This window comes from Ptychodera flava, chromosome 11, assembly GCF_041260155.1.
Source record: "Ptychodera flava strain L36383 chromosome 11, AS_Pfla_20210202, whole genome shotgun sequence".
NCBI lineage: Eukaryota > Metazoa > Hemichordata > Enteropneusta > Ptychoderidae > Ptychodera > Ptychodera flava.
Genome location: NC_091938.1, coordinates 24,170,710 through 24,284,509, shown reverse-complemented (window position 1 = coordinate 24,284,509; position 113,800 = coordinate 24,170,710). Strand labels below are relative to the sequence as shown.

Sequence of the window (113,800 nt, the reverse complement as noted above, 5' to 3'; positions counted from 1 at the left end):
TTACGCTCAGTCCGCTGTCACACTTTTATTGGGATTTGTAAGAGGCGTGGGTTAATAATTACCGAGGGCTGTTGGGCGTGAAAGTCACTATATTGTGGCCTAAGCATAATCTCCATTTTAGTCGAATATGTCAATAACAAACCAGAACCCTGTGACATAAGATTAGAATTGAGGACTGGGCAGCCGTTGCTCTGTATTGGCGACAGTTTTTTTCTATTTTTGTTAGAAACACAAATATTCACTAATATTTAATATTCAAAATGGCCGCCGTGCCTGTGTTATATCTACGGGGTTGACAAATTCCATATTTTTACAAAATATAAGCCAGTAAAGATTTTATTCACTCCACAAATTCCAAAATTAGTCCCCACAAGTGGTAAACCAAAAGACTATGATAAAAATTTGAGCGTCCTCATACTCGTCCCCGAGGCGCATTCAACCTGAAATTGTGATAAGTGCAGACGAATCAGATAAGCCATGAAAAATACACTACCGCTACGCCGCCTTTCTGGATTGGAATAAGACCAGCACACTATCAACTGCCATCATCATATATATTTATTCTCTAGATATAATACTCACCGGCTAAAAGAAAGATAATGATGGCACGACGTGTGTTTTTATCAGTTCAGTGTGAGCCCGGGTTGACCTTTCCGCTGTATAGTCACCTCTAACCTGAATCTGTTTACGACTACAGTGCAGCAGCAAAAACGACGCGGAACTGAACAACAACGATACTGAACTACAGGAGCTACTGACCTATCCAGCACATCTGCTCACGGTAATTAAAGAATAGTCTACTCCAATACACACAAAATAACCTTTTTCGCTGTCGCCTTTCCCATGAATCACCATTAAGGCCTACACGAGTGTGAGTCGAATACTCTCGATTTGCGATGTCCGCCATTTTGTTCATGCTTGCATTGTGTCACGAGAGACGTTTTAGATCATTGTATGGCGAAGCAGGTTTCCTGATAACAAAGTTTAGTCATGATTTTTTCATAGTTACGATTGCATAATGCACATACAGTGTTTATTACGTTGTCCTGGTATTGATAAACCGATCATTATACGTATTTGCGTATTTGATGTTTGCATTTTTCAGTTAATTTTTAAGCCCATGCTAAAGCGAAAGGGATTCCTGGTGTTTACCTCCTTTGACTCATTAACAAGAGCGGTGTAACCTGACATGACCTCTTTTTGTCAGAGAATTCAATGGAAAGGGGTATTTCAAAGAGAAGGGTCTATGGCGGTGACGCACAAACCACACAAAAGAAAATCAATAAGATGAATAGTTAGCTAGAAAGTATTAAAAGCAGTTTTTTGGGACGATGAGCTCGTTATGTCTCAAAATTTTAGGGTGCCTTACAGGGGGAGTTCACACATTTGAGGATTTTTTGTAGCACTCATTGTCATGCCTACTTGCATTATGAAAGATACATCGTTATTCAATTGACATCGGCTAGCAGTAATGCCAGTGTAACACTTCTTGCTAGTTCCTGTACAAACATTTCATTAAGTCAATCACGCACATTTGAACCAAGCTAGTTAAGACGCCATTGTACAATCATGCCTAACTTGGATGCTCTTATCTCGAAACTCGCACACACTTAAGGGACCGTTCAGTTTTTACGGCCGGGGGGGGGCGGCAAAATCCAGGGCGGGGGTCATCGTAATTTTGGAATCTGCAAAGGGGGGTCATCGCTTTTTCGCTGGTAGGAAAGGGGGGGTCACCACATTTTCAAAAACATAATACCAACAATAAAGTTCACTTTATGCCATGGCCATGATCGACCCTCTTTACCATTCACCACTACAATAAATATACATTATGTATTACCCATGACCCTCTTAACGGGCAGACGCCTTTGGCGGACCACTCAAATTAGATTTACTTCATGCAATGGCCATGATCCACCCTTTTTACTGGCGGGCTGCCTGTGGCGTCCTACTACAATAAATTGACTTTATGTAATACCCCACGGCAATCTTACCGTAAAATTCCCAATTGAAGCCGCGGCTTGTATTAGAAACATTTTTGAGGGACCCCTGGGATCACGCACTGAATTATGGTAATGGCCGCGCGCCTTCAGCGGCCCTGTCCAGTAAAGTCTACTTTATGCAATAGCCATGATCGACCCTCTTTACCGGCGGGCCATCTTTGGTGGCCCACTAGAATAAAGTTGAATTTACGTAATGGCCCATGACCCTCTTAACCCGAGGGCTGCCTTTGGCGAACCACTCCAATAAAGTTTACTTTATACAATGTCCATGGACATGAGTTGTCTATGGAAATGAAGTTAAAAATTGCCTTACAGTCGTCCTAATTAAAGACGTTTCAATGGATGTGGCTAAGACGTTTGTGCACTGGCATCTCTGCTACACGAATAAAGTGCGCCGCCTCAGGTATGTTAATGCATGGGCGTAGGCTTACGTACATGTAAAATCAGTTTGAACATACTTTTTAATCAGACCTGGTCAGAAAATTGTGAAAATTGCCAAAAATATGTTTCGCATTTGATTAAGTTGAAATTTATCATAATATATTACCTAAGTCAGGTCACGTGACCATAATCTGTTATTTTCCCGCCAAAATTGTATATTGCAAATAACTGAATATTCCAACCGCTAAACATCAAAATATTTAAAATATTATGACCAATTAATGTAAAATGGGATGGGAGCTTGTGTTAGAACTAGTGGCAGATGCAAAATTATTGAATTTTGAATATTATTTCTTCACAAAAAACAACAAATATAATATTTTTGACGTTTTACATGAATATTTTGAATATCAGAAAGAAGTGTAGATAGAGTTTCATGAGTGCCATGTATTTTTGAAAGAATATGATAGATGTTGTTTCCAAAAGTGCAAAGAAAATCAAGAAAATTTAACGGTTTACGGTTGGAATATTAAAATTAATAAAGACGTAAATTTTGGCGGGAAAATATCAAATTTGGTCACGTGACTCAACTCGTCAAGATTTAGGCAGACTTTTTTTGAAAGAATTCAATAATTCCAATAATTAGGCCAAATATCAATCAAATCTGGTGGTTTTTAAAGATAATTGATCATTTTCTTACTTTTGGGCTTGATGGGTACAAACACCCATGCATTAACTTACTTGAGGCGTACCGGAGTTCAAATCCAAACAATGCAGGTAAATTTGACATATGGGTTTTGGTTATTTTTCAGGGGGGGTCATCAATTTTTTTCGTCTGACAAAGGGGGGGTCATCTTTTTTTCACAAAAAATGCAGGGGGTCTATATTTTTTTGAACACCGGTGACAAGATTTTGCCGCCCCCCCCTGGCCGTAAAATCTGAACGTTCCCTAAGCTTATTATTCCTTTTCGAGAGACATCCATTAACAGAATGCAAGGCTCCTTCATGAAGAGCATTTGCTGTACGTTTAGAATTTGACACGCACATGTGATAGAAAAGACCTCGCGCGATTTATTTGTCATGCATATGCAGGGAATGTCTCGCCCAGGCCATTGTAAACGAAAATAGTCCTGTGAATCTCATTTTAATTAAAATGCATCTTTGGTGCATTTGGTTCATGATTACAGTTTAAGTTATATTACCATACCTAATATTTTCAATGTGAAAAATGTATATCTGCATTAGTTAATAATAACAATAATAGCGAGGTTCGTATGCATATACGCATTATTCATGTAATGAGGTACCTGTACATATTCACATCTACATGGGTGTATATTGTGAGGATCAAGCAGTAAGGGATAATGTACCCTGTTATAGAATGAAATGTTGTCCTTAGACGCCGGGTAAATTAACTGCCTACTGTGCCTCTTCCCTGCCTTCTTTTCACCCTATAACTAGCCTGTTAATATAAAGATTGCCGCTGGCAACGCCATCGCGCAGACGTAAATATCAGAATAGTAGTTTAGTGACCTCTATCCAAACTTGTGTGTAAACATGTCCTATGTACACAATAACAGTTTCTAAATGCCAATATTGCGGCGGTCATTCGAATGTACTGCCTCGTGTGATTGCCTATAACGCAAATTGGCCTAGCCTACCAAATAACGGACATTGTCATTGGTTAGAACTTCGCATGGAAAAGTAGGTTAACCTTATGCAAGTTATATGTGTTATAACGACTGCCAAAGAGAGGATAGTTTTGATCTGGATTAAAGATTTCTTTACAAGAAAGTTCCATTCAAAGGTGCTGCTGGCTTGAAACAGTTCATTTCTGTAGCGAATTGGAAGTTGGAATATATTATTTGCCAAGAAAAGCGTTCTTTCTATGTAATCGACGTAAAACAAAGAGTTTAACCAAACCAAAGGTGTGAAAACACTTTATGGTAGGTACAATGGTTGGAACATCAGGGGAAATCACCGCCAACATAATTATTTATGATATGTTAAAATCTTTAATCTTGGTTTAGTCCTTTGACACAGTCGATATATTATGTGATTTTGAGTTATTCAGTCTCTCTTAGGATAACATTGGATCTTCCACAGTACAGCCCCACGGAAATCACTGATAGGGTGTCCAGCTACGTTAAAGTGTTCGGCAACAGCATTATATGTTTGTTGATCTGTACGCCGAGTTAATTGTTGTTGGTGCCTTTTGTGACTGTCTCGTTTGGCCGATGTACACAGAGGTGGACAATTTGTACAGGTGATAGCACAGATGATGTTGGTGCTATCTAAATCATCTTTTTATGTTTAAAAACCTGCTTACTGAATACGACGAAGCAGTGATGTTAGTATTGATGAGAGGGCACAGTTCGCATCTACCTTTATAACAGGGTATTCATGACAGCTTTTTGCCATTCAAATTTCTGCGAGAGCTTCTGCCAGCTTTATGAGTTATTGGGTGTGTGTGTCAATATGTACGTACTGATAACAATGAATTTTAAATTTGGCGCCTACACCAAGTATGGCCAGTGAATGGTCAGAAATGCCGTTCCACTTATCAAGAATACCCCCATCAAGTGTAACATTTTGTTTATTGGGTCCTAAACGCTATGTTTAGTACAACTTCAGACGAGAGCTGAGCACAATCGCCTAAGTTTTCTAGACAAAGCATAAAGAAAATTTTCTCTGGCGGTTTACACAGTGTCGCATGACTATATGCTTTCTCAAAGAAGCAGGTCTTTAGTCAAGATTTTAAAACTTCAGTACTTGGTGACTAGAGTATGACTAGAATATGACGAATATGACTAGAAATCCTATTCCATAAGGAAGCAGCAGCATTCTTCTGTGCAGTCGAAGCTCTCGTTTTTTCCCGGTCGAATTTGGATTGCAACGGGAAAACTCCGAGGTTTCCGTCGCAACGTATGAGAGCTATGGCTGCTGCTACGGCGACATGTGAGAAAGAACAATCATCACAATTTGAGTCTTGTTGGTTGAGTTTTAAGAGAAACTTCGTCTCTTGAACGGAGAGATCTGAATTCTGGTTTATGAAATCGAAAACTTTAGTGTATACATAGTCCCTCATAACATGACTAGTTGGCAATAGTTTAATACTGTCAGTAAAATTGTACTCGGGTTCATTGGAGGAGAATGGAGAAAATTGAGACATGATTCTTGAAGTTGGCCGGCAATGTTAGCCGTAAGTTGCGTACAGCCTCCGTGTGTTCCCGGCGCTACACGGGCTAGCCGGCATGTTAGCATTTTTTCTGTTTATCTGTGAATAAGTCAGCATATCAAAATTAGACTTCAATACATCAAAATTGGACGACTGACCATACACTAGGCTTAAATAAAGGATAAAACCGCCGGCTAAGTACAAAGCTGGGATCGAGGTACAGGCTCGGGTACGGGCGGAGCGCATCCTTGTCCCCGGGAACGCTAGTACTTTCAAACAGGCAAAGTTGGTCAGTTTTCGTTTTAGTGTTATGTCCCATAGGCCGAAATGTTCTGCACCTGTGAATGCCGGACCCTTGTCCATAACAACGGAGAAAACATCAGCTTTGTAGTCATTCAAGTCACTTCAACTGGACCATTGATACACGTCATACCGTCGTACCGATCGACACGATCGCAAGCGTAACAATCGTCGCTGACGTGTAATGCATACCCACAATGTCAGCTTAGAGCGTACGGACATATAAGCTTATGGCCGTGGTTTGAGGTACTATGGGGCTTAAATACTCGAAATTATCGTGTGTCGCAACGCATTTCTTTTCATTTTTGACCAAATATGGTAACTTTGGTACTTTTACAACATTACATGCACTTTTAATAGTTTGCTAGTATCCATTTCAACTCAATGGACAATGGAAACATCGTTTGGTGTCGCCCTTCTCAACTACCGAAAATCCAGTCGTTGTGGACTGACCAGATGGGAGCGCAGAGAAATACTTAGAATAGCCAAGTGTAGAATTTGGGATAGCGTGGGGATAATTTATTTGCGTTCCTGTCAGCCTTATCCGAACCATTCTTTGTAGTTTTATCGCCCTCGTTCACGCTGAATATTCATAGACGTGGGCACTATCCGGTTCTCGGGGCCTAGACCGGATAGTGCCCACGTCAAAATTTGTATGGCCAAAAGCTGGAGTGTTGTTCCATGGAATTGGATATTTTTAAGAAGTTTTCTGTAGACAGTGCATTGTTTGTAGGTTCATACGCTGCCTGTAAGCAATAACTGACTATTCTGGGAAAGTTTCGGAGTATTGTGGCCTTTGCATGAATGGATGGAGTTAATAAACTGTTTTCTTTAAGTTACAACCGGTTGGGTTCTTTTTAAGTCTTTCTTCTTCTTTTATTGGAGGAGGTCATTGTTACCGATATTGCTTGCCCAGTAATTTGTTCATCAATTGCATCAGGACTATAGTTTAGGGCGACAAATGTTTTGTGAAGCTTGCCGACTGTCATGTTATACTTCTCAAAGCAAATGCTGCAGTAACGTTTTTCTAGATAAACACAATGATGTTCGATGATTAAAGATTGCTATGATTGTCGCCGAGTTTGTTATAAATCAGCCATAAAGAACTGTTATAATGGTATGAAGAAAGTTAACCTGAATATTGGAGTAGAACGTGGTGAAGTGGATGGAGTACTTGAATGAATCCAAATTACTGTAAGATTTATTCTATGAATCTAATACATCGGTCAAAACCAAGAAAACGTCAGCAATGAAACGGACGCAAGGCCTGTGATTCTTGGGTAGATGCTGAGGAAATTTTGTCCTAAAGTTTCCATAAATATTTGCATATTGTGGTGTCATGCACGTGCCATCTCTCTAATATTCGTCTGCAGCTAGAAGGGACCTTTTAATTAAAAGTAGTAAAGTAGTTGTGATTGAGTACAGATTCAACTAGTTTAAAGGTGCGGGTGGTCTTTTCTGCATCGAATATTATATTTCTGATACCTTTAAGTCCATAAAAATGTTATAAATTTTTATATAAGCGACTGAACATCAAGGTGACCAGTATTTTAGTATTATTCCGTAAGCTTTCATTACGTTTGTACATTGCACATAATACTCCTATAGTGTCCCAGAAAATCCGCTTTTAGCTTACAGGCATCAGCCTACGGACCTAAAACAATGCACCGTCACCAGTAAACGTAGCTTGGCGATGGAATATGGTCCCAAAATGGTGTCAATACAACAGGAGATTCCCTCTTCCACGGTACTAATGCCCTGTATAATAGGGCGTCATGGCTTGTCAAGTTTGCTTGTCTTTGCTAGGAGGTAGCAAGTTTCTTGGCAAGTAACCGGAGGTGTTGAATGTACATCATGTTCCTAGATGTCACCAGGAAATGTACAAATAAGAGATTTCAACTCATTTTTGTTCTGTGTAGAAGAATCACTCTATATGTAGAACTCTGTATTGAACAGCTGCCTTTTTTGCTTCACGTAATTAAGTGATCTGACTTGGTCATGAAAACTGCGGCACCGACCTTGTCTGCTTGTTTAATGACTATGTTACAATTGGTTCTGAGGAACTTTACAGTATAATATTCTGCATGATTGAGATTGTAATGGGATTAACATTATTGATTAAATGATTTGAACGGATACGGTTTCGGAAACACTTATGGAAAGATCAAGTTTAGAGTTACAACCTTCTTAATTGAGTCTTTAGATTTCATGTCTCGATGATGATACATCTGAGCCTTTTTCTTGAAAATAAGCCTTCAGCCGGAGAAATATGAAAACAATCTCGATATCACTGCAAAGTTTTGTTTTGTCAAATTTTTATATAGTATGATAAAATTTGAGACTATGAAATAACACAGATCGTTTAGCTGGTCATAATGAAAGGTTGAACATGTTCACAATGATGTCAAATTGGGCTACCAGGTGTGTTAGGAGGTTAAATCTCACAGTTTGAGTAAGATGAGGGGATTACTTATCCTTATTCGATTTTAGCTTGGGTTGATGTTGGTGGTACGCGTTATCGGCTGCATATTTGATACGATGATACATTGAAGGATAATTAATCAGATGGTGTGTCGGCTTAGTGAAGAAAAAGAAAGACTTACACAGAAACTAATGAGTTCTAACTCATAGAACATAGCTCAAGAACTGAAAAAGTGGTAAATGAACTCAACCCAATCACGGGAGAGGATACAATAGTCGAAGAAGTCTTCCAAGAAAAAACAATCATAGCTTAAAGACAGCCTCCGAATCCATAGCAACGCACAACAACACTTAAGTCGGCATAATATACTAAAAAAACACATAATGCTGTTGCCAAACTCTCTAACCTCCCTGGACACTCTGTCAGTAATTTCTCTGTGTGGCTTTACTTAGAAACGATTTCAGTAAAGCCACTATCTGATGAGAGACTGATGTACTCAAAATCATACACGACAGAATCAAGAGAGGACTGATCTTAGATAACGGATTCTAACTCATTACAAATACTTCTGTTGGCTGTGGTTTAGCCAAGTTGTTCCAACCATTGTCCTCACCAAACAGTGTCGTCAAATCTTTGTTTAAACTTTATGTTTCATTTTGACAGCTTCCTTTGGTAGTTTCTAGAAACAATAAAATATTTTGCTTTATGCTTTGTCCATGCTGCAAGTGCATCTGATGAACGAGACAGTTGTGTTAGAAAGCTCATGCTAAAGCAAAACAGTTGATCAAAGTATGCTACTCTAATCAATATTGATATCAGTCAAGATAAACTCGGTGGTAACTAAATTTATCAAGATTAATTACAAATTCAAATTGTATTTGGACAGAACGTTTTAATTTGAGTTGGTATGGTAAATTGTTTCCAGGATAATAAGTTACCTCTTGCTAGCAAGAGCCACAATCTTTGCTCTTCGAAAAAACCCTGCAAGTAATTAATGCTGATAATCCACGGTGTTAAATGAACCATCTGAGAGGATCTAAAAATATCGCCAACGAATCCAGGACAGTACTTGAATCACCCTAACCTTTGTATGAGGCGTCTTAACTGTACTTTAGCATTTCTGTCAAACGAATACGAGATGCATGAAACTTTTTTTATAAAACACAAGTGACTCATTTTAATTACTTTTTTCCCATGTTTTAGATGACGGCTTTACGCAGTAACGTCCATGATGCTGTATTCGAAACTCGAAAGCTAAGTCTAAAAGAGCAAGGCTTGAAAAACTTGTCAAACAGCATTTCAATGTTTAAAAACCTAACAAAGCTGGATGTAAGTCGCAATAATCTTTCAGACCTTCCACAAAGCTTTTCTGCTCTGACAGAACTTGAAATCTTAAATTTGTCATGTAACAAGTTCAATAAGATGCCATCGGTTTTATTTAAAGTCACCTTGCTAAGGGAAGTTGACATTTCATACAATGAAATACAAACCCTGCCCAAAGGTATACATAAATTGACCATGCTCGACAGGCTTAATCTCTCGTGGAACAAATTTCAATGTATTCCTAGTGAAGTGTCTCAGCTTTCGTCCCTTACTCACCTAGATGTAAGTGGAAATAAGATATCAAAAATATCTCTCTATAACTTAAAACATCTCACCTACCTAAACATTAGTTCCAATCACGTGGATAGCACACGACACTTTCAAGTTTACACGAATGACAACATCATTCACTTGAACATGGGTGGGATTCTTTCCCCTCACCAGGCGATATGTTTTAATATGGATACTATTTGCAGTCCCTTAAAAAAACTTGCCCACCTTTCAGAATTAAATTTATCTCAACTGAATCTTTCCAAGATACCAAATGTAATTTTCCAATTATGTAATCTGACTTCGTTGTGCCTCACAGATAATAACCTATCGGAATTCCACATCCCCCGTAAAGAAACTATTCGGAAGACACTTTGCAAGATTGAGCTGCAATATAATCAGTTTACTTCAGTACCATCATCCCTTTCGTCATTACCATTACTCTCGGAACTGAATATGAGCTACAACAAAATTGAATGTATATCACCGAAAGAATCGTTTCCAACCTTGGAAAAATTGGTATTGTCGCACAATAAACTTAGCAATTTTTCAGACGAAACTGACAAATTTCCAAATTTAAAAGAAATTGATTTAAGTTCAAATATTTTAACAACTATTCCTGTAGCACTAGCAAGTTTTTCAAAGCTTGAACGTGTTTTACTTTCCGACAACAAAATTGATTCTGTCCAATCGGACCCTTGGATACGCCATCCAACTGAAAGTTCGACAGAGTCTGAAAATCATGCTTGCATCACGCTTTTTGATATTAGTAGGAATATGCTGACTAGTCTCGATAATTCGATAGCAAGTTTTCCAGATGTTTGTTTTTTATATCTTAATGAAAACAATATTATGAGTTTGCCCACAAAAATAGGCTCTTTGACAAAGCTGACGAGTCTTGATCTTGGACGAACTGAAATTTCTACTCTTCCACCTGAAATAGGTAAGTACATTAAAATCTTTTACGGGATAGTGGTGTAAGGTCGAATGAAAACACAACGGATATCATTTACCATTTCTTTGTGTAAATACTCTTTACCAGTATGCTGATCAAATAATGTGAGCCTGGGTATCCTTTCTTGCACAAAGTCTGCACCATGCTTGGCTGGTATAAGAAACCAAACTGATCACCTCAGGCCGAAGCCACCACACGAAGGGAAAATGAACATCCCTTCCCCATTTTACTTCCACTTTAGAGCGAAGTTTGTTATGTCTGTAATCAGCATTATTTGCGTTGTAAGAAAAAAAGTGACAAATGTTTGGTTTCTCAATACAATTCATAGAGCGACATGAGCGATTAACAGTTAAGCGACGGGTTACCTCTGTATCAGTTTTCCATGTTTGTCAGTAGGCAGCTGACAGCTTGAGCAGTTATGGTCTGAACTACCCTGAGCTGATATGTGATCTTTACTGTGCTGATGTATTCGAGGTTCGTACAGCCAAGGAAGCCCTATGTAAATGTCGAGTACTATTTGCATAATAAAAATAATTCTATTACGCATTTGAGAGATTACAGACCGGGGAAATCAACCGTTAGCTACTCAGACGCAGTTTTCATCGCACACCAACTCGCTCTGTGCCAAAACAGGTACTGCTCTGGCTGTGACCTTGTCTAGCGATCGGCCAATGTAATCATCGTAGTAACTCGATCATTCCCTAAACGCAAACGTGTTAGACCCAATCATTCACTTCACACAGTCATACGGAAAAGTTCATCGTACTCACCGATAGTATGCGAGTGAAAGTTTTTTTTTATTTCCATGTGAACTGTGTAATAAAGGGTCGTAATACCAACAAATCTTCAGTCCGTGCATAGTAAAGTTCCTCTGCCTAAGACTTTCACACATTGTGCTCGCCAGCACGCTTGTCTGTACTGTGGATGACAGAGTGGTAACTGGCAAGTGAGGTAACAATTGCTAGTCTCATGAACACTATTAAGACGAGTTCCATGGCCTACTATCCATCCTGCACGTCGACACATCACTCAACTACGTCTTTCATCCGGGTTGAGACCCATTCGATGACAAACTCTTTCAGCATTGGTAGGAATGAGACGTGGTGCCGTCAGACTAGTTGCTCTTGGGTGACCTTGCCGTGATGAGAATTACCGATCAGCTGTTTTGCTACTTGGGCGCAAAACATGAGCTGATGTCTGTATCTGGATCCTCTTTGGCCCTATCCATGAACAGATGCCATGTTGTGGAAAGCATTCATGAGTGCCTTGTTTAGCTTGTGGCAAAACACAGCTCTACGCCACTGTTGCGATGATCGACCAGGCGTGTAGTAAGCCAGCTGTCAGTCAAGTTCACACCTCTGAAGTAATGACTGTACATTACAGCAACGTTCTGGCATATTAATGCAATTCATTCAAAAGCACCGGTTCTTTTATCTTTACATCGACGCCTCAGTTGCTGTTGGTTCGGTCTACGAGCACTGACTGCCGTACTCATAAATTTAACCATTTTCGGCATTTTTAATTTCATCGGGTAAACCTAAAGTATTCATCTTGTAGGTTCCAGTGGCAGCAATATTATGCATGTAGAGATGGTCAAACAACGGGGCAGAAGGTAATATGAGTCCATAATGACATGATGTCCTAACTCATAGTAAGGTCGAATCAGCCAGGAAACAACTCGTCAAAGTCTGTTTCCCCTGAAAACTTTGGGGTCGTCTGCAGCATTGGGATCAAGAGGGTGATGACCGTAATCAGCGACAGGTTGATGGACTTCGTTGTTGAAAACATAACCATTGGCGGTCTCACTGAGAATGTAAACTCTCATACCATATTTATGCGGTTTTGCTGGATTGCTGAGAACATTCTTTGTGCGGCCCCGGTAGGGGATGACTCCCTCGTCGATTGCCAGATCGCACATCGGGCTTCGGTGCATTCTGCTGTTTGCATTCACTCGATCAATGACATTTCGTACTTTCAAAATTCTACCTCGTTTCTCAGTTACTTTTGGGCTGTATACATGGCGGTGTTACGAGCGCTGTACGGCTGTGCGCTGTAGTGTAAATATCGCATCAGTAGCTTGAAGCGATCATGGGAAAAAGTTCTCTTGACGAAATTGTGACAGAAGCAAACATGGTCCGACCAATACAGCTTCATTTCAGGCTGCCAGCAAATTCCGAATAGCACCATCACTCCAATTAATGATCTCATTTTGACAACCGTCGTCGATGTCCAGGCCAATTCTTGACGTTCCCTCACATTTGCCCTTTTCCTCTGTCTAGCGTAATGATTAGTGCATCGGGTAATGAATCTTATCAGATCCTCGTCGAATATTTGCAACAACCATTCGACTTCTGAAGCATGGTCTGGCAGCGGGTTCATAGGCCCTGGCTCTGAACCGATGAACTCCGGTAAAAGATCGAAATAACCAGTTCATTTGTCTGTGAATGGTCTGTTCACTGTACCACCAGCAATGCTCGTTTTGTAGTATTCCTGTCTACGCTCGATTGTTTGTTGCATCATGGCTTCTCACTGCCTGAAATATACGAGCGAGAGAAAGAGATGAGCTTTACGAACGCATGTTTGACGTCAGCAACAACAGATGTGCCGTCTAAAATCACTAATTATATAGGAGCTATATAATTCGAAGACAGCACAATTCACTATTTCATTTTAACTGCAGCTTGCAAGCAATTTTAATGTCAGTGGTGAAACAAACTCGTGGTGCAATAAGTAAATACTACTATCGCTTTGGAGGAACAAATGTCAAACATCATCACAGCTTACAGCTTCACCCTTGACATTTGTCAAACTGAGACATAGTCTTACCCAACCCTAGCGAAAAAGTAATGTCATTAGGCAACCTTTTTGATGAAAAACTATGCTATGAATGTTTGCACAGCTTGATAACCCCGCCAAGTCGAACACTGAACTATAGTACTGATAACTCTTAAACATGACACCGCAAAAGCACGACTATTTGCATGACCGTGACTTTCAGAGGAATTGTCCCTTTCAGTCTTTTGCGATAATGATAATAATTGTGACGCTTTCAACCAAATGTGAGATACACTCACAAGGATCTGTCAGTGAAAATGTGCAATCCCTGCAAATTTACAATAGAGAAATTCTTAATTACCACATTTTAATGCGGATTTTGGTTCACTCGGGTTTGCTTCAACGTTGCTATTAACATCAATATTTCTTTCAAATTGCATGTAATCCATAATTCAGTGATAAGACATTATTATATCTCTTTGTTAACCCACAGGTTATCTCAGTCGATTAGAAACGCTCAGTTTGTCATATAATAATCTCAAAGAGCTGCCCGACAACATGTCGAACCTGGAAAACTTGAAATGTTTGATTTTAAATGGAAACAATTTTCGGGCATTTCCCAAGGTTGTTCTCGAGTTAAGTCACTTGGGAAAGCTCGATATCAGTGACAATCGGATGATTGACCTACCAGATGATATGTCTTCACTCGATCATCTGATCTATCTAGATGTCAGAAAGAACCGCCTCTCTAGTAAATCAATGGCAAACGTCGCCACTGTGCGGAATTTGATAATTTTCCTTGCGGATGAGAACGCCATAGATAGCATACCAGTAGTTCTCATACGAGATCTCCAGTTCCTCATGGTACTTAGCCTCAAGAAGAACAGTATCAGAAAACCAAATCCAGAAATATGCGCTGCTGGTGTCGACAGGATCCGAGAATATGTTAATGAACATATTAGTCCTAGCAGTCCAGTTTCAGGTAAATGTAGTCGACATTAAGGAATGTTATTCTTATTTTTCTTTTCGATATGAAAACGTGTGAGAATTTTAGAGAAACTTCAATATTATTAGTGGTACTATCACTTGTCAGTGTTGCATTTGGTAAAACTCCCACAAATGAAGTGGGAATCATTTTGGGTTCGCATTGAGAACCATTAAAACGTACTTCAATTCAACTTTATGGTAAGCAACAGACATGTCAAAATGTCTTAACGCAATGCAGAATTGCATGTTGATAAAATGGATATATCGATCATTAGCTCGATTTCAATACAAAAGCTGAGTGGAAATTTGTTCATTTTCCAAAGGATATGGGCCTCCTTTTGGCAGTGTCGAGAAGGCGCATTCTCCGGATGAAGAACCCCACAAGACACTGGAAAACAAGTATGGTGTTTGGAAAATTCCCGTGATTAGGAAGGAGGTAATAATGTTATTTGAACACCTGTGAAATATAGCATACAATGTCTTCATAGAATGACAATCTTCTGTTATATTCATGACTTTTTCTTAATGACTTTATGTAGACAACTTCTTTTTTGTTTATTTATAGGAAGGTTACTGTACAGAATTTACCGATAACTTTATCATGGAATTTCCGCCAGAAAGTGTGTCGGGCTCGTGGAAAAAGAAGCACCTGGAAGTGGTGACTACAACCAGCGAGGATGGGGGACCTGACCTTGTCAATAACGAACACATCGAGTCAGATATAATAACATTTTCACCTGTGAACACATCGTTTGCAAAACCAGTAACCATCGGATATCGCGTGGCAGCATATGATGTCTCACGAGAAATCGTAATTCTCCGAAGTTATGGTGACAGGCGTTGGAGGGAACTGCAAACCACTATGGTCAAGGTAATGAAGTAATTTTGTACTTCGCAATTTTTTAAATATAACTTTATTCATAATGTCGTTACGACATTCTACTAAAAAGCACTAAAGTCATAGTAATGAAGTTATTGTTTACTTAGAAATGTTTTGATTACACTCACATAATAATGATGTCATTACAATTATGTCGACTACATCTAACCTGATTGTTTCTACACAGCAATTATTTTTGGGCTAGAAATAATGACGAATGCAGGATTTGAATCCACGTCCCCCGAATTCAGTTCGGGTTCCCTACCAAGTAACAGAGCAGTGTAAAATATACGATCACTGTAGGGAACAAAAAAGGCCAACAAGACTGGCCACATCCGTCGGACCAGTTGGCTCAGGCGGTGAAGCATCCAAGAGATGATCACATGCATTCATATATATATATATATATATATATATATATATATATATATATATATATATATATATATATATATATATATATATATATAATATATATATTATATATTATATATATATATATACATATATATATACATATGCATATATATATATATATATATATATATATATATAATATATTCTCACATCCGATTCGACAAGATATGCTAATAATGTATTGTCTTATATTCTCTTATAATATTTCAGGATTCGAAAGGTTATGTAGCAAAAACAAAGGTCACCAGTGTTTCGATGTTCCTAGTAGTGTCAAAGCCACTCAGAAAACAGATCACTGTCAGCAAAACAGGAGGGGAGTGGAAATCAAGTTCGGATGATAACATAATGGTTGAAGTGCCACCTGATACCGTGCAGCAGCCAACGATCTTCACACTTGAGGTAGGTAAACAATAGCTACTCGTGTCTGTGAAATGTAAAGAGAATGATACCAAAGTGTTTTTTTTACAAAAGGCGCTAAGTTTGATGAGATGAAAATAAGAAAATAAAAACAGTTGAGGAGAGTTTATTACACTACGAGCAACAACAATGCAATCACGCCGAGGTTATTTTGAAAAAAAAGGAGCCACACATACATTTCTAACAAGGATGTTAATCTTGGTTATATATGTTAATTGTAATGCATCTATTCTTTACTGTTCATGATTTCATTAAAATAAATCAGGAATTCTTATTTTCGAAAGTAGCGATTCCGACATAACAAACAAACCAACAGAGGATGTCATGCATTAATCCGGTAATAGTGACTTTAACATTTGATATGGTCTGTAAACTGATATTTGTTATAACACATAGGTAGACTTATATCATGGCAGATGTTTTGGCAGCTGCCAATCCGAGAGAGTTTATCTAACAACGTGGAGAAGATAATAAAATCTAAATGAACAGAAACGTGTGAACAAGTTTATCTTTCTCAACAAATGTTAATACTTCAGGTGAATAATCCCGACTCGGACATTGTTAGCGACGTTCAGCCAGCGGAGATAACCGATCCAGGATCCCACATTGACTTTGGATCTAAAGTGTCTCTGAAGAATGCTGAGGGCAGAACACAGCGACTTTCAAAAGCAGCAACACTATCAATACCGTTGCCAGGATTACAGAAGACGAGAAGTGATTTACATATTTTGCAGGAAGATGAAGATGGATCAAGTTGGGACGACATCACCGATACTACAGAAAAGAAAGTGGAGGAGAAATACGTTTCCTTTGAAACAAGCGTCTTCACTGGGTGAGTGTGGCAAAACTCAAGGCTCTACTACATTTAAGGAGAAGTACCATTTTAAATGGGTCGATGTTCTTCTCAAAATAATGTTACAATGGAATTTGTGAATTTTGCAGACATAAGAACATTTTTTAAATTTAAATATTGTAAGATGAAATATTATGAATGAATGTTGATCATCTATTTTTCAGGGGTGGTTATGCACAAAAAGTTCATATTGTACTAAAGTAAGAGAGAGAGAGAGAGAGAGAGAGAGAGAGAGAGAGAGAGAGAGAGAGAGAGAGAGAGAGAGAGAGAGAGAGAGAGAGAATAGAAAATATGACAATATATATATATATATATATATATATATATATATATATTATATATATATATATGTATATATTTTTTTATGTATGTGTGTGTGTGTGATATAAAAATTTGTAAAAAGTTGATAACAAGTAGAAAACAGGTGCCTTCTGTAGCAATCGTCAGACGAATGGCTCAACTTGTGTGGGGGGGTTCGAATCCCGTTTGGGTTATAGTAAAATTTATATTTCTTTAACCTGAGTGGACAGTATTGCTGGTGGATATTTACTTGTCCCCGAGTCTGTCTGATAGCTCAGTAAAAAGCTTCGTGCTTTTCCGATTACTATATATGTGTGTACTGTGTCTGTGTGTCGTCTGTTCCACGCACCGAGTTGCTCGGTCGCGCAAAGAATTGCAACATCTAAGTCGGTTACTGTGACCAACTTTTTAGGGTTGGAAGCAGTGGCTGACTGGTTTTGTGTGAGGCCTATCAGCTAGGCGATGTTGCCGTGAGTGTGTGGGGGTTCGAATCCCGTTTGGGTTATAGTAAAATTTATATTTATATTATCTTACCATCGAATGTCTCCTTGCTTTGCTTCTGTTGTTCTACCCGTTGCTCTCCGAGTTCTTACTGCGTTGGATAGTTTCCACTTTGTTTGAAGATATATAAGATAATGGTTACCTAAACCATTGACGATTTTGCAGGAGGGGTTGTTACATATGAGACAGGCAACAGCAACTTGAACTATTTGCAACGTATCTATTATCTGTTTAGGACAACCAGGAAGGAGACAGTTGCAATAGTCTAAGCAAGATAATAAAAATGCAGAGGCGAGGATTTACCGAAAATCAATTCCTAAGTCGGTAACTTCTATGCGAGTCCTGCTGAATCCCTCGGATTCTTAGGCAGAAAGATTAGGTAATGGGTTTAGCCCAAAGTCGCTATACTAGCACATGAAATGAAGAACCCCATCTACTTGAAGGACCGGCCAAAATAATCCTGACTGACTCATTAGCTTAGTTGGTAGAGCATCCGAAATATATTCGGGGGATGTGGGTTCGAGTCTCGCATGGGTCACTTTTCATTTCATTTACTACATATTTAGTAAGTTGAATGTATGCAGCTTTGCAATATTTTGCACAATCAGACATTCAAGTTAGAGTCGAGTGTGACTGCTTGGGTTTTTGACACCAGAGGCGAAAAAAGATATCAAATCCGCAATATATAGACAAAGGGAGAAACGATTTTAGTATTGCTCTTTCACTATGATCATTTATTTAGAGTTCATTGGATGTCATGCACTGCTTGATGTCAATGATACAGTTTTGCATAGATTCAATATGATGGTTGGGAAAATTTGATCGGCCTTGTGTCATCTGTTGTCATGGACAAAAACCATGATGATGTAATGAGTACTTTTTGACAAGGTTGGAAAGTGGATCGGTGTACAAATCAAATAGAACAGGGCCACGAATGACACTTTCGGAACACCAACAGAGATAGAGGATAAAGTATTTGTATGCCCTTAACAGTTTCAGTTTGAGGTCTGCATGAGAGGTAAGATTGAAACCAGAGATTCCCAAAAGTGTGTTCAAGATGGTGGAGAATGAAGTCATTGTCAATTGCACCGAATGTAGCTGATATGTCTAAGTGAGCACGAATGTTAATTTTTGCCAAAATTCAAGGAGGACGGAATGTCAATTACAATTTTCAGGAGGACAGATTCATTGTCTTTGTGTGGTTCATAATGTGAACAGCTAATTATAATCGAATCAAGTTCTCAATGCAGCCCTACCTTATTTTAAATAAGATAGCTTAACTAGGTTAATTCCGCTGAACATTAAAAAAAGCTTGTGCAGTTTGATTGCCTACAGGTCATACCAAGAAATACTGGTCAAGGAACACAAGGAATATGCTGGTGATATTGAATTCAGCGATATTGAATTCAGCACGTTTGCTTCTTACAAGAGGCCAAACCATGTGATGTTGCGCTTCCTGTTAGTACCCACTTGATTTTGGTGTATTATTTTTTATCAGTCCATCATCCTACGGGCGTTAGCCGAATAACAGGATGGGGTATACATAATTCTCTAACCCCAATGGAGCAATGAGGAGTAGAGTGCTTTGCGCAGGGGCACAATACCTTGTTAGAGTCTCGAACTCACCGTTCTTCGACAGTGAGTCAAATACTCTGGATCTACTGGGTCTAGAACCGGGCCTTGAACTCACCATCCTTTGATAGTGATTCCGTTACCCTCGCTACTGGTCCACGGTGCCTCCCCATTGTAACAGTTGGTAACTTTGCCAAAGATTTGAACTAAATCAGCAATGTCAATGAATATACATCCGGTAATGGTCAAGGATCAATTAAAAGGGATGTTGAATACTTTTGCTTTAAAAATTAACAAGCAAGCATAGGAAAATCATCTATACACACTTGATTTATGAAAATTTCTCGTGACTGTATCTGCAGGTACAGGACGGCTTATGTGCCTGGTGGCTTAACTATCGACGAGCTTGTGCAATCTGCCAGAGAACTGGATAGGAGACAAACTAAAGGGATTTATTTCGCGAAGATGTTACTTCTCCAATCAACGAAAACTTGCTTTGATTTTCTGGTTGATGTGGTGGAACAACGGTCAGTTACCGACAGGATTACCGAGTATGAGCAACAGGGATTCAAGAGAGGGGGAAGTATGTGTTACACCAGGGACGTTGAAATACGAAAGGGTGAATCAATCATCGTGACCGTTGGCGGCGACTTTCGGTTAGACTGTGCAGAAGAGAAGAGCGTCTTTTTAACGTTTATTCCACGACGCAACAACCATTCGCCGCTGCGAATAAAACCGTGTAACGACGACACAGGTAATGGTACTATCGACGAATCGCAACTGAAGGGGTTTGTCCTGTTTGAAAGGTTGCGGCCAAACGAGCCAGATTCTGAAGACCAGAGATTTCAATTACGTCTACATTTTGTTGTGGACGTACCTGAGGTAAATATATAAGGACATATCTGAATAAGGAAAATGCTGTTCTAAATAAGAACAGAGTTTGTTAATTTGAACGTCCCTTGTTTAGTAAGACCAAGAAAGAATATAATGTGTTCAATTATTGTAATTGTCAAATATACAACATTAAGATTTCCATATGTTATATCAGTTACCGCTTTAGTCGTTTACTGAGTCCTACTGTTAACATTGGTTTAGCTATAGCATGTAAATAAAATCAAACGGATCGTCACAGACAACGGCATTTGTTAATATTATTGTTACTTTCACAGACACTGTATTTAATTCTTCCTGCCATTATACTAGTAACATGTTAGATACTTGCCTTATTTCGCACTCTTTCAGTTTGAGGTGCTTGTTATGTTGGCGCAAGTTTCTTCCGACAGTTTGAGCTTGCTTTTTCTGCTTATAAGGTTCACTTATTAAACTCATCAAAATGTGAATAGAGTAATATCGATATTTAATTTGGGTCATTGACATTTTCCAGAGTGTGGTTCGTCAGAGGAAAGAGCAGAGTCCAAAGAGAAGGGCAAGTTTTTCTGTGGCGGTAAGAGATGGTAAGCCTGAATTTTTCTTAGTTTTCACCTCAACAAAACTATCATAAGCGGAGTTGCGTAAGAAACATGGATCTTAGGCTGAAATAATTTTTAGACTCGAGGAGAAACAAGGGTTACATCTACAAAACCGCCAATGAGAAGCCAGCAACATTTTGTGTTTACTTAACTAAGTAGTTGGTAACAAATGCTAGTCTCTATTAACGTCATGTTATTTTAAAGGTTCATTGTTCCTGCCGCAAAGGACACAAAGCATGCAAATAGTCACAATTATTACATATGTACCACAGTTCACTTGCATCGAAGCGCCCGCGTACTACCGGTATTTGCACCGCAGTGCAATACCAAAAACATTATGCCATTCCTTTATGTTAATGAGTATTTACCAATTTTGACCCGGAACTATTTATGTTTGTAAACACAAAAAATGTCTACAAGATTTCGTTTCACTTTGGTTCGATGCTCGTTATAGTAAAATGCACGACATTACCGATTAAAAACTACGACAAAGAAAATTGCATGTACTTAGTATATTGTGAGGATGATTTTTATTATCCGCAAGAGCAGTTTGTTTGTCAGCGAAGCCAAAACATTGACAACGGGCGACGTCCGTTTCTAGCTCAATGGTTGAATTGTGGATACACGGAGGCCGCCGTACCACGGTGGCCATCATACATCGAAACACACGTAACTGCGGGCGCAGCGGAGCCGATTAAACATTTTACATTTTCAGAGACGTTTTTGCCAGTAGTTTTCTCACCGGACATTCCCTGTTTACAATAAAAAGTCACTTTTACATGCAGTTTATTCTGTGCTTGTGTGTCCTACACGCTATTGATAACAGAGACTGAGTGAGCGCTTGTGTGCCATGGTGAACACTGAAATTTGATCGTTTGACAAGTTACGTTTGCCGTATCTTACTCTTAGATTTCCCGTAAAAATCTTCGAACTGTTATTGGTATCGATCATTAGAAGAATTTCAAGCTCAAAATGTGACAAACTCAAAAGCGTTCCACGTTCAAAGTTCTCTTCGTTTGGCTATCTATGGCTACGTATGTGTGAGCGATCGCAAGCAGAGTTCAAGCCCTCCGACGTTCCTCTTACGTCATTCCTGATAAACAAGTAAACAATAGTTTAGCCAATCAAAATGGAGGGTGTGGCGGCGTTGACAATGAAAAGTGAAATCTGATTCGATGCCTCATTACAGTGATGTCAATGTTATATAACTCCGCAAGGTCGCCCTGAAGCTTTGACAGATAAGTAGTACGCACGACTAATCGTCGATTCTCTCGATAAATGATGCACATAACAGACAAAACATATGTAATAATAACAGAACGCCATGGCCTGTGAGTGCAAGCGCGCCGTACTAGCGGTATTTGCACGAGTGCTGCAGTGTATTCGGCGGCAGTCCTTTCACTCGCTTTGCTCGCGAGTGAAAGGACTGCCGCCGAATACACTGCAGCACTCGTGCAAATACCGCTAGTACGGCGCGCTTGCACTCACAGGCCATGGCGTTCTGTCATATTATGCATGAGAGTACTGTTTGGGATGAAATTACATAACATGCCAGGTGTATTTTGTGTAGGGATTATTTCAGGCAGCAAGAGAGCTTGTTGGAAAAGACAGGGACTTCTATGAAATATTTGCATAATGTCATACCGATAGGACTGGTATGAACTATTTTCAAAACGGCGTACTAGTCTAGTTATTGCGTGTGCTGCTTGACAAAGTCTGCCGGCCCCTGGCTGCCTTGATGTACTGACGGATTTATAATCCTATCGGAGTAAAAATGCGTCCTGTCGATGCTACAGAATATTACATGGTTGTGTAGCAAGTCAATAACGTAGATGGTCAAAATGTGGTACCCGGAAGATAAACGTTTTGACAAGTTATTTAGCCAAAAGAAGATGACATATCTCTATTCAATATGAATGTCCACTAAGTCTTAAATAATCCTGATAAGCCATTCAAAAGTGCTTGTTTTTATCATCTTTGCTACGCTGAAAATTTTCACGCCCGATTGACTCTATAAACTTTAACCCCAATCATGTCAATTGAGCCGTACATCATCAGCCGATAATTCATTTTCAATTGATCACTCATCATTAAACACGCCAAGGATGAAGAATTATAACCTTTGCATTATTTACCGTGCATCTTATTCCTATTTCACAATTGCAGTGTTCAGGCGATTTGTAAACTTCTTTACAAGACGTTACAGGGGTGAATTTGTCGCCACAATGACTACTCTTGAGCGCCAACAGTCCAGGGATTCAGGTGAGAATATTGTTATGATATCATACCCCTGATCATATAATAACTGACGGATAGCCCCGTCATGACAAGAAAATCACTTATGCTATCACACGAAGTTAATTGACATCGAGGTAAGTTGCGGCTTGTTGTGCCTTCTACGCCACAGTATGGAGGAAGCGATTTGGTTTGCCCTAGCAATGCACTGTTTACACTGTAAGCTCAGCTCTTAATGCCTATGCATTGGCGACTGGTATAGTAGCTAGACTTGCACTTTCTTTACAGTATTGATTATGCCGATAGTTCGGTTTACATGCGCTTTCAAGAAAATCTACTTTTAGTTTGAGGAAGAAAAACCCTCACGTTGTTGTGCTGGCCTTGAAATTGTTCAAACAGCCACGTGCCTCCCAATGAAAACTCGAAGGTGTGACATATTCCGAAGAAAATGTCTTCATCTAAATTCCTTTGATGTCTATAAATCGCAAGAGCATTTGAATGATTTTATGCCCTACGATAATTTATCGTAATGCTCAGACTCATGATATGCGAGCTGAGACAGAACACGTTTAAATCCGATGAACAAAACGCGATCTTCGCATCTGCTGTTTGCATCATGTGATATTGTACTATATACTCTAGCGGAGGCATTTCTTTCAGGGTTTTACAAAATGTAATCAATTGATCTACTTATGAATTGCTATATCGATCCATTCATGTAAAACATGTATTGACATTAAGTATAAGTTATAGTGAAGAATGTTGCGGGGTCATGTAGGCAAGATACAAAGTAATTCAAAGTATAGAAAGCATTATCTTTGCTGGAATAAGTTTGTTTCATGATCACCAATGTTATTGTACAATTTCAGTAATCGATCATCCCTTTAATGTCACAGCCAATGCTCTAGCGTCAAGTCTAAACCTCATGATTTTGACTGTGAGCATAATGGGCTAGAATGAAGAAAAGTGAACAAAAAGCACATTGATTTTGTTTGAATTGACCATCACTCCACATCAAGGCCTCTATGTAAAGCCCTTTTAGATTGCAACCAAAGATGTTCCCACTTATTTTCAGTCGTCCCTTATATTTTAGCGAATTCAAATTCTTCCTTCCATAGGTATCGATCGTGCCATTGAAATTGTGATCGAACACCTTCGGAGTGACAACTGGAAACTATTTGGAAGACAACAACTTGAGATTAGCGATGAAAACATCGATAACATCGACGACTCATCCAAGCATCTGAGGGAGAAGAAGTACCAGATGCTTCGCTTGTGGAGAGAGCTAAACGGAAGTGATGCGACTGTTGAGCGCTTAATCACGTTGGCGAATGAAGCTGGTCATCGGCAGCTGGAAGAAAAATTGCAACTATTACTGTAATACATGTTTTGAGAATATGTAAAAGTTTAATTTGTCGGCATGGTGTTTACAAGAAAACATACTAAAACTACTTCTTCAAATCAGTCAAAAGAAAACGAAATAAGATCGAATCTCAATGTACTTGTGATGCACGAAACACTTTTAAAAAAGGAACATCAGTCTATTCGATCTTTCTGAAAAATGTACCAATTACAATCATGCTTTTCCAATCATCTTTAGAATGTAAGCTGTGACACTAAGTGATAGGATTTTGAGTTTAGAATGTTTATGTATATCTTGTAATTGTTCAACAGATTTCAACATCTTTTCCTTCATTAAAAACATGTGTATGCACACGCTTGGTATTCTGCTGTACAGTAGCGAAATAATTGAAGGTATTTCTTTAGCGACATGGTAATTACATGTTCACTGTAGGGCTTGATAACGCTAGGGTATCTACATTCTTTTTTGTGCGACCATTAATAATTTTGAAATGTAAGCCAATCAGCGGTTCAAAGACAGACTCAGAAAATTACACATAAAGAGAGTAAAATAGTCTTGATTGTTTCCATATTATCTGTCACGAGAGCCCATGCCAGAATGAAAGCATAACCTTTATCCTTCACCTCAAAAATTTACACTATAATGTAACTATTGCAAGGATGAGTGCGATTTAAATTCATTTTATATAAGTAGTAGTTAACAAAATGTTTAGTTCAGCTACGTGGAGAAGTCCTCTGTAAATAAGCTGTGTTGTTTTTCCTGGAAAAGTAAAAATATTGGAACACAGAGACGAATTCAAAGTGAAGAGATTTTAATTACATCAGCCTAATTCAAGCCCAATGCGTATACCGTTAAGGTTAGACATTAAGTGAATGTCTACAATTTCGTTGCGAGATTAGGTCAAAGAAAAAGGCTAATTGTAAATGGTGATTTCGGTGGCAATATTCCGTCAAAGCTCAATCGAAAGAGATGTCTGTGTTTTTCTTCAAAATCGACGGCATTGTGCATTCACGGCAATTGTACCTATAAACAACAGAGTCTGTAAATATTAATTTTATTAGTTTACTGTGTCTGATTCGGTGCTCTCCTTTGCAGTATATGTATTATTTCATTTCAACCTTAAACATGAATAATGCTTGACCATAAAGTTTGTCATATGACTGCGGCGCACTTGCCATTTGCATTTAATATTCCATTCTATTATAGTCGGGTTTTGAGCAAATTTTGCGAATAAAGAACATTTAATACAAACAAAGTCGACACTGTCACAATTACAACGCTATTATCCAATACAGCAGGCTTATGTTCCGTGGGTAGGGGATTAGCTTTCCTGCTATCGCCCGGTTAAGTTAAAAATTCATCCAACGTGAAACAAGAGAACATAAGATATTTTTTGTTAAGCATTCTTGAAGGAAAACTCCCTTAATATTTATAACAACGAATAGCCTGTGGCTTTCTCGAGGCCAAAGAACAGCTTTTTCCGACTACCCTTGTGCATATTTATCAGACCAGATGCTATTTAAAACAATCCAAATTCTGCAATTGACATATGTTAACGAAGGTAGTTTATCGATGATGATGAAATTATTAAGTAAAACAACAACATCTCGATTATAACTTGATTTGCTAAAAGCTGAACACATTAAAATATTGGTGGCAAATGCATAAAGATACTAATTACGATTTATGAGATGTTTACGAAGTTTGGGCGAAAGCAAGATATTCTTGAATTGTATTATGAATAAAGGAGGTAGTCAGACGTAATGAGAATTTCACTTGATTGGTTTGTGACGTGTTATAGTGACTTTTAAATATTAATTGTGACATTCAAATTGAATATCAAGAGCTGTATTGATATTTATGATTGGATGCATTGTTTTATCTTTACTATCGTATGATCAAAGCCACATAATGCTTAAAACCCCATTTATAAACAATACAAGAGAGGAATACAAACGAAAGGACAGTAGGACAGAACTACAAACGAATAACTCAAGAAATGTAGACAATGAGAGAAGCGCATCTTGGGAAATGGCACCTGGCAAGCTTGTCTACTGAGAAATAAAGTCTATAGGCCTAGAGTACCAACGAACTCTTCGTCTTGTGCAGTTCGATATGTTAAAGAATCCGATTACCTCTTAGCAGACCAGGACGAATTAACAAGTAAATCATCCAACAAGCACAGAAAAATGAACTAGTAATACACAAGTTTGTTGATTTCGCGATCACTAAAGTATTGTGCAACCACAGAAGATTTTGCTAAATTCTATTACTCCAATTTATACATAATAATTTCACTCCGTTCGTCATCTTGATATTAAACCAACAAATGCGTCAAATTTCCAAGCCATTATAACATAGCTAATCACATGATATTAGATAAACGTGTATCGCTTTATGTTTCTAAATCGTGTAAAGAAAATATGCAGGAATACCAGTATTCGAACTCTTTGTGGCGTTGCAAGCAGCGGCATGGTACTAATGCAGGAACAAGGTTCCAATTGACGTAGAACGGGGGTAATTCGGATTTTTTATACGTATTTCTACGTCAATCAGGTGGCGATTCGGGTAAGTTAATGGGATAATAAGTATTACACCAAAACATCGTACCCTCCGTCAAACCCTCCGTACGGTGTAAGCCGTGAAGAATGTTGCATGCTCTGTGAAGACATTCATTATTCTCTCCATTTCATGCTAACTTAAAATATTTGCCAGACCAGTCGAACTCTAAATACGAACAATCCAAAGCATTGAAGTCGGGAATCGATATTTCGTTATGTATGTCATTTGCTCGGATCTCCTTTGATTTAAGACCCACGGTGACCGTACTGTATGCTATGCATAATAAGATAATAAGAATAAGCTTTTGTACACGCTCGCCTTATTATATCTGGCACTGGGTAGGGGTGGCCACGAAAGATGTAAGAGCTAATCTGATCAAGTTCATGTCTTTCAAATGACTCTCTCATTGCTGTCCTGCAAATCAAGAGGTGTGAACACTTTGAAGTTTTGTCAAACTGATTCCTGTACAATGGGTGAAATATTGAAGGTAATTCTTCATTCCAACAATTTCCAATACTCATTTTGATGTGGTTGATTGACCACAATTGGACGAAACACGGCCAAACCATCACGTCTCTTAATGATGCATGATTTGCCTAATGCAGACATTTTGAGTTTGGACATGACAGGAAACGCTACGGCCAGTGTCTGCAAACGCATCCCTTAAGTGCTAATCGTGATATTGAAGAGATTATATATGAGAAACCATTTGTTCGTTATGTGTACAAGGATATAAGCAGCGTAAAGTGACAAGCAGTCAATAAATAAGAAGTTTAGAAAATTTCAGTATTAAAATTATTACAGTAAAAGAAACATGTTTTGCTCATGATAGTGCATGTCTGCGTGGGAGGCAGGGGCAACACTACATGAAGCTATACTGTTAACTATTTTTACGATGAATTTGTGGGCAAGATCAAGTGTTGATCGCTGTCACAGTCATGGAGTGTGCCGTGATCAGAGAATTCCGGTCCTACTATGTTTTATCATTGCCAGGACTGCCCCAGGAAACGTAATGGTAAAGTCACATATTTCAAAATAGCTATGAACGTTTCAAAACATTTAAATTCATTTTCTTTAAACTTGTTACGGTCCGCTGAATCCTGAATTCTCTTTCAATATTCTGACCTTCAACATCATGTCTCTACTACGGTCTTGAAAGTCACCTCTTTTGGGTCAAACAAGGCGTTAAGGAGGTCACGCGCGTCCTTGGGATGAGTCCTGGAGATAGGCTCGCCTGCCCATGTCGAGAAAGCTGCCTTTCTCGAGAAGTAGAAAAAAATGAAAGAGCCATCATTAAGTTTGACGTTAGAAGTAGCTTTACTAGTGAAAATTTTCAGCAGCGCATACAGTAATTCAACGGTTTTTAGGAGGGACCGTGAGTATTCGTTGATTTTGCTTGGGCATTCCTCCCTCACCAGCTGACCAGAAAAAGACTTTATATTTACTGCAGAAAATTACTGAAAGCTGTATAAAGTAAATATACTTTATACTTGTTATAAAAGATTAAGTTGGAAACACTTTTCCCCAGGCAGTACTGGGCGGTAAGTTAGTAGGACGACTAAATCCATACTGGTTCAGACCTATTTCCGGTCAGCCTGTTTACACCTGGCCACAGAAAAATAGAAAGACAGACTAGCAACGCTGCATGCTTTTTGTTTCATGGTCGTCTCGGTAGACTATGGCCTTTCCATATTAAATTGAGCTTCACAGGTGTTAGATGTTTGGAGACTTTGTTCGTGGTTGATAATTGCACGAGATTATGCAAAAAGTACGGCAAGATGGCATCGTGCTGCCAGTCGCGTAGCAAATGTGAGCTCTCAGGACAGAAAGACTGCTTCACGCCAATCGAAACATAACACGCCAGCAGTTTCATAAACACGTCCTTCCATGACCAACTTTTAAAAGGCGATATGACTGATCGGATACCATGCAGTAAAACCAGACAGTTTCGATAATAGACTTTCAAATTTGGTTCAAACACATTATTATTATATATTCATAAAAATGTGAGACGAATTTTTAAAATGGTAAAACTCACTTATCCGAAGCTCAAAACTTTTCCGTTTTCGCCAGCACGCCAATTTCGCTCATCGCCACACGGCAACAACAACAGAAACTTTACCGAAAATACTTTCGGTTAAAAATTGGCGAAAATCCGGAAATTACCGAAGGATGCATGGTCTGCACTCCGGAGAAAAGAGATGTTAGAGCTTCCTGAGGTGAGGCGAACACGGACGGCTTACATAAGCGCTTCACACCTCGAACAATATACGTTGCTAGTCTGTCTTTCTATTTGTCTGTGACCTGGCCCACTTCAGAAAAGCATGTTGGTAATACCGATGAAAAGGACGGCGCTTATTTCCGTTTTTTTTTTAAATTGAGAATTATTACCTTACGTCTATTGACGTGAGATCAAAATGCTTATTATTTAGTTATAGTCACTCACGCCGCAGATTGCGAAGTAAATTTCAAATATATACTACAACTCAATGAGTTTGGCTCTGTAGTGTGTTGAATATACATGTCCAATAGCGAAGGTCACGGAATATGCAAACCAACAATTATACATTTATTTGACACTGAAAAAGGTGAGATACTGCCTTTTTGATCGACGAAGTCATTTCAGAGCACATCCTTTATCTTAATTTTTACTGATGCAAATTACAATTAATCATATCTGCCAAAATCACATCGATTCTTGCTTTTTCCAGATAGAACATGTATTAATTTTTTTCGTTCTACCGTCTAAGTTAAATTGAGCCAACAGAAAGACGGACAGACACATATAAAATCAAAATCTTAATACTATGAACTATATGTCTGAACAAAGGTTGTATGCGAATCAACAGGTGAGTATTCTTTTATGATATAATCTGATTAATGCTGACGTGTATACGTTCGTTTCCACTTCATTCAAATCCATGAGTTCAAGAAAGTGTTTTGAGGCAGTATGCGCCTCGAAAGTGAAAGACTTAAACCTATGTTCAAACTTTCCTAACGGAATCTTTCAACCATTCTTTCAAAATTACGAATAAAAACCGGGGGTCAACGTGCAAATTTTGGTCCTGGAGAAACAAATAACCCAAGATTTATCGATATTTAAAATCCAAAATGGCCGTCGTCACTGTGTCAACTCTACGAAGAAAAATTAAAGTTATCGATTTTCGATAAACTCAGATGGTGAAAAGTTTTCTTACATCAAGAGCTTTAAAAATGAAGCCCATCAAATAATATAGCAGAAAATAATTGTAAAAGAGAGTCCGAATATATGTCCCCGAGGCGCATTCTATCTTAAGGCAATTAAATATGATTAAGCACCTTGTTTTTACGTATTTAGACCTTCAGAGACTGCGTCACTCACTTAATACAGCCATATGATCCAAATGAAATCGACTTAGCTGTCGGATTGATGGAGCTGGCTTCATACTTGGTAAGTATATCTTGGCTTATTTGAGAAAGCAAATGAAATACATGAATTTGAATCCTACAAAAATCCTACTATGGATTAGTTAAAAAACTTATGACCATTATCTTATCAAATCAAGAAAGAAAACCAGGGATCAACGCGTAAGAAGTTCTACTAGAGAGGTACCGTTCAATTCTTTCAATTCGAGATCACAGAGACGAAAAATACGAGCATCATAGTTGTGGAGAAAAAGTGTTGGAACTCAGACAAGCTGCTTTCCCTGGAGGTATGGCGATATCTATCTATCTATCTATCTATCTATCTATCTATCTATCTATCTATCTATCTATCTATCTATCTATCTATCTATCTATCTATCTATCTATCTGTCTATCTGTCTGTCTGTCTGTCCGTCCGTCCGTCTGTCTGTCAATTTATGTATGTATGTATGTATGTATGTATGTATGTATGTATGTATGTATGTATGTATGTATCTATGTATCTATGTATCTATGTATGTATCTATGTATGTATCTATGTATGTATCTATGTATGTATGTGTCCGTGTGACAATAATACGAGAAAGGAAATGTAACATCTTGAGAAATGTAAATGTTTATAAGATCGCCTAAAAGATAAAACGTTATCTAATACTATACGTCTGTCCTTTTTAGCCACAAAACTTTTTTTCCGGGTTGCAGGAAGACGTCAAGGGAAGTAAGTGCAGATCACAGTGTTCAAGTAAGAGTTAGCCGGGGGTAACGAGGGGGGCTGGATTATTTTAGGCAGGGATAAGGTTGCAGCTTGTACAGTTAAGGTTGTTGTCGACACAAATTACCAAAGCGACCCAGATCTCATAACAGCTGAGGGGCTATGTTGAACCAGGGGTGGTGGCGATAAGTGTCAACGCGTCATTGCTCCAAGCGTTCCCAATTTAATACATGAAAAATAAGACGCGACGCCTTAATGAGTATCGGTGTTAGGCATGGGAAGTGTCTAAAGAAAGATCGTCAGTCAACGACGTTTAATGAAGGTGCCCCAGGAAATTACAAGGAGAGTGCGTAATATTGAGACATCATTGGAGCTACGACGTTCATTTTTAACTTTCAAATACCATCTTCGAATAAAATTTACAATAAATGCTCGATTGGAATAAATGACTTACTAAAATGAAACAGGCAAGTTTTTCGTTGTTTTTTAAGAAACAGAAAGAGTGAAAAGAAAGGCAAAGGGGCATATAACTGTTTCACTGTCAGTGTAAGATATGTTTGTTTCGATGAGATGCTGATATTGGCAGTGTATACTTTGCACGCAAGTTAATACTCATTTCCGTTATGAATATAACGGAGTTTAATTAGGGTCCCTCAAATAGATTCCACAAAAAGCTGAACCTCACGACTCACGTTCATTTTAAGTGGAGACGAAGTGAACTCCATTCGACCACTTTCTGTGCATTGAACTGTATTAACGTTCAACGACAAGTATTGAACCCTTCCAATTGGTGAACTTCTGCTGAAAAGTAAGCTCGTAATCCCATAAAAGTATATATTCTCTCAAAGCCTACATATATGCAAATTCTGTGTTCTGTATTATTTGAAAATTATTTGCATGAGGACCACGTGACAATTAATTTGAATAACCCTCTTAAAAATCGACTTTTACGTTTCCCTGCACTTATGCTGCAGTATTTCAGGTCGAAATTAGCATGATCAAAAGAAGTCACGTCAATTTTTCCAAAGTGTGTCTGTGATTTTTTTTAAATTGTCATACTTTTTATGTTACATAATTTAAAAAGTTCTAGACTAGGGGTCCGTTATCGATCAGATATTTGTGGCGCAAAAAAAAAAGAAAAAAAAAGTTCTAGAGCCTAGAACAAAAATCATCACCGGCCATCGCTGGTTCCGTGGCGATGACCCTTCACCCGAGCGCGATCGATACACCATGGCACCGCTGCGATAACACAGCTATATGTCACTTTGTCATATAATATGTTAATTATGCCTGGACATAAATGTCAGTGTTTTTATAATATGAAAATACATGAGCATTAAATTACGATGTAATTGCGATTTAGTTGCTTTAAATTCTACACACCTATCACTATTATTTTTGTACTTTATCTTTAATTTTGCTGTAAACCATGGTGCACGATCATCATCAATACTATGATACCATCACTCCGTGAGTCAGCCACTTATATAATCATTGGCTTCAAAGTCCACTCAGCGAATGATTTATTATTTGTTCGGGTAGCACTAGCGGTCTCATATGTTTCCTACAATACGCTACAAAATACACTTTCGACCAACATTCTTCAAAATCAAGAATAAAGATGTTAAGTACCGTGCAAATTCTGATACGGGAGAAACCAATTACCAAATGTTTACTGATATTAATATTCAAAATGGCAGCCATCCCTGTGTTATCTCTACGGGAAGATAAAATTCAGGATTTTCACAAAAGATTTACTTACTCCACAAGCTTAAAAAGTAGTCCTTGCAAGTAGTAGGCCAAAAGGAGGTTATGAATGTTTGAGAGTCCTCATATCTATCCGCGAGGCGCATTCTGCCTGAAAATTGGATTTGTGCAGACTGAGCAGCTAAGCCATGGGAAAATATACCGCCCTCACGCCGCTTTTGTTGATTTGAATAAGACCAGCACGGTTCACTTTCAACTTTCATTATCGTCATCATCATCATCATCATCAGACGTATTTATTCTCTAAATCCAATGCTCACCGGCTAAAAGAAAAATAATAATGGCACAACGCGTGTTTTTCCAGGGTCCAGTTATGTTCAGTGTGAGCCCCGGTTGACCTTTCCGCTGTATAGTCACTATAACCTGAAAGTGTTTACGACCACAGTGCAGCAGCAAAACGGACGCGGAACTGGACAAGAGAACGACATTGAACTACAGCAGCTACTGACCCATCCAGCACATCTGCTCACGGTAACTAAAGATCCATGTGTTCTACTCCAATACACGAAAATAACCTTTCCGCTATTGCCATTCCCATGAACCATCATCAAGGCGTAAATGAGTTTGAGTCGAATTCTCTCGATCTGCAATGTCCGCCATTTTGTACATGAACGCATTGTGTCAAGAGAGACGTTTCGATCATTGCATAATGACGAAGCAGGTTTCCTGGTAACGAATTTAGTAATGTTTTCTCATAGTTACGATTGCATAATGTACTTACAGTGTTTATTGCGTTGTCCAGGTACGGAAAAACTGATCAATTATACGTATTTGCGTATTTGATGTTTGCATTTTTCAGTTAATTATTTAGCCCATATATGGACAGTTTCTCGACTGTCTATTGCCCATGCTAAAGCGAAGGGAATTCCCACACTGCAAATTCTCCTGGATAGAAATGTCAGCGCACTGGTTGTTATTCGTTCAGCTGTTCGTTACATTGCGGTTTGCTGACTCGCTGTTTGGGTTTTTGAATGTTAAATACTGGGTAAAATAAATGGTTTGTATCCTAACAACAGCACGAAAACAATTTCCCAATTAACGAAAACCACACTTTTTTCAAATATTTCCACTTAAATAACTGGTTATAAAATTCAGTTCTGCTGTACTTGATAATTTCACCATGAATTTCTGATTTGATCAAAGTGGTTGAACTTTCTTGATAGTTTAAGATATTTTTATGGAAATAACTAAATTAATATATAATATATCCTTTAATATGATTTTCCATGGAAATATGTGCAAATATGCAAGCAAAAGCCATTTCGTTATTTTTCAAGTCAAATTACAGTCATTATTTCATTGCCACATTTTGGGTGGGTCCCTTGCAAGAAATTTCTTGCAAGGGACACACCCACCCTTGCAAGAAATTTCCTGCAACTGTGAGCCATGTCCGTTGCAAGAAATTTCTTGCATGGATGGGTGTGTCAATTGCAAGAAATTTCTTGCATGGGTGGGTGTGCCATCGCAAGAAATTTCTTGCAAAGGACACACCTATCCCATGCAAAAAATTTCTTACAAGGGACACACCCATCGATGCAAGAAATTTCTAGCAAAGGACACACCTATCCATGCAAGAAATTTCTTACAAGGGACACACCCACCCATGCAAGAAATTTCCTGCAAGGGACACACCCACCCATGCAAGAAATTTCTAGCAAGGGACACACCCACCCATGCAAGAATTTTCTTACAAGGGACACATCCACCCATGCAAGAAATTTCGTGCAAGGGACACACCCACCCATGCAAGAAATTTCTTACAAGGGACACACCCACCCATGCAAGAAATTTCTTGCAAGGGACACACCCACCCATGCAAGAAATTTCTAGCAAGGGACACACCCACCCATGCAAGAAATTTCTTACAAGGGACACACCCACCCATGCAAGAAATTTCTTGCAAGGAACACACCCATCAATGCAAGAAATTTCTTGCAGGGGACACACCCACCCATGCAAGAAATTTCTAGCAAGGGACACACCCACCCATGCAAGAAATTTCTAGCAAGGGACACACCCACCCATGCACGAAATTTCTTACAAGGGACACACCCACCCATGCAAGAAATTTCTAGCAAGGGACACACCCACCCATGTACGAAATTTCTTACAAGGGACACACCCACCCATGCAAGAAATTTCTTGCAAGGAACACACCCATCTATGCAAGAAATTTCTTGCAAGGGACACACCCACCCATGCAAGAAATTTCCTGCAAGAGACACACCCACCTGTGCAAGAAATTTCTTGCAAGGGACACACCCATCCATGCAAGAAATTTCTTGCAAAGGACACACCTATCCATGCAAGAAATTTCTTGCAAGGGACACACCCACCCATTCAGGAAGTTTCTTGCATGGATGGGTATGTCCCTTCCATAGCAGGAAATGTTTTGTCCATGTCTGAAGGCAAAAGCGGTTTTCCTAATTGTACGTTCACTTCATATTCACGAACTGTGAAGAATATTAATAAAGTACAAACATCAATCAAATTGTTAGTATACAGAGTAATTAACAGAAGTGACACAAACATGTAATTTGTTAACAGCAATTATTTCAAATGTTTATTCATAAAAATTTACTGAAGTTTAAAAATACCGTCAATATTATTCACAAAAATTACGTGTCTAAAATTGTAACAATAACAGTGTGTCACTCTCATTTTTAAGATGGGTTGAAATACTATATCTGTACCTTGAAAGCTTCATATGCACATATTTAATGAGTAAACTAAAAAATACCGCAATTATACGGTGTCGCTCACATTTTATCAGAACTGGTACATACCAGTATGGGTACCAAAGATCAACCAGAAAAATAAGAATGACAAAAGCAAGTAAGGTCTGCAACTTAGGTACTGGAGGTCATCTTTAGGAACATGCATATCAACTTCTATAGCAATAGGACAAGCAGATCCTACATCATAAGCAATCTAGAATTATCCTGGATCCAAATTTCTCATCAGTTCTTAAGTTTCTTACATGCAAAAGTTGCAAAAATTGGTTCGCAATGAAAAAATTTACCTCAGCTCTGTTTTCAGGATCAAATTTTACTACAAATTGATATTAAACATGACAAAATTATGTTCACAGCCTTCGAAACTGTCTCACAACAAATCCTTGGTTGGTGTAGGTCATTTAAGGTCACAAAAGAAAATTACCTAAAATATAAATATTTGGGGGTTTCCCAACACTTTGAGCAGAAAATTTATCTAATAACATCCCTCGTGACTTTTGTACCAAATTACAAAGCTATCAGACAAGTAATTTTGAGAACAAGTTTTCTTGACCAAATATGACAAAATTGTCTTAAAAATACAAATTGGTATATTTCAGGACAATTTCCATATATCTTACTATTGTCATCCCTGGACATCTGTACACCAAATGTAAAAGCCGTCTGTCCAGGGGCTTTAAAATGAAAATATTTTTTACGATTTTTTGACCAAAAATAACAAAAATTGCCCCAAAACAGTAATATTTCCAATTTTGTCGTAATTTCAACAATAAGAAGGGTAACACCCTTGCAAACATCCAATCCAAATTTGAGAGCAATTGGGCTAGCGGTTTCAGAGAAGAAGAAATTTTACTTAAAATGAGAAAAATAACCAAAAAATTCAGCAAAAATATAAAATTCAAGATATCTTCACGATATTCATCAAACTGATTTGGATCAACCTTAGTAACCTGTATACCAAATATTGAAGCTATCAGATTAGTTATTCTTGAATAAAAAAAATTACAAATATAAAAATTTCAATTCAATTGTATACACTTGACTGATGTCATCCTGAGGAACATGTATACCAACTTTCAGAGCAATCAGATGAGTGGTTTCAGAGTTCAAAATTTTTTGACTAAAAACTGAAAAAATTACCTGAAAAATAGAAACATGCAAATTTCATCCTAAATTTTACACATCTGCTTTAGAATACCTAAAGGAACGTGCACAACAAGTTTCAACCCTATCTGACCAACGGTTTCCAGTTGATTTGGTTTGACTACCACCAAAGTAGAAGTAAATTTTATGTGCAGTCATCAGAGTCTGACCTGTAAAATAAAACACAAACACATTTGTTAAATAATGAGTTACAATGTAACAGCACTAGCCAGTAGGTTTGATTTTGGCACTGAGTGGATAATTGATTTTTTTTTTTTTATGGAAAGGCGTCTTGAAGGGGGGAGGTTACCCAGCAATCTTTGGTTCATCAATTGCTTGGAAATCTCCTCTCTCAAACTTGCATGATTTTCAAAAAAATTTCATATGTTAATTGACAATGAGAGTATCCTACAAAGTATGTTTTCAAAATTTACATTAGTAGTCTACAGTTGTCTCTACACATGTGAGCTACGTCTGGCTTGGCTGGGGAATCTCTGATTGTACAAATCAGAATGAATCATGGGATATTCTAGTACTGTGGACTGCATAACACCAGACACCGAGCACAAAGGTCTTCTTTTCTGACAGCAGTTTCAGTGTAGCTCAAATTAGAAATATTGGCTGCTATGTCAAATAATCCTCAAATACAGCTAATGTATTCCGTTTTACAGAATATCATCCAACTTTTGAAGACAGTTTTGCATTCATGTCAATAAGTCATATTATACCTAACATTTTACTTTATCATTCCTTTGCAACAGATTTGGTCTGTAAAATTCAAGTGCATAATTATGTGTTCTCACTGACGGCAGCCATATTTGGCTTACAAGTCAAAAAGTATTTTGTTGTCAAAAACCCAAATTGTGTGTTCTTTACCAACATTTGAAAATTTTCTGTGGCCACACTTTTTGAAGAACTTTGGCTTCAGTTACCTTTGATCTGAAATCATGTTAAAACAACTGTAAAAGGAAAGAGCTAAGGGGTGGATCATTTGACATTCAGGGGGATCTGGACCGGTTGTTGTACAGCACTGTGTCAGTGTTGAATTTACAGGGCCTGATACAGGTCTGAAAATTCGCATGATTTCAGGGGTGTTAATTTTGTAAGATGGGTCAATTTTGATCACAGAAGCAAACAGAAGCATTACTGTGTGAACTTCGAAAAAATTCAGACCCTGCCACAGGCCTGTGTTCACAGCACTGTGTACAGTCCTGAAATACAGGTGCTGTGACAGGCAGAAATTTCAGACCCTGTCACAGGTCTGTGTGTACAGCACTGTGGAAGTCATGTTCTCACAGCACTGGCCACAGACCTGTAATTCAGCCCCTGGCACAGCAATGGGACGTCTTTGCTGACACAGACCTGTGCCACAGGGTTGTGTCAGGAGCTGTGCAGGGCCTGTTACAGGTGCGAAATTTTTTTTGCTGTGTTCCAAAATGCCCTTTCATCTATTGTGCTATTCACAAATTTTTGTTGCACTCTTTATTAGCAATTTAAAATCAGGTGTTTTCAAATAATATGCAAAATTAAAATAACTGTTTTAAACAAAAAAACCCTCACCTGGAAGCATCAAGTTCTGAGTACTTTTTCTTCAGTTCATCAGCTGTTGCTTTTTTCAGACATCCCTTCTTGTAAGGGTGAAATCCCAAAGTATACACGACTCAACTGGAATAGTGTCCGTCCATGGCGTTCTGTAGGTTGCAATGCCATGATAGGCCTCCTTCCAAGTACCATTGTAAATGCCAACTAACCAGTGGATGTTGAGCTCACTGTTGTTTCTCTCTATAACCTTTGCTATCTGTGGCCTGGCATCATTGTCTGGAGCCCAGACTGCAATCAGCATTCCCTGGTCCACACTCTCAAAACTGTTCATTTCTTGTACTGCTGGGGCTTCCTGGGCTTTGTTTTGATTACCAATTGTCACCTATTCATCAAGAAGAGAGAAGTGCCACTTTTCATCATTTTTAGTTCATGAAGAAATTCAGTTATGCATGACAGCTGTTATGTTGTATGTTTAAGAAAAAAGGTTGGTATGATAGCATGGAAGTATCTTCTTCAGATAAGCATTCATTTTGAATGGGTGACTGATAAAATACAGTTAGATCTAATGATGGCATAGACTCCATAAGTGTACAAAGCACTTTTTATCATAAATTTCACGCTTTTGTAAGCCAAAACTGTAACAACTCTTTATTTATGGCTAGATTATGTTACAAATAATACTGCAATACTGTGTGAACCCATTTTGAGCAGAAGCTTTGCAAAACACAATCCAGACAATACCATATAGCACATTTTTTAACTATATTTCAAATATACTTTTTCTGTAACAGATCAGTAAAATACTTACTGGAGGACATGGAGCTGTTAGTTTCTCTTGGATACTCCTCAGTTCCTCTGGCATATCTGTAGTATTTTCATTTCGAGCATGGCGTTTTCTAAGTGCTGCTTCTTTTAGTATATGGATCTGCCATCTTTTGGGTACACTCTCAGGAACCTGAAATTCATATTTTCAACATTATTGCAATTTGGTATAAGATACACATGAAGAACCGTAGTAGAGACCTATAAACAGTAAATCTGCAATCTTAATTCATGCAACATTGCCTTTTGTTAATGATGATACCCCATAAATTTTATCCACTACTACACTACTACTACTACTACTACTACTACTTATAATAGTAATGACTTCAGTCATTTCAAGGGGAACAAGGCTGGAGTTGCGTATAAATTTTAGCAATTGGGATGAGAATGGAGACATTGGCTATATTTTCCCCTTTGTATCCTTTTGAAATTAGGACAAAATAAGCTCAGTCACCTTTTTTAGGCAAATTTTGTCATTTTTGTTCAAAATTTGTTTCTCCGAAAGTACAAGTCCAAATGCCTTGAAATTTAATTTATTTGACGTTGGAGTTATCCTTATTGAATCTAACCAATATCATGTTGAAATACTAATGTATATTTGAGGCAATTTTTCTCATTTTTAGCTACTATAGACTACTATAGTCTATAGAAGCTTATGGGATCGTCTGGCGTCTGTCGTCAGTATGTACATGTATGTATGTATGTATGTATGTATGTATGTATGTATGAACCAACTCAATTCACATGGAGCAAAATTAAGCATGTTTAGGAATACCTTACAGTACATCTTTGAAAGGGTATCCAGACTTAAAAAATTACAAGAAATTTTCAAATTACTGATAAAATATTTAATCTTTAATTATTTAAATGTGAGCTAACACCATGTCATTTGCGCTAAACATTCATTTGCGATATTTTTGTAGCTGTTGCTATAGCCTTTTTCCATTAACTTAAAGTTAATTAACTCATCACTTGGTGGACATGAAGCTATGAATTCCTTCCAGTGCAATGCTTTTTAGCTTACATTTGGTATACATACCAGTGTGAGCTTAAAGCCTCAGTTTGCATCCCACGTCTGTATGTACAATATGTATGTCTGCATTATGTTTGTCTGTATGTCCGTGTCTGTGTCATTGACAGTATTTTTGTTACAAGGTGTCAGCGTACTTTAAGCACATTACACCTTTAATGAAATTGATAGTGACAGTTTTGTAAATATTAAATATTATGTAAATGTTATTTTAAATATTATTTTTTTTAGGACTGGTCAACAGATGATATAAGGGAATGGTAGTTGTGATAAAAAATCTAAATACAAATACCAGCAGTTACAGAGTAATTCTACTTTGTGAAGTTGACAGCCTTATGAAGTTCAAACAAGAACTGAAAGCCACAGACTGTTTCAAGAGAGTGGAAGATGGTTTCTACTATGTGGAAAACACAAAAAAAGGTGAGTATACGTATATAGTACGTACTTGGAGTGAAACTCATGACTTCTGACATCATACCACCTGACAAGGAAATCTCCTAACTCAGAATGACTGAATCTATCTCGTGTGGTATCAGCTTTACAGAGCAGTCAAAAATTGTATCATGTGCACACATGTATGCACTAGCATCCCTTTCACCTGCCATTAACTCAGTCCAGCCATTTCCTTCCCTCTATGTAGAGCAATGGATCTGGACCAAACATTGGTGGTGAAAGTAGCATTGTTCATGTTACATGCACATATTTTTTTCAAAACCATATTCCTAATAATAGACAATCTTGAAATCCTCGCATGTATTTCCATAAGATTGGTTGTCTAAAATTTACTTTGATGAGGTTTATTGGTCCCTGCAGACAAAGTCTTGGGGACTTATGATTTAGGCTCCATCAGTACCCCGATGTATGTTTGCACGTCACATTTTTTCACGATATAGTGATACAAGATGTTTGTCAGGGGCCATATATACATAAGTTTCATATATGGGGCCCTAACTCAGACATGCCTCGGTCAGTATGGTTCAAATTTGGACCAAGGTTAACGTTTCATGACATACATAGGTATACATGAATTTTTATTGTGATACAAAAATAACTGAAACCAAAGTTCTTCTCAGAGTGTGCCCACAGAAAATTTTCAAATGTTGGTAAAGAACACACAATGATATAATTTTTGCTTTGCAAGCCAAATGTGGCTGCCATCAGTGAGAGCACATAATTATGCACTTCAATTTGATAGACCAAGTCTGTTGCCAAGGAATGATAAAGTAACATGTTAGGTATAATATGACTTATTGACATGAATGCAAAACTGTCTTCAAAAGTTGGATGATATACTATAAAACGGAATACATTAGCTGTAATTGAGGATTATTTGACATAGCAGACCATTTTCAGCCAATATTTCTTATATGAGCCACACTGAAACTGCTGTCATAAAAGAAGACCTTTGTGCTTGGTGTCTGGTGTTGTGTGCTGTGTACCTCTTCCAGACGTCTTCATGTCTATAGTAGCTTCAGACAATTGTCTCTATTTTTTCATGTTTAGCACTGTGACACACACGTGTGTGAATTTCTTTCATATTGGGTACAAGGGCAATGATTATATATGCATGTTGATTTTGTTGTGATATGATCCAATGTGGGCACCTGGCAGCCATTTTGGTACAATGTTTTGTGTTTTATGGCATAATACAGATATGTCTCAACTGATTTTTTTCAAATTTGGCAAAGGGGCATTGATTTGATACATATACAACACTACCACATACACACATTTCTCTGCTCAATTACAACTGATATCCCAAGTACAAGTGGGGACTGTCATTGACAGTGACTTGTTTTAATCAAATCTCCGCTGTGCATCATCTAAGCCAATAGGTCAAAATGTCACTTAAGCAGATGTCAAAGATATTTGAAAACAACCACTTAAGCAGATGTCAAAGATATTTGAAAACAACGTATTCATACTGCTTTTTTAGACCGTACTAAAAGATTCATTAGCAACAATTTAATTTTGATTTGTCTTCTATGTTTCTTTCAGAGACAAAGGTGACATTGACACGTGCTGTCAAGAGTGTAATTGTCGCTTATGCGTCAACTTCAGCCCAGATTTCAGCTGACCAGGTATCCTGTGCTGGGAGACACAATTTTTGGAGTGTCAAACAAGAAGTGCTGGAGAAGGATGGGGAGGGAGATGTGATTTGTACAAGGCAGAAACCACTTCAACTGTATGAGCATCTGATCAAAGAGTTTACACCACCAGGATCATGGATACTTGATGGAATCTGTGGTGCAGGTGAGATACAAAACAAAATACATCACACCACAGTCCACCCAAATGTTGTCACAATCAGGTTACTGACTAATTGACATCATCATTGTTTTCACCATAGCAATTAAAGAGTGGTAGCCAATACCACCTTAATGAACATTTAGCACTGCTGTCGTTTTTTCCAGCAGTATATTTTATATTATATCAAGTCATGGGAATGACAGATAGCGACACATTGTTTTGAACTATGTACACTAATTCAAAGACCACATTGTTTGCAATGATATACATATTTTCATTTGCTACTTACTCTTTTGTTTGGAACACATACCTGACTGCAGACAGGAAAGAGTTGCATACATAAGGATACAATTCAAACAAAAGTGATCAAAATGATGTATTGCTGCAAGGCAAATCAATGTATTAACATGTACAAAACAAATTCGTATTTTTCAGGCACTGCTGTAATCGCTGGCCTGTTGAATGATGTCAGTGTAGTGGGAATTGATACCGATGAAAGATGTATCTCTCACTGCAAAGTGAGATGTGAATCTCTTCTTGGACTTGTAGACTCAGAAGATATGTCTGATATGGAGTAGTCGTATTAGCTCACATTTGGTAGGTGTAGGTGCATCCTGGGCTGTAGATGGAATTTTGTTCAAATTGTAGTGTCTACGCCAAGCCTTATACACTCAATCTTGTTGAAACTGATGAAGTTGTATTTTTAAGAAATTTTGTCATTTCTTATAAGATAATCATAAAAAATCCTTTACTTCAAAACCCCTCATCAGACAGTTTTGATATTTTGTATACAGATGCCCAGGGATGGCAGTAGTTGGACTTTTTCAAATTGTGCTGAAATATGCACATTTGTATTTTTTTAGACATTTTTGGTCTTTTTCTGTTATGTAACTTGTTCTCAAAAACTGCCAGTCTAATAGTTTTGTAATTTTGCATAAAAGTCCCTGAGGGTATTATGAGATAAATCTTTGGCTCAAAGTGTTGGGAAACCCTCAAATTTGTATTTTTTAGGCATTTTCTTAGTTTATGACCTAAACCTATCTGGGATGAATTGTGAGACAGTATGTTATTTTATTTTATTAAACCTTGTTTAACAAGGGTAGCCTGGTAAGCTTCAGTAGGAAGCCTATCTTCCCCAGGGCCCCATTGTGAACAGAATGTTGTATATTTCATATCAATTTGTAGTGAAATTTGATCAAGAGAATAAATCTGAGGTTAAATTTTTTCATTGGGGACCAATTCTAGCAACCTTTCTGATAAAAAATGTATCAAGCATAATTCCAGACCCACAGTGCAACTATATACTTCTGTTTACATTCAACTTGTGAAGGATATTGTTTCATTATAAACAAGACAATAAAAGATTGTTTTTAATATTTTGCTTATGAAGTGTATCTTTTTGTGTCCTTTGCACGAAATTTCTTGCATGGATGGGTGTGTCCCTTGCAAGAAATTTCTTGCATGGGTGGGTGTGTCCCCTGCAAGACATTTCTTGCGTGGATGGGTGTGTCCCTTGCAAGAAATTTCTTGCATGGGTGGGTGTGTCCCTTGCAAGAAATTTCTTGCATGGGTGGGTGTGTCCTTTGCAAGAAATTTCTTGCATGGATGGGTGTGTCTGTTGCAAGAAATGTCTTGCATGGATGGGTGTGTCCCTTGCAAGAAATTTCTTGCATGGATGGGTGTGTCCCTTGCAAGAAATTTCTTGCATGGGTGGGTGTGTCCAAGAAATGTCTTGCAGGGGACACACCCACCCATGCAAGAAATTTCTTGCAAGGGACACACCCATCCATGCAAGAAATTTCTTGCAAGGGACACACCCATCCATGCAAGAAATTTCTTGCATGGATGGGTGTGTCTCTTGTAAGAAATTTCTTTCATGGATGGGTGTGTCCCTTGTAAGAAATTTCTTGCATGGGTGGGTGTGTTCCTTGCAAGAAATTTCTTGCATGGATGGGTGTGTCCCTTGCAAGAAATTTCTTGCATGGGTGGGTGTGTCCAAGAAATGTCTTGCAGGGGACACACCCACCCATGCAAGAAATTTCTTGCATGGATGGGTGTGTCCCTTGCAAGAAATTTCTTGCATGGATGGGTGTGTCCCTTGTAAGAAATTTCTTGCATGGGTGGGTGTGTCCCTTGCAAGAAATTTCTTGCATGGATGGGTGTGTCCCTTGTAAGAAATTTCTTGCATGGGTGGTTGTGTCTGTTGCAAGAACTTTCTTGATTTGTATGAGAACTAACTTTGAATGACCACATAAACGAAAGAAGTCCCATGTGTTTTAGTGGAAATTCCTGTAAATCTATTTCATAATTGCCATCGATGCTTTTTATGCAACAATTATAGGCTTTCCAGTACAAAACCCATTAAGTGTAAGATAACACACAAAAATATTGGTTTGAAAACCATAAATGTCACATTGTGATTTTTTCGTTGTGAATTTTTCTGTGATTGAGTACAGATATCAACATTTCTTTGAAATTTTTGAATTTTAATTTTAAACAAATTTGTGATCAGTTTTACATTTGTAATTTGTAAAAATGTTTACACCATTGATCAGTGTTGATTTTTTTCACCATACTTGAAAGTATGAGATTTCTTGCCAAATGCTTTAAAATTAATGTTTTCCTCATAAATATCACCAATGGAATATGCAAAGGCAACTAAAGCAAAAATTACTTCTCCAAATCTGAACATCTTCATAATTTAACTGATATTTTTACTTTTTTAAAATGAAAATTCATGAAATTTCAGGTTTTCGGCTAAAGGGAATCGTTTTCGTGCTGTCCTAACAACAAGATGGCTGTGCAAATACGGGTCATCATTGGTTTGTGGACAAACTGAACGTACTCTGAGATCTTAAGTGAATGTATTCTGTTTTGGAATAGATATCGTCATTCACAAAAGTTAAGTTTTTCAACTTTGTCCTTCTTATGTAGCTGATCCCGGAGTTCGAAAACAAACCGAGGGATGTGAAAACTCAGTTTGTGCGACATGCTTCGAATTCGAGTAGGCCTAAGACACAAATTTGCGAATTTTTTTATTCAATGTCGTTTTCGTCTTTGTACGAACAGTTGATTGTAAATCCGTGACATAATTCGGCCAACCATTTTTTCACCCTGAAATCAAAGAATGAAAGTCGAATTATGAGCAAATTTCTTGATTTCATTAGTTCACTTGACCATGTACATTAACATTGGACTAAATTTCGATCTTGAATTAGTTCTGTTAGCATTATATTTCTGAATTAGGAATGACACGTTCAGCGCGGTATCTTTTGTGGCCAACCTTATTTGTAATCAATAATGCAAATGAGAATTACTAATTGGGTGAGATACTAAATTTGGTGTTGGTTTTCCTGAATACGAATAGCGACCTCAATGACGAGACTTCTAGCAAATCGAAATTAGAAATTAGACACTGGCTCCACGTGATTTCTACTGACCCATTTTCAATATCACTTCGTGGGTCTTGACCCGATTTAGTAAAGGTTAACATTTGGTCGACATTTATCTAACGGATTTAGGTCACTTCTCAATGCAACGTTGGTTTAAATTTCCCGTATCGGGTATGATCTCTGTTTTCACTCACGTTAGGTTTTTCCTGCTATATTCAATACCAGATCAAAAAAAAACGCGAACAACGTTGATAATACTACATCTTTTGTATCGAAAGACGGTAAAGTTGATAACTGGTGACATATCACGGCCTGGAGCAAGTTATCACCATCGAATGTCTGTCAACTTTCAAAAGCCCGACTCGAAATGGACCGGGATCAGGTGCCAAGTTTGGGTGGGCGTTTTAGGGACACGGCTCTGCATAATAAGTCTGTTGGTAGCGATTGCGATCGTTCGCATTATCTGCGTGTTTGCTCTCAAATCACGCTCGGACTAAATTATAGGTACGTACAGTTCATTTCAGGTTCGTTTCAGTTATGCCATGGCAAATTTGAAAAAAAGAAAGAATAATATTAAGTTCATCAAACATAGGCTTGCTGAGTGGATTTACTAAAGTTTGGAGGCCATGAGAATGATTCGACTACTGACCGCCATATATGTACAATACGGCGCCATACATAGTGAAAGTAGTCATCAAAAAAGTAATGAACATACAAATTAAAAATAACCCGAAATTGGCAATTTCGCATGGTGAAATCACGAATTACCGATGAACGTTGACTAAACTGTATTCATCTAAACATGGACGGAAGAACTCGGTCAGGAAAATGGTAGGAAAGAGGTGAACGACGCGACGACATGACCGATGGCAAAATCAGAAAAGCAAGGAAGTTCACCACATCACGTAAGGGTCGAGACTTCTATGTATCACGATATGTGTAATAGTGATCTCAGTGGGCCACTCGGCTGCTTGACGGGTAATCTCGACAATTCACCACGAGTTATGTTTATTTTCGGAGCAATTTTTGAACGAAGCGTTTGTTAACCTTCGACTAGAATCAATGACAGACTTGGTTCATCTTCGTTATCGAACTCCAGCCTTTTGTCGTGTCGGAATCTTACGATGTAGCGCGGACTTAATGAGCTGTCCTCGAACACGCTTATCCTAAAGCCTTTACGAGATCGGGTGATGACGCTTACTTGCGCACCTTGAACTTCAAATACAATGTTTCAGCTGTTCAGAAGCCTTACAAGATTTGTTTAATTCTCATAACAGAAGTCAAAATGTCACTAGGAAGATCGGTATATCAAAACCTTACCAGCCCTCCAAACACAACATGTGTAAAGCACTGCCTTGTACATGTACACAAACCATACGGTCGTTTTCAGAGCCAGCATATATGTTTGGTAACGTCACGTTCAGCCGTAGATTTGGATGGGGTGTTAAAAACGTGGATCTCTTCGACTGACTATAATTAAATTGATCATCGAGGCATGGAGCTGTAGAAACGGAGGCTACCTCAGTGTTTTCATGGTTGTTTTCAATATCATCGTCAATGTAAACTATGGTCTCTTTTGCTTGAAACCGTTTACGCGCTTTTTTCGCAAGTACTACTGTAACTGCTACTTGACTAGTCATGTCCGAAAAGGGTTTACTTCCGTGATGTCATTGCACCACAGACGCAAGTAAAAGTCTGTGACAACACAAAGTTTTCATCCTTTGCACGCTGATTTAACGAGGTCCTTGCTCTAAGCGTACACACGGTTTCTTTACATCGTAATTTACACCTCCGTGCGTCGCTGAATGATTTACAATTGTTTGGATCACGGAACGACTATTTTTAGGGGCCATTCCCTTTGTTCCGAAAGCGATTTTCCCATAATCGCCGTAATAAAAAAAAAACTTCTGAAACTTTGCAGATATCTTTGTGGCCTAGGTGTCTATGAATCAGTATATGATTATGCACGGTCCCTCCTTTAGTGGAGGGACCGTGGCTTATGGTATGCCATTAATTTTTGTTTGAGAATCGTTGAGGCTGATTTTCACGGAGCGGGTCTACCTGGCTGTTGCTAGTTGCCACTCAAGCGCAATTATGAATTTTTAATAATTTGGAGGCCTTTACACCCTCACGCCGGTTTAAATTTGCTTCCCACTGGACATATTCAAATGCACTTGCGTAAAATAGTGTAAGACAATTCACCATTGAGAAATACTATGACTGTTCGTCTATGGATGTATGTATATTTTTATACATCAATGGTTCGTACAGCGGTCCAAGGCTCAAAGTACCGACCATTCAGTCGCATAAGCGACCAAATTTTACGAGATTGCGACTAAAGCATAAGGTTAGTCGCATTTTGCGACTGAACTTTCTTCAGGACATTTCTCTGTCAGTACGCGATCAATTTCAATTAGTTGTGTACTCGCTCAGTGCTCACAAAGCAATGACCCCAAAGGCCGTGACCCAAAAGTACATACTCCAATTTTCAACTATGTACTACCGCTCAATGAGTTTCGCTCTGTAGTGTGTTGAATATACATGTACAATAGCAAAGGTCACGGAATATGCAAACCAACAATTATACATTTATTTGACACTGAAAAAGGTGAGATACTGCCCTTTTGATCAACGTAGTCATTTCAGAGCACATCCTTATCTTAATTTATATTAATGCAAATTGCAATCAATCATATCTACCAAAATCACATTCTTGCTTTCCCAAGACAGAACATATGTATTAATTTTTTTCGTTCTACCGTCTAAGTTATACTGAGCCAACAGAAAGACGGATAGACACATATAATCTTAATACTGTGACCTGTATGTCGGAACAAAACAACTTACCTCTTTCGGCGTATTCATTGACCAAGGCATTGGGCATTATCAAAATGTGATAAACTTTCGTCTTGCGTTTCTGTCATCACAGATGAGTGAGAAAAGAGATAAACATTGGTACTTGTCTCTCATGGCTCCCAATCAAAAGGGTCCTGGCTTTGCTTGGCTTGATCCATCGAGATTATATGCAAATCAAAAGGTGAGTATTCTTTTGTGATATGGTCTGGTTAAAGGTATACAGTCACCTGTTATCTAAATATGCCCTTGGTATTAAAATGCCCATGTGAGGGCGCTGTTTTAAAAAGCGGCCACCCACTTAAAATATGTGATTGGTTAGATTTTCTCTTTCCATAGTAACTGTGGCAAAATTGGAACAGATGACAGTATATCTTAAATGCTAACGTGTATACGTTCGTTTCCACTTGATTCGAATCCATGAGTTCAAGAAAGTGTTTTTAAGGCAGTATGCGCCTCGAAAGTGAAAGACTTAAATCTATGCTCAAACTTTCCTAACGGAATCTTTCAACCATTCTCTTTCAAGATTACGAATAATAACCGGGTGCAAATTTTGTTCATAGAGAAACACATAACCCAAGATTATCGTTATTTCAAATTCAAAATGGCCGCCGTCACTGTGTCAACTCTACGGAGAAAAATAAAATTGTCGATTTTCGAAAAAGTAAGATCGTGAAAAATTTTCTTACACCAAGAGCTTTAAAATGAAGCCTAACAAGTAATATAGTAGAAAGGAATTGTATAAGTTAGAGAGTCCGAATATCTCTCCCCGAGGTGCATTCTACCTTAAGACAATTAAATATGATTGAGCACCTTGTTTTTACGTTATTAGGCCTTCAGAGACTGTGTCACTCACTTAATACAGCCATATGATCCAAATGAAATCGACTTGGTTGTCGGAATTGATGGAGCTGGCTTCATACTTGGTAAGTAAATCTTGGCTTAATTGAGAAAGCAATTGCAACAATCCTACTATGGATTAGTTCAGAAACTTATGACCATTTATCTTATTGGAGCAAGAATAAAAACCAGGGATCACAGGATGCAATTTCTATAAGAGAAAGACAGTACTGTGCAATTCTTTCAATTCGAGATCACTAAATCATGAGTAGACGGAAAATCTTATTATCAGTAGAAGAAAACAAGATCAAGCTTGAGGGTTGAAAATGTATTATAATCAGTATTTTTAAAAGGCATTCATGTTCGTTGACAGGAGCCAGTGTCGCGACGCGTCTAAATAAAGGATTCCTCACAATAAGAAAGGAGCATTGTCTGTGTGTGAAAACATTTAGCGAAAAATACCAGCATCACAGTGGTGGAGAAAAAGTGTTGGAAATCAGACAAGATGCTTTCCCTGAAGGTATGACTCTATCCATCCATCCATCCATCCATCCATCTATCTATCTATCTATTATCTATCTATCTATCTATCTATCTATCTATCTATCTATCTATCTATCTATCTATCTATCTATCTATCTATCTATCCGTCCGTCCGTCCGTCCGTCTCTCAATGTATGTATGTATGTATGTATGTATGTATGTATGTATGTATGTATGTATGTATGTATGTATGTATGTATGTATGTATGTATGTATGTATGTATGTATGTATGTATGTATGTATGTATGTATGTATGTATGTATGTATGTATGTATCTGTCTGTCTATCTATCTATCTATCTATCTATCTATCCATCTATCTATCTATCTAGTATGTATGTTTATAATTATGTATGTATCTATCTATCTATCATAGATCTATTTTTACGCACAAAACAAGTTTTGACGTGCACAAAAGTTTTATCTCCATTATTAAACGTAAAGTATGACTTAAAACAGAACACACAGCTTTCTAAATATTTTGTTGATAATTGACTCTGTTTGTTTAAGGAACACGACTCCTAATTGTTGACCAGTGGATAGAAACAGGCGGTACTATGCAAGCCTCAATCAACCTTCTCGAAAGATTGGGAGGAAAAGTTCAGGGTAAGTTATTGTGTTATCGAGCTTTAAGGTTGAAATTTTTATATTTGTATTTTTGGGGCAATTTTCCCCATTTTGGTCAAAAATCATAATGCTCGTCCAATTGCTTTGAAACGTGTTTAATTTGTTTACCTTTTCTTTGTTGCTGTTGGTGAAAAATATCCTTACAATAACCATATCCAATACTGGTGTGAAATTTGCATGAAGGTTCCATCGAGTTTGTAGTCCCTAACTTATTCAGATTGTGTTGATATAAAAACAATTCAATAAATATTGCGGAAAGATTTTCTTATTGTTGGAAATTTTATACCTACAGGAACGTAGAGTACATAATGTGGTGATTAAGTAAGGTTTTGATATAAACTGTATTTGGTATTGAAATGCTGTGAAAAATCATTAAAAAGCAAAGCTAAAAAGGGAGCGATTTTAGCAGGTTTGGTCTCCAACGAATATATTCCATATAATTTTTTTCAATGTTTAAGAGTATCAAGGCTGTAAATAGTTTATATGTTTTACACTTCCTGCCATTTGGCCTATGTATCTCTTTATGTAAACCTGGTCAAAACCAAGGGGTGGAAGATTTGATATCCTTGGGGGTCTGGAATGTTTTCGAAAAAAAATGTCTGGAATGTTTTCGAAAAAAACATTCCGGGCAAATGTTAATGAAAAGATCAGCCAGAGAAGGCTTGACAAACAGAAAAGGTAGGAGATAATTTACAATGGATCAGGTCAAAATTATGCTACCTCATATTGCTACCAGACCCCAACTCAGGATATCAAATGGTCCACCCCAAAGTCTTTGTGCATACAGTTAACAGTGCAGTGTGTCTCAGTTGAAGATGCTGCAAAGTCAGGTCAGGATTTGAAACGAACTGTCGAGTTCACCACAGTTAAAATTCTTACAATGATCCCAAAGTTATCACCCTTGTGTAATATTGGTTTTGTAAGTTGTTCCAAAGGTGGATGTACAAGTTGTACTGAGAAAACAATGCTCACGTTTCCCTGTAGGGTTTCCGAGTGAATGGCTGTTTGTTAAAGTCTCGAAATGTATATGGTATATGGGCAAAATGTAAACATTAGTTGCATGTGATACATTTAAGTCAATGTCATCTATTGTTCATGAAAAATCGAGAAAAATTAAAGTTACCTGTGTGCCTGTAAAAGATAACATATTCAAGCAGTCAACACTTAAAGTTGCCTTGCCAGTTGATTGACTTACAAATTATCTCATAAGTAGAAAGAGGACAAAACAGTAATCAAATTCATGTAATATATTCAGCCTTAGTGCATGTATATGTAACTATTTTATCATTGCATCCAACTGTTTGTTATAGCTTTATGACTCTCTATGGGCCAAGGTAAAGTGGCCAATGTCATCACTCTGACAGTCTGTGTATGTCAGTCTGTGTGTCCATCCATCCGTCAGTCTTTCTGTAGACTAAGTTTGTGGAGTTCATAACTGAATAAAACAACTTCGAAATGTGGAATGCTTAGATAGTCATGAAGAATGGAATGGAATCCTGTAGATGTTGATAAAAGAATACGAAAAAATATGAGTTTTCATAATCTACAATAGATCTATTGATAAGAGAGTTATTACTTATCATTTGCTACATATGTTAGGATGTAGTTTTGATTTTTTCCAATTTTGATCAAAAGTCTATTGTTCAGGGATCACATGTGACATACCAGGTATCAAAATTGGATTTTAAGTTCGTAAGGATCATCTGATTACCATATATCAAAATATTGATGAAATTTGGATAAGTAAATATGAACAAATAGGAATACAGAAGTCTGGTGCAGCTGACACACAGTTTTACAAAAAAATAGCATTGAAATATTTATTTGTCGTGTTTAAAAGAATTTTTTTTGGCACAGAGCTAGTAATTGAAGCCACGTTTTGCCTGTTTTATTTTTAAAAATATCAAATATAATGTGCTTGAAATCCCTGGTCCAAATACGAAAAGTTTAGAAATGTGACACATTTTACCTGTGCATTTGTGGTTTGATACATGCTCAACTGTAAATGTATATGAAGTAAACATTACTGAAAAATGCTAATGAGCAATAAAAGTGTAAACTTTGTGAAAATCCAGATATCGGTCCAATTGTCGTGACAAGGCAGCTAACTCACAACATAGTACAAAAAGTGCTGTTGGAAGTCGCCATGAGTGTAGTAAAAGAAGTTGTAGTATACAGATCTTGTAAACAATCAGCCTTTCATTTACAAGATGCAGAATCTAGGATAACATAAGTATGTTCACAAAAAGTGTCATCTGTATAGTCAGCAAACTTCGCTGCTTAATCCAGCAAGGTAAGGTTATTAATCACCAACTCTTGCATCTTAAGATGTAAATATGGCAATTTTGTATGCATAAAGTGCCTTGGAAATTTGATTTGAAAAGATTTTGTTTCTTTCCATTTTCATATTGTATATTTATGGAAATGTTTAAGTCAAGTCATGGCCTCTATACAAATCCCTGGTTCGATGCTTTTAAATATGATTAGAAAGGTTTTGAAAAAGATGTGCATATCTGATGTCACAGGCTTCTGGTATATATATACGTTTGTGTTTGGAACTTTCCCCATTTGTCTATGATACTGCAATGTTTGTTTAACTGGGTGACAGTTTGAGACATACCATTATTATGCAGGTGTGGCAGAATCATTAACAATAGGAGCTCTAGAAAAAAACATTATTACATGTTATCTTAGTCTTCGATTGTGCAACCATAGACCGTAGAGAAACCAAATATTGTCTACATTAATTCTATGCAAAGCAACATTATATTATAAGGGATACCTTTAGTATGGCTGATTTTATCCCTCATTATGATGTATTAGGCTGCATGGTATTGTGTATGTGTGTGTGATGAACGGTTACAACATTTGTCAACCATTACGTCCTTCAATGGACAGCGCATCAAATTTGTTCAAATGCGCTTGACTATGAATATAACAAGCACAGGTCCATAGAAGCTACTAAATATCGTTATACACTCATTCTGGCTTGCCACATGAAACAAAATGAGAGCAAAGTGTCGTTGACGCTACTTTATACATATACTTTAGTTTCAAATGAGATATTTATATATAATACCGTGGTATTTTTCTCTGTTTGACGTCATCGTATACGAGTGTTTTTCGCGAAGCCGTACAACTTCGAGCCGAAGGCGAGAAGTTGTGCGACTCTGCGAAATACACGAGTATACGATGACGTCAAACAAAATATTCCATGGGATTATACATTTATCACATGAACAGTCTTCTTATTTTTCTTTGATGTGGATGGATCAAAATCATTTTAACAAATTGCATGATTTTTGTCGCGATTTTGTGTTTTATTTACGCGGATTACTTTCATTTAATGAGTAAAGCGGCCCGTCACCCAGGAGATGAGCAAATGTTTACAGGTATATTTTCATTCATAAATCTGATTAAGCTGAAATTTTGATACATCAAATGGTATCTCCACCAATCAGACAAACGGATTCGGTCACGTGCGCGTGTCAATCATTGTCTCGCGCTGGGCCGATGCCAAGACAAGTCGGCTATCGGCGGACATAGCTTTCACCGCGTAGCGACGGATAGCCATAGTATTTTGAGTTATTTAGAATATTTACAGTTATATTTCTGAAGTTAATGCAACGACACGATCGAAACAGTAGTTAACATTCTTTGAGAGGCCGTGGCTTTTAAAATATCACAAGTTTACGACCTTGGCGAGCCCGAAAGATTCCGATCGATGACACACACAGTGTATACGCTTGTAGTGAGCGCAGCACTGCCGTCACCGGTCTCCGCCGGTGGCCATCTCGGTCGTCAATGTTTTCGTCTTACGGACTTTGATGTTTGCTGTGACACATATTTCGCCCGTAGGTACATCCTAATTTTGTTATTTGACGGGAACTCTGTTCTGTTGTGAGTGTTGTCCGAGTCAACTTTTGAAATACATCGGATTCTACAGCGCTGCACTGCAGAGTTACGGCTACAGCTCGACAGCTTATGTTTTCACTACAGCCTTACGCTGCAGGTTTGATTCCGATCGAGAAACAACGGAATAATTTGTGTGATGAAGGAAATTTATCGTAACGGTTGTTCGTCGAATGACTTTATGCTTGTGCTTTCTATGTTGCTTTCCCGAAGATTATACGGTATTCATATTTTAAGTTGAACTTACGTTGGGGTGTATATTTCGGGTTCATCGCCAACCGGGATCGCCAGGTACGACGTCGCTTGGCGATAGCAAGGTACGACGATGTCCACATTGAGCCTTACGACTGGAGCCGTGACGTTACTGAGCCATTAAAACGATCGACGGTATCCTCATTTCGATTCGACTCGAAATTTCGTTGGACATGCCTTCTGTGTTTCCATATCTGGATTATCGGGTCACCTTTTTGTAAAAATGTCATGTGAGCACGGCATCGATCACAACAAATCGGTCTGTGTCGCGGTGTGCATGTATGAACGGTACCATTGGAGGAAAAAAAGATACGGTTGATGACGTACAACAGGGGTAATATGGATTTCTTATCTGTGCTGGTGTACGTCACACAGGTGGAGATACGGGCCAGTTCATGTGATAATACAATATATTAAATTTCATAAAGTTAATAACTTATTTTGGGTTTATAGGATTTTGAAAAGTTTGTCAAAAATTATTGAAAAATAAGGCACCAGACCATAATTTGTTGCTACAGACTAAGGTAAATTTCTTAATTTTGTTCAATCTACTTGGCAACAAAGTTAAGTTAACTGCTTTTTACTAAATCTAGTCAAATTTCTTTTTTTTGCAAATGTAAATACAGTGAAATAAACAAAAATTTTGCAAACTGTACTTATCATATAATTCTGCTGAATGTTTTGAATCTTATAAATTTTGATCCTTTACCTCTTTTTGCTATATCACGGTTGTCAAATTGCGATTTTTCGAACAGTTATAACCACTACTTTGTTTGACTGCTGATAGTACATTGTAAACTCTCCTAGTTTGCTAAACTGTCATTTTCATTGTGTGGTAGATGTTCAGGAAACTAAGGTATTTCATACTTTTGAAGTTAGTACCTCAATAAGGCAAAGTAAAATAGTTAATTTTTTTTTTTTTATTCTATCTACTTAAAATACAAGGAGTTCAAGTAGCTGGTGAAATTTTGTATTAAAAAGATATTTTGAAATTGAAAAGTTGAAAATGTCTAAAATTGTACATGACAACACTACCTTATATTTTCAAGGCCACCTTGAACATGACCCTCTATTTTTCAAGGCCACCTTGGACATGACCCTCTATTTTTCAGGGCCACCTTGGACATGACCCTCTATTTTTCAAGGCCACCTTGAACATGACCCTCTATTTTTCAAGGCCACCTTGGACATGACCCTCTATTTTTCAGGGCCACCTTTGACATGACCCTCTATTTTTCAAGGCCACCTTGAACATGACCCTCTATTTTTCAAGGCCACCTTGGACATGACCCTCTATTTTTCAGGGCCACCTTGGACATGACCCTCTATTTTCTCAAATTACCAAAACTTGGGGAATGGACAAAACAATAATGACAATTTCAAAGAAAACAATAGGATCTGTCATTTTGAAATGGTAGAAATCTATTTATTGTGCAAATTTATAAAAGTGTCGGGTACCCTATAGCTGAAAGTTACAATATTACAGATTACCCTTAAAAACATGTGAATTGCAAAAACAGAAGAGTAGATGAGCTTAAATTTACTGAATAAACCAATATTACTACAATATCCTATTATCCCAAAATATTTCCAATCGTGTTATATATAAAGTTTTTTGACTTCAGTTAATTTAGTATTAATTGACGTTTTCTACCCAAAGTCTGTACCCCTTCAATCTTTCGAGTATTGCTAACATACTAAACTCCAGGTTATCTAATCTGTTTTGAACCCCCCCCCCCTATATAGTAAACTATATAGCGGGTTTCATGTCATCTTTGATAAGACACATGCTTTGAAAAAGGTGTGTTGGATACGTGCAACACCATCTTAAAGGTTACTTTCCTTGAAATGTACTATTCCACTATATTTTCTACAACCGAAAGAGTTCTCTACAGGTGGCAGCTTTTTCGAATTACAATGATCTGCTCTGGTAATAGAAAAACCACGTGACCTGATATCATCTATTTCATAGTGGAGTGTCGTATATTATACGGCGCCCCTGAATGGTTTTAAAAATACAAACTCGAAGTGCTTGCAAAAATACAGAGGTCATTCAATTTAGGTTTTTCATTGTGTATAGAATAGCATGAGACTATAATATTATCAACGGTTCACTGAATCATGTACCTTACAAAGAACAGAGTCTATACTAGACGACATTTACTCTAACTTCGAAACAAAAAAGATCTTTCGATCTTTTGTTTGTTTCTTTGAGAATAACGTAATTCGGGGAATATCTATACTCTAAAGAATTATACGTGTTGTATTTGATAACATCAGATAAAAATTAAACTGCCTTGAAGTTATACAGCTCATGAATCGACAGACGGAATGCACACAAGTGTCGGGTTTCCTTTTGACATCACTAAGCATGTAGTTCATAGTCTGACTCGGTAATACCTTACGACAAAGATAAGTAAATGTGTTTGGTTTTTTATGCTTAACTTCTGTCTTACGCTTACCTTTATATGTGCATATAAACGCCGGCAGAGATGCTCTTTATCCACAAGTTCACCTGTCTCACCATCGATGACATACCAGACTGTATTCCACAATATTCAAAGTGCTTACAAGCCATGGAAAGTGACGATAATCGTTCAGCTTGGAATTATGTGTCATCCACTGATATTTCGTCATAGTGATTTACACGTGATCAGTGCTGTGTTACGTGGAATCCATTTTACTTGTCGATGTTTCTCCATTGCATTATTTCCTATACAGGTATAGCAGTCATCGCCATTGAAAGTAACACCCACAAGCTGACAAAGGAAATCACCGAGAAGTACAAGTGTACACATCTTGTCCCGAGTGAAATGCAGCCAGAGGTCGACAAACAGTATTTCGAGAGCTTCAAGAAGTTTGAAGAAGGAAAGGCTGATTTTGCGTACTTTAAATGATTGAAACGTTTCTCTTAGGGTTACTTGAGAAAAGAGCGAGCATAAGTTCTCAAATAGGCTTTAAAATTATATCACTAACCATCTAACTTCATGGAAAGTTTTTGCCTCATCATGCTTTCTCTAGTTTTAATTTTGACTAGCTTTGACTGTAAGCATTTGTTATTAATCTTACGATAAGATCTTCTGTTTTATGTTATCTATTCAGCCAGTGTGGTGCCATAATAGCGTTTGCTGCACACTATCAGCCACTACGTGATAACATAAACCTTTTTCGATCATAGAATTCATAATCTTATATTGATGGGGCATCACACTATACTACTCCGTATTCAAAGCGTATTTTAGAAAACAACTGCTTCAGTAATATTAGCAATAATGACGTTTCGGTATTTTAAGAAGCAATCGACATAGTAGTGTTTTCTGCAGTTAATGTGATTTTTTTATATACTAAATTTTCGTTTTGAATGGTCTTAGGTCTGTTTGGCCAAATGGATTGTTTTCCTACTTGATAAGATTACGTTCCGCGTTTGACTTTGTTGGCTCATGTGCACTGATTGGTAGAACTTAATGTCCCTGTACTTTTTTAACAAATCAAATCTAACTTGCTCGAAGGATTTTGCAGCTTATGCACTTAAAGGGAATACTGGTATCATATGAAGACGGTCTCAGTATTACAGCCAGTCAAGAAGTTCGTTTCGTGTCATTTGTCGCATATTGTGATAGTCTTACCGTTAACACGATTGGAACTAATTTGGGAAAATTGGATGAGAGTAATTATTGGGAAAACGTAACGAAATCGAAATTTTTACAGCTGAAATTTTACAAAATGATAGAATAGTGTAAAATTTGAAATATTGTTCTCATCGGACAAAACGACGAAAACACAACGATTATTGCATACCTCTTTCATCGGATTTATTTTTATGAAAATAAGTTCATTTTTGTGTAAATGTACTGAAGAAACGAGACAAAATGCTTAGAAGTTCTCTAATTGACGAATTTTGAGTCAGGGCACTTTTGAAATGCCCCTGACTTTTTCATGAATTTAAGGCTTCAAAAACATAAAATTGAGTCAGGGCACATTTTAAAAGACCCCGACTGACTTAACTGTAAATCAATCGAAAAGCTTCATTTTGGTCGAGGAAAAAGGACAAACTGACATTATTACTAGTGTTTCAGTAATGAAGAAACTACAGACAAATTCTCATATTTTCATCCAAATGTGAATATTGTTCATATATTTTGAACAATATTGCATTAGATACTATCATGCACTGATTCTTACTCATAAGATTTCAACAGCATCGTAAATTGTGTATAAAATTTTAAAGATGGTAAGCAAATATGGTGTAAAATTAGAGAAATTTCTAAAATTCTTGAGAAATTCTGCCAATCCAATTATCCCAATTTAGTTCCAATCGTGTTTACCGCATTCTAAAATAACGGATCACGGTTGCCGTATTCCGAGCACCTCAGAAATAATATTTAGTTTCGCCGTTTGAATATCTCAGCGATGATTATTTCATGGAAAATAAAACACAGGAGTTTTAAAGCAGTGAAACGGTGGGACGGACGTCGTCTTTATTGAAACGAATTGATCACAAAAATTTACTTTGTATAGAAGACTATAGGACTGTCATAACTCTATCATTGGCGTTCTAATTTTCTATCGCTAGGCTCAGTCTGGTGAATCACAGTTATTTCGTTAACACAATGTGACTAATATTATGGGTTTATGGGAAAAAATTACCTCATTTTTCAGATATCAGTCGCCATTAAAGGTATACTGTCACCTGTTCCAATTTTGCCACAGTTACCATGGAAAGAGAAAATCTAACCAATTACAGATTTTAAGCGAGTGGGAGCTTTTTTAAAAAACACCGCCCTCACATGGCATTTTGAATACCAAAGAACGCCCTTTTGACCATATATTGGCATATTTAGATTACAGGTGACTGTATACCTTTAAGATTGTTCTGTTTGCAAACACTGTTCACTTTTGCTCGAGCAGTGACTCCAGAGAAAGACAAGAAGACCAATGACAAAGCTGATATTGATTGCATCGTTCCTTTACAGGCCTCTGACCGCTCACCAATTTTTGCTTAATTCAAATTTGGAACATTTGTACTGTCACTTTTTAATTGGTTGATAAATAAAATTGCCGACCATTAAACTAATTCTAAAGCTGAACCTTTGATTTGAAGAAGAGGGTGGTTTACAAACTAACAGCCCTCCCATAAGTTTTCATTTCGTCGTTCGATTTATATTTTGTCAGCAGATAAAGACGGCATTATGATTCAGCCTAAATATCTCTGGAATTACGGCATGATCGCCGTAATAGCTGCATTTAAGGGGCAGCGAATAATTAAAACTCTCGCACGGTAAATGCATTTTTTGTGTTTGGGGGAGGGGTTGACTGTATTTCAGTTACCGGGCGCAAAAATCACACCACATGTACGAAAGCACAAATGCAAAGAAGGATATAAAGTTATACCGCAGAAATTGTGTTACAAAAGGAAAGAGTTGCAGGTATGATCGTATTCGCAAGATTGCAAAGACTCTGTGTTACCGCACTGTTACAATTTGTTGGGATTTCATAGCGACGTACTAACTGATCGTGGGTATGCTGATACAGAAAGAGTCTTGGTTGGATTTCCAAACTTCAAAACTTTCGACTGGGGTAGGGGAGGGGGGGTTGAGGCCAAACGCTAGTTGTTTTTACCGTGCGCATGCTTTAATTATCCACTACCCCTTACTTGAAATGTGCCGAGTGTCAACTCTTCTGTCATTCTGCAATTTTCGTCTCTCTATGAGAGCCACCGTGAGCCAAATTTTCTAACTGGCTAATTTGGGGTCTTGCTTAGTGAAGGGCATATGAATTAGAAGGCCGGAGACTCGATCCCGAGGATTAAGTTTGTTTTAGTCTGTAAGAGGGTTATGGAGGTGCCACAGCCTTTTGTTTTCCATTGAAATTGTAATCTAGTAAGTAAATTTCCTTGCAAGACAATATGACACCTGACACAGGCCTTTGAGTCTTAACCCCTTTTAGCTCACATCTTTTCCGAGAAACGGCCATACTTCTCTTTCCCTTCATCAATCAAAGTGGCAAAACGGACCGTAAATCTGCCGAAAGGGCTAAGCTTGCAAAACCAGGATACGAAATGTAATGCGGGTTTTCCGGTAAGTTTTGATTAGGTACATAAACTAAATATGATAACCCTTATGAATTTTGACTTCTGTGATGTGTTGGGTAGTACTGCCAGCAACAAAATTTTAAATAAATGTTTTCGATATATGCAGAGCTAAAGGCTAAATATAATAGAGCGTTTTGTAGTTATAAGCCATATAAAAACATCATTATCCTTTTTTCTAAATCATCGATCAATACGTAATAGAAAATATGAGAGTTTTCTTTATCATACAGACTATTTTTGCGAAAATAACGTACTTTCAATTCACTGGTCCGCTGATTAGAAGGCAAAACCAGCGAACTGCAGCTGGGTCATTCTATTGATACTAGAGGGAAAATAGTTGTAAGGTAAGAACAGAAATGTGATACCCGTCGTGCGCTTCGGAATAAACATACTTAAATCTTTTTCTCAAACTTTCCTCAAGCAAACATTGTATTATTCTCTTTCAAAATAATGCTAGAAATCAGAGGTCATCGCGTGAAAATGTTGGTAGCAGAGAAAAACAAATTAAACACTTTTTACCGACATTTAAAGTTCAAAATGGCCGCTATCCTTGTATTAACTTTATGGGAAAAATGAATTTCGTTAGTCCGAATATCGGTTCCAGACCCAAATTCTACCTTATCAGTTAAATAAACGTTTCACAGAGAACGAATTCTGTTTTTTTCTTACTTTGTTTTCTGTTTCCGTTCTCATACAAATCATGAGCGAAATAGTAAAGCGGTAAATCATTTTATACCTTATCCATTAGTATCGCCGTAAATTTTGTGGGTGGCAAATTATATTATTAGTGAATGATGAATCACTTGAATCCGGGTACAAGTCTTTCAAAAGTAAATGTCAGATCACTGATCTCTCTCTCTCTCTCTCTCTCTCTCTCTCTCTCTCTCTCTCTCTCTCTCTCTCTCTCTCTCTCTCTCTCTCTCTCTCTCTCTCTCTCTCGCTGACAACGCATGCACACAAGTTCAAGTTTGCTGATTTAATACAGTGAACAAAAATATATATTCAGTAGTAGGCGTTTCGAACACTCTGTGTCATATACTCTGAAAGTGTATCGGAGAAGAGTTAACTTTACCTTAACTTCTCACGCACAGCAGGTAGAGGGCAGAAGTTCGATTAAAACGTAACATCGTCTACCTTCAAAAGGGTGAATTAGTAAAAATATATAAAAGTAGTAAGGAGAGTAAAGGAGAATTGAAAAAACTAAGCCAACTAACAAGTGACTCGCATGTTCAAATTTAATGACACCAAATTTGCATTCCGACAAAATAACTTCCCTGCCCTTTGCATTCTTTTGCCGTCTGGCAAGATGAATGTCGCTGTATCATGTTCTACTGAAGGGTTTACACTTACAAGTTTTACCCATATCTCTGTCAGGCAAATTTTGGTATGTTGGCTTTCAATACTTCATGGCAGCTCAAGTTCATTATATTAAAGCTGATTGACCCTTCAGCGGAGAGTAAACAGTTTTCTGTCCCAGTGGCATTCAATTGACGTCACCTTCAGGGACACAACACCACATGGCACTGCTTGAACAAGATCAAATTCATGGCGACATTAAATATTTGCACAGTGCATGCTGAGTTAAAACGTTATTATCCAGCAAAATGTGGCATCATTGACCGCACAAGTATTTGGGGCATCGACTATGAACTTCACGTTTGTAGTTCAGAATGTTGAAAATAGTTTACGCTTCCGCGGCATGTTGCACAAACTATAATTATCTATGATAAAGTACGATCGCCCCGCGGCTATACGGAGGTCCCCATTTGTCCTTTACCTCCCCTATAGAAAACCTTGTAACAGTACATTTACCAATGATTTTGACGATGAGATACAGCTGGATATTGATACACTACCTAATTAGGTTTGTCAGTTTGCTCGCGAATTTACCGTTTTAGTGGTCAACTTTTACAACTTTGCGCCAACATCAGACAGACTAAAACAGCAGGTGACGCAGCAAGATGTCTGTAAACTAATTTACTATGTAGAATGTTTATATCTTTACAGCAGCTGTCAGTTTCAATGGTGACACACACAGAGACTGGTTGCCAAGTTTTACAAGCAGTTCAAATTCACGGAGAGGTGGTAAAAGAACGACGTTACTGCAAATTAAACTCAGAGGACAGTGTTCTTTGTAGTTGAATATCAATAAAGTTCATGACTTCAAAAAGAATAGAGTGATGTGTGATGTGATGCGTTTTTTGTCTGGTTCAACGTCTGTTTGTACAAATGTACAGATCATTACGCCAGTGAAACTGATAGCTGCTAATTACGTGTCAGCGTATGTATACAAAGCCCCACCATGGCTGGCAATACCAGAACATCTCGTTGTCTGAGTTGTATTAGACTAGAAAGTTGCTGACTCAAAGCCCTGACTTCCAGACATTGCTATCGCCACAGTCGCTCGAGAGTTATTCAGCTCTGGGACTATTCGCCCCATAGACGAGTATACAGAAGCGAGAAATACGCGCTTCTGTATACTCGTCTATGGGGCGAATAGTCCCAGAGCTGAATAACTCTCGAGCGACTGTGCTTCTGTATACTCGTCTATGGGGCGAATAGTCCCAGAGCTGAATAACTCTCGAGCGACTGTGCTATCGCTACTCAAATGTTCTGATTCTTTCAGATCGATTTGTGTTGTTAGTTTTAGATTTTGTTTGAAGTCATGAACTTTATTTATATTCAACTACAAAGAACACTGTCTATTATTTTTTTGTGTTTAATAAAAACGTCGGATCAACTAGAAATGATAAACACTCTTACAATGTTGCAATGTTTTTATCGCTTGTCGCTACAATCTTGTCAATATAGAAAACAAATGACGTTCACGAAATAGCCTGGAACCCCCAAGTTCACTTCGTACTGAAGTAGGCCCCGATATCAGCTCATTGAGAAATGTGGTGTCATTCATGTGTTGATGACCGAAGTAAAGTTTGTTCATTTTACACATGACTCTATTCTTTTTGAAGTCATGAACTTTATTGATATTCAACTACAAAGAACACTGTCCTCTGAGTCTAAATTTGCAGTAACGTCGTTCTTTTACCACCTCTCCGTGAATTTGAACTGCTTGTAAAACTTGGCAACCAGTCTCTGTGTGTGTCACCATTGAAACTGATAGCTGCTGTAAAGATATAAACATACTACATAGTAAATTAGTTTACAGACATCTTGCTGCGTCACCTGCTGTTTTAGTCTGTCTGATGTTGGCGCAAAGTTGTAAAAGTTGACCACTAAAACGGTAAATTCGCGAGCAAACTGACAAACCTAATTAGGTAGTGTATCAATATCCAGCTGTATCTCATCGTCAAACTCATTGGTAAATGTACTGTAACCGTAATAAATGTAACACACAGCCCCTCCTTAAGAAATAATGAGCTTTTCGTCTTTTGCTGTAAACACTGCTGCGTGCAAATAAAGATGAATTTTCGCTCCATGCCATGCCCACTGAAATATTTATCAATCTGCTGAGCTATAAGCTGAAATCCAAGACACGCAAAGCATTGTGCTAAGGAATAGATATTTCAACAAGTATGCGAATTATTATTTCCCGTGAGAACTTAATCAGGGTTCGCTTAACTTGGACTAATGGTTTATGCATCACGTTATGCTTGGGAGCGGGATTTATCACAATACATGTAAGCGCCTATCTGATTAAGCGCAGTCCGTGCGCACGTGCAATGATACATTTGTTCGTGAAACAACTGACTACGGAAAGCCGCTGGGGACCCATCGGCGACAACTCTTCCCCATTGAAAATGTCCAGGTATAAAAAGGTTTCTGTCGAAATATACGGAAAAATACCCCCAGCTACAGAATAAGTATCAGCGGCGCTGTCAAGATTGAATGTGACAACTACAACTTCAACCGTTTTTACGCGGGGAACAAAATGCCAGTCAGTGTCAACATAGCTAACATTATAACACACCACATGTTTCATTCCGTTTCGCCATTCGCCAGAATACGTCACGTGATGACAAGAAAATAGATACGTCTAGTCCCCACTGAATCGGCAAAAGTGACGTCAGAGGGCATTTTTTTGAAAGACTATTTCCCTAGGGAAATAGTCGATACGAAAGTGTCACGTGACTAAGTCCGAGGTGTCGTCTGCGCTTTTTGAATGATGGCGGGCGGTCAGAGTTACGAGCCTTTAGCAAAACAGGCGAGATTTTGCATTCCATTCGCAGAGGAACTTGGAGAGCTCATCAACAACAAAGATTCAAGTGCAACCAAGGATGTCATTCGGTATGCTAAGGACATTTTGGCTTCTTTCTGCGAAGAAACTAACACCACTATGGCTGCTGTGGAAAAATCGCCCGGTGAACTATGCTCGTTCTTGGGAACTTTCTATGCAGGGGTTCGGCAGAGTAACGCAGAGCTGTATTCCAGAAAATCAATGATAACTATATGGTATGGCCTACAACATGTCACTGCATGGCAATAATACGTGCGTTCGTGTTTCTAGCCCGTGTTGGACACAGTTTCGGTCAGTTCATGAGTTTTCATTAAAATATGTGATGTGCAAAAAACGCTGCAGCAATATTTTAAGCCTAATTATTGTAAAATTTCAGTACATGTTACTGTTAAGAATACATTGAAGCACATAAAGACAATGATAACGTCATAAGCATTGGTGTGTTATAAAACACCTATTCCTACCTGGTCTTTATTCGGGCTATAGCGCCCGTCTTATTACCCCTAATTTGCGGCCGTGCGTTACTAGAAACACATCGCTATTCCCCTCGGCCTACGGCCTCGTGGAATAGCAATGTGTTTCTGGTAACGCACGGCCTCTCGGGGTAATAGACGGGCGCTATAGCCCTCATGACCAGGTAATAGGTTTTCACTATGCAACTTGGCCTTAACTTCTGTGAGGACAGGCTTCAGCGGTAACAGTCTATAGGGCATTTACGGCGATTTTGAACTACAACTATGACGGCGAATGCGTAACTGTGAATGCAGATAAATCGGAACCTTCTGCGGACGCCAAATCTCTGCCCGCTTACTACTAAAATATGGGCACGGAAATTCCATGTTCACGTTGCAGCACTAACTGTCATCGTGGAAAGTTTATGGTCAATTACGGACGCGGATTCTCTGCCCGCTCCTTTCCCAAATGTCGACGATGGTATTGTGAAGCGGACGCGGAAAATATATGCTCACGTTGGCTTCCAACAAAGCTGAAAACTAAGCGTGTATATTAAGCTGCGGGAAAACAAAACAAAACAAAACTTTAGAAAGCCACTTAAGATATTTTTTCCGCTTAAAATGCGTAGGTAGAAAAGAAAAAGGTTTGCCTTCGAATTTACGGGAAAATACCACCCGCCTACATTATATCTCTTAACGGCGCTGTCAATTATCAGATACTTTTATGCAGCAATAAACATCAGTTTTAGCAAGTTGACCTCTGTGTAAAAACAGGCCGCAGCGGTAACAATCCATTGGGCAATTAATAATTGAAAAATAACGATCGCGATGTTTTCTATCTATGCATTTCCAACCGAGAGGAGTCAATACTTTGCTCAAAGAAACTTAAGACTCTTCAGACTATAATTGACAATAATAATAATAATAATAATAATAATAAAAATAATCGGTTCTTATATAGCGCACATATCCACAAGTACTTGCTCAAGGTGCTTTACAATTATTATTACCCCTGGTCACTTGACCTAACATGATACCACTCAACTCCCTGGGGAGCCAACAACAGCTCAGATGTGCAGCCAATTAGCGCAGCAAAGCTAAACGCACACATCACCACCACTGTCCTACCAGGTACCTATCACTCCGGGGTGGGGAGAAGCAATGAGGAATAAAGTGCCTTGCTCAAGGACACAACACCATAGCCAAGGGCTCGAACTCACCATTCTGTGATGGTGTGGCCACTGCTCTAGCCACTGGCTCATGATGCCTCCTTAATTGATTTGGTTTAGTGTCGTAAAGCATATCTGGGAAGCATTAACGGTGATGAGGAATACGCATAATATCACCCTATTGACTCCTGTTGAAACTTCGGTCTTGTAATGACGACCGATAAGTCTCCCCAGAGCCAGAAGGCGTACTTCTGCCTCATCTACATGTGCAGTAGGTTCGATAATATCCTTATTGTGCGATTTAATATCACCCACCACGTCCTCCACTTTAACTCTTAAACTTTCACTCTCTTTCACAGTATTTCAGGTAAAAATCCTTTGATTCGCTTAGAATGATGTTTAGGCCGAAGGACTATTTAATTCAACGATTTTGCTGAAAATTAGGGTAACCCATGTAATGTTGTGCTTCCAGCCATTGTTCCTCCTTGAGGATTGGTCGATCGTCGTATATTTAATTTCAATAGTGTTTCAACTTGACTTTAGTATAACCTCGCAGTGACTTGAAATTTGTGAAAGGTTTTTCTCGATATCGCTGATGCAAATTAGATTTCCTTATCGCCTTTGGGACATGTGTATTTAGTTGATGGTTAAACTGCCTACTTACATAGATTTGATTGTTCGGATTCCTATACTGACAAAATGTTGGCGTTTAATGTTATATTAAAACTTTGTGATTTTGAGGATTGTCGTCATCAGATTTTCAGACTAAAGCACAGTCAATTTAGCATCTCTACGAGCAATTTCTTGCTCTGTCCTCCACTCAAAATTTACAGGCGGCAAAAGAGGGCGCTATGCACAAAAAGCAACTACAACATTTTTGTGAATGTAACACTTTTGCAGATCATATGTGCACAAAACAACAAATAGAATGTCCCTAATGTTTTGTTCATGCTTGCATATCCCTTATATAATAGAAACATTAAATTGTAAAATTTATTATGTAAACTCATTACATACGATACGAAGTTATCCGCAAAGAACTTTCTTATTTATAATAAGACTAACTTTGGTAGATAATATCTGAAATACCTGGAAAATTACATCATAACCTCTGATTTTATCTGTTCTGGTGGTGTGGTAAGTAATAAATAGTTTTGCTGTCCATAATTTTTGCAATATTCAACGCTCTGACCCGCATAAAGACTTGCATGTTGAATTGATAACAAATTACCCTGTAATGGTGACCTTTCTTAGCGGGGTTAAAAGTCAGTGTCACATGATAAGGATCGTTTTACCACTATTCTTGCGTTGCATGACTTGGGGCTACCTAAGGGTCACATAAGACGCAATTTTAGATGGATGGAAGGATGGATCGATAAATTGATCCGTTCATCGATGATTGGATGGATGAAGAGGAGGGAGAGGGCCGGGGCTTCTCACACACATTTAATTTGTAGAGACAATTCTAAGATGACTTATTTAGACATTGAGTGAAACAAAATTTAAAATCCAAGTTTTTTTTCACACCCATTTATTGTTTATCAAGCAGAGCAAGCAAGAGAGAAAAGTGCAGTACATAGGACATATTTTGAATAAAAATCTGCATACATGTGAAACTGGAAAACAGAATAATATTAATCATGAAATTTTGTGTATCAAAACATCTGCCAATATTGACTTCGTAGCATGTTGGATTTTTGTTTTAAGTCTATAAATCAGTGGTTAAAATTACTTCATATCAGACAATAAACTGTATTTATACAGTTTTCAAATACCGGTAGATTTACAAAGTGGTGGTGAAATAATCACAATAAATGACTTCGAAATATTACACACAAATATACAAATCTGAGAACCGAGGTAAATGAAACAGATATATACGCATATACGCATGCCGTACATTACTTATAGATGTGCAAGCAAATCACAAAATGATGAATTAGTTTCCAAACAATAGGCTGAATACTTTTTTATGCTGACTCGGTTGAATTATCGAAGACAGATGGACACTCATAGGTACAAGGTTTTGCATCCACCGCATTTCCCATGGTAACCATTTCACCAATGTCACTACTTGTGGACTCAGATAAACTCGTGTTACCTTCTTTGGAAAATCCTTTCTTCTTTCTCAATACGACCGTAGCCATGACACCTGCAAACAATTGGGAGTACATTATTTTCTGATTTGCACTTGCTTATGATCATTAATGCAATTCGAGATCTCACAATAAAAGTAATAGAGTAACCATCTACACAGAAATCTACGTCGAGCAAAATTTTACCTACCTGCCACTACGACAAGCACAGAAGCACAAGCTATCAGTAATACGTAGCCAATGCTAATACCAGAACCAGACTGTTTCAGTAACTGGGAATAGAGAAATGGTGTGTTATGGGAGTATATGATAGTGTAAAATGTCGTTATTGCACGGAAATATGCTTTCTATAGTTAAATCATCATCTGCCAATAGCCACATTGGGAAAATTCCTCATCAATGTTTGCATTTAACCTACACATACTTTAATGAAGTCAAACAATCATCACCAGCATGTATTGAAGCATGCCACTGCTTCATTGCTCAATTCCTATCTCAAGGCAGATCAACTGGTATCTTCCAGATACACGAGGTGAAATATCTTGATCTTATATCAAATGTAGCTTGGGGTACTAAGGTTTGAGTTGAGTACACAAGGAAAATAATATGAATCTATTTTTGAGCCCTTATCCTACTTGTAATGCGGGGTAACACTTAACGATATAGCCAAGATAAACACTACCTTTGGTGTCACGTCAGGATGTTTGGACATGTCCGTTGGCGACGGCTCTCTTTCATTTCCATCTGGAGATTGAAACATGATACCGGATTATTTATTGGTTTCTCGGGAAAGATTATTGTCTTCTTTCAAGTGCATCAATGTATAAAAAGTCAAAAGTTCGTGGGATTGGATGCTTCAGAGTATATTGTTACTTGACTAGAGTTGCATTCGTTACCACATGGCTGAATAAGAAAGCTGGCATCCATTTTACTATGTTTCTCTGAGGTCGTTGCTTTTTTATAAAGTCTGATATGAATATTTGTTCTCGAATTTCAAATCCTTACATCTTTGTCGGAAATGTGATGATATTAGTATTTTAGCAGGGTGTGTCGGTCGGGTTCGCTTATACATTCAAGGCACCTGTAGCTGTTACAACCACTTAACAGAAATTCAACAAGACCCTATTGGCATTGTCTTTTTCCATTTGTTTGTTTGTTAAACCTGGTGATTTAAATCGCTTCTACTTTCTTCAATGATACATATTATTGGTCCTGGTTTGATGTCATATTATTGTTGTTCAAAGTTCTCATAAACCAATCTTACCACATCCTGTTTCGTCTTCAATGCAGTCAGCTGATTCAAGTGGTTATATAAGAGGTATGTCCAATAATGCACGGAGACATCAAGCGAAGAAAGAAGGTAAGAAAATTATGATGCGCACTTTTAAAACGGAAGCGCAAGAATCGTTTGTCAAAGACATTGTGCATCATTTAGCACTTAAACTGAGAGTTTGCGGATAACTTACTGTAATTGTCGTGGATAAATAATTACCACAAATACAGTCCATCGACGATGAAGTTTTGGTTATTCTCAGTGCGGTTAAGTGTACTTTAGCAGAAAATGAAGCCAGTTTGTTTAGTCAAATTCTCTTGGTAAATATAATATATTTTTACGAACAATTGCTAAACAATTCAGGCACTGATAAACGTTTCTGATTACTTACCACACAGGAAGTACTTATAGTCACTTGCTTTCTGACCCTTTGGGCATCTTGGCTCATCCATACCATAATGCAGTGATCCCCGCTTTATATCAACACGGACACCATTCCAAGAGAACAGATGAACGTCATCCAACGTAGCCTCTGATAACGTCATTGCCATAATGATAAGTTCCTCCTGTGCATCGTAGAAGAGATCTTGTAGATATCGGTATGGTAGACGGCCAATACCTGCATTTGAATTCTTACGTCCAATGATCTTCACGTTTACCATACCGGAGATGTCACCATTGTCCATGTAAAATCCGCCCAGTTTCATGAATTCGAGTCTACTTGAATCAATATCCAGTAGATTTCCCAAACCACTGAGAAGTTTGTCCTTCATAGCAAACGATTCATCTGTTTCTGTAAAGCGAGCATGAGTTTGGTGATGAATCTCGCTCCAGGTGTTGGAGGAAAACTCGAATGAAAGGCTCAAAATTGGCGAAGCCAAAGATATTCCAAGTACCATGAAACGAAATCCTGCTGGAGAGTCTTTGCCAACAGTATTGGTTGCCTCACACTTATACCAACCACTGTCACTTAATTGTGGTTTGAACAATGAAAGACTCGAAGCAGTGACAGGAAGTTGACTGTATGTGATCGAGTCTTTGGAAAAGTACCAGCTGATAGTTGGCAGTGGCCAACCAGTGCTAGCACAGTTCAAGACCACTGACGGTTCTTGGCCTTCCAAGACAATCGTGTCTCTTGGAATAGTAACAGTTGGGGCTTCATAAATGTCAACATAAGCTTCTGCAGATGTTACATTTACTACATGGTTGCCAGCTTTGCATATGTACCAGCCCCTAGCTTGGTCATCGACATTCTTTATAACCAAGAGACCAGTTTCACTGATGGTAGAAATCACCTCACCGTCTTTGTACCAAACATATGATGGATGTGGGTCACTGTTTGCCTCGCAGTTCAATGAAAGATCTTCGCCTTTGATAACTGTTGTATTTGAGGGATTACGTGTAATAACAGGTGGTATGGCACAAAATATCTTGGTTTCAGTAGTTTCTTTCAGGATGTCAAGCATTTCTGTGGTTATGTCCAAAGCATCATCCAGTCGGAGAGAGTCATTTCGAAGCATTGAGAAGAATTGTGTGCGAGACTTAAAGATCAGTGACTTCATGCCGTCAACATTGGGCAGGTCGACCTTTTCGTAAAGTCCAACGAGACGATCAAATGTGAGGAAGAGGCAATCTTCAAAAGAAGCGCATTCATCTTCTGGAAACGTTTCTTGTGTGATGTTTTCCATTGCTTCTTTCCATGGTTCCAGTATATGGTAATCTGATGCAATTTCGAGTTCTTCCAAGCTTGCCTCTTTTGCAGCTGCTATCACATTGAATGTTTCATTCATTGTGGGATTTCTCTTTAAATTGATATTCATTAATTCGAATTCAATTTCATCCTCTGTCATGTTGTATTTTAGTAATGCTTCCGTTTTGTTGATTTCACTGCCATTTATGTTGATTTCGCTCACATTCAGCATGACTTCATCTATCATTAAAATTGCATTAGATGTATTCTCAAGGCTTCGTTTCCACTCTTCAGCAATATCATAAAGTGTTGTCAGAGATTCATTCAGAAAACTCGACAACTCTGTGAAATTCAGGCACTTGTCTTCAAATTCCTGTATTCTGTATTCAGTTTCTTCTCCTACCGAGACAGTCTTTGCCTGTCTATCCCAAAGGTAACTTGTATCAGGACTGATGTAAATTGTCGACATTCTTATATCTCCTGTACTATTCAGGGATTCAAATGCATCAGATATTGCATCTGTAAGGTCTCGTTTTCGACGGAAAGGCAATAAGGCTTTCGCGAGTTCTTTTACGATGGAGACTGCTGAAGACAGAAGACTTCTTCCCAGATCTTTAAAATCTACGGTGACAAACAAAGTTTTAGTACCCAGAAGGAAGATGTTAGCCTCAATTTCAACCTCAAGGACAAACACATCTTCTCTCGATATTTCGACTTCGAACCGTGCCTTGCGAATCATCACGATTGAAGCAACGTCAAAATTACCAATGAAATTGAACACCTCAACCCCGGCTGCCACAGCACTTTTCACTCCTTCCAGGGTTAAGATGACACCGTCTAGCGCTCTTTCAACCACAACCAATGATGATGCGGCTAAGTCGAGTGCAAACTTAGCAACGTCAAGAACTACTCTAGCTTTGTCAACCACACTCTGTGCTGCATCGAGGGCTAAAACAGCAACGTCCATTGCTCTTATCGCAATAGTCACTGCCCCTTCTGCCAACTTAAGTGCAGCAAATGCTGTTGCCCTTACAGCTGTACAGGCAACATTCGCAGCAATGCATACTGGATCAGTAACTTTAGTCATGCATGATGTAAATGAGCAACAAGGATAGGGAACACTGACCCAACCGACCTTTTTGTGACAGATTGAGCATTTTACACCCGGAATACATATTTTTCCGCATGATCTGATCCTGCAGAGTTTATCTACATCCCTCTGCTTTTGCCTTAACCAACTTCTTGCACTCTCTGCAGCTGCTTGCTTGTCTCTGACCGCCTTTTTTGCATCATCTAGTTTGTGCATGGCACTGTCAAATGCAGCATTAGCTTTATCCACATCATTCTTCTTGCTAAGCAGCCATTCTCTTGCTGCTGCCACTTCCTCTTGAACTTCCCTAACTCTGTCTTGGGCATTTTCCAGTCTTTCTATTGCACTTCGTCCAAAATCTTGAGCAGCATCACATACAGCTTCAACCATCATCATCCCAAAAGAACTCTTGTCAGAGTTCACATCGAGTTCTCCCCCAACTCTCCAATTTAAATCTTCAGCTGGAAGCTTGACCTCTGCATAAATGGTTGCATAGCAGATATTCCACACGTTACCATCTGCTTGGAAGTAAATCAGGTCTCTCTTCACGAACAAGTTTATGTCTACTTCGACTATACCAACGAATGTAACCTTTGCAGCAAGGCGGATCAAATAGTCCCCATCATTAAGAGCATATGCTAATTCTGCTCCAACTGCATCGATCATACCAAACGTTCCTAGTGGTATACTTGTTGGGAAAATAACAAATCCTCTTATGACTTGCTTGCCCTGGAAACTTTCATAAACCGGACCAAACTGACTGCACTGTCCGACCCTAGATGAATACACCAACTCAACAATGACATCTTTGGAAGTCAAAACAGTTACAGGGAAATTAACCTGCACTCTCAAGCCAAAACCTTCAGAGTTTTTTAGGATCAACTGAACATCGGAGACAAAGCCTTGGACAACATTGTTAAAATCACTTTGTATTTGTTGAAACCGGAAAGATATGTCGCTGACCGTATTTTCGAATGAGGACACAAATGGAACTGCTGTGTCTTTGAAATCATACCAGGCCCTTACGGCACCCACCACAGAGTTAGAAAGAGAGAATAAAGTACTTGAGAGATTCTCAACACTATCAGTAGAATTTTTTTTGGAGCCCAATATTGTGACGAGGTCCTTTATATCTTTAACTAGTTCAAAAATACTTTGAATCATATCGACGCTGGCACTAGCTGAATCTTTTGCAGAATCAATAAAATTGTCAAGTATGGTGATGAGCTCGACAATTTGGTCCCTCAGTGGTATGAGCTTTTGGGTCATTCCATCAGCTGAAAGAACTTTCATGTTTTCGGGGAGATTAAAATTAAGAAACATATACACCGAAGTGCTTTTCGACAAATCGAAAAGATTTTCCATGAATCCTTTCTCAGAGACCTTGACCTTTGCAAATAGTCCGGGCGGGTCAGCATTAGATCCACACCACTGCCGTTCAGAACCTGGTGAAAATTGTGAGAAGAAATAAAAAACGTTTGTACACTAAAATTACTGTAAGTTGTAAACATTCTCGTTCTGGTTGCATAAAATTCATGCTTTGAAATATATATATATATATATATATATATATATATATATATATATATATATAATATATATATATATATATATTATATATATATATATATATATTATATTATTTATATTTCATGTATGTATTTAATGTATTTTATGTATTTGTATGTATGTATGTATGTATGTATGTATGTAATTCCCAAACGCAACAATCCAAAGAAGCAAAACGATTTCCGTCCTGTTGCCCTCACTTCTCTTGTGATGAAAACATTCGAGAAAATAATCAAACATTTCATCCTATCCAAGACTGAAAATATGTTGGATCCTCTTCAATTTGCATATAGAACTGGAAAGGGTGTTGAAGATGCCAAACTTTTTATTCTGAATGAGTTGTATAAACATCTTGAGAAACCGGGTGCCCATGCTAGAATTCTTTTTGCAGATTTTTCATCTGCGTTTAATACGATACAGCCCCATACTCTTGCCAACAAACTTATCTCGAAGTTTAGACTCGACAGTCAGTTGACATTATGGGTTATTGAATTTCTAACTAACAGATCTCAGCGTGTGCTTGTTAATGACCGGCTGTCTGATTCTTTACAAACATCTGCCGGTTCTCCACAGGGTGTGTGTTTTGTCTCCTCTGCTCTATGTCCTCTATACAGATGACTGTAGAAGTAACTACGAAGGTCGCCACATTGTAAAATTTGCAGATGACTCGGCTCTCCTCTCGCTTCTTGTAGGGCCTGATGAACAACATGGTCCCGTCCTAGACGAATTTGTTAATTGGTGTGACAATTCATACCTTAATCTGAACGTAGTCAAAACCAAGGAAATCGTTTTCGACTTCAGGAGACAAAAACACAAACCTGTGGAGAGCATTATTCATGATCAGAAAGTTGACATTGTTCATAATTACACACATCTTGGCTCGAATTTCGATAATAAATTGAGGTGGGATGCGAATTCTGAAGCGATTTTAAAGAAGGGAAAACAACGAATGTATTTCTTTACGGAAATTGGAATCATTTTCTGTGAACAATACAATTTTATCTCTCTTTTACAAGTCTTTTATCGAAAGCATCATAACTTTCTCACTTATATCTGCTAGTTCCAGAATTTAAGTTTAAAACAAAAGAATTCCATAGAAAATATTGTCACTTTAAGTTCAAAGATTTTTGGCGCACCACAGAGGAGCATTTTGTCATTTTACAAGCAACAGTGTCTGAGGAAAGTACGTTCCATTTTAAATTCATCAGAGCATATTTTAAATTCAGAATTCGAACTGCTTCCTTCGGGAAGACGTTTTAAGTGTCCAGTTTGCAAGACAAACGGGATCAAGAATTCCTTTATTCCTACTGCCGTGCGGTTTTTAAATGATGTATCTTAACGGTCGTTGTGTGTTGTCAATTTTATTTAGTTGTTGTTGTCTTTTTTGTTTAGTTTGTTTTGTTGTTTATCGTGATATTTTGTGTGTGTGCGCCAATCTGAATTTTATGTATGTATGTATGTATGTATGTATGTATGTATGTATGTATGTATGTATGTATGTATGTATGTATGCATGCATGCATGTGGGGATGTTGACAGTCGGTCTACTTTACCTCCGAGAGACAGAAAGGCAGCGGTTTGAACTTCATGGTTTTCCATGTCAATCTTGAATGGGAGTCGTAAGTTGAGACCAGCAACTCTAAGGGTTACTGCCATTTCGAAGGGTGTGTCGAATAATATGAATGCATCGAAACGCTTGTTGAAAATATCAGTGTACCACTAGTGAAAGAAGAGTAATAATATTTGTTATGAATTGATATTGAGAAAAAGTAAGACATAGCGAGGAAAAAATCGTCTGTTACTGATCATGTACTGTTTCACTAACATAGTATACGTGTGCTGAATCACGTGGTATGACATAGCTGTACACATAGCCTTAAAGGCGTCATAAAGAACATCCTATTGCGAAGAAATGACTGCAGCTCCTGTTCAATATTTGATCGGCTCTTAAGGACACAGTTAACGACTTTAATATTTTACGTAAAAGTTAACTTTAATATTAATTTTAAATGCTATTTCTTGGGTACTTTACAGTTTTTAAAATGCTTTTTCTGTTCAAATTTCAAAATATTGGTACATGATGCATCAGCGCCCTAGGAGTTGCAACTTGCAATGAAATGCATCTAAGACTTGACAAATCTTTCATGACATAGTAATAGATGATATTAATTATTGTGTGCTAAGTCAGCCGTATTTTTCTCACTACCGAAGGATGTAGTTTATCGACAGATAAGTAAAATTTTACCCGTTCTGGATCTTCAACTGCAGTCATGAGCTGAATATTTCCTTTATACGAGAAGCCAATGACGCCCCCATTCGATGATCCGTCATAGTCATCACGTGAAACATACGCCCTTGTAACAACATTAGGACTAGATGCTGGTATATATGTAAACAGGTGATCTCCATTCCAAAACTCGAAGTGTCTATAATCGATGCCAGATGTTGTCAACATTTTAGTGGATACCCCCAGGCTTGGCTCAAAAACCGGTAGAGATACCAGCTGGTCTTTAGCATATTCAAGAGCGCTGGAACCAAATAATTTTAGGGAGACGGTTAAGTGCCCTGATCTTTTTGGGGTCACTTGTATATCGACTGAGTCAATAGAATTGGTTATGGCAACGCTTTTCGGGCTGAAAGTGACGTCATCACTACGAAGGATAATGATGAGATCTTTTTCCGGTTTGGCATAAAGTGTAAGGGCGTATGTCTCTCCTGCGACTAATAATGGTATGTCCGATGTTCTGATCAAACCACGTTCACAATAGGTGCCGCTGTAACCGGTCATCGAGCAGTTGCACACTGCACCATCGCTGACGTTGTTCGTGACGATGCATTGCCCTCCATGTTGACACGTTGTTGATTTGCATATTTCTGCAAAGGGAGCGGAAGGGGTGTCAACGGTTGAAAGGCGCATTCCTTTGTAGACGATTAATCATTATCATGTACAGATCGTTCAAATGAAATCATCACAGTACAGGTGTATAGATTTAAGACTGAGTGGCACGTACGAAAATCACATGTACTTTACAACTTGGGGAGGGAAGTTATAAATGATCATTCTTTTGCTGAAGCCGGGGTTTTATTGTCTTTGTCATCCGCTATCCTTAGTCCTGATGAAATATCCACCCACTAACTACCATCTTCGCAATTTCACACTATATAAAAGATTAAGATGATAATTAACAGACAGGACCTCAGACGTAGAACACAGGTCAATGGAGAATAAACCAGATGATTTATTTGATCAAAATAAGTTCTGGCGTCCAAGCTTTACAGGTCAATCGAGAATAAATAGGGTGATTTATGATTAAAATGAGTAATTGCGTCCAAGCTTTTTTTCTCTATTCATTGGAGATTACACAAAAGCAGCTGAGGTAGAACTCGAGAGATTTTAACAGCTCAGTACTTTTCAAGATCAGGATGTAAAATGACCGTACCCTTTCTCCGCCGATATGAAAGAAGCGAGTGAGGCGGTAATGGCGGAATTTCGGATAATTTCATTACCAAACGATTCTAAATTAAGATTAGCAGGTCCATTTTGCTAATCGTGAAATTGTGTGATACCGCAGGTGGAGGCATTTGATCTATATTGGACATGTATGCGAAATGATATACAACTTTGATGCAACCTAGAGATGCAGCAATTCCAAGAATATTCTCATAAGATTCAAACGTTAAATTTCAAAATTTGCTAATCTGTAAAAAGAAGACTAATTAAACCCGTAGCGAATCACCTTGCGTATTAAAACGTCTAAATATATTTCCGTATGTAGCAGGGTTATCGGCTCCTAGAAACTTTGGTATGTCTCACCATAATGTATTACAGAATAGACAGATATAGAACGCCGTTGATTGGGACTATTACCAGTTCGGGGTCTGACGATCAAAATTTCTATGTTGAAAGACATAAACTCGCAGCCAGTCTAGCGAAATTTTCTTAAAATTAGATCTCATTTTGTCTTTACCATTGTTCTGAAAATTAACCAAACATGGCTTTTTGTCTTTGCCAACTACAAATGATCATGAAAAAAACAAACACTACTTTCCTGCCAATGGTGACTAACGATAAGGACAACATATCCTTACCTGTGCCATACGAAATGCTTGAAGACCACATCAACGACACGGCAATGAACATGTATGTCAGCACCATATCGACGATCATGCCACCGCGTGGTCGGCCTGTAAGAAAGTGCACTTTCCAATCAGTTATGAAATCACATTCGGCTGCGATCAGACACTTCATTGCTTCATAGTACCGCTGCAAAACGAACTCGACTGAATAAGATTTCTATTGAACCATTCGGGTCAACTCCACATATACTTATGCAACCGTCGATTATTTTCTTGATCCACTTCATACCACTTAGTATCCTCACCTCCTTCAAACATTTTATGCCCTCTTCATACTGTAACGAGCCCTTCAAATTATTTCGAGGAAACATCATGTACTTAGCATATCTGAATTTTTACCCCGGGTTGATCATGATATAGTTCTGCTGGTAGAAAAAAGCTGTCCCTGCGGCTCTCTGAAGCCAAGTTTAGCGATGTATTCGTTGCTTTGATAGAACCTTTGTGTGCATGCGATGTGTGATCGCTAGTATTTATGTGCGGGTGTTTCATGAAGCCTAACGCGTGTGGAGGGGTCACGATCAGTAAACCAGTAACTACTTCCCTCAGTTATTGCACGACTAGTTTTTTAGGGAGGGCATTAAGCCGAACGGGTTTTGGACTAGGCGACGTACGTTGTGAGTTCGAATAAGATCGAGAATTTAAGCGATCTGCAGGTGTAAATGTGAAAGTTAATGTTGCAATCAAGGAATGTGTTAGTTTGTTGTTGTAAGTAAATTATGCGTTAATCTTTTACCGTACATGTCGACGAGTATAAATAAATTATAAATTTACAAGCGATTCGTTCAATCCAACAGGCATCCAACAGACCTGGTGGATTCGTTCGTCTAATTTATATATGAGTGTAACTTCAGAACGCCCAGAAGATTCTGTGTAGAATATACTGAAGAAGACGAATAGTTATTTAGGCAAGCACTGAATCTACGTATGATATTTTCAAACAAACGTAGAAAACAGTAATTTGCATGCATGGGTTACCATAAATTTCCTTCTTGAAATGAAGTTTGGTCATAGGAAGACCAGGTCAATTATGATTGCGAGGGTGGAATGTCGAAATGTTTCAAGTCGATGTGATTCAATGACCGTTAAAATCCAATAATACTCGGTTGAATTCGAAGACACAACGTAGGGCACCGAGTCACCGAGTGAAGTGAGGGAGGCACTGTGGGGCCGTGGTTAGAGTACCGGTCTCACTATGTTGAGTTCGAGACCCGTTAGGCCCAGAGTAACGGACAAACTATCGATGGATGGCGAGTTCGACACTCTGTGTTGTGCCCCAAAGCAAGGCACTTTACTCCTCATTGCTCAATTGGATAGTGAGTTATGGGTACCTCATCCTGTAATTGGGTTTGTCTGTTGGATGCCTGTTGGATCATTGATTAAGATAAAACTGAAACATCGCAGACAAAGCCCTTCGGCTAAATCCCTACCTTAAAAAGCGACGTTCAAGAACCAAGTCAAGTTAAAAAGTATGCCTCAGCATAAACTGTAGGTTGAGGGGGTGCCGTACCAAACATAACGTATTCACCTCAAAATCCCTTTTTTGTAAATATTCAATTTTAATTACTTTAGTAACAAAGGATTAAAATATTGGTTAGCTTCACCTTTTAGCTTGTCAATCAGTCATAATTAAGTTGCGTGATAAAGAACAAAAAAAACTGTTAATTTTAATTTATGCAAATGTCTGCAAATCACCCGATTTCCTGGCTTTTCTTTTCTCTCAATTGCAAGATTTCCAAAGAATTTAACTCAACTCTAGCAGGGTCAAATTTCCTGAAATTTTTACATTATGTTTTGAAATGCTACATGACAAAACGACAATTTTTTGGGTAATAAAGCTCTCACATTTGAAATAACGGGCATTTCAATTTTGCTAATGATGTTTTTAATCCCTTTTTCGATGTCAGTCTTACAACCCATGCCATTTTAGAATGAGGATAGATAATGCAAAGTAAAATAGTCGTTTTTTCTAAAAGACTCTTCTTTCAAGTAAAATATTACATTTCATAAAATCGTATCAAGCTTTTCACTTTAATTTTCATCTTTAATACCAATATAAAAATTGAACCTCAAATATAGGCTCCCTTCACCCTTCGAGTAAAATATTGCTACCATACTAAACTTTAGATTCTGAAAACATATAGTATGAGGGCATTGTTTCCTTGTCATCTCAGATGAGAAATATTCCTTTGAAAAAAAGTGTATTGGTAACTTGCAGCTCCACCTTAAGTCTCCACTCTGTTGTTAGAGAAACAGGATACACGCAGCGTTCCACTTGTACGTTGTTGAGCAACAGACGCAAATTTGTGACATGGATTTACCCATGTTTGTCAACCCTTATCCCTCAAACAATAAAATTTCCTGCTGTCAAAGAGGTGTCGTAATTTAACGCTCCAGTTCTCCATTTTATCCTTATTTATGTCGTTAGCACGTGAAGCAATGATGACAACTCGCATACTCGATTAAGTCGTCGTTTATTCCACTAAAAAACATCCTAGCGAAAATGGCGACACAAGCAATGCAAACTTTTAACCGGTCCTAATTAGTTTACGCTTGTCGCAGAGAATGAATAATAGCTTTAATGCGTTACAACATACGAAATGAAAGATCTAAATAGTGGTCACTGAAACAAAAGTAAATATTACAAAAACAAAGATATCATATGTAATTACAAGGCCGTTTTTTTAAATTAAAAAAAGCTGTTCAGCCGTATCCAAAATTTCCCACATAATCTATGTTAATTCTTCGAGAAAAAATGTATTCTTTATTTCAAAACATAAATACAATGGTTTAACTTTCTTATCAATAGTTGCAGGAAATGAAAGCAGGTCAGAGCGCATTTCCTCCTGCAAGTAAGTACATTACATTGTTTGCAAACCTGTCTGATTTTAGTTTCCTCGTATGAGAGTAAGTCAAAGACAGAGGTTTCCTTTTGCCGTGCATTCCCGCCTCTTTTAAGCAAAAGGACTTAGTCATGCTAATGGTTTTGTCGATTTAATATTTAATTCAATTATTAATTTTCCATCATCAAAATAAATTCCATATTTTAATCACTGTTGATTTCTTGTCCACAGCCCCTTGCTTACGACTTCTATTACCGACCCCAGCATTAAAGGTAACCGAGGGAAAACTATCTAAACAGATATTACTGTGACTGTGTCAAACGTTTAATGAATAAAATGTTATCGGAAAAGTAATCGTCAAAAAATCTTGTGAAAAACAAGTTCATGACATGTGAGAAAAAAGAAAAGCAACGCATAAATGACCAACTGAATTCCTCGAAAATTAAGAAAAGAGCATGTCGTTTTTCATAGAAACTGTCACGCATTGCAGCAGTAATAGTCATCAAACATTTAATTAAAAGGCACGAAGCATAAGATTAAATCATTTACAATTAATAACAGATATTTACCTTTTTTTCAAGATTAAACCGAGATGAAGCTTAGACGAGTGATGCTTAAGTTTTCTCGTTACACCAAGTATACTGTGTGCTCATGCAGTAGGTGAGGAGCTACCACTACAGCCGGACACTTGCAGGACGCAGCTGTTATGGTGAACGGTATGGCTAAAACTCAGGGTTTTATACCTGCCCTAAAAAGACACGTTTTTTGTACCCATAATTAACCTAGATGCATGACATGTGACATATAACAATACATGAACATTAACAAGATACATTGGGTCTAAAGCCCGTGTGGCTACTGGTGATTCCGCACGTTCACTAAATCACGTGACCGAGATCCAGTGCACCCCAGGAACTTTTGCAGCCACTGCAATAAAATTAACATCATGCACAACGCATTTTTCTCCATTCCCTCTTCCTGTACCAGGGTTTCACATTATGAGGACACTGTCAGAAAAAAAGAGATTGGCAACTGACTTAAACTTACCACACCACTCAACGGCCTTGTGCAAATGTTTTGACCGGGATGTGAGAATTTGAAGATGTGGCTAACAGTAACCAGATTCCTGTAGCTCCACTTTTTAAATTAATAATGTGTTGGCTCGTGTTCATGTTGCCCTGAATAGATTGACGACACCTGAATATAAGTTTGAAAAATGTTTCTACTCTACTTCACATTTCTTGTGAGAAGATTGGGCATGTCAAATCATGTTGCTTTAAATTGCAAAATGTCTGTCCAGTATATGATTTTATTCTTAATCTTAATCTAAGCTCATTCTCATTTCTCTTGTTTACTCGTTTCTCTGGTTTACTCGTTAAAACGTGGCACCGTGGACCACTGGGTAGGGCATCGGACTCACTATCAGAGGATGGTGGGTTCGAGACCCGGTGCAACATCCGGTATGTCCAGAGTAATGGACTCACTGTCGGAGGAATGTGAGTTCAAGACTCCAGCACGGTGTTGTGCCCCTGAGCAAGGCACTCTACTCCTCATTGCTTCACTGGGGTTGGTGGGTTATGCGTACCTGTAATTGGGCTAACGCCTGTTGGATGATGGACTGATAAAAAAATCTTCATGAACAAATAGCGTCATATTTTATGAACGCGGAAGCGTTAAATATGATATTTCCTGAATTGCTTCATGATAAAGACAACTTTATTAAAAATTGCGGAATTTCCGTGAAGTAAGGTTTTACCTGACAGAGTGCCCGGCGTATAAGTACATAAATAAAATCAAACTCATGCTCCCGATGGACAAACAAAATTGTATGCCTTGCATTGCTCAAAGCGCATGGCGGTCGCTTTGAAAATTTCTGCACATAGCTATGTTGAGGGGTCTTAGTAAAAACTGTGACAACTTAACTCGGTTGCCAAACAACCGATCTTATCATTTTATGTGGGCATGTAACCAAGTGGTTTTCAATTGGTCTTTGGCCTCTTTGGTCGATGAGTTGCTATGACGGTTTGTGAGTTCGAATCCGACCCCAGAAGACGTTAATGAATAAAGCGATAGACAAGTGCCCCCGTCGAAGACGTTTGGGTTATCATGTGCTGTTCGTTAAATCTGTGAAATAAATCAGGTGCAGCCAACGGAGCTTTTCATCGAAAAAGCTATTCCGGAAGCAATTTTTGAGGGAAGGGGAAATTTTAATTTTGCTAGGGCAGGGGACATATTTTTAGGTGGCAGGGGAGCAAATTTTAGGGTTTTTTTTGTCGGGCAGGGCAGATATTGGTTGATTGTCCTGGGGACAGGGCTTAGCGAAAAACGAGGAGAGAGGAAGCTACTTTAAAACGGGGACAGGGGAATTTCAGCCATGGTGTTTCCGGGGATGGGGACACAGGGCAAGTACTTATACCTTTTAAAGGTTACCCAGACTACTTAGCCTATAGATTGACCACTCATCTCACTCTATGTACTACGAGATGGAAACCAAATACAAGGCCACTGCAGTATGTGTCTGCGTGGGAATGTTAATTTTCAGGCGAATTTTTTTCTCAGGGCAGGGGAAAATCGACAGGTCTTTTTCATCACAGGGTAGGGCAGCTACATGTCTGCAGGGGAAATGGAATGACAAAATTTTGAGGGGAATTTTTTCCATGGCAGGGGAAATTGGCAATTTTATTTCGCCACAGGGCAGGGGAGCTTCAAACATTCACAGTGGGGAGGGGAAACAGGCAAAAATATGTGGGGAGTGGGTAAAAATGAAGTTTGAGTGTGGCAGTGTAAATTGAAAAATTTCCAGTGGGAGGGTAAATTATGAACAGCTAATTAATTACCCTCTTGACTTAAAATAAGTCCGTTCACATTTCTTGCCATGCACAATATATCTTATCATAGTCAAGACCCCTTTAAAAGTGCATTGTTTGTTGGCTGCACCTGATAAAACCCATAAAGACGAGCACATCTGCTTGAAACAAACACATGAACTCACACAATTCATTTCATCTCGTCCAAAATCTTATGTAAAATCCCACTCACTGATTTCTCTGGATAAGCGCTGCCAATAAGGTAAAATATTTCGATTAAGGTTAGATGCGTCTCTGGAACAGATATTCAGACTATCAAACGTCTTCAATAGTTTTTTTTGTCTACTACTTGCGGGGACTAATTTTTAGATCAGTGTGTAAAATAAAGTTTTCACCAGTTTGTAATTGTGAAAATCGAAGATTTATTTTCCGCCTAGATTTAACACGGGGATTTTGGCCATTTTGAATTTCAAGAGTCGGTGAATATTCGGTAATTACTTTCTCTTATACCAAAATTAGAATCTGCATTTTGATTCCTGATTGTTATTGTAGGTTTCGGAAAAGAATGATTGAAGGTTTTCTTTCAGAAACTTCGAGGAAAATTTAAAAAAAATCGTACTACCATAAGCCTCTGCCAGGACACGCTGTGTGCTTGCTATATGTATTTAGTTGTTTGGTTTGGTGTTTCGAACATGCACTTCTAAAAGTCGTTCGGATTTGGTCAGACATTCAAAGCACACTGGATTATCGAATCACTGATCACTTTGCAGTTTAGAAGGGGGTCGGATTTTTATGAGAGTCTAAAGGCTTTGCTAAATGGATTATTGATATTGTGGTGTGATAAATATTTAATCAAGGGTTGTTTGTATGGACCGGCAATTTAAAGGGGCTGGAGAACCATGTGGCATGCAGCTCATACAATATTTAACAGTTGTAAAAACGTTATGTCATGATTTCGGCTCAATTAGCATGTGTAGAAAAATTCTCTTTGTTTATTGTTTTGAATGACAATGCTTCAGCGTGTCATACGTGATTTGGGTCGCAAATTTCATTTGAAAGTACTTTCCCTAGCGCCATTTCATTCAGTACGTTCTACCACTTCTTCCTGTCAGCTTCTTATTCTTATAAAATACTATCAAAGATATTTTTGAGGCTGAGGCTACTGTTTTATTTACACGTGCGTAGTTTTGTTAATTTTTCCAATTCCGATTTTTTCCGAATATTACGCCTTCGTCAAAATGAGAACATTACGATGCAATAGTATCTATAACAAGGCTCGGCAGCTTGACAAGTATTGAAAGAGATAAAACATGGATTGCTATAGGGTCTGTAGATTAGCAGTGTCATTGAATACAATAATGTGCAGAAAAGGTTTGAAAATTTACGTTCATTTAAACTCGACAAATATTTTATCCATAGTTAAGAAGTTTTTGTTTAGGAGAACAATCCAATGACTATTCGACAGCTTGAGTTTAGGGCTGTGATGTAAAACTTGAAAAAACGCCAGGACGTAAAAATGAAAACAAACATTAAGGTTCGAGACCGTCACGATAAAACCCTTCACTTATTTCCCCCTCCTAGGACCCTTGAATTATAAAATGGAGTGAGACATAAGAGGACTTTGATTAAACATACCTTGAGTGTGTAACCAGAAACTATAATCCCCATATGATTAGCAGGAGCTTAAAGGCTACGTTGTTTGCTTGTATTTTTTAATATCGCCAATTCCTTTGTAACTTGGTAGTGCAAGTGTGAGGTTGCAATCGCCGCAATTATTTTTCAAACTTAAACTCACATCTGTTCTGAGGAAAAACACAGACACCATGCAGTTCTAATAAGAAAGTAACCATGCATTTTTTACAGTCGCCCCAAGTATAGAGTTTTGTATGATACCTCTTTGCGTTCATTTTTGGCGCTATCAATGTCTTGCACTCTGAATGTGTAGCTTCACGTTGTCAGCAGGACGTAGCCTTCAATACTCCCGGAAATCAGAAGAAACAGTAGGTGTCATTACAAGAAAACGGTCAATACTCGGCCCATTTTACATACCGGTCATGGGTGTAAGATGTGTAATAATAACGAAGGTTAATATCTCTCGGACATAAGCACTGCGCATCAATCTTCCTTTAGCATCGTGCGAGAAGCTGCGCAAATGCCCACACGCATCTTGTGTGGTAATTAATAAAATAAATAAATAAATAAATAAATATTTAAATAAATAAATAAATAAGTCAATTCATTAACTAAATACCATATGCATCTTGAGTGGAGTTTCATAATAATTAATTAACAGTATTTTTTCAATATAAATATGAAAATAGGTCAGTAAAATAATCGTTTGACATCTCTTTGGATATCAATTTTGTGTTTTACATACAAATGCCGTTCTTTTGATATACTACTTATGTGATAGAACTCACAAAATAAACACCTTCCCTAGACAATTTGGCAAGAAATTGAGGTCAAGCCCTACAAATCCTTTCACATTCGGTAAAACAAAATCGTGTGCAATGCATTCCTAGTGACACAGTTTTCCTATATTCATTTTTATTTCTATTTCTATTAATTTGCTGTTTTGTTGTACACAGCGAACAATGACAACTGAATGATGGAAAAGTGCAACACCAAAGACTGCTGAGGCTGTGTGCCGTGTGCAGTTGAGGAACTGATAGGCTTAGAGGAATTTGGAGGGAAACAAGTTGACAGGTGATAGTCATCAAGGGGCCGGAAGGAAGCAGTGTGGCAAGTTCACAAAACACATCTCTGTCAAAAACACAGATTACACTTTGTGAACACACCGCATTACATTGATGATAAACTAACAGAGCCTTATTAAGAATCAAAAAATAACAAACAGGATACTGCAAGTGCATATAACAACATCAAAACGTCTCTAGAAAGCTATGTAAATTGTGCTATGAATCCAAATAAAGTACAACCACTATATACAAACATGGGAGCGGGCCTCTTCGGTCAAGCAAGCGGAGTGAAAGGGGCAGTTGATGACCTGAAGCGAAGGTCAAGCAACTGCCCCAAGGTTGGAATCCATCCTGCAAAGCCCAAAGTGTGGGAACCAGCAAAGTAATGGGAGTCAGGTTGGAATCCAAGACCCAAAAGAAAGAAGAATGACTGAATGACCCCCAGCAGAGAGAGGGAATGTACACGGTGGACATATGAAATATGACAGGTTGTGATGTGCATAGGTAAATAAGAATTGAGCTTATGTTAATACAACTGTGTTTTTTGTCTGTGTTTGTGTTTTTTTCCTGGCTGGCTGGTAGGTTTTTCAAATTCCAAGGACGGCAATCAAAGAATGTTCTTATATGGCCTTACAATGGAAATAAGAATGGCGAATCGGAGTTTGCAAATTGGTAATTTGAACCTGTGGTAATGCTAAATGCACTATATTGCTGCACCGCCATCTTGCGAAATTTCTTTACCACTAATTTGTATGACAGTATTTAAAAGGCGAATAATCAACACTGTTATGCAGGCGGTGTTCGCAACGTAAACGCCCTCTAGCTGGCGAATGCGAAGCATAAACTTTCATTCCCTCATTATGCTCTGCGTTACCGAGCCATTCACTTCCGCTTGGAGGCACTTCGCGGGCCTACACAAGTGGACCTCGATCTGTCCCCTCCTGAATGATTTCTCTGAAAAACTCTGCCTCACGACACTGTAGACCGGGTCATTTGGCTTTGTCTCTACATAACGAATTTCACTAAAATACCCGCACCATTGGAGCGAATCAGGCGCGCGAGCACCTGAGCGACTAAAAATGTAAGCACGGGTACCGTGATAGTATAACTCAACTCAGAAATACCTGCCTGCATGGCCGCTGTCCGCTCAACGGGCGGCGGTAGTCCACCTAGCATCGCGTCGTTTTACAAGTACACGTCTTCCGACCAGGTCTTGAGAGTGTTGCCAATTATTGATGTTTTATGTTGGCTTGATGTATTCATATTTTACATCTTCATGGCGTTTTTTTTTCAATGAAAAAAATCAGATAGCAGATAGAAACCAGACGCACTTCCCTGTTTGTGTTGATCGACCGTTGGGCGAAAAGAATATCCAAGCTGTCCTCCCTCGAAAAAGTTATAATTGTGTATTTGCGTGTTGCTATTGTTTTCATTTTACGCTTTATTTCTTTGCACTTCAAACAAACAGTTTCAGCTACATTGTTTTTTGGCAAAAAAACTGGCAACGAACAAACATCTCCGGCTAAGTTCCTTGGCTTTGGGTCCTTGTGAAGACACGTACACTACGGTTACGTCTCGCCATGGCTAATCAGCTCAATAAACAAAACAGTCAGATGAATACACACTTACAAAATACACAACATCACACAATGTACGCCAACAAACAAAATATGAACGACAATTCGAGTCACTTTCCCTTTATTGATAAGAATCATTTTGTTCATACCGGTATCATGTAGTAACCATTATATAGCATCGGTATTTTCATTCACTTTACTTTGGTGGAACAGAATTCAAAAAAAATGATCAACTCAATGAGCCATCTTCAAGTTGGCATTGCAGGCGTCATTGGCACCTTATAGCAAGGTACGAAGAAGTAAATAACAGAGTTGGTTCAGTTGGTTTACCAGAAGAATTATATAAAATGAACCGGTCTCGATTGTCAATTTAGGCAGACTGAGTTCAACCTCTAATGGTGATGCCACGGCGAGGGACCGTGGTGAAGCAAAAGGTAGGTAACTAAACAAGATAAACACAGAAGTGTTTGTCCTTAAATGTTGTTGCCGATCGATAATTTAATCTTTACTTGTCACTCTGAACACCAAATCTTGATCGTTAGTAAGCAAGAACTTTTGAGGCATATACATCGAAAAATACAAAATCAACTTTATTTCGTCAAGTTGTCTCACCATTTTTGATTCCGTTTAGTAAACGTAACTCTATCTTCTCGCTTACAAAGAAAACTCGTTTTTGATTCGCTGAATGACAACGATATGTAGTCCCGCTAGAAGGCATTTACATTGCAACCACAGCTTGAATGTTAAGTGACCATGTTTTGCGAACAATTATCAGGCTAATATAATCAAGTAAATTTATCAAAGCATGGAGGTCGTCAAAATGCTCGCTAATTGACCTTATTGTGTTGCTGTGTCTTTCTTTTTTTTCGTTGCGGAATTCCGAGGATTTCAATATTATTACGACAACTGTACTCCCGTAGATAATGCCGTTTATCATACCCATGCCCATATTGCTACATCCTAGTGACGTTCACCGTAAAATATCAGCCGTGAAATTTCACGGTAAACGTCGAGATATGCACGATGAACGTCATTAGTTTTCCTGAACTACATTAGCAGTTTGTTGGTAAACAACGTAAACAACAAAGTGGCTGTCGTTCCCCGCCTGCGAAGCGATGTCGCCGACGTAAAAACTTGAAGGGCTTCGAGGAACACGGGTATTTCTGGTTGCAAAATACGGAAATATCACGTTGAGTCTTGAATTTTTTTCCCATGGTATTTTTTTTGTCAAATTCTAGCAAACATTCTGCCGTTCGCATGGCGCTGGCCCTGTGCACGGTCTCCACCGAACAGGTAGTGAGCGCGAGGCGACTGTTGACATGGCAACTCTAAGGGTAAACTAACAAAATGCGACCTCCGTGCCGTACGACGATCGAAATCAGGATAGATTTAAAGGTGAGCAGTTTTTGATCGGTTACAGTTGTAATAGCATATTGCACCTGAAAATGTTCCTTCTGTATGACGATTTTTGTATCCCGGTGTCTTTCTTCTTTGGTTTCACTGGTTTCATAATCGCGACTTGCAGCGATGTCGCGCGTGATGTTGACGATGTTGACATCTTCGTCGTATACTTTATGAATGAAGCCTGTTCACATCAACATTCTGATATTCATGCGCAAGGCGTAATAAAGTAAAGCCTCAAAATTTAAGGTTTTTCGTTCTATTAGTAACATTCCCTAAAATTATGGGCATAGGTATATGATAAATCGGTCATTTGTGTCATTTGTGCTGCGTCAGACACTCGGACTTCGTCTCGTGTCTGACGCAGCACAAATGACACTCATGCTGATACGACACAGGAACAGGCGATATTGGGTAATAACCTCTAATCATCTTGTGTATTGTGCAGTTCTTGTTGTGTGACAGATTCTATGTTCTAAAATAAACGATTCACCATGTTCTGGGCCAGTGGCTAGAGCAGTGGACGCACGATCACAGGATGGTGAGTTCGAGCCCCGATATGGCCATGGTGCTGTGTCCTTGAGCAAGGCACTTTATTCCTCATTGCTTCTCCCCACCAATGAGCGATGGGTACCTGGTAGGACAGTGGTTGTAATGTGTACGTTTAGCTTCGCTGCGCCAATTGGCTGCACATGTGAGCTGTTGTTTGCTCCCTAGGGCGTTGAGTGATATCATATCAGTGACCAGGGGTAATAATAATAATTGTAAAGCGCCTTGGGCACATGTACAAACAGATATGTGCGCTATATAAGAACCAATTATTATTATTAATATTATTATTGTTATTATTATTATTATTATTATTATTATTATTATTATTATTATTATTATTATTACAAGTTTAGGGGCTATAAGTATTATATAGAAATAACAGTTCATAGAAGCTGTGTTGGAATTCTGAAAAAAAGGTGTTGTTTATTTTAATTTTTTCAATGGGGTGACTTCCAATTGTTGTACGTGCAGCGCAGAATTATGCGTCATACTGTTCGGAGAGAGGGGGATATCATTAACCTAAGGGGTAATGCTTGTCGGAAAAGTGACATTATGCAGTTTAAGCGATAGCAGCAGGCCTAGACTTTTTTACTTTTGTGCGAACTTTATGGATACACGTTCAATCAGTTCAATTTAATTTTGTTTTTAGTTTTCATCCATCTAAACTCACGACAATGAAAAAGATTTCCACATAACTCTCTCTCTCTCTCTCTCTCTCTCTCTCTCTCTCTCTCTCTCTCTCTGTGCAGTGAAATTTCTTTTCTGCGACCACCGAACCTCGTAAGCGTCATATTGGCATTGCAGAATAAACATTTTTTTTTTGCATCTCCCATGTTTCGCCCTGCCAGAGTAGTCTAGGCAGAGATCCTGCGATTTGCGTTCTTCGCTGTTGGAACACGCGCAATTCACACGCACGCCCTTCAGAGAGCATGCGCAATTGAGTCTTTGTGCGCGTGTCAGTAATGCTCGTGCTATCGTGTCGTTGAACAGTTGAATATTGACAGAAACTGGAATTACTGTAGAGAATACTTTTCAGGATATCACATGTGAGTGTTAAGGTGCCAAGTAGGACGTTAATGAAAACCCTTTCAGAAAATTCACGCCGCCTGTGGCCATTTGGTGGAGTATAAGCTTATAAGCTTACGCAACTGCAGCGTGTTTCTATTTTACATATTGCCGGAACATGTGCGATGGAATTTTGTGTTTCACGTCGTTCAATCATTCAGATAGAAATGCCGCCCTTCTCCAAACTTCGAAAAAACAGGGTGACAGACTTTGGAATGCTAACTCTTGTATACAATGACGTAATTTAATGAGAAGCCGTATTCGAGCACGGCTACAGTTTTGGATTCGAGAACTCTCATCATGGCTGATTCACTGAAACAATCAGTTATATTCTCAACAATCCAGAGGGTGAGTCGAACATTTTCCTATGTCCATGTAGCACTTGTGCAAAAATAAGCGAATCCACAGGCCTTTGGCGAATCAATAAATGCGTTTTTCATCAGGCTGAAAGGTGGAAAGATTAATTATTTTTGTCGCATGTCAATAGTTTGATACAATCTGACTATCGCCTTTTACAATAATACTGGCTATTCGATTGTGCATTGTGCTACAGCCTCAGGTCAAAATCTTATTCCCCAGGTTGATATACATATGTAGAGATTTTTATAGAAACTATGCCATTGCTGTTTACATTTCTTTATCACTTTTTGCGGTTTTGCAGTTTCCTGTTTTTTGTTCGCTGATTTGTCGGCAAACGCCAAAACGGCTAATCTTTGCGGTTTTCTATAAGGGATGGACCATTAGACCTTGGGAGGGGGGTGGTCACAATGAAATTGTGAAAATTTTTTTTTTACTATTGTAAATTTCTGAAATTTTTTTTTTCCAATTGAGATTAGCTGTGCAAATTTTTTTTTCAGAGTAAATTTTCAGATTTATAATTTTTTTTTCGTTCGTCGCTGTCTGAAGACAAAGAGGGCAAACATGTGGTGCCAAGCACCACAAGCGGCCACGCAAGCGGTCACCGGAGAGAGGTCAGGAGAGGGCTGTCCCCCTGCTGCTGTTGGAGCTTTGAAAAATAGAGATTAAAATGGTGTTATTTGGTGGCACTTGGGGAGTATTTTGCCGGGGGAGGTCAGGAGGGGTGTCCCCCTCCTGCCGTTGGAGCTTTTGAAAAATAGAGATTAAAATGGTGTTATTTGGTGGCACTTGGCGAGTAGTTTTGCCGGGAGGTCAGGAGGGGGTGTCCCCCTCCTGCCGTTGGAGCTTTTGAAAAATAGAGATTAAAATGGTGTTATTTGGTGGCACTTGGGGAGTAGTTTTGCCGGGGGAGGTCAGGAGGGGGTGTCCCCTGCTGCTGTTGGAGCTTTTGAAAAATAGAGATTAAAATGGTGTTATTGGTGGCACTTGGGGAGTATTTTGCCGGTGGAGGTCAGGAGGGGGTTCCCCCTCCTGCCGTTGGAGCTTTTGAAAAATAGAGATTAAAATGGTGTTATTTGGTGGCACTTGGGAGTATTTTGCCGGTGGAGGTCAGGAGGGGGTGTCCCCCTCTGCCGTTGGAGCTTTTGAAAAATAGAGATTAAAATGGTGTTATTTGGTGGCACTTGGGGAGTAGTTTTGCCAGGGAGGTCAGGAGGGGGTGTCCCCCTCCTGCCGTTGGAGCTTTTGAAAAATAGAGATTAAAATGGTGTTATTTGGTGGCACTTGGGGAGTAGTTTTGCCGGGGGAGGTCAGGAGGGGGTGTCCCCCTCCTGCCGTTGGAGCTTTTGAAAAATAGAGATTAAAATGGTGTTATTTGGTGGCACTTGGGGAGTAGTTTTGCGGGGGGAGGTCAGGAGGGGGTGTCCCCCTCCTGCTGTTGGAGCTTTTGAAAAATAGAGATAAAAATGGTGTTATTTGGTGGCACTTTGGGAGCATTTTTTCTGATTACACATCTTCCTCTGAAACATGGTCTTCTTGCTCCTCAGTAGCTTCGTATGGTTTTGAAAATTGACTTTTTTGGTTTCCTGGCTTCCCTTTCTACTGCATGGTGAAATGCCTACATTCACCCCACCAAACATCATGCATATCTCATGATTTACAATTGATTTTGACAAGCTGAGAAGCTAAAATATTAAAGCTAAATAATATAGTGAAATTTGCATATTTGTGTTTTTAGAGCAATTGTTGCCCTCTTTTGATCAAAACATCTATTTCTCTGTAGCAGCATGTCCAAATTGATTGGATGTGTATAGATGTGTTGAAATTTCAATATTTGTCTTTTTGGGCAATTTATGCCATTCATGGTCAAAAAATCTGTATTCTCTGAAAGGGCTTGTCCAATTTCTTTGAAATTTGCTACACAAAAACGATTAACCATGCAGATTTATTCAGTATTTGCTATCGAGAAACTTTCAAAGTTCAACCCTTTTATGTGTTTTTGTGTTGGGATTTGTTGGATAGATGGCATTCTACGTAGTGTATTGTTGAATGTTAAAACATGTGTTGCTGTTGTTATTTGAGGCTGTTTTTTGAGAAAAAAGAATTGAAAATGCCTTTTTAAAAGCAAAATAATACATAATGACTTGATATGTTGTTTTATCATTATTGACGTGTTTCTACTTGTTCACCAATTCTTGCATTCATCATTGTAATAAAATGCTGTAAAAAAATGAAACTGATGTGGCCTGCATCTGTTTACCTTGATCTTAAAAGGCAAATACAACTTTCTGTCTTGACAACCATACCATAGTTTCAATGTTTTACCTAGTGTACCTGCTTGGTTTGTACGCAGGAAACAGAAACAAGTAGTAAACAGGCTCTATAATTTCATAATTTTCAAGTGATCAGAATACAAAAGTCCTGAAAAGATAAGATAATCACAACTTCCAGTATAAGGGATACAGTCACTCTAAATGTATAAATTAAAATTAAAAATGTGCCGGGAGGATGTATTAAAAATACAGAAAGTTGCTTACTGTCGGTAAAATCTAAAAAAAATTTCAAAATTTTAAAGACTTTTGCAGATTTTTTTTTACGCCTTTGTCTTCTTATTTATTTTTTTTTTATTTTGCAAACTAGTTTGAAGATTTTTTTTTCCTAACTTTCTGCTCTGAATATTTTTTTTCTGTTTTTGACCACCCCCCTCCCAAGATCTAATGGTCCGTCCCTAATTGTGAGTTGGCACACACGCCAAAACGATTACTATTGCGTTCGTATTTCTTGGCACGTTTAGTCTCACTGTTTACCTCCGGTTGGTTAGCAACCGCAGTTTAATTGACAGCCGATTCTTTATATTTAGGGTGAATTGTTGCAATAAATGTTTCCTACGACGTTCGCACAAGTGAGGGCCCTATACTATGTCAAGTAGGGCATGCAGTATTAAACGTGAAACATTTATCTTGTAATATTTCCCCACTGTCTTGGCCTGCTTGATTTAAAAAAGTGTTTAAAGGTATACAGACACCATGTTCAAATTTAGCCGTTGCTACCATGGAAAGGGATCTAGCTAATTATAGAGTTTATGGGGTCACACCAGGTCACACTAAAATAATGCACCACTACATGGTCATAATTTTACTATAGTTAAACAATCAGAAATAATTTTTCTTCATTTTTCTTCCTTGAATGAGGCAAAGAAATCAATTATTGTAAATCCATAAAATAAATAAGTACCAGTGAATCAAGTGTTAAAAAAAAACTGCGCTACTGTTACTGCTTATGATAAATAATGGTACATTGGGTGATAAGGGGAATCGGGTTCATAAAATTAATTTGAGAGACTAGTAGAATTAATTTTAGCACATAAAATTAATTTGAGGGCATAAACTTGATTCGATGAATGCATAATAAGTTTTTAATATACTATATAACACTTATTTGAGATGACTGCATGAAACAAAATTAAAAATGCTCGAAAAATTATTACTGGTCTATATAAAATTAATTCTAACACACTAAAATTAACGGAAAATATAATTTTGACCACAATGGCCCCAATATACATTATCTTTATTATTATACACCTGCGTCTGCAATCCATGGAGTTTTCTTCGTACAGTAAATTTTGGTATCAGAGGACGCAGAGTCCAATAACTTTGACGTGGAGTACAATAACTTTTGGTGTTATTGGACGCTATTTGACCTTTGACCTCAAAACACCATTACGTCAATGCGGGGAAATACTTCTAAACATTCGCTACTTCAACACGTTAGTAGTGGTGAATCAAAAGCCTGTGAATTCGGGTGAAATTATGCTGCCGACCTACAATTTCAAACACGTACACTGCGCTGCGCGGGTTTGAAATTTCGTTCTTTGCACTTCGCGTTCTCAGTTTGCTCGCGATCGCTCAGTGCAGTGCGGGACAGGCATCCCTAAAAAAGCTTTAATTTTGATTTTTTTCGAGGTAAAATTGGATTGGAAAAGGTGTATAATAATGAGATTATTCCCAAAATACCGGGATTTATGTCCGAATACATTTTTAATAGGAATTAGGGAAAAAGTAACATTTTCAATGCCAAAATAGTTACCATGGCAACTTGAAAGATTAAAATAAGTCTGGTTTTTGTGTTCTCTGACCCGAACTCCCCCACTAGATAATTTTCATATCAATCAAAGTAACTTTTCATGGGATATTAGAAAAATTGAAATTTTCAACCCCTTAAATGGTTACCATGGAAACATAGGGCAGTGAAATCGATATCATATTTGGTCTTTTCGACCAAAAATACCCTTATGTTGAAATTTTCACGGAAATTGAACCTATTATTATTCGCATTATTATTTCTATATAATACTTATATTAATTATTCTGAAACGGGTTGCGAAAAACCGTAACTTTGTATTTTAGCACGGTCACTCTGCAAAGCCATAAATGTCAAATAAGATGGTATTCGTCATTTAATATATTATTGATATTGACCGTGACGCGCAGAGAAGGGTCACTGGTTTGTTTGTTTGTTTGTTTTTTTGAGCATGAAAATTAGGGAGCGTCACTATTTTCTTGCAAACTGTTTTGAAGGGTCACTATTTTTCGTGCATCGTCATTTTTGAAAACATGACCCTTCCCCGGGCCCAGTAATTATTGTCCAGTCCCTGTCATACGTGAGCACGCGGCCCGTAGTAATTCAATTAGGCCTATCTACCGAAATAAGTTCCCCCAAGATTAAACAAGCAAGTTGAAGTAAAATTTCTTTATATAGTTGTACACCATTACGTTTTTCTTTCAGTGCTTCACTTCCGCCGTCACCAAACATCTCAGGTGGTTGTTTTGATTCCAAATTATCACTCGCATGATGACAAAGGATACCATGTTGTCTAATTATAGCACGTATAGCACGAAATTTCTCCATAAATTTCCGACAATAATTGGCCATTCCCAAAAAATGACTTAAGCTGCGTGACTGTGATAGGGTGAGGGTAATTCTTATCGGCCTCTTCTTCACTTTGATCAACTAAAATCCCATCTTGATTTTTGATATGTCGCGAATTTCACACTTCTCCGCACAAACAGATACTTACTAGGCTTTTATTGAAAATCCTGCTTCACGTAGATTGGTAAAAACTTTTTCAATATGCAGTAGGTGATCTTCAAATGTGTTACGAAAATAACTGTCGTCAGTAAACTGCCACTTTATGTTACATAACTATGACTGTTTCACCACTCTTGCGCAAGCCTCCTATACTAATACAACCTTGGCGGTGTGGCGAAAGCTGTTTTCTGCCCACTTTCGTCATTTCGATCATTTCTACCACTCTCACTTGACAGCCGACAACTGTTTTTAATATCAAAACACCGTGACTGCTAGACAAAAACCTGCAGGGCACCAAACCGCAAAGAGTATAGGGACTGCCTCAGATTGTCGCAGAGTTCAAAAAGCGAATAGTTCGTTTACGGGGGAAGAGGTATCACCTCTATTCAGTTAGTGAACTTCACTTCTGCACTGTTATTTTGTGAGAACAAGTTCTCTTTACATTTTGTGTAAAAATAAACCATAACTGCACAATCGTACCAAAACAATTTCTGTCAGTATTTCCAACTCATCATGCTGACAGTGGTTCGATTGAATTTGACAAAATTACAATATTTAGTCGATTCACACAAACATAACACATAGCAAGATGAATTTAATTTAATTAAAGCTACGCGAGAGTATTTATAAACACACCCAGTAAAGTGACGGGTAGGGAATTCTTTTTCTCTTAAGTTATGTAACAAGGAAATTCAAATTTGTGGACACAGTGAGTTTGAACTGTATGATTGGTTTGTATTCGAGGACTGGTATTATTCGATTATTCAGTCAGTCGGGTTTTGGAGATCATTTTGAACGTAAAACATTTCCTTCAGAGAAACAATCGGGAATGCACATATTTGGCTCAATAAGATCAATCGAACGCTTACATTTCACAACTTTTTCTAGGTTTAACTCAGTCTCCTCAAATCAAACACACATGGACTTTATATCAGAATGAAAACTTAGAAGTTCGGAACAAGCTTTCGTTCGAGTAGAGTTCGATCGTTTCATATCGAACACAAACATGAAACTGGGTTTCAGAACCACTCGCTGAAGTACCATTAAGGTAGAACTCGCCTCGATGCAGATATTCGGACTCTCTAACTTTTACAATTCTTTGCTAATATACTACTTGTGGGTGTTCATTTTGGTGTAAAAAATCTTTTCACCGGTTTAGTTTTCGAAAATCAAAAATTTTATTTTTTCTCCTTAGATTTAACACTGGGATGGCGGCCATTTTGAATTTTAAGTATCGGTAAATCTTGGGTTAATTTGTTTCTCTAGTACCAAAATTTGCACGGTAACCCCTGATTTTTATTCTTGATTTTGTAAGAAAATAGATGAAAGTTTCACTATGAAATTTTGAGCAAAAGTTTAAGTCTTTCACTTTCGAAATTTCTTCATATCAAACAAGTAAACACACACGCAAGGGATACAGAATTCACAACCTCAGCTACGTGTATGGCATGAATATATCAAGTTCGGGTTTCTGAACCTTTCTGAACCACGAATATATTATTATGTAATGATCTGCACTGGGCAATAGACATTGATGACTGAACAATAGGTCATTGAGATGCATTAGATTTACATAATTTATTCATGTACATTGATTATTCAGAGATATATTGCCCGTTTTTCCTCTCGTATTTTGACTAAGCTGGATTGAAACCTTGCAAAACTAGTAATTAACATTGTATGAAAAGGTAATGCTGTATTTCTGAATACTAAAAGAAGTTACACTGTAAGGAATTATAACAATTAACACAGGAACATTTCAAATAAAAACTCTAAATGTGCTGTGTTACAAGCCTTAACTAATGTTTCTGTTTACTTCATGTCTGATTATTGTTTTGCAATAAAGGTCTTCGTTTTGTTGTTTTCTACAAGTCATGAGTCTACTTTAACACTGAATTCAGCGATTGACTGCTGCAATTGAGTTCAACCACATCAAATGCTCTGACTATGAATAGATGGCAGTATATCAGACACACTTACGCAATGCACGTCAGTTGAATATTGAATATTAAAGTCATAAATAAAAAATTAAAAGTGGGGTTCGAGTTCTGTTGAACGTAAATTGAACATCGGTATCAATGTAATGGTCAGACATTTATATCTATAAACTCCGATTTCAAAGTCGGGTTCAAAAATTAGTACCAATCGTGTTAACTGCAAATATATTAAGTCATTCATTAAACTATGTGCTGTCGCGAATGTGTAACATGGATCATTAAAAAGAACGTTAATTTGGGATAATCAGATAATGAAGTAATGTCGGCTTAATATGCAAACGTAAGCTCATCTCATTTTCGTTTTATGTCATACACTGGTTTTATGAGTTATTTATAATATTGCAACATTCAGCTATAGCCTATAGGGCACCTAGCACTGTTTAGAAATTTGAACAATGTGACGATCCAAGATCTAGAGGGAATAAAATACAGGAAAGCACTGTAATCTAAAAAGTCAAAATTTTATATTATTTTATTTGATGCCAATCTATCGTGAGCTTTGTCGTGGCTATCGTCTGAAATTCTTCCATGCCGAAAATATTTTTCTATGACATAGTGTACCTTTGAGATGAGCAGTTGCGGTTTTGGCAACCGCTGATATTTAATAATCATACAGCATTCAACTAATCCTTGTAGACAGTTAATTTCTCGAGGTTTAGAAGTTAACAAACAGATGTTCTCTGGGTTACAATCACTGATTAATATAAGGTCATTGCAGAGTATTTACGGCATTACATTGTTCTAGCAAACTTGGTACACATGTAATAATTCATCTGAGGGATGTCAAACAATTTACTATGATGATAAATGCATTTCAACATTTTATCATCGGAGCTGCATGTTGCCAACACAGTTTTTCTTCAAAGCAATATTTCTCATCAACGATGACTAGTAAACCCCCTCATACTATATATTTTGAAAAAGCAGAGACTCTAACGTTTAGTATGGTAGCAATTATTTACTTGTAGGAAGAACTGAAGGGGTGTATATTTGGGGTAAAATCCTGAATTGTAGTATTAATGATAAAAATTAATTTCTATCAAAAACTTGACGCTATTTTCTAAAATATAATATTTCACTTGAAAGGAGAGTAAATATACAAAACAACGACCATTTTGTTTTGCATTATCTATGTTCATTCTAAAATGACATTGGTTGAAAGAGTAAAACTCGATGAAAGTGATTAAAATCACGATTAGAAAAATTAAAGCAACATGACTTCACCATCCAATTATCCCAAATTAGTTCCAATCGAGTTAACGTCAAATATTATAAGTCATTCAATAAACTAAGTGCTGCCGTGAATGTGTAATGTATGGATTATAAGAGTAACATGTGTATTTAATTTAGGATAATCGGATAATGAAGTAAATGTAGGTTTAATATACAAACGTAAGCTAATTTGATTTTCGTTTTATGTCATACACTTGTTTTATGATTTATTTATAATATTGCAACATTCAGCTATAGGGCACCTAGCACTGTTGAGAAATTTGAAGAATGTGACGATCAAAGTCTCCTTAATAAGTTCCAATCGTGTTAATTGTGAATACCGGACTTTCTTTCATGTAAGGTTTTCATGGTTGACTATCACTAGGATTTTTGAGAGAGGAATAGGACATATATTTGAGTCAGGTCTTCATATAACCATGTGTCAACTTGAATTTGTTCGCATCGTGCACACGATTCTTTAAATTTGCTTCAAATGTGGTGAGGGTTAGCAGTGGAAAGTAAATGAGTTCATTAAAGACTCATTTACAACTCCAGGAAAATACAAACAATAACTTCTTGGAAAACAGGAGCAGCAGAAAAAAACAGAGTTACATTACTATTTAGCGAATGAGCTGCAGCCTATTGGAGCTGGCGTGATCTAGAGGGAATAAAATACAGGAAAACAATGCAATCTAAAATGTCAAAACTTTCTCTGATTTTATTTGAAACCAATCTATCGTGAGCTTTTTCGTGGCTATCGTCTGAAATTCTTCCATGCCGAATTATTTTTCTGTGACATTGTATACCTTGGAGATGAACAGTTGCGGTTTTGGCAACCGCTGATATTTAATAATCATACAGCATTCAACTAATCCTTGAGGACAATTGATTTCTCAAGGTTTAGAAGTTAACAAACAGATGTTCTCCGGGTTACAATCACTGATTAATATAAGGTCATCGCAGAATATTTACGGCTTTACATTGTTCTAGCAAACTTGGTACACATGTAATAATTCATCTGAGGGATGTCAAACAATTTACTATGATGATAAATGCATTTTAACGTTTTACCATCGGAGCTGCATGTTGCCAACACAGTTTTTCTTCAAAGCAATATTTCTCATCAAAGATGACTAGTAAACCCCCTCATACTATATATTTTGAAAAAGCAGAGACTCTAATGTTTAGTATGGTAGCAATTATTTACTTGTAAGAAGAACTGAAGGGGTGTATATTTTGGGTAAAATCCTGAATTGTAGTATTAATGATAAAAATTAATTTCTGTCAATCGTGCTTATTGTAAATACGGGACTTTCGTGTAAGGTTTTCATGGTTAACTATCATTAGGATTTTTGAGTGAGGAATGGGACATATATTTGAGTCAGGTCTTCTTATAACCATGTGTAACTTGAATTTGTTCGCATCGTGCACACGATTCTTTAAATTTGCTTCAAATGTGGTGAGGGTAAACAATGGAAAATAAATGAGCTCGTTAAAGACTCATTTACAACTCAAGGGTAGTACAAACATTAACTTCTTGGAAAACAGGAGCAGCAACAAAAAACAGAGTTACATTACTATTTAGCGAATGAGCTGCAGCCTGTTGGAGCTGGCGTGATCTAGTGGGAATAAAATACAGAAAAGCACTGAAATACAAAACTTTCCCTGATTTTATTTGATACAAATCTATCGTGAGCTTTGTCGTGGCTATCGTCTGGAATTCTTCCATGCCGGTTTTTTTTCTGTGACATAGCATAGCTTGCAGATGACCATTTACAGTTTCGGCAACCGCTGATATTTAATAGGCATACAGTATTCAACCAATCCTTGCGGACAATTAATTTCTCAAGGTTTAGAAGTTAAAAAAACAGATGTTCTCCGGGTTGAAATCACTCATTAATATAAGGTCATTCCAGAATATTTATGGCACTACAGTGTTCAAGCAAACTTGGTATACCTGCAATAATTCATCTGAGGGACGTCAATCAATTTACTATTGTGATAAATGCATTTAAAATTTTATCATTAGCTTGCTTCCCTTTACGGTGGAGCTGCATTTTGCCAACACAGTTTGTTTTCAAAGCAATTTTCCTCATCAAAGATGACAAGGAAACCCCCTCATACTAAACATTTTCAAAAAAGCAGATACTCCAAAGTTTATTATGGTAGCAATAGTTTACTCGAAGGATGAATTGAATTGGTGAATATTTGGGGTAAAAATCTCCATTTTGGAATTAATGATAAAAATAAATTTCAGTCAAAAACTTGACGCTATATTCGGAAATAATATTTCACTTGAAAGGAGGGTATATGTAGAAAAAATCGACCCTTTTATTTCGCAATATCTATCCTCATTCTAAAATGACATGGGTTGAAAGACTGACACTTAAAACAACCTGAGGACTTGGTCTAATTCTAGACAATTACTACAAGTTGCCATTATAAAGACGTGCCATACTTTATTATGGCATTTTCTCAGTCTCCCTCTCGTCGACATATTTTCGATTGCAAACAAATGTATCGTAACGAAGAGCAAACAGTAAAGCTTCTTGCTGTGTTTCCCCGCCGTCCACGCGAGCATGCACAGTCATGAGCGAAACAAGTCGTGTATTACGTATACTGTAATAACTTCAATAATGAAATTTTAAGTTATTCTAGATTATTGACTCCTTTTCGCTTAACGCTGTTTATATGTGTGTACGCATAATCAATGATTGATATTTTCTGCAATTTTAAAGTCACCGCTTGTGTATGAATCGCTGCGTATTACGATGACGAACACCGTGCGCATTAGGCGTCATACTTTGTAGCTTGATCCGCGACAGGATCACACTTGGTTTCACTGCAGTAGATTTGTTCTCAACTCAATTTTTCAGTAAAGAATAGCTGTTTCAATACCAGTTCAATCTCTTCTCATCTTTTGCTTGATGGGTAACAGGCGGAGGGGGGTTACGACTAATTAAAATGGTAAAATCAGGATTTATTTAGCACCTTGGGGATGTGTATGCAGACACTGGTGTCTCCTATTGGTCTAATCTCAAGAACAGTTTGCACTGGTCAAATCATGCATTATTAATGACCATGGTGGATTGGTCGAGATTAGACTGAATGTGGCCAATCAAATGAGTATGACAAAAAATATTGAAATGAAAATTCCATAAATAGGAATAAACCATACCAGAAAACGTCATACACCAGACGACGTAACAATCTGTCAGCACCTCGGACAAGTTGGACGAAGAGAATAGTTGTGTACGGTAAGTGAACTATGATGTGTAACGGTTTCATTTTTGAGATAATGTACTTAAATTTGTGATTTGTCCTGTTTGCTGTGCGATTCGTTAATTCTATCGTAACACATACCAGCATTTTTTTTCCCGGAACCTACTTTTACTTAAACGTTAGCAAAACCATTTTTCAAGGCCATATCCAACTGCAATATGTAGATTGATGCACGGAGTGTGCTGCGTGTGGGACAGGGTGTGTTCACCCTTTCCGATATTGTGGCATTACATCCATGACACTCAGTTTCATCGGCACTCATTGTCGATCAACATTTTTATCATTTTCAGTACGAGTATCGCATAACTAATTGCATCATTTTGCATCAGCATCGTATCGGCCTCGCATCGTCTACATTATCGCAATGCCGAACGGTCGCATCAGCGTCGCATCAAACATAGACTGCATTACTCGCATACTCTAGACTCACATAGGCGCTAATCGCATCCATACTGTCTCAGCTACAAATCACATTGCCGATTGGTCGCATCAGCATTGCATCATTCATGGATAAGGTTGCTGCAATCGCATACGCGTTATATCGCATACACATTAATCATTGCTTGTAAAAAATTGCATCAATGTTGTCAACTTGCGTCATTATAGGGAAATATCGAACATCCTCAATATATACAAATAATCGAATAGTACCTAAACAGACATTCCCAGACGTTTCTTTTCCATATTTAATTGTTGAAAAATCTAAAAATTTACGTGTTGTTCTCATACTCAAATAAAATGTTCCGAGACCGACTCTAACATCTGAGTCCTGGTGTGAAATCTCGAAAATTGCTTTGATTAAAATGATCAAATCTTGTGTGGAAAAAATCGCCGACACCAGACTTTAAAGGTTTATTTTATGAAAGTGATCTTCGACTAGTTAAATGATGGAATCGTTTGTATGTGATGTAATTTCCTTGCATGTGTTTGTTATGAAATGATTGAATCGTACTTGAACGAAAGCTTGCGAAAACCCTACTTTATTGGTTTCATTTTACGATTGTGACATTCAACAGTTTAACCGATCGAACTGTACTTTGGCGAGAGGGTCTTAAACCCGGTTTTTAGTTGTAATAACAAAATGTGAAAATAAATAAATGCCAATTCAATCTTTCTGTTGAGTATGAAAGAACTACAAACTGGACACACATTTTACTGGCGACAAATGAAGTAAGACGCTTATTACGATAACGAAGATGTTAACGCAACATATGATTGCATGATAATAAGATTATATAAATAGTTTACACTTAATTGCGAATTTTACATGGAGGGTTTGCAATGTTTCACAGTGACTTTAAATATTAATTGTGACATGTAAAATGAAGAGTGAGCGCTGTGCTGACGTTTGTGATAGGCTGTATTGTTTTATTTTTAATTCATATCAATGATATAATTGAAACCGCACCTTTCACGTAAATATGAATTCGATGGTAGGATGAGCACGGGAGAGAGGACCCAAGCCTGCTACCTCCTTCCCTGACTACATGTAACGGCTACACGTATGAAATAAAAGGGAGTTAACTTTGAAGACTGAGAGCCTCTACTCTGTTCATGTCCTTTCGCACAGCAATTCCCAGATGGAAGACATTTGTGAATTGCAATATTACTGTACACTCAGTAACTTAAAGAGGCACTCCCATTTGGTAACATTTTTAAAACACATTTTTAATGCCAACAGTCGATATTTGATGTGACGACTGCGCGCGGATCGCGAGATATCGATAAAATCATGTCATTTCCCGAGCGTATTTTTCACATCCCGAAGTTTTACGATCGTTTCTGATTATGACGCGAAATCCACCGAAGGTTTGTTGTTGTGCTGATTGACGATATTCTAGGGAGTCCATAATAAGTTCGAACGACGCAATTTTACCTCCCACTGCGAAGACTTTATATACAGCATTATGCCTTTACCACAGGTCAGTTTTTGAAAACTTCTTCTTAGCTTAGTCGTTGTCATTATTCTAAATCAGTTGTATTATATTTTTAACCAATACCACATAAACATCAGTTTTTACGTGTCAAATATTAGCCGCCTCCGATGACTACATTTTGTCGTCTGCCACACAGTACGCTGCGCGCGTGGTATGCGTCTATGCATACCACTCGGCGGCCGCTATGTATCAACCGCACGTAACTGTGCTAGTCACCTATGCGGATTCTGGTGGAATCAAACTCTGTTTTCCGTTTTTTCTCAGAGTCAGTAAGACTGGGCTTTCCCCCCAGGGGGCATGACCGATCACCGACGCGAGTGGTACTGTGGTGTACAGCAGCGTTAGCGTAGACTCGTACTCCATAGCTTAGTTGACAATGGCCCCAGTGCCGAACGTTTGATGTTCGGAAGCTGAATTTAGGTGGGCCACCGGAATTCAAACTTTTACTTTTTTGAAGACATGTTTTTATCGATGTCTCGCGATCCGCGCGCAGTCGCCACGTCAAATATCGACAGTTGGCATTAAAAAAATGTGTTTTAAAAATGTTACCAAATGGGAGTGCCACTTAAGGTAGATAAATACCGAATTGGTCATTTTTCTGTCAAATTTTCAAAATTTTCTGAGAATACACCTTGAAATCAGGCCCATCATTGAGATGTGTCGCTAATTCATAATAAGTAATGGTTTCCGTGTAGTTCACGATTTTTAAAAATCAAAACAAATGCACGGCTTTCCCGGTCAAATCGGGGAGCTTTTGTAAACATTGTGGACACTTTTGCATCGCTATTTGCATAATTCCCCTTGAGTGACACAGCGTTCCTTAATTACATAGTGACATTGTTGGGCTTCTCCAAAAACTAGGATTACTCCCGCTGTCAACAATAAACCGTAACAATAATGTTTGTTGAAGCCTAGTCCAATAAGTCAGTTTTCGACATACAGAAGTGTTTCCGCTCAAAACGCGATGCGGTCAAAACCTACGTGTTTTACCAGTATGTTTTTCGTCTAAGCTTATCCGATAGAAGTAAGACAACCAAAACTGTTCTCCATCCAACTTACTATTACGACCTCAAACCCAAAAAATGCGTCCAATTCTGTTAACATTTTACATGTGAGTCGACACGCCACAAAGTTCAACACTCAAAATTCTTCGATGCAACTCTGAATGAAATTACGGCCGATAAAACAACCAAAAACCACGACTTTTTCTGGTATATAATGTCGGTCAATACAATGTCTGACATTCAAAAACTATTTCCAGAATCCCAACCTATGATGCTGAACACCAAATTATTATGTCCGTTTCTGATTATATTTTGCATGACCTGCTGAATTCCGACATTCGAAATTGTACCTGCTCCGAACTAATTAGAGTTTCAACATGTCAAAGAAGGCGATATTTTGTTTAGTGTTGAAGCGGAGTACACAACCCGTATTTCATTATTTGTATAAAAAACTAACGTTGTGGGTTTTTAAGAATAACACTTAATGTTAATATCCCCGTTGTCACGGATTCCCAATCAACTTTCAGAACAAGTTGCCTTCGTAACTTTCCGAGGCTCGCGATGAATTTGAAGTTTGACCAAATGCAAAATGTAGGCGAATAAATTTTACGTGCCAAAAACAGACAGACAAATAAATTTACGCGAGCCACACAACAAAATGGCTTTCATCCTGCCGTTCCAGTCAAGGCCACGGTCAGTGATCGTTGTCTGTCTCAAAATCACACTTACAAAGCTAGAAAAATCGGAGAATAATTACCGACTCGTTTTTTTAACCGCACCATTAAGTTCAGACTGTTTGCTTGAAAGTGTTCGGAGATGTGAACCTTCAACAAAGTGGGTCACAAGCTTTCCTTTTATGAGAAGGTGCGTAGAGATTTACATGCATGAGTAAATGACACCTCTGATGAAACAAATTTTTGGCCAGTCTTCAGCCTGGAAATTACATGGCCGAAAAGTTAGGTCGTGCGGCTGGGACAGCTATCGCTACATAATTTAAATATACATGTTAATGGGGATTTATAATGAGCTGTTTGTTGATGGCACAATAAAGTTGCTCCGCTACTAGTCAAAATACGGAAACATTTTTCGGTACTCACCAAACTTCCGGGGGTATGATAACCCTAATTATACAAGTAAGCTTAGGCTATATCTCGAAAATACCCACAGTTATGGTTGGAGGATGAACTCGCCGCTTTGCGGTGCTTGACGTCTTTTTAGTCATTTATTAGATTACTTCTCACAACTTGTGAACAATAAACAATTAGTCCGATAGTACAATGTCTAGCGTAGCAGTCTTTATCTGGGGAACGCTGGCAAGCTTATTTACATATGAATTTAGGACACGCCCGATATCAGTAATGGCGGCTGACGTCATTGTTTTTGCCCGATGAAGCCATTCGCTGTGGCGACGTACCGAAACGAAGGCTCCAAAAATCGATAGTTTCCGCGATTTATTTCATTTTCCTCGGAAGGCTTTTTTGAACAACTGTCATTCCCGATCGACATTATCACTAGGTAACAAAACATGCGTGCGTTTAGATTAATGCACGTTTAATTATCAAATGCCGTGGCGTCGAAGTAACAAAACAGTTTTTTTTTGCGTTTTTCTCGAATTCAATGTGTGAATGAGGTGGCCTTCATTGGCACCTTGTCAATTCGCGCTCACAAACGCTAGCTGCTTGAAATTCACACAGTCCATTGGAAACATAATGAACTCAAAATCTGTGACTGGGATTTTCTTTATATGCTTTTGTTTGTTTGTTTTTTTTTTGTTATGGGCTCTTGAAGGTGTGAGACTGAGTTGCTTTTCAAGGAATTGTAATTGTCACGCCCTATAATTTGAATGGAGACGCCGAGAAAAAATCACAGACACGAATTTTGTCAAGGCTTGTCAATGAACAAATTTCAACCGGAAATCTTGCAGCGTGCTCGTTAAAGGTAGAGAAAACCGTTTTTGGAAGGTTCAGCAAAACGCTTGTCACGTGACTCTTATGCAAATAGTGACCGTGTACTGTGCTTGGTCAGATAGCTCTACATCAGGGCTTTCAGAAAATATATACTTTATTGGGGTGTGGGACTTCTTCAATTGAGAAAAAAATAAAAATCTGAAAGTGCCTAAAAGGTATTTATCTACCTTAATCAAGGAATTACCAAGGAAATGTTCACGTGCAAGCCTAAATTAAATATGGAAACTCTGCCAGTGCAGTCAATGATGCTAAACACGCTTTTTTTCTTAGATTAATTGTTAATTAATTATTAAGGATGAATGCAAATCAGCAATCGTACTTAAATGCCAATAATGGTCAACAATTATTGACATCATATAGAAAACGCTTTTGTGCTAGAAGCTAGGACTTGTAGTGCGCAAGTCATGTTGAAAGATTTTTTTGTAATTTTAGCGGAAAGCCTACAGCACGTTCCCTTTGTCAAACATTTTTACCGCTGAGAAAATTGTAAAGACTATCAGCAAACGATATAAGATTACAACATCCCATCATGTGAGACGAAAGTTCATCTGATAACAAACATGAAGCCTTTACCTATTCACTGTATGCCCCAAAAGAAGGCGTGTACGTAAGCAGCCTGAAATTTCTGAAGGGGTGACATCAAGCATATTCCCCAGAGGAAGGAATTATTAAAGCCCAAATGAAAGTGAGGAACGATGTGTTGTGCAAAATAATGGTACAGATACCTTTTGTGTGTGTTAAGCTCTGATAAGGTAGAGCGGCAGGAAAAATAATCTTGTTTGGTCGACCGTCTGAGGGCACAAAAGGGGATCAGCCAGAGGGATGACCTAATGATTTTCATCACAGGTGGTGATCTATGAACAACGTTTGCAGTCAGAAAAAATTACTTGCTCTTTAAACGCCTTTTCAGTTTTCCAATTGTTGCACACATCTTTTTTTTTGGTTTACACTTGATAAGTTGAATGTCTGTGCCTAGGAGGGGCGGCTATCGATATTGTAAATTGGTGATGATCGATAACTCTACAAGAAATAAATCATGGCATGAAAAACCAACGCAACTCTTGCTCTTGTATAGACAAGTATGATGTCGAGATTACTGATATTTTCAACGTTTTGTGCTCTATTCAACAGGCTATTGTTTTTGCATCTGTAGTTTCAAGAAGGATCCCAAACTACCACAATGAAGATCGCATTACTCGCCTGTTTTCTGGTCCTTTACAATGCCAGGGTTGACGCACAGAGGGTATGTCTAATTTCATCCTTTCAACATAAAAACTCCTTCATTAGCCGACAGAATTATACCGCATGGTATGTAAGTCTCTATGGTGATTTTGGATTTCAAGTGTACGATATTGATTGGTGCCTTGACAAGGGATGTTCTAAAGAAGTTTTATAATGAAACAAACCAAATATTCGTTTCGTTGTTACGTTAAAATTCCTTGATAACGGAAGGCTATGCACATCTCGAAGTTATATTTGCATCCTATTCCGATAAGCTGCCATTAATATTAACAGGTACAGGACCTCTAAACAATGATCTGTACTAAACAAATATTCGTCTTATTTGGCTTTTGTGATCTTCCAAAAATTCCTTCCTTTTATGAAAGGGTGTTTGTCTCTCAGTACTCCATCTTACAGTGCACATTGGGATATTAGATTCCGTGTATAACCAAAAACGGTGTTTTCAATCGGTTTCAAACATACAACGCTCTGCACCATGTCACCTAGCGGAGAAGCCACAGACAAAACAGCTCGGCAAAATACAAAATCTCACAGTTAAAAAGATTGGTTCAATAACCGAGCTTATATGTGTTAATTTGCTGACTGCGACCCCTCAACACGCTGTAGAGTTCGTGAAGCACTCACGCTAGTACACTCGCTTACACACATCGCACACAAAGTTTATCGAAGCAATGAATACATCACTTAAACTGGACGAAAGACAGCCTCGGGGACAATTCTGTCCACCAGCAGAGCTATCAACCCAGGGTAGAAAATAAGGTGTTAAGCAAGCAAAATAACTAAAATTGAATTCGGATTACAAACAAAACGTTTTACTTCACCTTTTCAAAAATGTTTTGCTCAACGCTGACATGTGGAAAAAGTGCAAAGACGTGAAAGTGGTTTAAGTTCATGACATCCAACTATTATTATGTCATTGTATTTCATAATTTGTGTTTTGGTTATGGCAATGGGAAAGGGCAATTCATGATGAATCTGACTAACTTGATGCCTGCACTCTTATCTACTCTTGCGTGTATCGTAATCAGTATGTTTGTTTACCCGACAGCAATGCACCGAAGCAGATTTGGAAACGTGTGAACAGATGTTGACCGAATACACAAGAAACCCGGACAACTGGTCTGAAGAGCACAAGTCAATATTCTACTGCGAATTTGTTCAGGTAACGTTCTGTCTGTTCAAGTATTATGCCCCTGCTATTGATGCTTGATATTACTGCTTTCTCTAAATGAGTGGTGATATTCAGCTATAAAGAGGACATTATTTAATGATAAGGCTGCAATGAAAGCTAGTAAACGTGGCTAATCGGTGAAAAATAATAGTTTGGTGTTTCATACATCTATTTTTCAGCAATTGCTGAATACACGAAAAGAAATATAGTTCATTTGGACATGTAAGCTTCGTTTGAGCAGTTTCTTGGTTTCTCTGTCTTTCAAATTAAATCTTGAGATTAAATATAAACTTTAAATTCTCTTTAGTGCACTCGCTTATGAAGCTTGATATACACATACATGTAAGCTGTACCTTTGATGTCAAATTATTTGTATTAGTTGGCGTTGTATATTTGTGTCTAAAATATGCTGGTACAAAGGGTATTTGATGCGACAACTTTTAAGCCGGAGGTTTTCCTCTGCCTTTAGAATACCAAACAAAAGGTCAGCCTATCGCTAAGTCTCACTATTCAATAAGCGTTTGAAAACCGCTAAATGTGGCATTGACAGTATGATAAGCTTAAAAGGTTAACACCAAAGCAAGTTACTGACAAAGTCGACAAAACACCTGTTATTTTCAGATGCGTTTTGATTGCTTGGAAAACCTTGACTGTGACCATACAAGAAATATAGAAGGCATGCCAATAAACATTGAAGGATGGTTGAATCTTATCAGACCAGGACTTGGGGAAATGCGAGCTTATGGGTTATGTGATGCCACCGAAAGTGAGTACCTCAATCCTCAGAAAAAATATGATTTTGACCATAATTTTACCAGATCGAAAAGATCGAAAAGATTAGCAATATGAAAACTCAACAGTGACTAAAGTTACTCTACTTTACAAAGTGATGTCTTGTACATTGATTCTGCCGTGCTTTGAGAAATAGTTACATTTTCTAAGGTTTATTGAATTTTGAGTGTTTTTTTAATCTGAATAGTCTGAAGAAAACCGCTTTTATTAGCTCAATACGAAATAACAGAAATCATCCTGATACCGACACAAAATATTATTAAGGTCTGCACGCTTCTGTTGATATATCTCTACCATATCACTCAACCAAATGATATAAACACGACCTGTAAAAACTCCCCATGACTCCCAAACTGAGACACACTGAATTTATTTTATTTTATGAATGCCACATGAGTGTTTAGTCTGATGCACTGAGCCTAACAATTACATTTTCCTTTCCAATCTTCTAGGTACCATAGAGGTCGACTACGACAACCCTTGCGACGAATACTACCTCTATAAAAACTGCTCTGAGTATATCTCCAGTTACCTGAAAAGTCGTTTTGCATTGACATGCTCTGCTATGCTCAAAGCAAGTCACTGTTTCATAGAGGGAAGAAAGCGATGTAATATACCAATGAATCATAAGAAAGAGTTCGTCAGCCCGTACATTACCATCGCCGTAAACAGAAAGTGCGTGTTAATTCACGATCCTAAAGACCCGGTCTTTCAAAAACAAGAAAAATATAGAATTGACAACGGCCTGGGTTATTTTGCATTTTCTTAATGCACTCAAATGATAGCGTTTAGCTTTTGGGGTTCACAACATAGGAAGCAGGTTTTGTAGTTGTAAACAGTACACAAAGTTACCAATCGTTAGTCAGATGAATATCAATGTCAACATGTTCGTCTTTGCTATCTATGCTTTCTAACATATTCATAATAAAGTTTATGAGAATGATTCTGTTAACGCAATGCCGTAGAACTTATCTTAGACATAAGTGGAATGTGGCATCTATCGTTAGTCACTTTATTTCCGTAGGGATTTTCATGGTACAATAAATGAACCCTGTTGTCATACAGGAAGCAAACGAATCTTTTACTGCGTACCTTTGTCTATATATTTAACTCACTTGACAAAACTCAAAATATTATATCTGGAACTTTGGTTATCTCTGTTCTCTCCAAATAGCTTTAAGAGCCACATATGCACACTGACTGGAAGATAATTTGATTGAGCAATCTGATTATTAGTCCTCCTTCTTTGCGTAACCACATATATCTCATTTGCGAGAAGAAAACGCACTCCTTTCCAATGATGGAGACTGAAATACCGCCATGAAAAATACCACAGGCACCGCCTAAGAATGTTTACGGTTTAAAAGTAAATGTGATTGAGTAAGCTTCAGGCAGATTGAACGAAGAATACTCACCATCTGCGAACAATTTCGATGGACTTTAGACACTATAGCTCATCTCCCTCTAAGATATCGTGGCAAACATCAACCACATCCAATATTACACCGTGAGACAGACCTCAACACGAAGCAGTAGCCTCTAACTCTTTGACCTTAAAGCTGCACTTTTCAATCCCAGGTTCTCGCATTAGTGGAGTTCTCCTCCCAGTCAAACACATGGCCAGTATGATGTTTGATTTCTATAACATTAATTACACAAACTGATCTCAACCTTTTGTCACATTTTGCTAATCCTGCAAACAGAGTTTATGCAAGCTTTTGTTTGACGGTCGGTTCAAATCGCCAACGGTCATTGATTCCCCACCACAAACGCTCGAATTTCTTAAAACTTAAACTAATCATATCGCCCCTGTAAGGGTGGATATTATGCGTCATGAGACCCTTTAACACTGCTATGTCAATATCAATACTATTTCATGGTTCTGTTCTTGACTTATTGTTCACTAAGAAATGCAACGAGTGGACAACCTTTTCACATATTGTATAATAATAGCAAAGTCGATGTGAAAGTGAATACCTCTGTAACATCCCGCTGGTCTGTGAATGCGTTCTCGCTTGAATATTCATATTAACCATGGCTTTAATAACAAAATA

General features: G+C 38.0%; 4 protein-coding genes and 2 long non-coding RNA genes across 10 annotated transcripts; 3 read left to right on the top strand and 3 right to left on the bottom strand.

The window, feature by feature from the left end:
• Nucleotides 1-655: 655 nt before the first annotated feature.
• LOC139143887 (p53-induced death domain-containing protein 1-like) lies at nucleotides 656-26,363 on the top strand. Of its 2 annotated transcripts, XM_070714478.1 has the most exons (11): nucleotides 656-781; nucleotides 9,488-10,820; nucleotides 14,101-14,589; nucleotides 14,918-15,030; nucleotides 15,160-15,465; nucleotides 16,102-16,290; nucleotides 16,845-17,140; nucleotides 19,897-20,416; nucleotides 20,919-20,988; nucleotides 23,170-23,265; nucleotides 24,357-26,363. In XM_070714478.1, the coding sequence occupies exons 2-11, from the start codon at nucleotides 9,488-9,490 to the stop codon at nucleotides 24,617-24,619; spliced, it is 3,675 nt and encodes a 1,224-aa protein (XP_070570579.1). In that variant the 5' UTR covers nucleotides 656-781; the 3' UTR covers nucleotides 24,620-26,363. The 2 variants fall into 2 exon arrangements, with proteins under 2 accessions (XP_070570579.1, XP_070570580.1); XM_070714479.1 differs by lacking the exons at nucleotides 656-781; nucleotides 9,488-10,820 and having other exon boundaries at nucleotides 14,085-14,589; nucleotides 24,357-26,362.
• Nucleotides 26,364-33,219: 6,856 nt separating this feature from the next.
• On the top strand, nucleotides 33,220-60,065 carry LOC139143885 (adenine phosphoribosyltransferase-like). Of its 3 annotated transcripts, XM_070714475.1 has the most exons (6): nucleotides 33,261-33,518; nucleotides 48,894-49,001; nucleotides 49,650-49,743; nucleotides 50,031-50,177; nucleotides 50,711-50,806; nucleotides 57,713-60,065. In XM_070714475.1, the coding sequence occupies exons 2-6, from the start codon at nucleotides 48,894-48,896 to the stop codon at nucleotides 57,886-57,888; spliced, it is 621 nt and encodes a 206-aa protein (XP_070570576.1). In that variant the 5' UTR covers nucleotides 33,261-33,518; the 3' UTR covers nucleotides 57,889-60,065. The 3 variants fall into 3 exon arrangements, with proteins under 3 accessions (XP_070570577.1, XP_070570576.1, XP_070570578.1); XM_070714477.1 differs by lacking the exon at nucleotides 50,711-50,806 and having other exon boundaries at nucleotides 57,713-58,613; XM_070714476.1 differs by lacking the exons at nucleotides 48,894-49,001; nucleotides 49,650-49,743; nucleotides 50,031-50,177; nucleotides 50,711-50,806; nucleotides 57,713-60,065 and adding exons at nucleotides 40,554-40,742; nucleotides 42,321-42,575; nucleotides 43,008-43,955 and having other exon boundaries at nucleotides 33,220-33,518.
• LOC139143886 (uncharacterized) lies at nucleotides 36,078-38,556 on the bottom strand. Its single transcript, XR_011554684.1, has 2 exons — nucleotides 38,486-38,556; nucleotides 36,078-37,095 (listed from the first exon to the last, which is right to left on the bottom strand). It is a non-coding gene; the product is annotated as an uncharacterized lncRNA (long non-coding RNA).
• An 8,334-nt stretch (nucleotides 60,066-68,399) lies between the features above and the next one.
• On the bottom strand, nucleotides 68,400-69,601 carry LOC139143915 (uncharacterized). The gene is made up of 2 exons (XR_011554691.1): nucleotides 69,185-69,601; nucleotides 68,400-69,050 (listed from the first exon to the last, which is right to left on the bottom strand). It is a non-coding gene; the product is annotated as an uncharacterized lncRNA (long non-coding RNA).
• Nucleotides 69,602-69,625: 24 nt separating this feature from the next.
• Nucleotides 69,626-113,291, bottom strand: LOC139144432 (uncharacterized). Its single transcript, XM_070715133.1, has 7 exons — nucleotides 113,162-113,291; nucleotides 78,706-78,801; nucleotides 76,862-77,490; nucleotides 76,170-76,335; nucleotides 70,659-74,492; nucleotides 70,259-70,288; nucleotides 69,626-69,738 (listed from the first exon to the last, which is right to left on the bottom strand). Exons 2-7 carry the CDS (start codon nucleotides 78,782-78,784, stop codon nucleotides 69,626-69,628), a joined length of 4,851 nt encoding a protein of 1,616 aa, XP_070571234.1. The 5' UTR covers nucleotides 78,785-78,801; nucleotides 113,162-113,291.
• On the top strand, nucleotides 103,502-112,823 carry LOC139143914 (uncharacterized). 2 transcript variants are annotated; one of them, XM_070714521.1, is made up of 5 exons: nucleotides 103,502-103,608; nucleotides 109,673-109,784; nucleotides 110,832-110,945; nucleotides 111,576-111,720; nucleotides 112,199-112,823. In XM_070714521.1, exons 2-5 carry the CDS (start codon nucleotides 109,722-109,724, stop codon nucleotides 112,513-112,515), a joined length of 639 nt encoding a protein of 212 aa, XP_070570622.1. In that variant the 5' UTR covers nucleotides 103,502-103,608; nucleotides 109,673-109,721; the 3' UTR covers nucleotides 112,516-112,823. The 2 variants fall into 2 exon arrangements, with proteins under 2 accessions (XP_070570622.1, XP_070570621.1); XM_070714520.1 differs by lacking the exon at nucleotides 103,502-103,608 and adding an exon at nucleotides 105,349-105,555 and having other exon boundaries at nucleotides 109,695-109,784.
• Nucleotides 113,292-113,800: the final 509 nt, after the last annotated feature.

Bases quoted from the DNA above. Each gene is read 5' to 3' on its own strand.
- LOC139143887 (XM_070714478.1), top strand. From the start codon at position 9,488: ATGACGGCTTTACGCAGTAACGTCCATGATGCTGTATTCGAAACTCGA. The intron at 14,590-14,917 runs GTAAATGTAGTC...CATTTTCCAAAG, and splicing joins TCCTAGCAGTCCAGTTTCAG to GATATGGGCCTCCTTTTGGC. The intron at 20,989-23,169 runs GTAAGCCTGAAT...TCACAATTGCAG, and splicing joins TTCTGTGGCGGTAAGAGATG to TGTTCAGGCGATTTGTAAAC.
- LOC139143885 (XM_070714475.1), top strand. From the start codon at position 48,894: ATGAGTGAGAAAAGAGATAAACATTGGTACTTGTCTCTCATGGCTCCC. The intron at 49,744-50,030 runs GTAAGTAAATCT...GTTCGTTGACAG, and splicing joins TGGAGCTGGCTTCATACTTG to GAGCCAGTGTCGCGACGCGT. The intron at 50,178-50,710 runs GTATGACTCTAT...TGTTTGTTTAAG, and splicing joins ACAAGATGCTTTCCCTGAAG to GAACACGACTCCTAATTGTT.
- LOC139144432 (XM_070715133.1), bottom strand. From the start codon at position 78,784: ATGATCGTCGATATGGTGCTGACATACATGTTCATTGCCGTGTCGTTG. The intron at 76,336-76,861 runs GTAAAATTTTAC...TTCTTTCACTAG, and splicing joins CAGTTGAAGATCCAGAACGG to TGGTACACTGATATTTTCAA. The intron at 70,289-70,658 runs GTAAGTAATCAG...CACTTGAATCAG, and splicing joins CTATAAGTACTTCCTGTGTG to CTGACTGCATTGAAGACGAA.
- LOC139143914 (XM_070714520.1), top strand. The intron at 109,785-110,831 runs GTATGTCTAATT...TTTACCCGACAG, and splicing joins CCAGGGTTGACGCACAGAGG to CAATGCACCGAAGCAGATTT. The intron at 111,721-112,198 runs GTGAGTACCTCA...CCAATCTTCTAG, and splicing joins GTTATGTGATGCCACCGAAA to GTACCATAGAGGTCGACTAC.